Genomic DNA, 141,436 nt, shown 5'->3' on the forward strand with positions numbered 1-141,436 from the left:
CCCGGTGCATGGAGCCTGCTTCTGCCTCTGCCTGTGTCTCTGCCTCTCTCTCTCTCTCTCTGTGACTATCATAAATAAAAAAAAATTAAAAAAAAAAGACAACATTCCCTGTCCTCACAGAGCACATACTCTAAAGCACTGCTGCCCAGTAGAAATATCTGTGAGCCACACTGAACATTTTCAGTTTTCCCAGAGTCACAATCAGTAGAAGTCAAGAGGAACTGGTGAGGTGAACTTCTACGATATATTTTATTTGACCCAATATATCCAAAACATTTTCGTTTCCCAGTGTAACCAATGTGACAACGTATCAATAACCTTCTTTCCCTATTACGCCTTCGAAATCCATTTACGTCTTTTAGACTTATGACACCTCTCAATTCAGATAAGCCGTAGAGCTTGAAGAATGTGGTTCCAGAGGAAATCATTTCTCTGAGCTCAGAAGCAAGAAATGCCCCCCTTGGTTAGTTATGTCTGCTCTGGGCGTGAGTCAGCCCCCTGAGTGGGGTAGGCTGCAGGCTGCGTCAGCCAGCACGCTTGGGGCGTGTGTCCACCCCAGCCTAAGCCCTCTGAGCCCATTCAGCCCAATCTGAATGAAGCACCAGAGAGGGAGCCCAGGACTTCGGGACTTTTTCAGGTGCTGACTCGGCCATCCTGGCATGGGCGCCATCCTACAGGGAGGCCCCCGCATGCAACAGGACAGTGCTCCCGGGTGTGGTTCTGTGCTCTTTCCTCTCTTGTGGGCTGGTCTGTGGCCACTGGGGATCTTGGGAATGTAGTGTTGTTTTTGTTTTGTTTTTCCAAGGACGACTCGTCCCAGAGTTGACCAATATCAACATAAAAGTGTTTTCCTGAGCCTGAGTGAACTATTTCAGCCTCATTCCACCGACCCACACCCACAGACCTCCTGGCCGGAACCCCGACGGGGAGGGCCCAGCCCAGACGCTCCACTTGCTTTTCCAGACAACGAGAGGCTAAAATTGGGCCACAGAGGCAGCTGGAAATGGCTGGGGATGGGAGAGGGGGTGAGCTTGGGAAGAGGCAGGCAGGGATGACACGTGGGCACTGGGGGCCCCCATCCGGCCCCCAGCATCCTCACCAGCACTATAGTCATCATCACCCTCCTCTTGCTCGAACTCCTTCAGTGGCTCCCTGGTCCCTGCAGGGTGGGGATCTGGGGCCTTCGCTATCTGGGGCCTTCGTTCCCAGGAGCTGCACTGACAGAGCCATTGATTGTACTTTCAGATGCTCTCTCCTCTTTCATCCACGGTTTCAACAGGAATGTGTTGCAGGCACCATTCTCCGTGCTAGAGATGCAGCCACCACCCAAAAAAGATTTTTTTAAGATGTTCTTTATTTATTCATGAGAAACACAGAGAGAGGCAGAGACACAGGCAGAGGGAGAAGCAGGCTCCATGCAGGGAGCCCGACGCGGGACTCGATCCCAGAGCCCAGGAGCCGAAGGCGGACGCTCAACCGCTGAGCCACCCGGGCGCCCCTGGTGCCACCCAAACTGACAGGAGCCTCCCTGTCCTCCCGGAGCTCACACTACTCCAGCCAAGCCCAGGACACTCCAGGCCTCCGCAAATGCCGTTCCCTCTTCCATTCTCCGGTGACCTCCCCACCCCGGGGACTTCTCCTTGTCCCCTAAGGCCCACTCAAGCCACCCTCCCCCGCCACCATGGGCCGGGTACCCCCCCTCCCAGGATCGTCACTGGCACGGTCCCCAGCCAGCCCCACTCCTGCTTCCCCGACCGGGCTTCCAGGGTCCCAGGGGCGGCGGCCGGGCCTTCCTGGGCCAGGACCCCAGGGACGCACCCCCAGCCCGCAGCCCAGGACGGAGCAGGCCGCGGGGTCAGTGGTGCTGGTGGAAGGGACAGTCGAGGACTCGTCTGAAGGATTCCAAGTCGGTCTGCAGTGTCCGCCTGGGGTCACCCTGCTCCTGGCCTTCCAGGGGAGAGACCCACAGGAGCAAAGGTGGGCGGGAGACCGCAGCTGAGCATCGAGAAGGCAGGGGTGTGCGGGGCTGTCCACGGCAGGTCAGGGACCCGGCCCCAGAGACACTAGAAGGCAGAGGCCTCCCCCAGGGGAGACGGGACCCCAGGGTAAGCCTCAGGGGCCCCTCCAGTTATGAAGGGGTCTCCGTTCCCTCTAGCTGCCCCCACGGAGCGGAGCCTTGGTCTTCAACAGCACACACATCCTCCCCTCGGGGCGGCAGGGGGTGACGCACAAGACAGAAGGCAGCGCAGGCCTGGCTGGCGCCCCAAGGGGCCGATGTTGGGGTGTCAGGTGGCCCTCGGCGCCTGCAGGCCCAGCCAGACGGCCCACGCGGCCCCGCCGTGCAGGGCCCACGTGCTCCTCGGCCACAGGGGAGCACAGGCCAGGGGTCCTGTGCCCGGCCTGCCCGCCCGCCGCTCATTTACGTGGGATTTACATGCGCTCGGTTCATGCCTCCCGCCACAGCTTCCTCCTGCCCAGCCCTGCTGCTGCCTCTGCAGAGGCAAAGGAGCGTCTTCTGTCCCTCGAGTCTTCTCCCAAAGGCCCATCTGGGTACCGAGAGCACCCCGACTGGAAAAAGGGAGCCTGCTAAAGTCCAGAGAGAGCAGGGACCTCACTGGAGGTCACCCAGCCATGCAGGTGGGGCCGGGGCTGGAGCCCCCCACCCCTCCTAGCTGCTCCTGAAACCCACCCTTTGTCCCCCTCCCCACCACGGGCTGGGTGGGCCCCCGAGGAGGTAGACAAGGCCATGAGTAGGCCCTGAGTTCCCTCCAAGACAAAGCAAATTGGTCTTAGAACCCAGAACTGTGGAGGAAGGGGCCCCACAGAAGCCCTGACCCAGCCCCTTCTTACAAACAAGAATGAGTCTCAGGGAAGGCAAGGCCCGCCCAGGATCATGAGGGCGACTGGGGACCCACGTCCTGCCCCCAGCCCAGAGCACTTACAGGCCCCCCAGATGCCCAGGCTCCTGGCCCCACGCACCTGCTGTTGCCTTGGTCAATCTGGAAAGGCTGGATGTGGGGGGGAAAGAACCAGGCAGGGTCGTGGGGGGCTGACCCAGGAAAGCACAGGGCAGACGGACAGGGAGGGGGTGCCATGGGGGGGGTGATTCGAGTTCTGTGGGTGTCCTCCAGAGCCGCCCAGAAGCTGGGCTCAGACTCAGACGGGGGACCTGTCCCAAATCTCCCACACACCCCAGAAGGCCCCGTCCCTACCGCCAGGGGCAGGCCAGAAAAGAACAAAGAGAGGAAAGGCCCCGGGGGAGGGCAAGGTTCCTTCCTCTGCATTCCCTGGGGCCTTAGTCTGCCCACCCCCTCCCAACAGCCTCCGAACCCCTCCCTGCCTCCCACGGAAGGAGCCCCAGGAGCCCCAGGGCTTCTAAGGCGCAGACCCCAGCCCAGCCCTCCTCACTGCCCTAGGGGCTGAAAAGCCAAACTCTGAGGCTAGGGCACAAATTTTGCGTCCTGCCCGCCAGTTGCCCCTTGCTCGCCAGCCACCCCCCTGCATGCAGCCTTCACCCCCACTCCTGCCCTGTACCCCATCCCCACTCAAGCCCTCTTGCACACACACTGCCATCACCACCATTTAATCCACCCCCCACCCGATGCCCCCCGCCCCCCCCCCCCCCCCCCCCCCCCCGCCCTCTCCTCCCTGCAAGGCTGCCAGGCCAGGCCTCTCTGGAAAGTGGAAGGAGGAGCCTGGGGGGATGGGTGCAGGGGGAGAGAGGGCCAGCTCCTGAGGTGTGAGGAGCGGGGTGGGATGCGGAAGCTGCCTGGGCTCCGGCCCCGCAGCTTGGCAGGCAGTGCACTGCTCAGGAGATGGGGGTTCGGATCCCATCAGCCAGGAGCTCCACGGAGTGCTTCCGGGGCTCCAAGGACAGAGGCAGTTAAGTGTGTGTGACGCCTGCACAGGCAGGAGGTTCTGAGCCATAAACAGGACAGGCCCCCCCCAGCCCTCAACCCCTCCCCACCAACCAGCAGGGCTTTGCAGGCAAGGAGCAGACACGGGTAAATAAATAGCTGGTTTATTAGTAATATGTTACATTATTAAAGTGCATTGAGAAGAGATGCAGGGGCCCAAGCTGGAAGGCCGCCGGCCCCAGGCCCCGCCCTGGGCTGGCCAGACACAGCCAGAGAGGGGCCCGCTCTCTGCCGAGATCCACCGACAGGGCTGGGGGCAGAGCCGCGCACCTGGAGAGCTTGGCCCAGGCTGTCCCCACCGGAATTCACAGTTTAGCCTAAGTTATAACATGTCCTGAGCTGAAGGTGGGAGACTAGGAGCATGGAAGCGCAGCCCCTGGGGAAGGGGGCTGAGGGGAGGGGAGAGGACCCCCCGCCCCCCAACCCCCAATGCCAAGGGCAGAGTCTTGGAACCCCCCCCTGAGGACCCGGCTCCTCCTTCTACATGGACGTGGTGAACCCAGGGCTCAGTTTCTCCTTCTTCCTCCCCTGTCTCCCTCACCCTACCCCCTCTCATAGCTGCCCCCACAGCGGGGACTGGGGCGTGTTCCCTCAGACTGGGATCCCAGGGCAGAGCCAGCTCATGCCACTCTCCGCGAACCCATGCCTACCCCTAGACTCTCACCCCGTCCCCGGAGCCTCGACTGGGACCCCCCTCCCCAGCCCATTTCTCCCCCAGTCCCTCCCTGCCCCACCCCACCCCCAGCCTGTAGTTTTGGTATTTTCATACAGATGCAGTCAGAATTAGCTATACATGAAATAAGCCTAACATAAAAATAGAGCTTTTTCCGTCCTTCCGTCCGGAAAGCAAACATCCTTCAATAAACATGCAAGGCCGCTGCCTGGTGGGACCCAGGGCTGGTGAGGACGCCACGGAGGCAGCCCTGGGCTCGCCGCGCCAGGAGCAGGAGCAGGGGCAGCTGGGGTGGAGGGGCCGGAAGGGCTCCAGCCTCGGCCCCCAGGTCCGGAGCCAGGGTCCCAGCTTCCCTTCCCGAACCCCGCTCTCCGCCCCGTGGGCTCTTGAGGACGTCACCGCGTTTGGCCAAGTTTGAGGAGGAGCGTTGGAAAAGTGGTCTCCAGAAGCTAAAGTCCGAGGTCACCCATGCCCCAACTTCGCGGCCCCCACGGCCCGTGCCCCACGCGGGCCTGGCAGCCGCCCGCGGCTGGCCATCTCCAGGCCTGGGTCCTCCATCGGGCCGAGCTTCCCCAGGAACCCGCGCCACGCCCAGCCCCGGGGCCCTAGTGGACCAGCAGGCCGAGAGCCAGCGTGGGCAGGATGCACAGCCAGAGGGAGGCAGCCAGGGCCCGGGCGTGGCCCAGCAGGTGCTCGGCGGTGGCGCCATCCTCGGGCAGCAGCTCCCAGTGCTGAGCCTCGTGGAAGTAGGAGCCCTCCTGGGCCTCGCAGTGGTAGTGGCCGTACTGGCGCGCCGTGAGGTTCTCGATGAACAGGATACAGTTGGGGCTCTGGTGGCCCGGCTCGCAGGTCTGCTCCACGTTCTCCTGGTGGCGCCAGGAGTAGGTGGCGTGACGGGACTCCATGGGGCAACTCAGGTAGTAGCGAGAGTTCTGAGCCAGGGAAACCTTCTGCAGTGGGGCCTTGTCTGGAGAGGAATGGGGGAGGCAGCCATGAGGGGGGCCGAGGGCTCCCGAGGCGGGCTGTGCTCTCCCCTGCTGGCCAGGCCTCTGGGCCCAAGGCTTCTAAAGGCACACGGTGCCCACCGTCCTCCCCACTCCCCCCACCCGGCCTCCCTCCCCGTTCCCGTCCCTCCCTACAACCGCCCCATATGACACCCCTCCAGCCCCAGCGGGACTGGCCTGCCCCATCTGCCCAGGGCCCCCAGGACCAGGCCATGTCTCCGTGAGATGCGGCTGTACCACCCCAGGGGACTGGGGCCCCAGCAGGGCCAGATCGGGTACCTGGTTTGGGGTTGGGGCATTCTTTGTGTGGCTCGGCTGGATGAATGGACTGCAGCATTGACCTGGAGCTGGAAGGGGCGAGAAGGTAAGCGGACAGGAGCCCACGGGTCTTGCCCCTTCCCTGCCCTCACCCCCTGCCACGATCAGCAGCAGTCTGCCCCCAGAGGACCCCCTGCAGCCCACCTCCAGCACCCCCACTCCTGTGTGCACCCCCACCCCCCAGGGCCGAGGGATCCGGGCCAACGTACGCTTGGGAGCTGTAGATGGAGACACAGCGGCCCTGGTCCCAGCCGCAGTAGGGGTCTCGGGCCATGAGGCAGCCGTGGCAGCCCCCGCCGTAGACCTCACACAGGTCCAGGGGCACCTGGCTCACCTCCCACTGGGAGCTCACATACAGCTTCCGCTGGAAGGAGAGCAGGACTGCGGTCAGGCACGGCCCCCCCCAACACCAGCTAAGTCACCAGGCCAGCCCTGCCTCGGCTGGCCCTGGGGACAGGGACGTGGGGAGGCTCACCCGCTCGGCGTCCAGCGACATGGCCTGGATGGCAGCCGGGTGGTGAAAGGGCTGGATCTCCATGATGTTGAAGACCAGGCTGCGCTCCCGCTCCCCGGACTCCACCACCTTGTGGATGGTGCCCCTGTCTGGAGGCGAGGGGCAGAGGGTCAGCGGGCCAGCGCGGGGGCTCCATCACCTCCCTCCAGATGTGGAGGAGGAGGCTGGGGGGCATGGCTCGGGCCGGGGGTGCGCGAGGAGGGCACGACTGGAGAGGGGCGCGGGAGCCTGGGAGAGACCCTGTGGCCGGAGGCCGGGCCGCAGGCGCTGGAGGAGGCCGCAGGGGCAGCCAGGCCCGGGGCACAGAAGCGGTCCTCAGGGCCGTGCTCCACGCTCTCAAGAGGCGGCTGCTACCTCCCTGATTCGGGACGAGGAAATGAGGCTGAGAAAGGCCGAGCCACTTGCTCAAGGTCACACAGCCGGTGCCTGGAACCCGGAGACGTCAGATCCCCACCCCTCAGCTCCTACGATTCCCCTGCTTCCTGGACTCTTCGGGGGATGTTTGCCTTAAATAAACTTTGCATTTTGGAATATTTTTAGCTTTACAGAAAAGTCACAAAGACAGTACATAGTTCCCGAACACCCTTCACCCAGTTTCCCCCAACGTTACTACCTTATATAACTGTGGCACATTTGTCACAATGGGGCAATTGACACTGGGACGTTACTCTTACCTCAACTATAGACTTTATTTGGGTTTCTTGGGTTTTTCCACTAAAGTCCTTTGTCTGTTCCAGGATCCAATCCAGGACTCCGTATTGCATTTAATCTTACGGGATTTTTAAAGTTTTATAAAAATGTTTGATTGGAAAAGGACCGTAGATGCCACATAGAGATTCCCAAGGTCAGAACCAGGCTGCCTGCCTCCAAGGCCGTGCTGCCTCCATTCCTACCTGTCGGGGACTAATGGGCATTCTGACCTCCGGGTCCTCCCATTCCCACCTCCCCTGCTGTCCCAGTTTCTAGAATAGCTTACCTCCCTCTCCCTCCCTCCCGATTTCCCAGGGCATCACTTGCCCCAAAAAAGCAATCAGATGATCACCCACCTAGGACGCTCCTCTCTGTGTCTATGATCCCCCTCTCCGGGCTCCGAGATGTGACCAGATGCTCCTTTGTCCTGACAAGCCCCCACCCTGGCCGCTGCCTTCACACCCCCACGCGTACACATTGCCCTCCGCCTCCTCCACGGCAGCCCGGTGAGCGCCTCCCACAGCTTCTCCCAGGTGTGAGACCTCCCACTCTCTGCAGTGGGCTCAGAAAGTTCTATTTCCTATCTGGCCCCGATCCTCCCTGCCGCAGGCTCCAGGATGCTAACTCTCCCACGGCCCTCACGGATAAACGAGGACAACTGCCTCATCGTTCAAGTGCGCTCGCCTCCCCGGGGCTGCAGGAGGGGAGCCCACAGCCCCACCCAGCTTTCCTTGTCCCGGCTCCAGCTCCCACTCCTGTCCTCTGTGACCCTCCCTCTCCTGCACCCCAATGCCCTGCTATCTATCCCCCTGGCTGACCACAGCTAGGCCAGCCACTGCTGAGCGGAGCCAGGGCAGGGGACCACGGGTGCAGCCAGGATGAACAGGGGAGTAAAGAATTGGGGTCTCAGGACCCAGGAGCCAGGCCCCTTGGGGAATTCCTCTTCCCTAGGCTTCCGGGAGTCAACCAACCACTAAGGTCATTCGGGCCCTGAGACAGCCACAAGGTGAAGCAATAGCAGGAAGCCCCGTGGCAGGGGAGGTATTGAGGGTGAGCGCCTGAGGCTCTGACTGTGGGGCCCCAGAGGCTCTAGGCTCCCGGGGAGACACTGTCCCGGGTGGCACCACCACCCAGTCTCAAGGAAGGCCCGTGGCCCCGCCAATACTGATCTCCATGCCTGCTCCCAGGAGCCCCTTTGCCCACAGCCTGGAACCAAGAAGCTGCCAAAAACTCAGCTCAGGCCTGGCTCGTCCCCAGCTGGTGGCTTCCCAGAACACAGGGGTATCTCCCAGGGCATTCCCCCCGGCTTCCGGGCTCAGCAAACTCTGACTGCCACGGGTCCTCTGCGAGACTCTGCAAAGGCTCTGCTGTCTGGAAGTCCTCACGTCTCACTTCTTGGCATCCCGCATCAAACATTTCCCCTCGCCTGCACAGTCTCAAAGACAAGGCGAGAGCCCGATTTCCTCATTCTGCCCGGCAAAGGCCCCCAGGATACCAGTGACCAGGTCCTTCCTCCTGACTTTGCATTTTTCTTCCTACCCTCTTCCCTGGGTCAGAGGTAGGGACCAAAGCTACACCCAGCTTTGCTCAGACTTGCTCCATTTCTGCCTCTGAATCCTCACGCCTGCTCTTCTCCCATCCTAGGATAACCGCTCCCCTTCCCTCTACCCCCACCTCCTCCAAGAAGCCCTCCCTGCCTGACTCTTCCACAGCTGCACATACGAACCCCTGGCAGGTCTTGGTCACCAATTCTTCCTTCCAAGTATAAAGATCCAATCAGATGTTAGTCATATTACCATGTGTGTTTTTACAAAGCAGGCCAGAAGGTCGCGGGGTAGCCCCTCACCTGTGGTTAGGTAAAGCACGTGGAAGGTCTCCCCGCTGCTGGCCTGCATGCGGTGGACAACCACTTTCTGGTAGTGGTACTTCGAGTGGAACAGGGGCGTCTTCAGAGGCCCCATGGGCTCCACCCTCTGTGCCACCTCGGGGTGACTGTCAGCCACCTGGAAGGTCTCCGTGGGTATGGGCTGCCGGTCCGGGAGGCACTGGGCAAGGAGGACGGGTCCAGGTTAGTGGTGCGGCTGGGAGGTGGGCCAAAGCCTAGGCCATGGTGGGGGTCAGCTTACCTTGCCCGGCCGAGGGTTGGGAAGGCTCATGTGGTAGCCCTTGAGTGAGGATGTTCGGAAGACCCTGTCAATGTCACCGAGGGAGTACACGCAGACGGCCGAGTAGTTCCTGGGGGGCACAGAGAGCACCTCGGTGGGGGGCCCGGGACCCACCGCCCTCTCTCACCCAGGCCAGCCCAGCACCGGACAGAGGCGCAGCCCAGCACCCTGGTCTGGGAGCCGTGTGGGGACAGGCACTACCCTGGGGGTCAGGCCGGGTGCCCAAGAGTTATCAGGCGCCGGGGAAGACAGGAGGGAGGGAGGGACAGCAGGGTGGAAGGCAGGAGGAGGGGGGAAGGCAGGGGAGAGAGGCAAGTTCAACCAAATTTCTGTCTGCTGTAATCCCAAACCCCAACCTGCGTTCTTCACAGAACCACTCAGTGCAGAGGGCAGCCCCGGGGCTGGAGAAGTCCCAGCGTGTGTTCCAGGGGGTGCTTCTCCCACTTCTCTGGGCACAGCTACAGCATGCTGCTGCCCGAGGAGACCAGACTCCGCTTCCCGCCCCGGCCAGGCTGGATCTGCCCACGCTCAAGCAACAGGACGGGGGCCTGGCCTCCCCACCCTGTCCCCCAGTTCTCCCCACACACACCAACACTCTCGCCTGCCTTGTTTTCAATCAACGAGAGTGATTAAGAAGTGTGAATGATCAGGTGCAGGCAGCGCTTGAGCAGGTGTGATAGCACCCGGCACCCTAAGAGGCCTCGGCACCCCCTCTGAGCACGCGGCTGAGGGACACACGGGCACCGGCACAGCCGTAAGCACGCCCGTGGCACGTGCACACATACCCACGTGCCCAGACTCCAGCATGTCAGCATATTCATCTCCCTGAACGTGGCCATCCCCCCCCCCACAGGCCCAGCAACCGTCCCCGTTCGTGCCCAGCAGGGCCTACACCTTCGGATCCCCACTGGACACGTAACCGATGCCAGCCCAGCCCCAGCCCCAGCAAAGCTCACTCACCAAGGGTTGGAAAAAACACCATAGACTCTAGTGTCCCTCCACTGGCCGTTAGGGTCAGGGAGCAGAAAGACATCCTGCAGCCTGTTGAAGTTCTTATTGGTGGTGACATCGCTGCACACCAGCATGGCTTTCAGGAAGGTGTTCCACTTGGAGACTGACAGCGAACTCTCGCCACCCTGGTCCCCCTGAAAGGAGGGAAGGAGAGGCCCCTCAGCACCTGCCCCGGCTGCCACACAGCCATGGCACCTGCTGCCAGGAATGCCAGCACCCAGGCTCCAGAGGAGGCAGGGAGGCTCCGAAAGGGGCCGGGACCTTCCAGGTGACGAGGCCCAGGTGCCTGTCCTCCCAGGCCAGGTGCTTGGACCCAGCTCCAGCCGCGGGCCTGGCTGATCCAGGGCACAGGGCCAGCAGTAGGGACCTGCAGGTGGAGGGCGCCCGTCCCCAGACAGCAGACCAGCTCAGACACGCATTTGCCCACTCTCACAAATACACACTCACACACATGGCACAGATGCATCCCGGCACCTTCAGACGGCTGAAACACACGTGTAAACACACTTCCACACTCACGAACACATGCCACAGGAGACACACATCTGCACACTACCACGCATGCACAGGTGCCCAGACCCTCTTGTGCACGCACGTTCGCTCCCACAATCCCACACCCAGATTCACGCGCACATGTCACACGCTCCTTCCTGCAAACGTGTGCGACAACTGGCCTAGGTGTGTTTTCACACATTTGCTCACTTCTGCTCAGGTGTGGACATGCACTCTTGTCCACTCAGCCGCCCACTCACCCTGCACAGCTGGGCCACGCGGGACACGTTGAGAGGGGCCTCGGGGTTCTTGTCAGGATTGTCCTCCCGGAAGAAGTAGTAGATCTTGTCATCATAGGCCTGGTCTTGGTGCACGATGGTAGCCTTGATGAACTGGGGGTCTGCCAGAGACACAGGCGAAGGGGTGTGAGGCTGGGAGCCCGCTCAGAGGACCCGCTCCTGTATGCACGCGTGCGCGCACACACACACACAACCCGAACCTCTACCAACAAACCCGGGGCAAACAGACCTAGAATAAAACCCAGAACATCGGGCCAGATAGCCCAAGGGGCCTGAGCCTCTGCATCCCCACCCCACACCTGTTTTGCCCTCTCCTATAAGGATATGGTCGGCCCAAGAGCGATGACTTCATGCCTGGGGACTGGGGGGAGGTCCCCGGGGGCCCCTATGTCGCTTCTGCCTAATTGGCAGCGCCCTAATGAGGAGGGAGGAGGTGTTGCCCCCACATGAGCTCAGCAGAGGGACGCACTGGCTCAGGGGAGCCCACACTGGGTCTGCGGCTGCCCCCTGCCCCCACCCTATTGTCTCCCGTTCCCCTGCCTCTGGCCCCTCAGGCCCCCAGTGTCTTGAGGGCCCAGGGAGCCCCCAGGGAACACGAGGATTCCGCCCACTGCCCTGGGCATGCACACCTCTCCACCCCCTAGCCCAGCTGGAGCCTGACGTACTCTGCATGACGGTATCACTGGTGTACAGCTCAATTTCGCCCTGGATGCGCCGGAACCGGGGGATCTTTCCATTGTATTCCTGCTTCCGGATGGTGGAGTACACTTCATCCCCTGCGCGTGGTGGGAGGGGCACGGGTAAGGGCAGACAGCTCCTGGGGGTCCCTTCTCCGAGCCTGGGCCACCGGACATGAGCTGACCGCCCTCCCCCAGCCCAGGGCAGCCGCCCTACCGTCAAACAGGACCAGTGAGTTCTCATCCGGGCTGAAGGGGGCATAGCCTCTCTTCTCACCAAGAGACTCGACGGTGCCATTCACCTGGGGGAGACCAAGGAGGGTCCAGCAGCCACATGATGCCATGGCCACTGCTCCCAGGAGGCCAGCTTCCCAGCCAGGGTCTACATCCTCCCAGGGACCCTATAAAGGCGAGGCCAGCCTCCGAGTCCCTCCAGCTCCTTCCCTATACAGGGGGCAGAAGCCCACCCAGACACGGCCCATGGGGAGGGCCTTCTCACCAGGCTCCAGCAGCTGGGACGCCGGGCATTGGTGCCGCAGATGAGCAGCCCGTCGCCCTGCTTCTCCAAGAGCGTGATGTAGTTCTCACAGTCCTGCCCGGGAGAAGGGGAAGGAGAGGGTTGGCTGGAGGCCCTGGCAGGCCTAGCACTCGGACCCTCCGTCTTGGGGCAGGAGGCATCAGAAGTCTGAATCCCAGAGGCACCCTTCAAAAGGAGAGCCCAGGGGGGTGCCACTGACCCCAACCCCCCCAACAACAGAGTAAAGGCAGAGAAGCCTTAGAGAATGACCACATCTCCCCATCAGAACTGGGAATCCTGGAGCTCCCAAGGCTGAGCTATGCCTCCTTCCCCAGACTCAGGACTCCTGTCCCTACACCCCCCTACTTCCTCTCCCCCACTCACCCGCTTGTCCAGGCAGGACCCCTTCGTGGAGCCGATGTCCACCTGGGGGAGAGGGGAGAGCATTAATCCACTCCGCCGAGGTGAGATGCCTCTAAGTACCTTCCATGCATCTTGGGGATGAGCTCACTTTATAGATGAGCAGCTAGGGCTCTGAGAGGCTGAGCGATTTACCTGAGATCACACAGGCTGGCCTGCTACCCAGAGCCAAAGCCCAGAGCCAGCCCAGAAATCTTGGAAGAAGGGGGCCATGGGGTTCTGGAGCCCAGCTTCCTGTCCTGCCCACCTTCCTCCTGCAGCAGCACAGTCCACTTGGCCCAGGGGGCTAGCTCTAGGCCTTTCTCAACGTTTCCCCAACACCCGTGCCAATCTGGACTACCGTCAGGGAGCCCTCTCCCAGGGACCATATGTGGGATATAATAGGAGGTGGGCCAGTTTACAAAGGGATGCTGGCTCCCAGGGATTCCCTGAGGCCCCCCTACCAAGGCCAGAGGGGAGACAAGGAGTGAGACTCGGGGCGGGGGGGGGGGGGGGAAGGAGGGAGGGGCCCCGCTCGGTTCCTGGGGCCAGCAGGGGGATCCAGGCAGAGGGGTCCGGGCTCACCGTGCGCATGGAGGCATTCTTGCCCTCGGGGAAGTTGAAGAGATAGACCTTGCCACGTCCACCCACCCACACGGAGGAGCTGCCGGGCTCATGGAAAAGCACCGTGTGAGGCTCCGCCAGGCCGAAGTCAACCCAGTCCCGTCCTGCGCGGCCTGAGGAGGAGGCAATTGGCAGAGATGTTGAGGCGAGGCCCTGGGCAGCAAGAACCTGCCTCCACCCCCCTGGCACTCCAGCACCTGCCTGGCAACTAGCGTTTGCGTCTGGACTGGGGCAGTACGAAGACGCAGAGCCGTGAGTGGGAGAAGCGAAGGGCCCCTGCTGGGGTCCAGCAACCAGCTGTCCTCACCCCAAAGCCATGATCCCTACCCTACAATATGTGTAGCCTCAGGGTGAGGGCAGGATTTAGGGATCCCTGGGGAAAACAGACCTCCCACCATCCCTGCCCAACGCACACGCACGCGCGCGCACAGGCGCACACACTTCAGTCTGCTATTCCCAAGAAGCTAAGGCTTCAGGACTCGACTGGGGCTCCCCGGCTTTGCTCTGTGAGAGTCACCCCTGCCAGGACAGAGGCAGCAGCCACGGCTGCCCCGTTGCAGGGAGTGGGGCCTCTAAGCAGCCCACTCAGAGTCCGGGTTCCCAGGGCTCACTTTGGTCAGAGCCCAACCCCTCCTTTGGGAAGCCCTCTCCAACCCCTCCTGACCCACCCAGGCCAGCTTTCATGGGAGCTAGAAAAGGAATCTGAATATCCGCTCCTCCCCATTTTTACAGATGGGAAAATGGAAGTCTAGAAGGAGGCAGCCCAAGGTCACAGGGTCGGGAGCAGGCGCTGAACGACCACGCACGCCGCAGCCTGGCCTGTTGCGCGCTGCGTCCGGCCTGACCTCCCCAGCAGCTCTGCGACCGGGAGCCCGTCGCAGGGCACAGCCGAGGCCTCGAAGCAGAAGGGCTGACCAGGACAATTTTGCCCAAAAAAGAAACTGTCTGTAGCCACTACCTCCAGGGACAGGATGTCTCATCTCCGGTGACATTGCTGAGGTTGGCCTGGTTGTAGGACTAAATTAGAGATGGGACAGCCTGCGGCTCGGCCCCCTGCAAGCAGCCCCAGCTAGCATCTTCCTGCCCCTGACCAGCTTGGGCTCACCCCAGAAGTCAGCAACCGCTGTTTATTCAGCTGCAGCAAATTCAGCCAGTTTCCCACCAGCGCCGGAGCAGGCCGCAGCCTGGCCCACGCGGAAGAGGGCCGCCGTTCCCTGAGCCTGCCCCGGGTCCTGCCGGTGCTACAGTCAACGGGGCGTCCCTGCGACCCTCTCCTCTTAGGCAACCCCCGCCCCCCCGCCCGCACGGTCAGGTCAGTCCTGGACGTGGGATATTTTCAGTCTTCACCTTGGCTGTGGCCTGGCGCAGGGCCTCTGGGGGACACGCCAGCCCAAGGTCACACGAGAAGGAGGACGGACTGGCTCCTAGAATCGGTTCTCTGCCCGGGCTTCCCCTGGCTCTCCCGGAGCGCTCCACGCACAGCCTGAGCAGCCGGGCTGCACCCTCGCTCACCCTCTCAGCCCCAGCTGTGCAGAGCGATGCTGAGAGCCCAGCTCGGCACTGGGTTGGGGTGCGGGGTGCTGGCCGAGGCTTGGGCACCGCCTGGCTGGCAGGGCTCAGCCCCCAGGCTCCCCCCACCTCTCCAGAGTGCTAGGGTCAGCTGCCCGGCTCCCCTTTCACTGGCAGCCAGCCAGGGATCCAGACAGTCTGTGGCTGCCCCTTTTCCACCCCCAGCCGGCCACGGCCAGGAAAAGCTGCCTGTCTGCATCTGCATCTGGAGATGGGCTGGAGCCTGAGAGCTGAGCCCCCCGAAGCCTACCCCTCAAGCCACACCGGCCTGAGAGGAGAGAAGTGTAAGGCCAACCACAGGTCGGGCGTGGCGGGGGCGGGGGGGGGGCACCAGAGTGGGTCCCGGGGACAGCTCTAGTCTAGGGGTTGCAGTCCTGCCCCGGGGAGTCGGGCCTGACGGGAGATGCACGGCCTGGCCCCGGAGAGCCAGGTGTGAGGGGGAGACCTGGCCCTCCGCTGAAACCCAAGTGACACAGCCACAGCAAAGCGAGCCTCCCCGAATCTCGTGCAGACCTGTCCCTGGTGCAGAACTCAGGGCCGCTCACAAGGTCTTTCTGAGGACACAGAGGGAGGGAGGGTGAGGGCGGCCTGCTGTGGGGTGCGGCGCGAGGGCTAAGACACTGGGCGCAGGACGGCCCTGCACAGACCTGCGAGCCCGAGTCCCACTCCCTCTGAACCCCGGCTGCAGCAGCCAGGGCTGCGTGACGCAGACATTGTTCGCCCCATTCTGCAGAAGAACACACGGGGGCCAGGGAGCACTGCCGCCCTTGGCCCCCAGACTCCCGCCCCCCACTCCGCGCCTGGTGCAGTGTGTGGGTAGGACGGCACCCGCTCAGCCCCAGGACGCAGCCTTGGCCCATTCTCCACCCAGCCCCGGCCTGGCTCCCGAACTGCCCAAGGCCCTCAAAGGGCCTGATTGTGCCGGGGAAGTGTCTGAGCAGCAGCAGCTCGATGAATACATGAAAGAAAGCTTTGTTCAGGTTGTAGGAGCTGGGTGGGGGCTCAGGGGCAGGAGGGCTGCCTGGAAGTGAAGGCAGCACCAAGCCTTCACAGCCAGCACCCGCGGCCCCATGGCACCATCACAGAGAGCTGGGTCAGGGAGGGGGCGGCCTTCAAGGCTCTGCCCAATGCGGGGCAAGGCCAGGCAGAGCGAGGCCAGAGCTTGCCCCTAAAAACAGCCAGCGGGCTGAGCAAGTGTCACATCCTTACGTGCATCTTTTTGCTTCCCAGTGAATCCGAAGGGCTGGGGGAGGTGGATCAAAGCTAGATGGGTCAGGAACAGGCAGGAGGAAAATCCCAGACAGGGGAAAGAGCCGAGCGAAGGTGGGAAGGCTGACTGGACGGTGGGTCCCCAGACCCAGGGGCCCCGAGCACGAGGGGGTGGGAAGGTACAGCAGCACAAGGAGCCTGCCCATCGGCCTGCAGCACTGCCTCACCTCCCTCCTCCGGGCAGGGCTAGGATCCAGAAAGCCTCCCCTCGCTCCTCTGGCATCCCCCCACCTCCCTGCTCTCCCTGCCTGACCAGCTCCCTCTGCTTCCCATCCTGGATATCTAAAAGGAGCACCGTCTGGCACTGTGTCTCCCCCCTCGCTCCCCGGCCTGACGCATTAGTGGCTGACTAAGTGGTAGCTAAAAGCTCCCAGAATAACCAGGGGTTCGGGCCAGGGAGGGGGCTAGGTGCACCTGGGCGGGGGGGGGCATGGCCCCAAAGGTGGGCCAGGCACAGGACCCCTGCCCCCACCCCCATGTGATTCTGAGCCAATCCTTGCTCCTTCTGGACCGAGAAAGAGCACACTCAGGCTGCCCTGTACCCACGCCAGACTCCATGGCCCCGAGTCCCCACCCTCCTCGCAGTGGCAGGAGCTGCAAGACCCAGCCTCAGCCAGAGAGGAGGGTCAGGAAGGTGGCCGAGCGTGGGAGGCAAGGTGCCACCGGAAACATTCAGACCTGATCACTCTCACGGCCCACCCTCCCACCACCATCCCAGTGGCCTAATGGCTGGAACAAGTCCGGACTTCCATGGGGTAGGTTTTCTGAAAGCAGGCTGCCGTGGGGGGATATTGTTCCTCCTCTCCTACACTCCGGGTGCTGTCTCTACCTGGTCCCCACTATGCCCACATCCTCACTGCTTACGAAAGAGAGAGGCAGCCCAAAAGGAGGATGGGAGTCGGGGCTGGGACGTAGGGGATGTTGTTGTCCATGAAGGGAGCAACAAGGCACAGGCCCCGTAGCCTGGCCTGGGCAGGGACGGCCTTCTAACCTGACCCACTGACCCGACGGGCCTCGAATGCCAACATCAAGGAGCCCTTTGAAAGTGGGCATTGAGGCAGGCGCTGAGAATGGCAGGAATGTGGACACCAGCAGGGAATGCCTGAGTCGGGCAGCTGGGGAGGCCCGGGCACAGGGCAGGAGCCAGGCCAACCTCGGACTGGGGACCCAGCCACGTCCTCCCACTGGGTACCCCACCCTGCATTCCTACCACGCACACCTGGCTGAGAATGAGGAGGGAGGGCCCGCGTGTGGCCCGGGAATTAGTATGCAGCCTCTCCAGCCTTTGCCACCCATACCCCACGGGTCACGGAAGGGAGAGGATCTGAACAATCACTGAGCTAAGGAGGCAGAGCGGCAGATGAGCTTGCCACTGGCCCAAGGCACAGGGCAAGGAAGGCAGAGGTAGGGGCGGGCCACAGCTCCGGCCCTGCAGGACCACATCCCCCACTGCCTGGAGAGCCTCTTGATTTACAAAATGCTGTGTATTGCTTCTCTCTGCTTCCCCGGGTCACCTCCTGCTCCCCATCCTCCCCTCCCTTGCCCACTGGGTGAAAACCTGCTGGGCCAACGGGGCACATCCTCCCCCCACACCGAGGTCAGCTATGAGTGGGAGCGGGGCGTGCCTCACAGGTGGGCTCAGCCCTGGCTCCTAGAGGCCTGTGCTCCCTTTGGCAGCCAGGTGGCTGCTTGGCTGTGACCAGGGCCTTCCTGGGTGGCTTCCTTCTCTGTGGGCTGAAGGGGCTGATACCTGCTAAGGTCTAGGTTTTCTGATCCAACCGCGGTTCTCAGGACAAATCACAAAACAATCAGCTTTGAGTTCAGGGGTTGTTTGGGGGAAGTGTGGGAGTGTAAGTCCCAGAAAAGCCAGAGATGGCTTTTTGAATGGAGGTAGGGGCAGCAGAAGAAGCCAACATCCCCTTCTGCCTCCATCAACTAGCCTGCCAAATACCCCGGCCACCGTGCAAAGAAGGCAGGAAAACTCGGGCCCCTCTGGGTGGGCAAGGGCTGTGCGCTCTCTGCACCGTGCCACTGCGCTCAGGGGACCAGAAGCCCGGCTGGTGGGAAGCCCTGCTGGGGTGAAGGCTTCCAGGAACCGGGCAGTGTGGACAGCAAGCTGGGGGGGCCCTGGGCTGAGCCAGACTCGGGAGACTTAGGGAAGGAAGGTTGAGCCATGGCCCACGTGGAGCAGCGAGGAGCCTCAAAGGCCAGGGAAGGCAGGAAACCCGGATGGGCCGCATGCCCTGTCCACCTTCTGCCTCTTCTTCAGCCCGGCGGGTTCCAAAAGCCCCAGAGAAAGTCCAAGGTCAACGGGTGGCTCCTTCAAAGGAGAGGATGGGCAGAGAGGCAGGGCCTGCCCTTGGGCCCAGAGCCAGGGGCCGATAAGGGAGCAGGGCAGAGGTGGGGGAGAGGGCAGAGGATGGCTGACCCACCCCGGTACAGGGAGGCAGGCGAGACGGGGAGACCTGAGAGAGGCTCCCCAGCTCAGCCTCAGCCTGGGCCGGGGGAGAGGGGGCAAGGGGAAAGAGCGAGGGCAGCCTGCCAGCACGGCGTGGAGGGAGCGCGGGCAGGGGCCGGGCTGGATCTCGCCAGCAATCAGAGACGCCAAAGGAGGAGAGCGGCGACAATGACACCCCTGCCACCTAACCCTGCACTGCACTTCCGACGTGCCAGGCACCAGTCTAAGCGATTTTTAGATACATTAACTCATTGATCACTGCTGAACTCTTCGAAGGGGGGTTCTTTTATCACCACGTCTCACAGCGAGGGCAGCGAGACACAGGGAACTGGAGCCACTTGCCCAGGGGCGCACAGCTATTAGGTGGGGGAGTGGAGCTGCGCTCCATAGCAGGGCCCTCGGAAGCTTCCAGGCCAGTGCCTCCCACACAAAAGAGAAGACTGGGGCCCAGAGAGGGTGGAGCCTGGTCAGAGGCCTCTGGGCCCATGAGGGTCTGACCTCTATCCACGATGCCCTACAGAGGCCGTGTGTAAGGGAGCACAGGCGCGCGGGCCTGAGGCAAGGGGGTGGGGGGTGGCAGGGATCTGAGGGTCAACCCGCATGACTGACTGGGGAGGTGAGTATCTTGAGATCTCGGTACAAAACAGCAAGGCTGGGGTAGAGCACAGGGCAGGGCAAGATATGCTCGGAGCCCTCCCTTACTATCTGCCCAGCCAGCTTCCTCCCCAGCCGGCACCGGCGAAAACACTCGGCTCCAGCCCCGACTCGGCTCCAGAACCCGCCATGGCTCCCAGCGCCTCTCCCCGCAGGGCCCTCCCCCTCTACCTGGCAGCCAAGGCCCACCTCTGCTCATCTCTGCCACGGCTCTTTCCCTCCTCCTCGCCTTTGCTCATGCTCTCCTTTCCCACGGTTGCCCTCTCCCCTTCCGTCTGTGCACATGATCCTACCTGTCCTTGAACACCTGGCCTCAGCCGCCTGGCTTCGGGAGGTATTCCCGGCTGCTCCAGCCCTCACTGCTCCATCCTCCCTCTGACCTTGCACAATACACCATCTGGCACACACCATCCGCCCTCAGATCGCACTGTCTGGTGGGATTTTGCCTGGACCGTTGGGTCCTGAAGGTGAAGGCCAGGCCTCCTCTCATTCCGTGGGCCCTGGGCCAAGCCAAGGCCAGGGCTGGACAAGTAAGGACACCTCAGATAGCAGGGAGGGGTGGACAGGAGTAGTCGCCAAACTGCTACATCAGCGGAGCAGTCGTCTTGGAACGGGTTCCTGGGCCACCGACAGGGCACTGAGTTATCAGGGTAACATTCCTTCCTCACTAGGCCAGGCCAAAGCCCTGGGCCCAGGAGATAAACAGCACGAGCGGGTCTGCCCTTCGCTCTCACCTGGCCCCTGCTCCCCACCCAGTAAGTCTCCCCCCCGCTGGGCCACCTCACACTGAAATGTCCTGCTCTCACCTCCTGTCGCGGTCCTTGGCTCTACCCCTAGGTTCGGATCTCCCGTGTGCCCTCCCTGGCCCGCAGCAGGCTGACCTCTCCAAGCAGCTCTGTGCTCCCCGAGGGCCAGCCCGGGCCTTCTCCGGGGGCAGGTGCCGCCGCCCTCCGCAGTGAGAGCTGCCCCGAGGCGTTAGCGCAGAGCCCGAGCCCCTGACGGGAAGCAAGGGGTGCAGGAGGCAGGGTAGGATCAGCCTAATCCCAGGGGGCCGTGACGGTTAAACCCAGATTAGCCCAAACCGTGACACAGATCAACCTGCCCTCAAGACCTGACGCCCAGCTGCCCGGAGGAAAAGACCAGAAGAGCCACATGGACCCGGCCCAATCTAAGGCCCCGAGGGAGGCTGGTCAGGGCCGGTGGGCTTCTGGAAGCAGACAGCACTGGGGCAGGAAGAGCCTGGGCTCAGCCGAACTGGCCAAGGAGGAAGGGCTCAGTGAGCCTCAGGCCCGGGGAGGGAGCGGGTAGGCAGACGGGCAGGTAGACAGAGGCCAGTGGCCGGGCCCACAGCAGGCTTGGGGAGAAGACCCAGCCCCGGCCCTCGCTCTGCCTGTGTCCTTGGGTGACCTTGGCCGCCCTCTATCATCTCTGCCCTCAGTTTCCCCATCTACGGAATGTGTGGTTGGCCCAGCTGATCTCTGACGTTTGTCCTCTGATGTCCTAGGCCCTGCTCTATCAGGCCGTGAGGTGGAGTCATCCAAGGCTTTTTGGAGGAAGTGAGACAGAAATGGCAGAAAGGAGAAGGGTGATGAGGGTGCAGGGAGGGATGACGAGCAGGGCAGCAGCACCGAGGCAGGAACACATGGGCGCTGGGGAGTGAGAGGAAAGATGTGTGGGAGAGAAGGTGGGTGCGGAGCCCGGCCACAGGCAGCCCTGGGGAGAGTGGTGGCTCTGTCACTGCACAGTACGTGGAGGGACGGAAGGGCCGCAGGGGACACATCTCCCCGGGAAAGGGGAACGCGTGCTCTCCGACTGCAAGGTCAATAAGGGACCACCGTCCTCCAGGCTCTAGGAGGACCCCTTCCTCCCCAACCCTGGGAGGAAGGAGACCTCTGGGGGCAGACAAGCCTGGCCAAAAAAGGAAACTACGAGAAGGGGAAGCTTTCCGTCCCCAAAGCTACCAACCAGAGCAGAGGAAGTATGGTCAGGCCCTTGTGACATAGCCAGACGCCGTGTGGTAGCTGAAATAAGGGACACAGGGCTGGGGGTGGAGGACAGGACGTCAGCTGGGGCCTCAGCTGTCAACAACAGGGCCACCCACTCCTATCACCACCCCCCTGCAGGCTGCTGGACCCCTTTCCCTGGTCCGAGCCTCAGCTTACCACCTACACGTCAGGGGCCCTGGCCTGGCCCTTCATAAAGAAGGGTGCCCAGTTTTCACTGTTTCTCCTGAGTGCCCAGAATCCCCCCAGGCCCCCCAGCCCAAGGAGTGATCTACCCTCCGCTAAGGAGGTAACCGTGCCTGGAAGGGGAAGCTGACCACAGGAAGGGATCTGCCCCTCCCCGACCAACAGTGCCTGGATGGTGCGGGGCGGGGGGGCGGGGGGAGTCCTCCCATCACGGCGACTCTCAGCCCAGATACAGGAGAACCACAGTCAGGAGTAAGGCAGAAAGCTCCTGGCTCCCCATACGGGAGCTAGGACACGCAGGAGGCCTCCCCTGCCAGCCACGGTCCTTCCTCCCACTGGCTGTATAAGATTAAGTGGCCCAACTCAGATGTCCCCTCCTGTAAGAAACCTTCCTGGAGTCCCCAACCCTGGCTAACTCAATGTCTCCCTCCTGGGGGCACCCACTCAGCTCTTCTCCTCTCCCTGGTCCTAGTTGTAAGTTTTTGGGTCTAAAATCCTATCACACTAGGTACTTCCTCCTGTCGCTCCCCTCCTCAGCTGGCTTCTACTACTCGTGTCATCCCAACTTACCATCTCCTCCAGGAAGCCCTCCCTGATTGGGCAGACTGGGTTAGGTGCCTCCTCAACCCCCAGAGCTGCCCTCTGTTACAGGCCCTGCCACATTTTATTGTAACTGAAGGTTGACCTGCCTGTCCGTCTCCCCATCTGCACTGAGAAGTCTATATAAACTGGTCGACTTTCTCATCCCTGGGTCCCCAAGCCCTGCCCTGAGACTAATACAAGGTTGACCCCAGCAAATGTCAAATGTCAAACCCTAAATCACTATGCCCACCTTTAAGACTACTAACTAATGAACCACTTCCTGCAGCTGATTCTCGGCCGTCCGCTCCTAGAGAGAAAGATAGGAGAGAACACAAACCCAAGGATTTCCCCTGACTTCCCAGGTTTCAATTTCTCCTTAATGCTGAGGTTTGAACCGGCTACCGCAGCCTCTGCCCGTCCCAGAGAGGCAGGATTCCCAGGAAATCCGTGCTCTGTTAAGTATAAGCTCCTCCCTCCACCCACTTTGGACATCTGAGGACACTGAGCCTCAGAAAAAGGCAAGTACCTGCCCAGAGTCACACAGCAAATCAGGTCAGAGCGAGGACCCGAGCCAGTTCCTGACCTCTGCTCTTTTCCCCACACTGTGGATGCCTCAGGCCCATGCCTGCATCTGCCCACCCCAGCCTGCTCTCAGAATCTTCACTAGTAAGGAACAAGGGGCCACACAGCTTGGCCGGATGATGTCACCTGAGTGACATCATCACTCAGAAAACCCCGTCTCTCCTCCTGGGAGAATTGCCCCCCCTTCCCTGGTTCTGCAGGAGGAGTTCATCTGGAAGGTGATGAGCACATCTAAGTCCCCAAGGGGGCAAGGATTTCCAGTGGAAATGCTGATGCTTGGGGAGCCCCAGCTGTGACCTCATCCCCTGGAGAAGGTGACAGCAACCCCCTGCCCTGGGGAGTCACCCCATAATGGCTCCCCCAGCAGCCACCAAGTCAACAATAACATCCTGTTGTTTAATTGGACAAGAGATAGCGCAGAACCGGCTGGGCAGGTGGAGACTGGAGACTCAGCTGTGTTTCTCGTTGTAGACACGCTGGCTCACCTCTGATTTGGGGGGTCAGGACCTGCCTGGGTTTCCCCAGCTCCTCCCAGCAGGGATGGAATGAGAGAGGAGTACACAGCTTACACAAGCACGCCAACCTCTTGCCCCCACTTGCAACCCACTCCCCTCCAATCCCTGCTGGCAGGGAGGTCAGGCCCTTACTTTGCCTCCGTGATTGGCCCATGTATCACAGTGACACCCTCAGAGGACAACCTCCAGAGCCCTTCCTGATCTAACTCTGAGGGTCAGAGACAGATGCAGAGTTCAAGGGCACCCAGCAGGTCGGTGCTGACACACCCATCTCTCTCTGGGCCAGGCCGTCAGCAGGCTGGAGAGGCTTCAAGCTCCCTAACAAGTGCAGGCTGGGAATCTCCCAGAACTCCCTGATCAAATCTTTCCCTGAGGCTTAGGAGTACAAGCGACACAAAATAAACGGCAGAGATGAACCCTGCAGACCTAGTCCAGTCCCCACACCTGTCCTGGCTCAAAACTAAAAGCCCAGTCTATGCCTCATAGAAAAGTGTCTCCAGAAACACCATTATCTTTGGTCTAGTCGTTGGTGGAGGCCCACCTGCTGGAAGTCAGGGGCCTGGGTCTACAGCAAGGCTGGAGGGTCCTCTTCTCAGCCTACTCCGCATCTCGCCCTGCCCAAGCCCATTCCTGTCCGACTGCCATGTGTCACCCCACGGGAAATCGGAGGCAGCTGTCAGCCAGGCATACCATCGCCAGCTGTGGGCCCGGGGGAGAGGCTGATGGCAGGGTCTGTCTGGCCGGCGGGGCGCCTGGCACTGGTGAAGACGTGCAGAGAGGCCGCCTTCGGACGAGATAGGTGAGGGGGCGGCAGGTCCGGGTGGGGATCGATAGTGCATTACCAAGCCCAGGGCACGGCCAGCGAGGGCCTGTGTGGTACAGTTGTGAACCGTGCGCAGTGGAAAGACAGTGGAGCTGGGTTGGGAGCCTTGAAAGTGGGCAAGAGGGCTGAGAGCATCTTTAAATAGCCCCAGGGTGGGGACTAAGTGGCTGAGCTGTGGAGGTTCACATTATGTGCTAAGAAGTGGCTGTGCATTAAGTATGGGGGGAGGGGTCTTAGGAAGCCTTGGGGGTAGGGGCAAGCAGAGCCAAGTGCAAGGGATTTGGTGCAAGGGGAGATTCCAGAACACTCGAATGCGGCCGTAGGAGTCCCCTTCAGGGAGCCCAAATGCAGGGCTGCTCAGGACAGCCAAGGAGACTGAGGTGAGGCAAAGACGCTGGAAATGCAGAGAAAGCCTGGGCTGGAGTGAGGGGTGTGCAAGTGTCCACCCGGAACAGACGACCCGAGGTCCGGCTTTCTGCTCTACTCCCACCGCGTGGCAGAGCTCGCCCCCACGGAGCCCCCTTCAGGGCCCAAAAGCTGCCTAGCTCCTCCTCCCCTCCCTAACTCATAACTGGCGCTGGTGCTGCGCCAGATCGAGCCCCCCCCCCCCCCCCCCGTCGGCACCGGGAGCTCCTGTGCTGCGGAGTGACCTTGGGCAAGTCACATTCACTCCCTCCGCCGCAGCTGCAGATCGGGCCGCTCGTTTTGTGTGTGGGATTTTTTTTTTTTTTTTTCTCCCTCTCTCTGCTAAGAATACCTGCCCCAGATAATGCTCAGGCTCTCGCAATTCCTGCAAACCGCCTCAGGCATCAAAGGCTCCCGGCTGGGCCAGACCAGACCAGCCCCCAGCCCCCACGGCGAGTCGGCCACCGCCACAGGGGGGCCGCAGTGCCGCCAAATTCGGGGGACAGAGCCCTGCGGGTCTAGGGGCGGGGAAGCATTTGTGTGCAATGCAGGGGAGGGGAGCTCAGTCCCTCGCGGCAGGAAGCCCCCAACCCCGCCGGGCCTGCTTCCTGACCCATCACACAGGGGTCGAAAGTGAGGCGCCCCTGGGGAGGTATGGCCCCCCGGGTTCGCGTGCGCACCGCGGCCTAAGAGCGGCGCCCCCGCCCCGGATCCGCCGCGCGGGGGTCCCGACGACCGCGCCCCACCCCACGGGCACTGCCCCCCGCGCGGGCGCCAATTCCTGGTGACAACTGCCACGTGCGGACGAGGGGGGAGCGGCTGGTCCCGGCACTGCGGAGGCAGCGCCCGGTGCCCCGAGCCTCCGCGCCGCGCCGCGCCCCCGCTCGCCGCCCGGTGCCCAGCCCTCTGCCCGGCCTGCGCTCCTGCGCTCCTGCGCTCCCGCGCTGCTGCGCTCCGGGCCGGGGCCGGGGCCGGGGCCGGGGCCGGGGCCGGGGCCGGGGCGGGGGCAGGCGGCGGGGTCTTTGTTCCCGCAGCCCGAGCGCGGCGGCGGCGGCGGCGGCGGCGAGGGTCCGCGCCCCCCTTGCCGGCCCAGCCCGCGCCCCGCGCGACAGCGGCGCCCGCAGCGCACGGAGCGGACCCCCGGCTGGGGGGGCCCGGCCGAAGAGAGGGTCCGGTGCAGAGGTCCCGGCGCTGCACAACCGGGGACGCCCCCCGGCCGGGAGGGGGCCCTGCCCGCGCCCCGGCGCTGCGGCTCCCGGCCCGGGAGGACTTGGAGCGACTTAGCCGGCCCGGCTCCCCGCGCCGCGCAGCCCGCCCCGCCTGCCAGCGCGCACCCCGCGCACCCCGCGCACCCCGGCCCCACGCGCTCCCGCGGGGACGGCCCGGGACCCGCAGCGCCGCGCGCGCACTGCCCGGGGGCCGCCCTCCCCGCGCCCCGCGCCCCGCGCCGCCCTCCCCGCGCCCCGCCGGCCGCGCGGCGCCCCCACCTTTCCAGACCGCGGAGACGCGGGGTCCGCTCCTCGGGTGGCCTCGGGCGGCGGCGGCCGTGCACAGCAGCAGCAGCAGCAGCCGCAGCGGGGGCCGGGGCCGAGCCGGCGGGCCGGGAGCGCGGGCGCGCGGGGCGCCGAGGGAGGCGCATCCGGGCGGAGGCGGTGTCATCCCGCAGCCCCGAGCGACGGCGGCGAGCAGCCGGGACTGAGCCAGCGCCCGACCGCAGCCGAGCTCCGCGCGCGAGGGGCGGAGCCGAGCCCTGACCCCACCCTCCCCCGCCCCCCTGCCCCCCCCCCCCCCCCCGCAGCCTCCCTCGCCTCTGCTGCCCGACGGGGGCGCAGCGCCCGCAGCCGGGGAACCTCCCCGCCTTCCCTTCCCCGGCAACTTCTCGGGGAGAGAACCCGGGCCTCCGGGGACAAGACTCACTTGGGGGCTTCTGTGATCGGTGCAGGCCCCGTGCGTCCCTCTCTGGGCCCCAGATCCACTCCCCGCGCCCCACGAAAGGGCTGGCCTACCAGTCGGGGAGGACCTCTCCCAGGGCACCCTGCAGGGAACCTCACTAATGGCCGGCTCGGTGGTTTGGACTCTGAAAGCTGTGGTTCTCCGAGGACAGCCTGGCTTAAGTGGACGCGGTTCCCGCAGAGCCTAACAGGGACGAGCAAGATACTTTCCCCTGGAGCGGGGGAAGAGGGTAGATGATCTGTGGGGAGCACTCAGCACCCCATCATCGCTCTGCTGTGAGAACACAGAATATTCATCTTGGCCTGACTCCCTCCCCTCTCCCTTCTCCTCCCTTCCCCAACCAGCAGCCTTCTGGGCTGCCTCCCCCCAGCCAGCTGGTGTATGCTCAGAAAATCCAAACTCATTTCCATGTGAGTGGAGGGGGATGTAATTAAGAAGGCCCCTTTCCCAAGTAGAAAGAGAAAGGAGCATCCTGCATTCCCAAGTCTTGCTGTCCTGGAGGCAGGGTCAGACCAGCCTTGGGGAGTCTCGGCTCCCAAGGCATCTAAGGGTTCAGCCATGCAGGCAACCTGATGACCCAGCAGTGATGCGGGCAGGATCCAGACCCAGTCCCTCTGCCAGTTCTGTAAATAGTCCCGGCAGCTCTGCCATTAGCTGATCTCTCAGAGCCACATGCCTGCCCTTTGCAGAGGAGTCTCCTCTCCCTTGGGCCGGGGAAGGCCCAGGCTCTCCACCTTTGTGCCTGAGGGGACCATGGATAGGAATTCCACTTATCCAGTGCTTCCTGGAGAGCTGAACTGGTATCTGTCTCCGGGGTGAGCTGCACCGAGAGGAAAACAGGGTGAGGAGGAGGTAGCAGAGGTGCCGCTAGGCCTCCAGGACCCACACAACTAGCTGGACTTGATTCACACACTGAACATACCAGCATAGAGAGGGGCCCCCGGCCCCGGCCCCAGCCCACAGCCAGCAAAGTTTCGTCACCAGGAAGTCTTTTGCTTGACCATTCCTTATTTGGTTACCAGCTATCCCTTTCCTTCTTCCCTATGAGCTCCAAGATACCCCAACAGACTAAAAGGTGAAATCAAGATGCCTCCAGAGACAGGGCTAGGTTCCTGGCCTCCTGGGTGGGGCCAACAGCTTCCAAATGCCCAGAGGTACGGTGCCCCAAAGAAGGGGAGGCTGTGGACAGTTCAACCCCAGGTGTGCAGCCGAGGCTGTGGCCCTGAAGTGAGCAGCGTGTCCTGGCCCAGGCTGGTCTCCAAGACACATTCTCCCTCTAGTCCAGGACCTCATCTGCTGAGCTGTGTGGCCTCCATTGTCTGTCCTCTCTGCAAAGCAAAGGAAAATTAAGAAATCATCTCGCTCCTGCCTTTAAGAACTGAGAATTCAGAACTGATGACACTGCCCTTGTGCCGCCGGGCAACTCACAACCCACAACTCACTTCCACCTCTGTTATCCCCAGCAGTTCTAGGTCGTCTCCCTCACTGAGGGAGAGGGGATAAGCTCCTATTAGAGGCCACCAGGCACATGGACGGGAAGGGAGCTGCCCAAGGAGGGCCGGCTTTTTGGACTGCAATGGCTGGCGTCGAGGTCACTTTGTGCTGTGCACGCTCCGAAGCCTCACTCTAGCCCCACCTACCTTCACAGTCGGCTAAGGTACTTGCTGTTATCTGGCTTCCTTTGCACACAAGAAAACCAAGGTACAGAGAGGGAATGCGATACATCCAAGGTCACACAGCTATGCAGAGGGCTGGGAAGCAGCTCAGGCCATCTCCCTGCGGCCTACACCCCCATCTTCTACATCATAATCTGCTCTCTGTGCACTGCACCATACTGCTGCCGCCTGCTATGTATGGCTGCAGAATGGATCCAAATGATTCTCGGAACGACCCAGACGGGGCCTAGGTTACCACCAGGTGCCAGGCAGAAGGGCAGGCCAGCGGCTGGGCTCAGCCCCTCAAGCAACAGGGCAGCAGATGGAAACTGGGGTGGATGCCAGGGAAGTTTTTTTTTCCAGGCTGGGATGGGGATGAGGGGGGGAATGCTGGGGACTATTCCACTTCATGCCCAGGGTGGGGCTCTGGCGGAGCTCCTCCATGCCCAGCTTAGCACCTGCTGCACTAACGGGCACCCTCCCAGCCCGCCAATCTAGGGGCAAAGGGCCAGATGGCAGTCCACTCCTGGTTGGCTACAGGCGGCCAGGGGAGGTGAGCACCAGGCCTATAATTTGAGCAGTAGCTCTATAAAAGAAGAGAGCAACTAGACTGCAGGCCTAGAGGGGACCAGGTACCAGGGTGGGGAAAGCCGAGGACCAGTGCTGGAGTGGACCTCCCCGCCTCAGGCCGCACAGGGACATCACATGAGAATGGTAATAGCCGTGACAGGAGCGGGCCTGCCCCACTGGAGGCCCAGGGTAGCTCGGAGGCCTGGAGCAAGGGCGGAGGCACAATCCTCTTTCACAGCAAATGGTGGGAAACTGACCTGCAAAAGCAGCCACAGATGGGAATGCTGATAGGTCTGGGGGCGGGGTGCGTGCCTGTCCTCCCAGTCCCCACGGCTCCCCACGGCTCCCGGTATGGGGGACACGCGCCAGGGGAGAAGGCTGGGGCAAGAAATGGTGCAGGGGGTCCTATCTAGAAGAAAAATACTTTGAAGAGGTCTTCCCTGGGGTAGCTGAGGCACAGCCAAATCCAGAAGGCCTCTGGGGGAGTCAGAGTAATGGACACACACAGACCTTAGGTTCACAGCCCTGAAGCCGCACTGGGACCTCTCCCCAGCCTTCAGAGCAAAGCCTTTCAGGGCCTACTCAGAGCATTCCTCCTCTCTCCAAGCTTCCTCTGACCCCCTTCTCAGCCCTGATTCCAAGGAGTGACCCACCCCTAACCAGAGGCCCGACGTAGGGCATAAGGAGCCCAAGCACATAACAGCCCCTTCAGGCCAGCCCCACCATGCTATGGGGCCTCAGCACTTGGTGTCCACCCCGGCCTTCGCTCCACTCACAACAGCAGTTCTTACTGCTGTTACTTACTCCCCCCCCCACCCCCCAAAAAATACTAGCACCCCTGGGGGGAGCAGCAGAAACCAGGGAAATCCTCAGAACAGTGGACTGGGCTTGTGGCAGAGTGCCACCTGGTGGCCGCCTCGGAACCGAGCGGAGTCAGCCTCAAGTGCAGATCCCTATACTCCCAAGCCTTTCTGGAGATAAACGCCTCCCTCCACCCGCCCATGCCCCCATCCCCACCCCCGCCTCCATCTCTGAGCCTCCATTCTCTGTGCCCAAGGCCTGTGGCAGAGCAGGATCTCATGGGAGTCATGTGGAACCCATCTAGACTAACAAAGTCTCCTGACCAGAGGTGGCTGGGCACAAGTCCCATCACGGCCACTGACCCAAGAAAAGCAAAGCCCTGCCCCAGCCCAGCCCAGGCCTCCGTTTCTTTGTTTACAAAATGTGAAAGAGGAGCTATTCTTCTGGTCTGTCTCTGCGCTAGGCCAGAGATCAACAAACCTCTCTCATCCTACTTTCTGCATTTCCTTTTTGTTTGCCGGTTGAAATAAATATGTTTTTAAAACTCTCTCTGGGGCAGCCCTGGTGGCGCAGCGGTTTGGCGCCACCTGCAGCCCGGGGTGTGATCCTGGAGACCCGGGATCGAGTCCCACATCGGGCTCCCTGCATGGAGCCTGCTTCCCCCTCTCCCTGTGTCTCTGCCTCTCTCTCTCTCTGTGTGTGTGTGTCTATGAATAAACAAATAAAATCTTTAAAGAAATAAAAAATAAATAAAACTCTCTCTGTAGGATAGGGGTCCCAGGACCCTGCCAGCTCCGATGTGATGCTGGGGCTGCTGGGACCGCCTGAACGAAAAGAAACACTTGCAGACACGAGGTGTCCCATGAACTATTTGAGTTCTTCCATGGAAACAGTGATCTAAGAATCTCAATTCTCAACTCTCAGAGGTCATTTGCTCCAACCCGGGAGCCTCATCACAGCAGCCCTGATGGCAGTCCTGCAGCTCCTCACATACTCCAGGGAGGATGAGCTCACCTCCCAGGCAGCCTCGCCCACCTTACTTAGCTCTGATGAAGTGGCTCCTCCCACCCCCCACCGGGGAAGACTCTCACGAGGGATCCTAAATCTGTCCTCCAGGGCCACACAGATCACTCTAATCCCTCTTCCTGGGATAGAGCCAGGGGATTTCAACAGAGGATTTCAACACAGAGGTCAAACCCTTCTAAATCTACTGTTTTTTCAGGGTAAATAACCCCAGTTCCAACTAGGTCCCTCATGGGGTTTTGCCCATTCTCTGTAATCCTGGCTAACTCCTAAGACATCTTAACAATTGTGCAGAGAAGCTCTTAGGTGCTGGGCAGCCCAGTTTGTGGCCATCTCCTTCAAAAATAGGGTGGCGGATCAGAACGCAACATTTGGAAAAGCTTAGCAAAGGGTTGAAAGATTGACTTCCTTCCTAAGGCCCTCCAAAGGCACTGCCTTACTGGGCTGAGACCCCTCCGGCTACTAAAACCTATTGATCTTAGTCATCCTTGGGCCAATTTCCACCCATCAGCAGTGGCTTTCTGGAACACTGGTTGAGAAAGATGATGAGTCTGAATCTGGGCCTAGGAGGGGGAAAAATAAGACCCCATCCTGCATGAAAGCAGTCCCCACCGCAGGACCTTGGATTGTCCCTATTCCTGTCTCTCTTGGTCGGGATGCCTCATCATCATGACCCTAACTCCATCAGTCATCTAGAACATTCACCAGCCCAGCCCTGACTTGCACATTGTCAATATCCACTTATACAAATCAAGGGAAAATGTCAAACAGGACACCGGTGCGCTCCAAGAGGTTAGGCTGTCTGTGGAAATGACCTAACTCTCAGCCAATCTCACCTAGAAGACTGAATCCCTTCTAAGACGCAAGCTGCCACCTCCTGGAGGGATGAATGGTGAGCAGGCCCCCCAGTGACTCCCACTGGCTTCCAGGTCTGGCAGCCAGGCATGAGGCCTCAAGTGATGGACTGATGGAATCGTGCCGGTCCAATCCAACTCGAGGCCCAGAACGGCCAGTATGGCCCAGTATGGCCACATCCTGTTACAAGAGGAAGCACTCATCTATAAAAGGATGAGTAGGATCTACCTCTCAGGGCTGTCATGAGGTTCAGCTGAGATGGCATCTGTGCTTGCCCAGCTCAACGACTGGCACAGAGACGACAGTGCCTGATAGATGAGCACGACCGTACCGCACTGCTGTCGGCGGCTCTGCCAGGGTACAGTAGGGCAGTGCCCGGGGCTCTGCACGAGGCATTCCGAGCATACAGGAAGCTGAATTCTGTTACCAGCAACTGCAGAGCATGAAGGAGCCAGACAGGGCCAGGCCCAGGGAAACCAGGGGCACAGCCAAACCGACCTAACCCCCACCCAGACCCCGAGGGGACTTGGAGAGGCTGGGTAAGCACACGGAGGTCTGGAGGTGGAGGGGATTTAACCCCCCAGTTTTCTCACCAAACGTCTGATGCCACGGCCTGCGGCAGAGGTGACAAGAGGCCAGCTCGGGGCAGGGCTGAGAGCTTGGTCTGGGGCCCAGGCCAGATGGGGCCCATGTGCCCAGCAAGCTGTGCCAGCTCAGCCCATGCCAGCCCAGCCAAATTTGAGTTATATCAGGAGAAGGGATCTGTTCAGAAAATTCACCCATCTTTGCATATTTACATATTCTATTTTGGGGTCTTTTCCTTTTTTTCTCCCCGTAGCTTCCTAGAAAAGTTCTCGTGATCAATTCCAACTTCACCTCTGTTGAACTGCAAAAGCTCACTCTCAGTTCCATCTCTCCTCTAACTGCCAGCTAGCTCCCCCCAGCTACCCTCTCACAGGCAAGGTTCCCGAGTTCTCTACCCTGCCTGCCTCTGCCGCCCCTACCTCTTCACGCCTCGACTCCGATCACCGATCACCGGGCTCTGGTTCCACGTTAGCATCTCCCCAAGGTCACCATGGCTCAGGTCGGCAAGCTCAAGGTTAGAAGCCCTGGTTACTAGGTCTCTCCATGGCAGCTCAGAGCACTGACCATGCCCTCCCCACCCCGTTCCTTCCATTCCAGCCTCATGTTCCCAGAGTGGCAGATGCCACCCCTTTCCATGCTCCATGGTCACCAGCCGCCATCCCCTGCCTGGTCTAACGCCTTAGCGGGTGTCCCTCCCTGCTACCTGTCCCTGAAAAGCTGAATTCCCTTCTCACGTGATGCAGGCCCAGTCTTCAACTTAAGACTTGCTGGCCGTGATCTCCAGCCTAATATCTAATTGTTCTACGACATCCCCGCCTGGCTGCTCCACAGCACTGTGAGCCCAACACGTCCCAGACTGGCCCTGCACTCCAAATCCCACGCCTAATCCCTCACTCTTGCAGCACCGTCCCCCCCGCCGCCCCTTCCCCGGCTCATCCCGTCTAGCCTGTCTTTCACATCTCACATCCCTCCCCCTCCACCCAGCCCCCCCTGCTGCGGCTCTAGTGGAGGCCCCCACTTGGGTCCCATCTGCAGGCAGCAAGCCTCCTAGCCGGTCTCCTACTGCCAATCTCACTTCCCACAAATCCAGCCCCCACACAGCTGTCAGGCTACCTCACATGAATCTGCGCCCCCCCACCCTCCCGCCTGCCCCTAACTGCCATGCCTAAAGCCACCCAAGGTGCTCTCTGCCGTCGGGATAAAGCCCAAGCTCCTGAGCCGGGGCAGACCCTGCACCACGGCCCAGCCCTCCCCACCCACCAGCCGGGGGCAGCCGTGGGAAGCGGGCCAGCTCTGGAGTAAGACAGACTTGAGTTCCTACGCTGACTTGTCCGAGGCCTCACACCCCTTAACCCCAGTGTCTGCACCTGATAATGGGGGCTAGTTAAGCACGCTCACCTTTCCCAAGATGCACTAGGAACACGGATTCCTCGATGCTAATTTGCTTCCACCCGCCCTCCTCCCACACGGCCATGCCATGCCGCCTGGTGAGCCTGTGGTGGGTCACAATAAGCGGATCACAGCTTCCTCGCTGGCCTCCCCCCGCCCCAAGCCTGCCCGACGCCCCACCAGTTCACACTCAGCAGCCAGGGACCGCTCTAAAATGCAAGCCTCTCTCCCCTGATTCAAAATCTCCTGGGACTCCCCAGCGTCTTTAGAGCAAATCCAAATTCCTTATGTGGCTTAAAATGATCCAGCCTCTGCCTACCTCAAAATCCAGCCTGCCACACTGGGCTACAGGAGCTGTGTTCTTCCCGCACCCGGCCCACTCAAAACTACACCTTCCTGCCCAATTCTTTCTCCCCCTCAGCCCTAGGCCAGACACCACTCTCTCCAGGAAGCTCTCCCTCACACAGGTGCCCCCGCCCTAACCCAAGTGAGCTCCCCTTCCTGTGAGCCCCAAGCCCAGGGGAGCTGCCTCCCGAGGCTCTCATCAGACTTTAGCGCAAACGTCTGTTTTTCTGTCTTCCCAGTGACGTGGCTCTGTGACAGCAAGGACTCCAACAGGTTTACCTGGCACAAAGCAGAGGCTGGATGGATGTTTGTTGAAAAGGTAAAGGAAACAATGGTGAGGAAGGAGTCCTCGGCCCATGGAAAGCCCCGGGCCCCATGGGGGCACTTATCAGACTCAACATATATTATTTAAAACATGGCCACAGGAAGCAAAGCCAACTTGCCAAGACCCTGGAGGAAAGAGCTGACAAAGAAGGGAAAGGGAAATCGTGGAAACGGTTCAATTCTGGGAAGCAGTACAACTGGTATTTGGGGGTCGGTTCCAGGGACAGGACAGAGTTACCCAAACGTCCCATAGCATGGTGGGGGGGCCGTTTAAGGAGATCCAGGGCCTCCAAAGGCAGTCCCCAGGGGCACAGTATGACTTGCCACAGAATGACACTAGCTCCGGGCAGGCAGTCCCATAGGGAGAAGGGTTGTGTCAGCCCCATTTGACCAAGTGGTCCCACAAGGATGGAACTGGCCTTTGCCAGCACAAATAAGCCAGAGACACCGGGTACTGAGATAGAGCTTCCTGGTCTTGTTCTCAACCACAAAGTGGCAGCTGGGCTCCTAGTGGACCACTGAGGCATAGAGAAGCCTGGCACCAAGGAACCTGGTGAGTTCCAGGCCTTTTCAGCCAATGCAAACACCCCTCAACGTTAATTCTAGGACCGAGACGGGAATGTGGGAAGATTTCCTGTTTTCTAGAGGAGGAAAGGAACGATGTGCTAGCCGGGCCATATCTGGAACGGTGGGTCCCCCCAGGTACCTCCTGTGAAGAGAAGCACTGGTAACTGGAAGTCATGCAGGGAGAACAGGATGTGCTGGGCACCAAAGCCAGCATGAGCCACAGGGGCAAGCGACCAGCTGCTCCTCTCCCCAGTTAAGGTCCTGCTAACAGAGCAGAGGGAGCAGCAGGCTTGGCTGGGGGTTCCCTCAGGGTAGAAAGGAGACGGAAGGCCAAATGCTCTGGGGTACAAGGGACAGAGGAGGCAGTCCTCAGGAGCGGGTAGACCTCTTGTCCCAGGAAGTGACCAGCTGTCGCTGAATGACCAGGACTGTGGATGCTGCGGACGGAACGCCTGCCAAAGGCACAGGGCAGGAGCAACCTCTGAGCGCCTTTCCAGCGAAACACCATCTGAGGGGAAGGATGTGACAAAGTATTCAAAGCACATGAAACCCACTCGCTCAACTTGGACGTGTCTGCGGCGCAGTAGGGAACGCTGTGCCAAGGGGAACGAGAGCCCAGGCAGATGGAGCAGCAGCTTGGGGGTTGGTGCCCTCTCTTCGAGATGAAAGCTGAGCCCTGTTCGTGTTGGTGTTGTTGTTTAGTATTGTTATTTAACTGCTCTTGTATTTACGCCTTCAGGACAGAGAAGAGGGCCCTGCCTCCTGGCACCACTCTGAGGTCTGGAGTCTGGCGTCATTATGGAACAGGCGGCAGAGACTGCCTGACGGGACTAGGCCAGGGGAGGGACATGGAATCTTCTGGAAGCTCGTGGGAAGGCAAGCAACCCTACCTGCTCCCACTAAAAATACTCCTGGCCACTCCCCAGCCTGGGGTCATCTCAGGAGCACGTGCCTCTTCTGGTCACAGCGGTCACACAGCAGCCACCCTGGACACTGGGTGGCAGCCTTGCTCCAGCCGTGGCCACGTCCTGAGGATGCCACAACCCCAAGCACCAAAGGGTCTGGGGCTATCACTGAAAACTTCTCCCGAAAGAGAACATGGGCATCAACAACATCCCATGACACAGGCCTCAAATTTTCCACCCGGGCTCAGAGGCAAGGGCGAGCCACGCACCAAGACCCACACACCACACTGCCCGTTGCCTCCACCAGCTCAGGTCAGCCAGAATGGCCACGCAATGGACAGAGCAAAAGGTCAAGCATCAGATGTATTGGGGAGAGGGGAGACGGGGCACCTTCAGGAGTGCCTCCCGTGGGCAGCCACCTCGGCAGTTTGCTGGGGGGTGACAAGGAGCAGGAGTTCATGGGGCTCCTCCGGCAAAGATGAGCTCCAGCGCCGCTTGGATGTCGCCGCTGGTGGCCTGCAGGGCCCGCAGGCTCAGCTCGTCGTCCTGGATGCCCATGTCACGCAGCTGCTGCAGCTGAGGCTGCCACTGGCTCTGCGGAAAGACAGGACCAGGCAGACGCTGTTAGCTGGGGTCCTACAGACTCACTCAGCTCTGCTCTCTCAGGCGGACAGAGGAAGGCTGCCTCCTACAGCACAGTCGCCCTGCGAAGTTCCACAGGACTCACGGCTTCGAGGGAGACGCCCTGGGGGGCTTGAGGGCTTAGAGAACAAACAAGAAGTTTTCCTAATAAAAAAAGGAAACCAAAAAAAAAAAAAAAGGAAACCGTCAACATAAAGACTGAAAGACAAGGTCGCAGGTTACTCACTGTCTAAATTTCAAAAAATTAAACTTTCTCCTGTTCATTGTATAGACGGATAGACACATACACAAACGGGGGGAGGGCGTACATTTTTTAAATGAGCTTTGTTTCTGAGCATGATGTAGAGTGAAAAATTTCACTTATGGGATGCCTGGGTGGCTCAGCGGTTGAGTCTCTGCCTTTGGCTCAGGGTGGGATCCTGGGATCCTGGATCGAGTCCCACATCCGGCTCCCCACAGGGAGCCTGCTTCTCCCTCTGCCTGTGTCTCTGCCTCTCTCTCTGTGTCTCTCATGAATAAATAAATAAATCTTTAAACAAACAAGCAAAAAAAAGTCTCACTTGTATCCACTCCCATTTCCACCTCTGAGAATCTATTTTATTTTCTTCGAGAAAATATAAATATACGTTCCTATATCTACCCTTTTCTCAGAACCTCGTTCTACAGGCAGCAACCCCTCCCAACATTTTTCTAGCATAATTATGTGATCTCTCTATGCCACTAAATAAAGAGATTCTTAATAATTGTACAATATTCCAACTCATGGACATCCTGAAATGTACCATAACCGAGCTGTTTCCAACTTTTTGCCATCACAAACGATGTGGCAGTGACTGTCTCTGTACAATGTCGCTTTTGACACACGCGTACCTCCACCTCCAGGATAAATTCCAAGAAATGGTGCTGCAAGGAATCACACGGCTTGAGAGGCCACCCGCACTTCCTTTCCACGAAGAGCCTATTCCTGTTCTTTGCCCGTTTTTCTATGGAGCTCCTGATCGTAAATACTAGAATTCTCCATGCTGGGGGTTTTACCCTTTGCCTGGTATGTGTTACAGATGTTTTCCCAGTTTGTTGCTAGCCTTCAGTGTTTGCTTGTTTTGTTTGTTGGTTGGGTTTGCTGTGCAGAAACCTTCACTTCTACAAACTCAAAATGTATTACTCTTCATGTGATGGCTCCTGGAATTTGCCTCTCAGCTACAAAGGCCTTTTCTACTATAAGGCTTTAAAGAAGTTAACCCACATTTTCTTTTAGTACTTTCAGAGCTTTATTAATATCCCTACCTCATGAAGGAGGAAGTGCACAAGTTAGGGAATAGTATGCTCACCCGTGGGAAGGAGAAGGCAGGGGGTGACAACCAAATTCAGAGAGGCGGGCACGCAAGGGTGAGGAGCTGACGGCTTTTCAGAAACCACACAACCCAACTCGGACTCACTTACAGGCCAGGTGGAGCCAGTGAAAGCTCCTGGGCTGGAGAGCACAGTGAACAGGCATCTAGCTGGGGAACGTGAAGGAACAACAGAGAAGACCAGCCGCCCATGGGTCCTGCTTCTCTTCCCCTCACTGTCCACCGGGGCCCATGGTTTAGAGATAGTGTTTTACAGGAGCTTGAACTCTTGTCTTTCCCACTTGAGGACTTCGTGACCCTGGACAAGTTCCAGAAACGCCACTCATCCCCAGGTTCAAGTGAGGAGCAAGGATAGCGGAGTGAAGCCGACAGCTCGTGCGCGGGGACACGCAATCAAATGTTCGTCCCTAGGGTCTTCAACTTAGGTGACCCTTATAGGAAGCAGAGCAGTGATGGTATCACTTCCTGCTTAAAATCTTCATGGCTTCCTGGTGATTGCAAAATCAAGCCTCGTCTCCTTACCCAAGCGTACAAGACCTTCACACGCAGGCTCCTGCTCCCCTTTCCACTGGCTCCCTCTCAGGATCTTTTTTTTTTTTTTTTTTTTTTCCTCTCAGGATTTTCTCCACGAAAACACCGCCTCCTAGCTTGTAGGCTTGGGTAGGTCATACGTACTCCATGTGGATGCCTCTGCCTGAATACCATCCTCCCACCTAAATGCCCCCTTCCCGACTCGGCTAACCTCTCATCAACTCTTTGACAATCAACTCAAACACCTCTTCCTCAGGTAAGTTTTGCCCAGGCCCTCACCTCAAGCCTAGGCCAGGCTTCTCACACTGTTGCTCCCCAGTTTCAATCTGCTGGTACTCCTTCAGGACTGGGATGATGACGGCTTGTCTCTGCCCCAGGAGCTGAGCCTGGGTCTGGTGTATATATGTTCAACACTCAGTCCTGCTCGAGGGATGAATGACTGACTCCTTGACTAAAACTGCCCAAAGTATCCAAGCCATGCAGTCAGTGGAGTCAGGCCACAGTCACAGGGTACAGGAGTGGAAGCCACAGGGGCAACTGCTCTTGCTGGAAACATCCTCTCCTGTCACACTGCCACACCTCAGCTTCTCCTAGAACAACGAAGGCCCTCTGGAGAACAGAAAGGAGTTGACTATCCAAAGCAACTAAGAAGTCACCAGTAACTAGGACACCGGGAGGAGGGAAAACTGACCTGAAGGCTGGGCTGCCCAGAGGCCTGCAGGGCATGCTGGAGGGCTTGGCTGAAGAGATCATTGGTGATGGGTGTCCCTGACTGGACACCAGAAGACATTGGTGAGGTCCCTGAGGAATGGCCCTAGAGACAAATCAGTGGTCAGTGCCATCCTCAGAGCTACCTCAATCTTCCAGCATATACCAGCTGTTGTCACAGCAGCCCATCAGGGGTCCCTAGGGTACCCAACGACTGCCTCCCAACAGAGACCTGCATAAGACAGCCACACAGGGATACCTAAAAGCTTGCTGTGGCCAGGAAAGATTCCACCCTCTTCTGCTCCAGAGAAATGGAATCGAGCCCCTGACCTAGCCTAGGACCCCAGCACTGGGAGAGATGGTCTTGGCAGCTAGAGTGACCATTACCAGGAACGCTTAAGCTGGTGACGGCTGAGCCCTGTCAGGGATGAAGAAGGGCATATTATGTGAGGGGGGTGTTCTTCTGAGCTATGAGGGGAGGAATTCTGGACTATACTGAATCCCCGAGGCTGAACCCTAAGGGCAAGTGAGGGGGAAGGTCGACCAAGCTGCAGTGAGAACCCCACCAGGGCTCCAGGCAGACTTCAGTACAAATCAGATCTAGTATCAAGGTCAGCAAAGAGCCCATTGGAGCTTCTCCCCCGGGTCCCGGCCTCCATCTTGAGGGCCTCCCTCCATACCTGGGTGCCAGGAGTCGGCGTGTGAGAGCTGCTCTCCGGAGTGCTGGCCAGGGCGAGGGCGGTGGCCAGCTCACTCTGGGTGATGGGCCGGGGGCCAGCAGCTCCACTGTACCCCAGGGAGGCTGGGCGCGAGCTGGGTGTGCTGCTGGAGGGCGTGGACCTAGAGCTCTGAAGAAGGGAGGCAATCAGGGAAATGGCACTGTGACATTCCCAGGGGGGACTCCACCCTCACTACAGGAACTACCCGAATAGCTGCCAGGTTCAGAAGGGAATAGTATGACACAGATTGGCCACCAAAGGGGTTAAGACCCCCTCCCAGCTTGGGTGTGCCAAGTCCCCGGGAGAGGCGCGTTCCTGGCACCATATCCTCTAAATGGCAAGCAGCCAGGCCACTTACTGGGTGAAAGTCGTCTTCATCATCTGAGAGCCCTTCAAACAGGAAGCCACCTGGAGGAGGGAGAACAGATTTTGGGAGGAAGAACAGAAAGGCACAGGCGTAGCTCCAGAATCTCAGCTCAGATACTCTCCAAATTCACATTTTCATTTCTCTCCTTGGAAAATTACAGGACAGATGCACTCCCTGACTCAAGCCGAGAGTTCCCAAGGAACGCCCTCAGCCAGCGCTATACATAGCTGCTGAGGAAAGCAACTCCCGGGGCCTCCACCGCTCCCTAGGGGGCCCACATTACACCATCCTGGGGCCTACCCGGCATGTCCCGGTACGAGCCGGAGGGCACGCTTCGGGAAGAGGAGTCAGCTCCCGGCAGTGGGGTGCTGCCTGCCACCGAGTGCAGAACCAGGACGATGGCATTGACCAGGGCTGGGTGGGCAGGCACCAACCTGGGACAGAGGCGGGAGGAAACAGAAGGGTGACCAAGAAGGAACGAGCACCCTCAGCATGCCACAAGCTCGGGGTGCCCCTCAGGCCGATTGCACTGCCCGTGCCTGCCTTTAAGTCCCTCAGCACCTCCCACCGCTTGGCTCTGTCCTCGGGCTGCTCTGCCCCCAGCACGGTGGCAAGCTCTGCAGTCCTAGTATTCACTGCAGATGCTTCACCTTCCCCTCCAGCAAGGCATGACGGGACATGCACAGCCTCGGAGGCTCAGGGGTCCTTCTCCAGGCTTGACTCCATTGCAACTTTCTCCTGGGAAATCTCTGGGGGTCCCTTCTCTTCCCCAGGCTGGGGCTGTTTTCTTCACTTGCAAAACAAGGCAGATCACCTTTATGTCCCTCCTGGCTCTAAACTTTGAGGGACTAAAATGCATCTGCCTCTCTCCCCACCCTAAAATATTTCAAAGGCTCCCCCATGTCTACAGCATGCTGAGGACCCCAGAAGAGATGTGGACCCCAGTTAGGGCACTAGGAACGGGGGGCAGACAGCCATCCAATCTGTACTGAGCCTGGCTGACAAAGCCACCTCCCTCAGAACCTACTTCGTCCCCACATCTGCACGTGTCCCTGCCTGTGGGCTCTCTCGGTCCACCAGTGGCCCCTGCTCTTTCTCACCTCCTGCCAGAAATTACAGGTGGACTGGGGGATAGTTAGGGTTGGGCTCCAAGAGCAGAATCCAGGGCGACAATTAGGCTTTTGGCCTATCTGAGGAGATAAGGGACCCCGTAAGTAGATGGGGATGCTTACGTATCAAGCATGCTGGGATCCGCAAAGACAGAGAAGAGGTCCTTGTCCTGGAGAACGCCTGAAGAAGAACAGGGCTCACCTCAGAGACTGGAAATCTAACCAGATCCAGGAGGGTGAAGAGGCTTTAGGCCTCAGAATGACCACTCCACAGGGCCACAGAGCAGCTCCATGAGAGGGCGGGGAAGAAGTACCCAGAAGTACAAGCCAAGTGTTCACCACCTTGTGCCCCTCTCACCACCTCCCCCTGCACTGAGGCCACACGCCACTGACCAACACACCAGTCCCTCTTCCCCAAACTTCCGGGTTCATCCAGGTTCATCTGGGGTTCTTCCCTTCGCCGCCTCTTCCCTTCACCACTCCATGTGTGCAGGAAATCTTCCCTGCTGGGGGCTAACTGCTGCCCCCATCTGGCACCCTCCTGTCTCACTTAGGATGGTAGGTAGGTCATGATCTCTCAGGGGCACTGACCGCTTCTGGAGGGCTGGGTACATTGAGAAGCAGCTTGGTCCCCACCCCCGCCCGCCAACAAGGTCAGTGATTCTTGACAAGATGGGAAGGGCCTTCTCTTACTTTCTCCTTCTCCAACAATTCCTGTTTCCTCAAGTTCAGTCCAGCACTTACCAAGAGCAATAGGGTCACTGCTGAGGCCTGGGGTGGCCACAATGATCTGATCTAGAGATTCCTTATTGCTGAGCATCTTAAAGACCTGCAGGGGAAATGATGGTGGGGGTGAGGCTGAGGACTCAACTAGCCCAACCACACAGCAAACACCCGCACACCTGCATACACTGCTGAAGGGCTTCCTCCCTCTACGTGCTCACACACACACCACAATGGAGCAAGCAATAGCCCCAGGAACCAGAGAGACCTCTCCAGGAACCAGACAGACCTCTCTTTGCTCTAAGATTGTGGCTTACTGGAGGGAAAGCAAACAATTAAAAAAAAAAAAAAAAAAAAGCAAGACCACAGTAAACCTTCAATTTCTAGTCCTCTCTCTCATCTCCAGTTCTAATGCTTCCAAAATAAAAGCTCTCTTTATAAGCCCAATAGCAAATGTTCCTCTAGGTCCCCAAAGCCCTTTTCAATCTCTAATAAAATTATCATTTTGTATGCATATATATTGGGAAGTTTGCAGCTCTATTAATTTTGCTTATCAATTCTCCTACCAAGAGACATCAGCATATTTTCCCAGCGGGGAAATCCAGGTAGGAGCAGTGGGCCTGCAATTCAGCAAAAGTCAAAGAATGAGGTCCTGCAGAAACAGTATGTGGATCCACTGACTGGAACTATGTTCATCCATGAGGCCAATATCAGGAGAGGTGGTACCATTATCATTAGCGAAAATCAACAATACCTAGCTGAGAGAGCCTCTTTGGAGGATGATAGGGCTCTACTGAGACCCACAGGCATGATAAAAACTCCCCGAGGAACTCTTGGTAGCCATGGCAACGGGCCTCCAGCTCCCATTCTACACCACTAACCAGCATTCACACCCTCTCCTGCCACCCTGGCAAGAGTCTCGGGCAAGGGGCCTAGGCATACACTCACCGCCTCCCTGTAGGAAGAGCTGCTGTGCAGGGCAGTATGCAGCACCCGGAACTCCCTCAGGGCAGCAACTTTGTCCACAGGTTCTGGGGACAAGACACTTGGTTACCTACAACCCAGCCCTGTCCCTGCGGCAGATGCAGAGCATCATCATTTCAGCGTGTTCCCTCAACACCCCACTGAGAATGTGAGTGCCCGTTCAGAAAAACCCACTGGTGCTACAGATGTGCAGGCTGCGCTCTTTTAAGCATCTCCAGTACATAAAGCCAAGAAATTCCAGTTCCAGCAGAGGTGAATCTTACCACGAGAAAGAGGGCTCTGATCAATATCCTGCGGGAATTCTAGTCTGCGGGAATTCTAGACTTCTTACATTTGGAAAAGGGGAAGGTATAATCAACTCACTAGAGTTTTAGACAGTGATTTAAAATAAGTACCGAAAGCCATCTGAACAATATGGAGCTATACTGACACAATATGCTAAGGGAAAGAAATAGAACACAAAGTTGTACGTATGTTCTCTAGTAAAACTACAGAAAACGTGTCTGTGTGCACGTGGCCCAAGGCTGGAAGGGAACAAAGGGAAGATGAAAAATTCGGGAGGGTGGCAGGATCAAGGCTGATTGTTTCCCTTTTGATATTTTCTTTCAGGCTGTAATATTATTTTGAATTTTTAAAAAATAGGTAAGAAGGGCAGAGAAAACACACTGTACCCCTAGGGTTCTTAACAACCTTATATCACGTGCCTGATAGCAAGTGTTTCACTGAGACTCGAGGCTCCCTTCTGATCTTTGGACACTATGATTCATTCACATATATGGGAAAGTTTAGCAGTTATCTTACTTCTACTTGGTTACTTTACTATTTAGGACATCAGCCCATTTCATAGGCAAAGAAATTTGGGTAAAAGGAGAGGGAGTAGGTAGGAAGCTCAGGCTGGATCACACTTTTAAGTGTGGTTACCCTCCCCTAGGACAGCTACTTGGGATTGTACACACTGTGTACTGCCAAGTCCAGGCAACAGTCCCAAAGCAAGGTGAGAATGGCACCCCGGGGCCTGGGGTGGCAACCATTGTCCTTACCTATACTTCTAATCAGGACAATGGTATCTCTCAAAAAATATTCATCTTAAGTGAATTCCCAATTTATTCATTCAACAAACACGTGCTAAGTAATTTATCCCTTGCCTGGTTTTGGGAGAGGCACAGGAAGGCAGAAAATAGAGTCCCTGCCACAACAAGGAACTCCTGGGACAGGAGTCAAAGCCAGACTAGATCAAATCCACAAACACACAATGACAAAACAGCATGCTGAGGACCCCAGAAGAGATGTGGACCCCAGTTAGGGCACTAGGAACGGGGGAGAGACAGCCATCATGGAGAGGGCAAGCCAGGACAGAGGTGTTGTCTCCCAAGGGAGACCATCTGAGAGGGTATTTAAGGCAAAGCAGACGTTTACTAGTAGGATAAAGTCCTAGGCTTAAGTGAGAACATGTGCGAAGTCATGGGGGGAATAAAACAATGAAGTGCTTTGATAGAACAGCAAACTGGTTATTGTGGCCGGAGCTCAAGATCCACATCGCCGCTGGCTAAGTGAGATCCTGAAAAGATTTGTACCTGCCACAGAGATCCAGGTGGGAAGAGAGGGACTGACAGGTTCTCCTCCTACAGGTGCTAATCTAGTGGGAGATCAAGAAATGTGCTTCCTCTAAGAGCACTCAAGGATAAAATATCCAAAATGCCATCATGATACGTTTCTTTTCAGATCTGAGTTTATTTTCACCCCCAATAAAACGTGCCTTTGTTTCAAAAATAAATCTCCAGGCCAAATGGAGGAGGAAAAGGGACTCTTTATAGCTTAAGCCAGGAGTCAGCTAAGAGTTATGGTTGTCACTACATCTCTGAGCTAATCTCAGTCTCACTCTTTGGAAGTGGGAGGCAGCCGGCCCAGTGGAAAGAACGTGGGCTCCAGAGCCAGGAAAACTTGATTCATATCCCAGCTCTTGCATTCACTTTCTAGGTAGGTGACCTTGAATAAATACCTTTTCTAACTCCTTTTCTTCATCTATAAAATGCTAATGCTGTCATCTGGCCTGCAGGTCTAATGATTAAATGGGATATCGAAGAGAAACAATCTGGCTTGACGGAGCAACAAATGTTACTTTCCTTCTGGCGTGCCCTCCAGCCAAAGACCAGAGGGGCACACTGCAGTGGATCAAAGTGGGTTTACTGCTCTGTAGAGAGGATGCATGCCATGGAAAGTGTGGGCATCCCAAGAGGATGCTTTTAGAGAAGACTTATAGGATTTGGGCTTTGGCTGTGATCGGGGAGGGGGAGTTTAAAGCAGCAGGGTTTTGCTCTAGGTTGAATGCTGTCAGGGAGTGGAAGTGACTTTATGATGGGATATCTTAATAACTGTTACCTAGAAGGAAGGAAATCTAGAGCAAAGCCAAAGCTGTAACTGGTAAAGATGGAGCAGTCACTCATAATAGCCGGAGACAGGGATATTTGGTCATTTTTGTGATTTGGACAATGTCCAGGGTTTTGTCTCTGTTCAGAAATGAGAGGGATCTTATTTTTGTCTTGATTCATTACTGCCTCAGAGCATGTGGCCTTATAGATGTTGGTGATCTGTCAAACTTCATGTTTCAAGGCTTACCTGAGGGCCAGGCCAACCCCTTGAATGTTAGAGACTGCCTTTCTTTTTTTCTCACTTCCCATTAGTGGACAAAAAAAGATCTTTTTTGTCCTTTATGTTTAGAATTGAAAAGAGGGGAAATTTCAAGCTGATAACCAACCACAGCAATCATGAACGTACATAAATATAACAAACTGCCAGTTTCACAAAGCTTATCTGTTTTATACAGCTTAGCTTTATCCTTGGGAAAACTTTTTAAACACAGATGTAAAACTTACATTATGAATTCCAAGCTGCACCTTTTATAAATAAATAAAAAGGCATTTGTTTTGTAAGGTTTTGGAAGTTTTCTCCCAGAGCTACTTTAATATTGTTCAGATATTTTCAAGCTTCAGGAAAATACATTACCAGTATAGCAGGAATGACCTAAGTGAACAAATCACCGCCTAGGGCCATTTCTGGGAAGATTTGCTAACAAGAGGACAAACTACATCATTACAGGAACACCAGGAGTTTTCAGTTTTTTTCCTAATGAGAACAATAACAACAAAAAGATACAAAGTTCACCGAGAAATCAACTGTTAATCTAAGAAAGTTTAAATAGACACTCACTCCCTACCCCACTAGGAAACAGTGGGTAATGAATTTAAAAAGTAGAGTAACAGGGCAGCCCGGGTGGCTCAGCAGTTTAGTGCCGCCTTCAGCCCAGGGCCTGATCCTGGGGTCCTGGGATCGAGTCCCACATCGGGCTCCCTGCATGGAGCCTGCTTCTCCCTCTGCCTGTGTCTCTGCCTCTCTCTCTCTCATGAATAAAAAAAATATTTAAAAAAAAAAAGTAGAGGAACAAACTCCCTTCCCTTAGCGGTGTTGATAGCAAGTAGATCAAAATCGCACTCTACTGCCAATGGAAGATTAATTCAGTAAGTAATACAGATATCCTCCATCACCATCTCACTTTTTGTTCTACCCAGGCCATGCCTCCAGAACACACAGACCCTTTTCTTGCAGATATTACAGAAACTCTGTCTATCTCAGGGCCCTCCTCACTCACCTGGTTTCTGATCAGGCTCGGGCCAGGACTTCCGCAGAACATGGACTGTGGACCCAGGTTGAATGCCGTAGAAGTCAAGGGTCTGGTCATCTTTAAGCTTCCGGCCACAGTATATCAAATCTAAAAAGAGAACGGTCCACTTATATTTTGCTTCTCAAAACAATGTGGATGGCTTCTGCCTCATAAGAAACTTACCTCAATGGGACAGATAGCCGGAGTGCTTTAAAAAGTACTCTTATTTAATAAATACATTTCAATAAAAATCATTAGCGAGTACAAAGTCATAAAATACAGTCTATGCACGGGAAAGCTCTAGAGCTTAACATCCGGGAAACTGCTCGATTTAAATAAATGAGAAAGGGCATCTCGGTGGCTCCGTGGTTTAGCGCCGCCTTCAGCCCAGAGGCTGGATCCTGGAGACCCCGATGAGTCCCACATCGGGCTCCCTGCGTGGAGCCTGCTTCTCCTTCTGCCTGTGTCTCTGCCTGTCTCTCATGAATAAATAAATTAAAAATCTTTAAAATAAATAAGAAAATGCAACAATAAAAAAAGGATGAACCAACTGGATCCCTCAGCTTCATAAATTATGTTTATCATTTAATTCCTTCTTCCTGGGGATCCCTGGGTGGCGCAGCGGTTTGGCGCCTGCCTTTGGCCCAGGGCGCGATCCTGGAGACCCGGGATCGAATCCCACGTCGGGCTCCCGGTGCATGGAGCCTGCTTCTCCCTCTGCCTGTGTCTCTGCCTCTCTCTCTCTCTGTGACTATCATGAATAAATAAATAAAAAATCTTTAAAAAAAAAAAAATAATAATTCCTTCTTCCTCCACCTAGAATACCCTTGCCCTCCTTTCCTTTTTTCCCTTTTTACTGCCATCTCTCTAACCGATCAAGCAAACAAAAATCCTTCCAATCATCCCTCAAAACCCATCTCGAATACTACATACTGGGGCCTCCCCCAAAGATGAGCTCCTCCTTCCCTAGCCCACCCCAAATTCAAGCTCTTTCATGTCATTGTTAAGGAACTCCATGATAAAGAAGCTCCGTATGATGCACAACTCAAATGGCAACCCAACCCGCAGTTTTATTACTTGGCTTACAACGACACTCACTTCCCTGGACACAGTTAACACGGTGGAGGTAACAGACTCCAAACTCTTAGTCTACTCTTGTAATTCCAGAAGTGTCCTCCCCAGAAAGAGGTCAGAACAGCATCCCATCCCCAGTCCACAGAGACTCACCAATCAGCTCAGGGTCTGGAACAGACTCCTGGAGTTTGCCAGCAATGAGCTGCTTCAGAAATGAAATACTGTAGCCCCCCAGTGAGTATTCACCCAACTCTGACTCTGGCAACTGGAGAATGGACTTTGGGGCAAGTGGCTGGTCAGCCAGCTTCACCGCCAGGTGCCAATCTGAGAGAGACATCCTCTCTCTTTCGCGCTCTCTCTTTCTCCCTGTAAAGGAACAAAGCCTGAGTGGTTACAGGGCAGACCACCACCCTACCCCTCCCTACCCCACCCTCACCCCCATGCCCACCCCCACCCAGGGGTTGAATGAACTGCGAATTCAGTGTGACACTGTTGGAGAAAAACACAGGACGCAACCTCAGGCCAGAACCAGAATCTGTGAGTCCTCCCTCTCCTTACTCATCCTATGAGAAACAGCATAAGACTTCAGTTTTCTAGGCCTCAGTTCCTTCAATCTTTAAAGTGGACATAAAAACCCCATCTCACCTAATAGGAAATGTTGTGAGGTTCAAACGAGATCATCCAACCCTCTCCCTATGTATGCTCCTTATTGCCAATTTTCTTCATCAATTCTTTTCTTACATGATTTAAAAAAAAAAATTTTTATTGGAGTTCAATTTGCCAACATGTAGCATAACACCCAGTGCTCATCCCACCAAGTGCCCCCTTCAGTGCCTGTCACCCAGTCTCCCCAACCTTCCTGCCCACCTCCCCTTCCACTACCCCTTGTTCATTTCCCAGAGTTAGGTGTCTCTTTCTTACATGATATATATATATATATATATTTTTTTTTTATTGGAGTTCAATTTCTTCTTCCTCAATTCTGTATAACAAGTTCCCTGCCTCTTGCCTCTCTCCCTGTCCAATATCCACGCTGCCCCTCAACCCATCACTTTAGTGTTTTCTACTCAAGCGTTTGCATTCCTTTCAAGCGTCCAATACAGCGACTCACCAATTTACAGCACTCCCTGCTCATCCTGCTCATCACCTACTTCTCCCATCCTCCACCCCCTATCCGCACCCCCCCCCCCCCCAGCTCCCTCCTGGAACCATCTGTTAGCTCTGCCGACTCCTACCTGGATTCTTCAAATACAACCTCCTCCGTCCCGTCTCCCTTCCCTCTGACGTCCCCACACCCCCCTTTGTAAGCAAACGCTTGCAAATACTTATTTAATGCCCAACCCCCCACCCCATTCCCATTCTTGGGAGGCCCTGCCGTGAAAGCAAAGAAGAGAATTTCTGCCTCTTCGTCCCAGTGTTTGGCCGATGTGTCCAGAAAAATGAGTCAGAGACTCCTGCGGGTGGGAGACCCTCCTAGGGCAGGGCGGGCCGTGGTCAGGATCATGACCCCGTATCTCACTTGCTCCTCCCAGCTGCTCCCTGAAGGGCCTTATCACGCACAGTACAGACCAGGGCACCGAAGCCCCTGGCCCAAGGTTACAGCCAGCCAGCAGCGGGGCAGGGACGCTGTGTCGCAGGCGACGACCCCGCCGCCCCCACGGGGGCTGCTAAGTAGTGGACGCTCGTCCGGCCCGCGCGGCCCGGGGCCCCCAGCGCCCTCACCCGTCCCGCGGAAGGAACCCGTCCGCAGAGCCGCCGGTGTAAACACGCTCCGGGCCACTCGCCGGAAACCGGAAGTCCCGCGCTGCATTCTGGGAGTTGCAGTCTTTCTGCGGCGGCCCCGCCCCTCCCGAGGCGCCGGCCGCCTACTCGGCTTCCGGTCAACCCACGCGGGGGGCGTGGCCTCCGGGCAGCTTGAAATTTCCCGCGCGGAGACTCCACCGCTGGGCCCCCCCAGGAGTCGCGAGAAGCTGCATATTTTGGATGCACTGTAAGAATTGCATTGTAAAAAAAATAAAAAATAAAAAATAAGAATTGCATTGTGTTTGCACGGAAGTTAGGATGAGTGCTCAAATGTGGAAGAAGGGGCAGCCCGGGTGGCTCAGCGGTTTAGCGCCGCCTTCAGCCCAGGGCCTGGTCCTGGAGACCCGGGATCGAGTCCCGCGTCGGGCTCCCTGCATGGAGCCTGCCTCTGTGTGTCATAAATAAGTAAGTAAGTAAATAGATAGATAAATATAAATGAATAAATATAAATAAATATAAATAATAAATAAATAATAAATAAATTAAAAATAATAAATAAAAATAAATGAATAAAAAATAAATTAAATTAAAAATAATAAATGAAAATAAATGAATAATAAATAATAAATAAATATAAATAAATAGTAAATAAACTGAAGAAGATATCAAGCCTTTAAGAGTTAAAACATGATGAAAAAAAGAACAGGCATATTTGAGAAGAACCAAAAATAACTTAGAAATAGGTATCGTCACTGAAATTAAGAATTGCACAAATGTAGGTCCTCGTCAAGAATGTGTATTATGAATATCTTCCCAGTGGTTGGCTTGCTCTTTCACACGCTTAATGGTGTTTTGTTTTTTGGTTTTTTAGATTTTACTTATTTATTCATGAGAGACACCGAGAGAGAGAGGCAGAGACACAGGTAGAGGCAAAAGCAGGCTCCTCGCAGGAGCCCGATGCGGGACTCAATCCTGGGACTCCAGGATCATGCCCTGGGCCAAAGGCAGACGCTCACCTGCTGAGCCACCCAGGTGTCCCAGGCCTTTTCAACTTGAGGCTGAGTCCTTTTAACATACAGTCCTGGAAGTTTTTGATGGTTTCCACACTGTCATGACAAGAGTTCTAGACTCATCTTGTACAATTCCTGCCCCAAACCCAAAATGAGCCATTCCTTCAAGAAGCTCAAATGGTTGTTAGTGGGAAATTGTATTGCAAGATCCCAATCAGCACCTAGAGATGCTTAGTGCTACTAGATTGCTCATTATTTCTAAGGTGCTTTGGTGGTCAGAGCTAGAAAGAGATCTAGATCTTTATAGAGATAAAAAGTTTATATGGTTCCTTCAAATTCACGGCTGCAGGGGGGGGTTTTCATAATCTTTTCTATGTTGCATGTTTATTTCCTGTCTTCCACACTGAGATTCTTAGTTCTCAAGAACATAGGGGTATCTCTTTTCCTCCCCGGCTGCTTGAAGCTCGGCCACCATCATGAACGACACAGTAACTATCCAGACCAGGAAGTTCATGACCAACCACTTCAGCAGAAACAGATGCTCATTGATGTTCCTCACCCCGGGAAGGCAACAGTACCTAAGACAGAAATTCGGGAAAAACTAGCCAAAATGTACAAGACCACACCAGATGTCATATTTGTATTTGGATTCAGAACCCATCCTGGTGGTGACAAGACAACTGGCTTTGGCATGATTTATGATTCCTTGGATTATGCAAAGAAAAATGAACCCAAACATAGACTTGCAAGACATGGCCTGTATGAGAAGAAAAAGACATCAAGAAAACAGCGCAAAGAATGCAAAAACAGAATGAAGAAAGTCAGGGGGACTGCAAAAGCCAATGTTGGTGCTGGCAAAAAGTGAGCTGGAGATTGGACAACAGAAGGAGTAAAGATTCTGCAGTGGCTTTATCTGTGATGATTCTGCAGATTTTTCATGAGAGGATTAATAAACTAAGAATGTTAAAAAAAAAAACAGAACATAGGGGTAAGCCATAATTACTCATTTACTTTAGCCCACATTATATAAATAACACTCTCCAAAATAAGAGTACAATCATCACCAATATAATTGTTAAGAAAGGTGTAAGGAGTGTCTGGTTGACTCAGTTGAAGAGCATGTGACTCTTGATCTCCAAGTCATGAGTTCGATCCCCACATTGGGTATAGAGATTGCTTAAATCAATGAATAACTTTTTAAATTAGGGACGCCTGGGTGACTCAGCAGTTGAGTGGGCGTGATCCTCAGGTCCCAGGATGGAGTCCCACGTCAGGCTCCCTGCATGGAGCCTGCTTCTCCCTCTGCCTGTGTCTCTGCCTCTCTCTCTCTCTCTCTTTCTCTCTCTCTCTCTCTCTGTCTCTCATGAATAAATAAATAAAATATTTTTTAAAAATAAAAATAATTTAAAAATAAAAAAACTTTTAAAATTAAAAAGAGGAGAAAAGTTAAAAATTTTCTTTTGCACATACTTTTCACTCTACCCCTTCCACTCCTCTCTACTTCAACAGACATATTATGTATTATCTGAATCTATACCATTAAATACCTTCTTCCTTTTAATACTTTTTAAAAATATGTTTTATTTATTTATTTGACAAAGAGAGAGAGCACAAGCAAGGGGAGCAGGATAAGGAGAAGCAGACTCCCTGCTTAGCAGGGAGCCTGATGTGGAGCTCAATCCCAGGACCCCGAGCTGAAGGCAGACACTCAACCAACGGAGCCACCGAGGCATCCCTCTTGTAACACTTTTAGTTCTCCAAGGAATTCTGTGTTTAATGTTCACAACTAGTGTTTGTTTTTTTTTGTTTTTTTGTTTTTTGTTTTTTGTTTTTTTACCATTGAAACTCACTCTGTACTAGATTTCCCAGGAAGGGTTACAATATTCCTGGAGCTTTTTCATAGCAATAGCCTTTACATGTAAAAATCAATTATCTAAACATAAAATTTTGGGTTCACATTTTCTTTCCTCAAGATATTTCATTTTCTTATGATGAAAACCGAATTTTCTTTCCCTTGCAATTTGTTTGCCCTTTTTACTTGCTCCTAGTTTCATCAAATATATTTCTTTCTTGGGGCATCTGGCTGGCTCAGTCAGTTAAGCCTGACTTGATTTCAGCTCAGGTCATCATCTCAGGGTTGTGAGATAGAGCCTCACATTGGGCTCTGCACTGAATGTGGAAACTGCTGAAGATTTTTTTCTCTCTTCTTCTCCCTCTGCTCCTTTTTCCCCAACTCACATGCACTCATGCGCTCTCTCTCTAATAAAAATAAAATTTTGGGATGACCGGGTAGCTCAGCAGTTGAGTGTCTGCCTTTGGCTCAGGGCGAGATCCTGGAGTCCCGGCATCAAGTCCCACATCGGGCTCCTTGTGAGGAGCCTGCTTCTCCCTCTGCCTGTGTGTGTCTTTCTCTCTCTGTGCCTCTCATGAATAAATAAATAAAATATTTTTAAAAATAAAATAAAAATTTAAATTCTCAAAAATAATTTTCTTTTTCTATAAGTTCTGGTAATTTTGCCAAACTATGCCTTGGTGTCACTCGTTCTAGGTCAGTTATCTCAGGCAAATGGTAAGATCTTTCAAAACATAACATCGATTTTTAAAAATTTCATGACAACTTTTTTGAATTATAAGTTTTAGAATTACAAGTTTTCTCTTGCTCTGATTTGCTTCTTAAGAAGACTCTTGTTATTCATATGTTGGATCTTTGTTCTCTCTTCAATATTTTTTGCTTTTTCTCCAATCCTTTATATCTTCCTTTTTTATTTTTTAGATGTTCCTTCTTTCCTCCTTATATTTCTCTTATAGCGTTACCTGCCGTATTTATTCCTCCTTGTGTTCCTTTTGTTTTAGGCTTTATTTTGTATTTTTCTTCTTTTATTTGTATATTCTTTTCTGAGCTCTTTCACTTCATTTCTGAGCTTTCCTCGTCCTAATTGATGTTATGCTTTCATATCACATACCATTTCCTTAAGATCTTTTAGTTCATTTGGGGCACCAGAGCCTGTTGGGTGACCAACTCAATTTCAGTTCAGGTCTTGATCACAGGGTTGTGAGTTCAAGTCCCATACTGGGCTCTACGCTGGGCATGGAGCATACATTTTTTTTAAAGATTTTTATTTATTTATTCATAGAGACACAGAGAGAGAGAGAGGCAGAGACACAGGCAGAGGGAGAAACAGGCTCCATGCAGGAGCCTGACGTGGACTCGATCCCAGGTCTCCAGGATAACATCCTGGGCCGCAGGCAGCGCTAACCTGCTGCACCACCGGAGCTGCCCGAGCATACATTAAAAAAAAAAGGAAAGATCGTCTCGGTCATTTTGAAATAAGTGATTGTCATTTATGTCTCTTGCTCATATCCTATTGGTATGCTTTCACTGCTAATAAGGATGTAATTCTGCTCCTTATTCTCTTTTTCATACAATAATCTTGTATGAGATTTGACTTCTTCCCTGTTGTTTATTATGAATAGCTATGAATGCTTATGTTAAAAAACAAGAAAAGTTCTCAAATCAGCAACCTACCTTACATCTTAAGGAACTAGAAAAAGAACAAACTAAGCCCAAAGCTAGCAGAAGAAAGGACATAATAAAGACTAGAGCAGAGAGAAATGAAATACAGAAGAGAAATACCAATGAAATCAGAAGTTAGTTGTTTGAAAAAAACAACAAAATTGACAAACTTTAGCTAGATGGACTGAAAAAAAGAGAAGACAAATCATTCACATCAGAAATGAAAGTGGAGAGGTGCCTCAGTCGGTTAAATATCTGCCTTCGGCTTGGGTTGTGATCCCAGGGTCCTGGGATCAAGCCCTGTGTCAGGCCCCTTGCTCGACAGAGTCAGTTTGTCCCTCTTCCCCTGTGTGTGCTCTCTCTGTGTCAAATAAGTAAATAAAATCTTTTGAAAAATGGAAGTGGGGACATTACCACTGATTCTACAGAAATAAAAAAAAACTGCAAGAGAGTACTGGAACAATTGTATGCTAACAAATTGGGTAACATTGATGAAATGGACAAATTCGGGGCACCTGGGTGGCTCAGTCAGGCATCTACCTTCAGCTCAGGTCATGAGTCCAGGGTCCTGGGGTAGAGTCCCACATTGGGCTCCCTGCTCAGTGCAGGATCTGCTTCTCCTTCTCTCTCTACTGACCCCCTGCTTGTGCTCTCTCACTCCTTCTGTCAAATGAATAAATAAAATCTTTTTAAAAATGGACAAATTTCTAGAAACACAAACCCACCAAGACTAAATCATGAAGAAATAGAAGATCCGAATAGAACTATAACTAGTAAGGAGACTGAATCAGTAATAAAAAAATTTCCCAACATCTGACAACTAGAGGGTGCTGAGAAGTTTTGAGTAACACTTTGCTTAAAACCCAAACAATCCAACAAAGAAAAGCCCTGAACCTAATGGCTTCGTTGGTGAATTCTACCAAACATTTAAAGAACTAATACCAATCTTTCTCAAACTTTTGCAAAAAACTGAAAAGGAGGGAACACTTCCCAACTCAGTTTACAAAGGCATTACCCTGTTATCAAAACCAGACAGCAGGGATCCCTGGGTGGCTCAGCCATTGAGCGTCTGCCTTTGGCCCAGGGTGTGATCCTGGAGTCCCGGGATCAAGTCCCACATCGGGCTCCCTGCATGGAGCCTGCTTCTCCCTCTGCCTATGTCTCTGCCTCTCTGTGTCTCTCTTGAATAAATAAGTCTTTAAATAAAAAAAAGAAAGAAAGAAAGAAAGAAAGAAAGAAAGAAGAAAGAAAGAAAGAAAGAAAGAACCACACCCAAATGTCATGAGCATCCATGCAAAAATCCTCCACAAAATACTAGCAAACAATTCAGTGGCATATGCAAAGGATTATACACCATGACCGCATGGGATTATTCCCAGAATGCAAAGATAGTTCAACATACAAAAATGTATTAATGTAATTTACAGCACATCCACAAAAGGAGGGGAAGGAACCACAGGAGCATTTCAATATAGAAAAGGCACTGACAAAACTAATCTAATTTACTAACTGACACCCATTTAAGTTAAAGACACTTAACAAACTAACAATACAAGGAAACTACCTCAACAAAATAAAAGGGGCCTTCTTAATTACATCCCCCTCCACTCACATGGCAATGACTTTGGATTTTCTGAGCATACACCAGCTGGCTGGGGGGAGGCAGCCCAGAGGCTGCTGGCTGGGGAAGGGAGGGGAAGGGAGAGGGGAGGGAGTCAGGCCAAGATGGAAATTCTGTGTTCTCACAGCAGAGCGATGATGGGGTGCTGACCCCTGCCCTCTGCCCTCTCCTGAAGGGACCCTCTGCCAGCCTCCTGACGGAAAGCCATCTTTGTCCTGCTTATAGGCTCAGAGGACGTGGTGTTCACTCAAGCCAGCCTGTCCTCTGAGAAACACCACTTTCAGGGTCCAACCCACTGAGCTGGCCGTTAGCGAGTCTGGCACTAGACTTGTCTTCTAGTTTGTTAAGACTCCCCGACTTGGGGCGGCCTGGATGGTTGAGCTCAGTGGTTGAGGGTCTGCCTTAGCCTCAGGTGTGATCCTGGGGTCCTGGGATGGGGATCATCCCCGCATCCAGCTCCCTGCAGGGAGCCTGCTTCTCCTTCTGCCTATGTCTCTGCCTCTCTCTGTGTGTCTAGCATGAATGAATGAATAAATGAATGAATGAATGAATGAATGAATGAATGAATGAAATCTCTAAAAAAGAAAAGAGACTCCCCGACTTCTAGGCGACCCCTGTCATGGGGTGGGGAGGTGGGGGGTGGACCTGAGGCTCAGGGAGGGGACAGGGCTTGCCATCATGCACAGAAGCCCGCAAGTCTGTCTCCTCCAGGCCTGGGCTGGGTTCTTCCCTTGGCGCTGGGGCTCCGGGTCGTCGGGGGTCACCGCCTCCGCTGGCTCGGCCCGGCCCCGCTGCTGCTGCTCTGCACGGCCGCCCCCCGCCCCAGGTCCCCGAAGAGCGGACCCCGCGTCCCCGCGGGAGCGCGTGGGTCGGGGCTCGAGTGTGCGCGCTGGCAGGCGGGGCGGGCCCGGAGCCCCCCTCTCGGCCGGGCCGGGGTGTTGCTCGTCCCCGCGCACGAGCTGCGGCTTCACTCCTCACTTGCACCTGGGGACGAGTGGCGTTTCTGGAACTTGACCGGGGTCGCGAAGCCATCAGGTGCGAAAGACCGAGTTCAAGCTCCTGCAAGCGGGTGGACAGTGAGCGGGGAAGAGCAGGACGCCTGGGCAGCTGGTCTTTTTTTTTTTTTTTTTTTAAGATTTATTTATTATATTATTATATATAGAGAGAGACAGAGGGAGAAGCAGGCTCCCTGCAGGGAGCCCGACGCGGGACTCGATCCCGTGACCCCGGGGTCACGCCCTGGGCCCAAGGCGGCGCTAACCCGCTGAGCCCAGCAGGGATCCCTGCGGCTGGTCTTTAACGTTGCTCCTCGTTCCCAGCTAGAGGCCTCCTCACTCTGCTCCTGGCTCGGCTCCGGAGCTTCCGCAGGCTCCACCTGGCCTGTAAATGAGTCCGAGCTGGTTTGCAGGTCAGCTCCGCACCCCTGCGCGCCCGCCTCTGCTTTTGGTTGTCACCCCTGCCTTCTCCTTCCCACGGGCGAGGCCCTGCTCTGGAAGAAAGCCCTGCCCCGGCCTTCAGCCCCTGGTGGAAAGGCCAAGAGAACTTCCCAGGTTCAGCTGCTGTTCTCTAAATGGTCAGGCTTCTCAGCGGATGTCTGTTGACTCTTTCTACCAATTCCTATTCTCAGATCTGTTAGATGCCTCCTTCCTCCCTTCTGCTTCTTTCTGCACAGATGCTAATACCGTGCAGGTCCGTGGTTACCAATCCTTTGTCCTCACCAGCTTGTATTTTGGAGTTCCTGGAAGCACCGTCACCTTGTATAGAAGTCACATCCTGCTGCCGTCGAGAAGTACCACACACGGAGTAGCTTAAACAATAGAAAGTTATTTCTCACAGTACTGGAGTGTGGAAAGTCCAAGATCAGTGTCCAGCAGGATCTGGTTTCTAGGAAGAACTCACTTTCTGGTTTGTAGATGGCCACGGTGCCCCTACCTGGCCTTTCATTGGTGTGTGTTCATGGAAAGAGACCTTTCCCTCTTATCAGGCCACCCATCCTATTGTATTAGGGACTCATGACTTCATTTAACCTTAATTACCTCCTAAAAGCTCTATCTCCAAACAATGTCATATTGGAGTTTAGGGTTCAGTGTATAAATTTGAGGGGCAAACAGTTCATAGCACCTAGTTTTGTTATAAATATTATCCTTGGGTTTTTGGGTTTGACCCCAGTTGCTCTGTTTGTGTGTGTGTGTGTGTGTGTGTGTGTTTTAAAGATTTTCTTTATTCATGAGAGACATAGAGAGAGGCAGAGACACAGGCAGAGGGAGAAGCAGGCTCCATGCAGGGAGCCCGATGAAGGACTCCGTCCCAGGACCCTGGGATCACACCCTGAGCCAAAGGCAGACGCTCACCCACTGAGCCACCCAGCCGTCCCACTGTTTTTAATTGGGGATCCAGAGAGATTAAAAAGCGTCTCCCTCATCACGCTAAGTAAAATAAGCCAGTCACAAAAAGATAAATATATTATTTCAATTATGTGAAGTACCTAGAGTGGTTAAAATCATAGAGACAGAAAGTTTAAGGGTGGTTGCTAGGGTTTGGGGGAAGGGAGAATGGGAAGTTATTACCTGGTAGGTGTAGAGTTTCAGTTTTACAAGATGAAAAGAATTCCTGAGATGGACGATGGTGCACCACAATGTGAAAGTACTCAACACTGCAAACCTAAAATGCTTACAATTTTATGTGTTTTTATAACAATTAAAAAATGGAGGACACACACTGGCTCAGTCAGTGGAGCATTCAACTACTGATCTTAGGGTTGTGAATTCCAGCCCCATGTTGGGTGTAGAGATTACTTAAAAAAAAAAATCTTAAAAACAATTTTTCAAAGAAAAAAACAGGGGAAAAAAGCTATGTCACCACCATCAGATCCAGAATCTTCTCTCCAAACTTTCAATCGTTAAGCAGAGTTCCAGATTAAAACCCATCAGCACCTACTCTTCACATCCTTTTCAACAATGAGTATTATCTTTCTTTAATCCGTGCCTATTGGATAGATTTAACACATGAATTACATTAAAGTTTTAATTTGTCTTAAAATAATGACAAACGAAAAGATGTCACTGCAGTGTGCTGGTCAGTGTTCTTGGTTACAAACAACAGAAACTAATTCTGGGTAACCTTAGTAGAAAAGGAATATATTGGGATGGTGCTGTGAAGTTCCCAGAATCAACGAAAACAGACATAAACAAATATGAAGGGAGGCAAGAGCCAACCTTAGAAATATCCTCTTGTCAGTCTACTTGTGACCTTCCACCCGCAAGCCTAGTTTTGAAATCATGGTGCCTGCCACACTCTGGATTATGTTCCTGGGGTTAACAATGAGGTTTGGCTTAATGCCTTATCCTGTTCCTAAGATCCCAGGCAGATTTATCTGCTCAGAAAAAGAATTCTTTTTAAAATAATTAATTAGTTGATTAATTAATTTAAAAGATTTCATTTTAATTCCAGCATAGTTAACACACAGTGTTATATTAGTTTCAGGTATACAGTGTAGAGATTCAACACTTCATACAATACCTGGTGCTCATCACAAGTGCCCTCCTTAATCCAAACACCTATTTCACCCATCCCCCTCTGGTCACCATCACTTTGTTCTCTATAGTTGAGTCTATTTTGGGGTTTGTCTCTTTTTTTGTTGTTGTTCATTTGTTTTGTTTCTTCACTTTATATATGAGTGAAATCATACGGTATGTCTTTCCCTGACTTAGCATAATACCCTCTAGCTCTATCCATGTTGTTGCAAATGGCAAGAATTCATTCTTTTGTCTGGCTGGGTGATATCCATTGGGTATATATACCACCTCGTCTGTATCCATTCACCTATGGATGGACACTTAGGCTACTTCTGTAATTTGGCTATTGTAAATAATGCTATCATAGACATAAGGTACATTTACCTTTCCAAATTAGTGTTTCTGTATATTTTGGGTCCATATCCACTAGTGGAATTACTGAATCATAAGATGGTTCTATTTTTCATCTTTTGAGGAACCTCCATACTATTTTCCACAGTGGCTGCACCAATTTGCATTCCCACCAACAGTATGCAAGGGTTTCTTTTTCTTTTTTTTTTTTAAGACAATTTTATGCTTTTTTTTTTTAAAGATTTTATTTATTTATTCATGAGACGCACAGAGAGAGAGAGGCAGAGACACAGGCAGAGGGAGAAGCAGGCTCCATGCAGGGAGCCCGACATGAGACTCGATCCTGGGTCTCCAGGATCATGTCCTGGGCCGAAGGAAGGCGCTAAACCACTGAGCCACCCAGGGATCCCAAGTGTTTCTTTTTCTCCACATCCTGGTCAACATTTGTTTCTTGTGTTTTTTATTTTAATTATTCTGACCTGTGAGGTGAGATCTCATTGTGTTTCTGATTTACATTTCCCTGATGATTAGCGATGTCGAGCATCTTTTCCTGTATCTGTTGGCCATCTGTATGTCTTTTACCATTTTTTTAACTGGATTATTTGTGAGTTTTGGTGTCAATTGTTCTTTATATATTTTGCATACTGGCCCCTTATTGGATATGTCATTTGCATATATCTTCTCCCATTCAATAGGTTGTCTTTTAGTTTTGTTGATTGTTTCCTTTATTGTGCAGAAGCTTATTTTGGTGTAGTCCCAATAGTTTATTTTTGCTTTTGTTTCCCTTGCCTCAGGAGACATAGCTAGAAAAATGTTGCGACAGCCAATGTCAGAGACATTACTGCCTGTGCTCTCCTCTAGGATTTTTATGGTTTGAGGTCTCACATTTAGGTCTTTAATTCATTTTGAATTTATTTTTGGGTATGGTGTAAGAAAGTGGTACAATTTCTTTTTTTTTTTTTTCAATTTCATTCTTTTTCATGTAGCTGTCAAGTTTTCCCAGCACCATTCGTTGGAGACTGCTTTTTTCCCATTGCATAGTCTTGCCTCCTTTGTAGAATATTAACTGACTATATAAATAAATCATGGGGGGATCCCTGGGTGGCTCAGTGGTTCAGCGCCTGCCTTCGGCCCAGGACATGATCCTGGAGACCCGGGATCGAGTCCCGCATCGGGCTCCCTGCGTGGAGCCTGCTTCTCCCTCTGCCTGTGTCTCTGCCTCTGTGTGTGTGTGTGTGTGTCTCTCTCTCATGAATGAATGAATGAATCAATCAATCCTGGGTTTGTTTCTGGGCTCTCTATCCTGTTCCATTGAAATATATGTCTATTTTTGTGCCAGTACCATACTGTTTTGATTACTGAAGCTTTGTAGTGTATCTGGAAATCTGGGATTGTGATACCATCAGTTGTGTTCTTTTTTTTCAAGATTGTTTTGGCTCTTCAGTGGTTCCATACAGATGTTAGGATCATTTGTTCTAGTTTGGTGAAAAATTCTGTTGGTATTGTGATAGGGATTGCATTAAATCTGTAGATTGCTTTGGGTAGTATAGACATTTTAGCAATATTTGTTTTTCCAACTCATGAGCATAGAATATCTTTCCAATTGTTTATGTCATCTTCAATTTCTTTCATCAGAGTGTAGGTCTTTTTACCTCCTTGGTTAAGTTTATTCCTAGATATTTTATTATTTTGGGTGTAAATGGAGCTGTTTTCTTAATTTCTCTCTCTGCTACTTCATTATTAGTGTATAAAAATGCAGTGGGTTTCTGTATATTGATTTGTATCCTGCAACTTTATTGAACTCATTTATCAGTCTAGTAGTTTTTGCTGGAGTCTTTCAGGTTTTCTACGCATATAGTATCATGTCATTTGTAAATAGAAAAAGTTTTACTTCTTCCTTGCTAATTTGGATGCCTTTTACTTCTTTTCATTGTCTGATTGTTCAGGCAATGTTGAATAACAATGATGAGAGTGGACATCCATGTCTTGTTCCTGGAGGAAACAAGGAAAAGTCAGATGTTCCCCATTGAAGATGGAATTAGCTATGGGTTTTTCATATATGCTTTTATTGGGTTGAGGTATGTTCTCTCTAAATCTGCTTTGTTGGGGCAGCCCCAGTGGATCAGTGGTTTAGCGCCGTCTTCGGCCCAGGGCATGATCCTGGAGACCCGGGATCGAGTCCCACGTCGGGCTCCCTGCATGGAGCCTGCTTCTCCCTCTGCCTGTGTCTCTGCCTCTCTCTCTCTCTCTCTCTATCTCTGTGTCTCTCATGAATAAATAAAATCTTTTTTTAAAAATAAATAAATAAACCTGCCTTGTGTAGGATTTTTATCATGAATGGATGTTGTACTTTGTCAGATGCTTTTTCAGCATCTATCGAAATGATCATCTGGTTTTTATCCTTTCTCTTGTTGATGTGATGCATCATGTTTTATGATATTGAGGTATGTTCCCTCTAGTATCTCGGTGAGAATTTTTGCATCCATGTTCATCAGGGATGTTGGTCTCTAATTCTCCCTTTTGGGAGAATTTTGGGGTTTCTGGTTTGGGAATCAAACTCAAGGAGGAATGCTGGTCTCATAGAATGAGTTTCAAAGTTTTCCTTCCATTTCTATTTTTCAAAACTGCTTCAGAAGAATAGTTTTTTTTTAATGTTTTATTTATTTATGATAGTCACACAGAGAGAGAGAGAGAGAGGCAGAGACATAGGCAGAGGGAGAAGCAGGCTCCAGGCACCGGGAGCCTGACGTGGGATTCGATCCTGGGTCTCCAGGATCGCGCCCTGGGCCAAAGGCAGACGCTAAACCGCTGCGCCACCCAAGGATCCCAGAAAGAATAGGTTTTAATTCTTCTTTAAATGTTTGGTAGAATTCTCCTGGAAAGACTTCTAGCTCTGGACTCTCATTTGTTGTGAGATTTTTTGATTACTGCTTCAATTCTTTTCTGGTTATAGGTCTTTTCAGGTTTTCTATTTCTTCCTGTTTTAGTTCTGGTAGTTTTTATGTCTCTAGGAATGCATCTATTTCTTCTAGATTGCCTAATTTGTTGGCATATAATTGCTTATAACATATTCTTATAATTTTTTGTATTTCTTTGGTGTTGGTTGTGATCTCTCCTCTCCAATAAAATGTTCTTATTTATTCAGGTCCTTTCTCTTTTCTTTTTGATAAGTCTGCCTAGGGGCTTATCAATCTTATTAATTCCTTCAAAGAATCCGCTCCTAGTTTTGTTGATCTGTTCTACTATTCTTTTGATTTTTATTTCATTGATTTCTGCTCTAATCTTTATTATTTCTCTTCCCCTGCTGGATTTAGGTTTTACATGCTGTTCTTTCTCCATCTCCTTTAAGTGTAAGATTAGATTGTATATTTGGGACTTTTGTTTTGTTTTGTTTCTTCAAGGCTTGTATTGCTATATACTTCCCTCTTTGCCTTTGCTGCATCCCGAAGGTTCTGAAGAGTTGTGTTTTCATTTTCATTTGCTTCCATGAATTTTTAAAATTCTTCTTTAATTTCCCAATTGACTCATTAATTCTTTAGTAGGATGCTCTTTAACCTCCATGTATTTGTCTTGCTTCCTAATTTTCTCTGGTGATTGAGCAAGTTTTAAAGCATTGTGGTCTGAAAATATGCAAGGAATAATCCCAATCTTTTGGTACCAGTTGAGACCTACTTTGTGTCCCAGTATGTGATCCATTCTGGAGAATGTTCCATGTGCACTCAAGAAGAATGTGTGTTCTGTTGTGTTGGGATAAAATGTTCTGAACATATATGTGAAGTCCATCTGCTCCAGTGTGTTGTTCAAAGCCCTTGTTTCCTTGTTGATCTTCTGTTTATATATTCTATCCATTGCTGTGAGTGGGGTGTTAAAGTCCCCTGCTATTATTGTATTATTATCAATGTGTTTCTTTAATTTTGTTATTAATTGGTTTATAGAATTGGCTACTCCCAAGTTAGGGGCATAAATATTTATATTTCTTAGATCTTTTTATTGGACAGACCCTTTTATTATGATGTAGTGTCCTTCTTCATCTCTTATTCCAGTCTTTGGTTTAAAATCTAATTTGTCACTGGCTGGAGCCTGAGTCCTGGCTTCCCGTCTCACCTTCTTACTCTCCGAACAGCATGAGCTTCACCACCTGCTCCACCTTCTCTTCCAACGACCAGTCCCTGGGCTCCAGGCAGTCACCCAGCCACCGGGTCCAGATAATCAGCAGCAGTGTGGCCAGCGTCTATGCAGGTGCAGGGGGCTCGGGCTCCTAGATCTCTGTATCCTGCTCCACCAGCTTTCAGGGTGGCTGGGGGTCCGGAGGCCCAGCTGCAGGGATGGTTGGGGGACTGGCAGGCATAGAGGGTATCCAGGGAGAGAAGGAGACCATGCAAGACCTGAATGACCACCTGGCCTCCTACCTGGAGAGGGGGAGGAGCCTGGAGGCTGATGATCAGAAACTGGAGATGAAAACTCGGGAACACCTGGAGAAGAAGGGACCCCAGGTCAGAGACTGGGGGCATTACTTCAAGACCATTGAGGACCTGAGGGCTCAGATCTTTGCCAGTGCTGTGGACAATGCCTGCATCATTCTGCAGATTGATAATGCCCGTCTTGCTGCTGACGACTTCTGAGTAAAGTATGAGATGGAGGTGGCCATGCACCAGTCTGTGGAGAGTGACATCCATAGGCTTTGCAAGGTCATTGATGACACCAATGTCACTGGGCTGCAGCTAGAGACAGAGATCGAGGCTCTCAAGGAGGAGCTGCTCTTCACGAAGAAGAACCACGAGGAGGAAGTAAAGGATCTATAAAACCAAATCGTCAACTCTGGGTTGACAGTGGAGTTGGATGCACCCACATCTCAGGACCTCAGCAAGATCATGGCAGATATCCGGGCCCAGTATGACGAGCTGGCTCAGAAGTTCTGGGAGTAGGGATCCCTGGGTGGCGCAGCGGTTTGGTGCCTGCCTTTGGCCCAGGGCGCGATCCTGGAGACCCGGGATCGAATCCCACGTCGGGCTCCCGGTGCATGGAGCCTGCTTCTCCCTCTGCCTGTGTGTCTGCCCCTCTCTCTCTCTCTCTCTCTCTGTGTGTGACTATCATAAATAAATAAAAATTAAAAAAAAAAAAAAAGATCTGGGAGCAGCTGGACAAGTACTGGTCCCAGCAGATCGAGGAGAGCACCACGGTGGTCACCACACAGACTGCTGAGATAAGAGAAGCTGAGATGACCCTCATGGAGCGGAGAAGTACCACCCAGTCCTTGGAGATCAACCTGGACTCAATGAGAAACCTGAAGGCCAGCTTGGAGAACAGCCTGAGGGAGGTCGAGACCTGCTACGCGATGCAGATGGAACAGCTCAACGGGGTCCTGCTGCACCTGGAGTCAGAGCTGTCCCAGCCTGGCAGAGGGGCAGTGCCAGGCCCAGGAATATGAGGCTCTGCTGAATGTCAAGGTCAAGCTGGAGGCTGAGATTGCCACCTACTGTTGTCACCTGTTGGAAGATGGGAAGGACTTCAGTCTTATTGATGCCCTGGACAACAGCAACTCCTTGCAGACAGACCATCCAGAAGACCACCACCTGTAAGATCATGAACAGCAAGGCGGTGTCTGAGACCAACAACACCAAAATTCTGAGGCATTGAGGCAGCAGAAACATGGTACCCTTTGAGGAGCAGGAGGCCAATAAAAAGTTCAGAGGTCAAAAAATAAAATAAAATAAAATAAAATCTAACTTTTAGATTTTAAAAATTGGGGGTGCCAAGGTGGCTCAGTTGGTCAAGTGGCTGCCTTTGGCTCAGGTCATGATCCTGGGGTCCTAGGATCAAGCCCCATGTCGGGCTCCCTGCTCAGCAGGGAGTCTGCTTCTCCCTCTGCTTCTCTCCTCATTCACTCTCTCTCTCTCAAATAAATAAATAAATAAAATATTTTTTAAAAATCTAATTTATTTGATATAAGGATTTCTACCCCAGGTTTCTTTTGACATCTATTAGCATAAGTGGTTCTTTACCCCCTCATTTTCAATCTGGAGGTGTCTTTGGGTATGAAATGAGTCTCTTGTAGACAGCATATTGATGGGTCTTGGGTTTTTTTTTTTTTTTTTATCCAATCTGATACCCTGTGTCTTTTTATTGGAGCATTTAGCCCATTTATATTCAGAGTAATTATTGAAAGATATGAATTTAGTGCCATTGTGTTACCTGTAAAGTCAATGTTTCTGTGTACTGTCTCTGTTCCTTTCTGGTCTATGTTACTTTTGAGCTCTCTCTTCGCTCAAAGGATCCCTTTTAATATTTCTTGTAGGGCTGGTTTGGTGACCACAAATTCTTTTAGTTTTTGTTTCTCCTGGGAGCTCTTTATTTCTCTTTCTATTCTGAATGACAGCCTTGCTGCATAAAGTATTCTTGGCTGCATATCTTCCCCCTTTAGCACCTTGAATATATCATGCCAGTCCTTTCTGGCCTGCCAGGTCTCTGTGGACAGGTCTGCTGCCAGTCTTATATCTCTACCATTATAGGTTAAGAGCGTCTTTTTTTATTTTTATTTATTTATTCATGAGAGACACACAGAGAGAGGCAAAGACACAGGCAGAGACACAGGCAGGCTCTATGCAGGGAGCCCGATGTGGGACTCGATGGCATGAAGGCAGGTGCTCAACCACTGAGCCACCCAGGAGTCCCAGGTTAAGAGCTTCTTGTCCCAAGCTGCTTTCAGGATTTTCTCTTTATCTCTGAAATTTGCAAGCTTCACTATTATATGTCAAGGTGTTGACCTATTTTTATTGATTTTGAGAGGGATTCTCTGTGTCTCCTGAACTTGGATGCCTGTTTCCTTCCCCAGATTAGGGAAGTTCTGTGCTATAATTTGTTTAAATAAACCTCCTCTCTCTCTCTCTCTTTCTCTCTCTCTCTCTCTCTCTCTCTCCTCTTCCTCTGGAACTCCAATTATTCTAATTTTTTTTTTATTCTAATTTTTAAAAAAGATTTTATTTATTTATTCATGAGACACACACACACACACACACACACACAGAGGCAGAGACACAGGCAGAGGGAGAAGCAGGCTCCATGCAGGGAGCTCGATGTGGGACTCGATCCCGGGACTCCAGGATCAGGCCCTGGGCCGGAGGCAGGCACTCAACTGCTAAGCCACCCACACATCCCCCAATTATTCTAATATTGTTTCACTTTATGGTATTACTGATCTCTCGAATCCTCCTCTCATGATCCAGTAGTTGTTTATCTACCTTTTTCTCAGCTTCCTTGTTCTCCATCATTTTGTCTTCCATATCACTGACTCTCTCTTCTGCCTCATTTATGCTAGCAGTTAAGCCTCCATTTTTTATTGCATTTCAGTAATAGCCTTTTTTATTTCAACCTGATCAGATTTTAGTTCTCTTATTTTTCCAGTAAGGGATTCTCTAGTGTCTTCTATGCTTTTTTCAAGCCCAGCTAGTATCTTTATAATCGTTTTAAATTCTAGTTCCAACATCTTACTTATATCCATATTGATTAAATCTCTGGCAGTGAGTACTGCCTCCTGTTCTCTTTTGGGGTGAGTTTTCCCATCTCATCATTATGTCCAGAAAAGAACAGATGAAAGAGAGAGAAAATACAAAAATAGCAACAAGGCACCAGAAAACTATACACTAAACAAATCAGAAGAGAACAGAAACCAAAACAAAAAACAAAACAAAAACAAAAACAAAAACAAAAAACAGAGAGAGAGAGAGAAAGTCAAACAAGAAATAGAACAGAACAATAAACTAGATCCTGAGTGTATTTTGGTCTGTTTGTTAGAAGAAACTAGACCCCAAAATAGGAGAGAGAAACACACACACACACACACACACACATATATATACACAAAAATAAAATTAAATACAATGAAAGGAAGCCAAAAATGAGAAATATATATATATAAATGTAAATGTAAGAATGAAAATTTAAAAAGACTTAAAAAAAGAAATGATAAAATAAGAAAACAGCTGAAAAGGGAAAAATATAAAACCAAAAGACTACAGAATAATAAGAAAAACCCCACAAATGTCATATACTGTTTTCCCCAAGAGCTGGAGTTCTGCAGCCTTCTATGAGGGGGACACTCGGTATTAGCTGGATGTTTCTGCTGGTTTTCTGGCGAGGGGCCTGTTGTCCTGATTCTTAGATATCGTTGTCCCAGCAGAACTGCCCCTGCTACAACACTGGGCGCAGTGTAAGCAGCCCCAGATTGTACTATGGGGCCGAGGGCTTTCAGCACCGATGGTGGGGGGATGAACAAGGCTGCAGCCCAGTCTACAGCCCCAGAGCTGGAAGTTCGGCCCTTCACTCTTCGGTGAGCCCTCATAGAGTCAAGCACCCTGGTCTCCCTGGTGTCCTTCCCTACTCTGTGTTCACCCGGCCTGATATGGAGCATTTTATCTCAGGCAGGTGACCCTGTTTAGAGTCTCTAAACTTTAGGGACTCCTACAGCACGCGCCTGGGCCGCTCCTCCCAGGGATGGGAGGGAGGCCTCACTGCAGTTCTGCCTCTGGAGGGACGCCAGCTGGAGAGCAGTTGCCCAGCCCTGCCTCAGTTCCCGCTTTATGGCAACACCAAGCAGAAAGCCGGAGCCTGGACTCGCTGTTTTCAGCTGGCTTCCCCCCTCCAGGGCTTGGGAACTCTGCAGCACTCAGGCACCCCCATTCTTTTTGTGATCCGGGGGATCCTGAGACTATGCTGTCCCACCTGGGATTCCCACTCCACCTCGCCCCCTGAGCACCTTTCAGGCAGACTTTTAAGAGTTCGACCCTTGTGCTCTGCTGCTTCTAGTACTTTCCAGTGCCTGGCTTACGGAGGCTCTCTCCCTCTGCGCTTTGTCTTCTGACATACTGTCTTGGGTTCACGTCTCCACACCTCTCACCTTGCAAAAAGTGATCACTTTTCTATTTCTATCCTAGCAAGTCTTTTCTCAGAGCTCCGGTTAATTTGACAGGTGTTCAGAATGATGCGATAGCTCTCCAGCTGGATTCCAGGGCCCAGAAGAAATTAGGGTCCCCTACTCCTCTGCCATCTTAACTCCTCCCCCTGTAGCGGTTGTCCTCTTGTTGGATTGTTCCCTTCATGATTATGTAGTGTCCTCCCTTGTCTCATTACAGTTACTTTAAAGTCCATTTTGTATGATATAAATAAATATTGCTACCTTGGCTTTCTTTTCACTTCTGTTTGCATGTTAAATGCTTTTCCATCCCTTCACATTCAATCTGCAGGTGTCTTTAGGTCTGAAATGAGTCTCTTGTAGGCAGCATATAGATGGGTCCTGCTTTTTCATCCATTCCATCACCCTATATCTTTCAATGAGCCTTGAGTCCATTTACATTCAAAGTAATTATCGGGGACACCTGGGTGGCTCAGCGGTTGAGCGTCTGCCTTTGGCTCAGGGTGTGATCCCAGACACCTGGGATCGAGTCCCACATCGGGCTCCCTGCCTGGAGCCTGCTTCTCCCTCTGCCTGTGTCTCTGTCTCTTTCTCTGGGTCTCTCATGAATAAATAAAATCTTTTTTTTAAAAAGTAATTATCAATAGGTATGTACTTACTGCCATTTTGGTACTTGTTTTGTGGTTGTTTTGGCAGATCACCTCTGTTCCTTTCTTCTCACTCACTTCTCTCACAGTTTGCTGGATTTCTTTAGTGATATACTTGGATACTCTTTATTTTTTTTGCATATATATTAAGTTTTTAATTTGTCGTTACTTTTAGATTTAAATTTAGCATCTTAAGCATAGAGCAACCTCTATTAAGTTGATGGATGCTTAAGTTTGAACCCATTCTAAAAGCACCAAACTTTTACTCCTGTCTCCACCATGTTTTGGGTATATGGTGTCTTACTTTACATCCTTTAATTTTGTGAATTTATTGACTGATTTTTATAGATATACTTAATTTTACTGCTTTCATGCTTCCTACTATTCTTCCTCCTGCTTTTCATCTCTCCTTTCCACTTAAAGAATCCCCTTTAACATTTCTTGTAAGGTTGGTTTAGTGGTGAGGAATTCCTTTTGTCTGTCTTGAAAGCTCTTTATCTCCTTCTATTCTGAATGATAGTCTTGCTATATAGAGATTCTTGGTTGCAGGGTTGTTTTTTTTTAAGATTTTATTTATTTATTCATGAGAGACACAGAGAGAGAGGCCGAGACACAGGCAGAGGGGGAAGCAGGCTCCCTGCAGGAAGTCCGATGCAGGACTTGATCCCAGGACCCCAGGATCACGCCCTGGGCCAAAGGCCAACTGCTGAGCCACCCAGGCGTCCCACGGGTTTTCTTTTCTTTCAGCACTTTGAGTGTATCATTCCACTCCCTCTGGCCTGCAAAGTTTCTGTTGAAAAATCAGCTGCTAGCCTTATGGGGTTTCCTCTTCTAAGTAACTGTTTTCTTTTTTCTTGCAGCTTTTAAAATTCTCTTTTGCCATTTTAATTACTATGTGCCTTGGTGTGGATCTCCTTAGGTTAATTTTGCTGTGGGCTCTCTGTGCCTTCTGGATCTGGATGTCTGTTTCCTTCACCAGATTCAGGGATTTTTCAGCTATAATTTCTTCAAATACATTTTCTGCCTGCTTTTCTTTCCCTTCTTCTAGGATCCCTATAATGCAAATGTTATTATGCTTGATAGTGTCACTGAGTTCCCTTAATCTCTTCTCATTTTTATTCTTTTTTGTCTCTCCCATTTGGCTTCATTACTTTCTATTACTCTGTCCTCCAGGTTGCTAATCTGTTCTTCTTCCTCTAGCCCACTAGCTATTCCATCTAATGTATTTTTAATTTCAGTTACTGAGTTCTTCATCTCAAATTGGTTCTTTTTCATTTTTTCTGTCTCTTTATTGAGGATCTCACTGAGGTCTTCTACTCTTTTCTCAAGCCCAGTGAGTATCTTTATGACCATTACTTTAAGTTCCTTATCAGAGGGTGCCTAGGTGGCTCAGTCGGCTAAGCATCTGCCTTTGGCTCGGGTCATGATCCCAGGGTCTTGGAATTGAGTCCCATATGAGGGGATCCTTGCTGAATGTGGAAGTCTGCTCCTCCCCCCATTCATGCTCTCTCTTTCACACACACACACACTCTCTCTCTCTCTCTCTCAATTAAATAAATAAAATCTAAAAAAAAATAAATTCCCTATCAGGCATATTACTTATCTCTGTTTTGCTCTTGTACTGTAATTTTGTTCTGTTCTTTCACTTAAGACATAGTCCTCTGTCTCCTCATTCTATCTAACTCTCTGTGTCTGTTTCTCAGTATTAGGAAAGTCAGCTACATCTCCTCTTGCAAGTAGTGCCTTATGAAGAAGAGCTTCTATGGTACTCCATAGTGCAATATCCTGTTTGCCAGAACCTGGCTCTTCTAGGGTGTCTCCTACCTGTATTGTGTGGGCCCCACTCTTGTAGCTGAGTCACCTTTGCCTTCAGTTCAGTCGTCTGCAGTGGTTCTCTTTGCCTCTTGTGGGGAGGGTTTGGTCCCTATAGTATTAGTGGGCCAGTCCAGGGACTCCTTGGGCTTAAGTTGAGTCAGACCAAGTGTTTGCCAGAGATGCAGTAGTGCCAAATTTCAGGGTACTTTCCCTGTGTTGTCCCCCTGAAAATCTTTCATTGGTGGGTGGGGTCTGCAGGCAGACTAGATGTCTGCCCCCAGCCCACTGCTAGGGGCTGACAGTTGAACTGCTATATGGTTGTCTTCCCCCTTCCCCTGGGCAGGAGTCACTTCAGTATGGTGCTGACCCATTGAGGCAGCTTGCTCACTGCCCAGCTTGTGGCTCTGCTTTGGATGGACTCCTGCTTTGGGCGTATGTTGGATTGGGTAGGTCTACAAGAGAATGTGGGTATGGGGTACCTGGTGTTAATGAGGTCTGTGCTGGTTTGCTGTGGGAAGGGACCTGTAGCTGCTTTAGAAAATTCCTGCCCAGGGCATGTTGGATGGGGCAGGGCATGCTGTGAGTGTTCCTACAGCACTGGTTTCCATACCTAGGTGGAATTTGTTTCACATGTAAAAGGACCACATCACTTCACAATGGTCAAAGGTAAAGCATCCCAAGTTCCCATCAGTAAGTGAAGGGCTGAACAAAATGTGGTGCATACATACAATGGAATATCATTCAGCCTTAAAAAGGAAGGGAATTCTGACACAAACTACAACATGGATTAAATTTGAGGACAGAATGCTGGTGAAATAATCCAGTCACAAAAAGACTATATGATTCCACCTACATGAGGACCTAAACCAGTCATACTCATAGAGACAAAAATGTAAGGTGGTGGCTGTCAGGGGCTGGGGCATAGGGAGAATGGAGAGTTATTATTTAATGGGTACAGAGTTTCAGTTTGGGAAGGTAAAGTTCTAGAGATGGATGATGGTGGTGGTTGCACAATAATATGAGTGTACTTAGGGCCAGTGAACTGCACCTTTAAAATAAGTTAAGATGGGGTGCCTGGGTGGTATAGTCGTTTAGGCATCCAACTCTAGATTTTGACTCAGGTTGTGATCTTGGGGTCCAGGCTCCGCAATCAGCGAGAGTCTGCTTGGGACTCTTTCTTCCTCTTCATCTGCCCTTTCTTCTTTCGCCTGTGTGCTTGCTCTCTCTCTCTCTCTCTCAAATGGATAAATAAAATCTTTATTTAAAAAAAGTTAAGATGGGGGCAGCCCAGGTGGCTCAGCAGTTTAAGCGCCTGCCTTCGGCCCAGAGTGTGATCCTAGAGACCTGGGATCGAGTCCCACGTCAGGCTCCCTGCATGGAGCCTGCTTCTCCCTCTGACTGTGTCTCTGCCTCTCTCTCTCTCTCTCTCTCTCTCCTCTCTCTGTGTCTATCATGAATAAATAAATAAAATCTTTTAAAAATAAATAAATAAATAAATAAATAATTTAAAAGTTAAGATGGTAAATTTCATGATATATATTTTTTACCACAATTTTATTTTTTTAAGATTTATTTATTTTATTGGGAAGGGGTGCATAGTTGGTGGGGAGGGGCAGAGGGAGAGGGAGAGAGAATCCCAAGCAGACTCCTCGCTGAGTGCAGAGTCCATGGTGGGGCTTGATCCCACAACCCTGAGGTCACGACTTGAGCCCAAACCAAGAGTGGGACACTTAACCAACTGTGCTACCCAGTTTACCTACTTTACCACGATGAGGACACGATGTTTTAAAATGGAGAAGAGGGATCCCTGGGTGGCGCAGCGGTTTAGCGCCTGCCTTTGGCCTGGGGCGTGATCCTGGAGACCCGGGATCGAATCCCACGTCGGGCTCCCGGTGCATGGAGCCTGCTTCTCCCTCTGCCTATGTCTCTGCCTCTCTCTCTCTCTCTCTGTGTGACTATCATAAATAAATAAAAAACAAAAAAACAAAAACAAAAAAATAAATAAAATGGAGAAGACTCCCATCACCAGGTACCCACTCAAAAAAAAGAACACTCAAAATTTGAATGATCCCACCATTCAATCACTGGGCTGGAACTCCTCCAGCCCTTCACTTGACAGGAGACTATTCTATGAATAGAGATTATGAGCTCACTGAAATGACTATAAAATATAAAGATAGGATTGCTACATATGTGGGTCTCTTTTTTCCTCTGGAGCCTGAGATAAATAGGACTACCTTTATGGTAGAGCATTAATGTCACAAATGTTCAAGTGCCTATTTTATGCAAGGCATTATGCCAGCAGCTGAGGGAAATGTGAAAATGGAGCATATACAAGAAGTTCGTAGTCTGGAATGGATATGTCCATGCATAAATTTTTTCATGAATAATTTGAATATGAGATAAAACTTGAGATGTTCCCTTTTTTCGTGCCCTTAAAGCACCCCGTACTTCTCAAATATTGTATGTGTTTCACTATATTGCCATCAACTTCAGGCTTCTTATTCTCACACTGTGGGAGATTGTGTGGATCATTCTCCCTGTATCCATCCATGCCCTTTACCATGTAACTGTGCAATGCTTGTCCACCGTGAGTAGAGTAACCTGCCCGCCCCTTGATTCTAGTTTCCACCATTTCACTTGCTTTGGCAAGTAGCAGCTATGGAATGGTAGCAGCTATGATGGCTTGATATGGTCTTGACCATTGGGAACAACCCTTTTTGCACCTCTGCCATCCCCCTGAGAACATGCCTGGGCTGGCCTGTGGTGAATGACAGGCACTTGTTGCAGAGCTGAGTGTCCTGGATTGCCCCAGCAGAGGCCAGCCCAGGTAGCTGTGTGTCAGATGAACCTCTAGATAGGTCAGGGAGCCCAGCCAAGAAAAGTGTACAAATTATAATTGTACAACTTGATGAATTTTCACTAAGTGTACACATCAATTTAATCAGCACCCAGATAAAAAACCAGAACATTCACAACACCTCGGGAGCAACTTGAATGTTCCTTTCTAGTCATTACCTACCTCTTCCTCCAGAGATAGCCATTATCTTGACTTCTAACACCAAAAATTAGTTTTTGCCTGCTCTTGAACTTCTCTAAACGGAATCATACTATACATGGTCTTTTGTATCTGGCTTCTTTGCTTCAACATTACGTTAGTGAGATTTCCCCCTGTCGTCGGGCACATCTGCATTGCTTTGTAGTATAGATGGTATGAATGTAATACAAGGTATTTATTAATTCTACTATTGGGGGTGTTTGCGAGTCAGAACTACTAGGAATGGTGCTGCAGTGAATATTCTTAAGCGTGTCTTTTGCTAAGTGTATGTATGCATTTCCCTTGTATACGTGGTTAGGACTAGAATTGCCAGGACATAGGATAAGTGTGTGTCCAGCTTCATGCACATTGCCAAACAGACTTCCCAACTAGTTGTACCACTTTACACCCCCAGCAGAAATGTGAGTCCCAATTTCTCTACTTTCTTGCAAACACTTGTTATTGTCCTTTTAATTTTAGTCATTCCAGTGGGTAGATCGTAGTATCTCATATCCCTTACAACTAGTGAACATGAGTATGTTTTTCCTATGAGCATTCAAATACCCTCTTTTCTGAAGTGTCTGTTCACATAAGATTCAAATTTGTGCCTCATAGAATTCTGCCTCAGGATCAGAAGGACAGTGAGGCAGGTCACACAAGGCTTCCAGCAAGAGATCTTGAAGATAAAAAAGAACTTTGCGTCAGCTCAAACCCAGCGTTATCTACATTAGGAATAATACAGTGGGATTCCAGCGTAAGACACTGAATGCTATAAAACCTCAAATCAATACTGGAGAAGAAGTTGATGGGTTGGATACACGACAATGTGCGGGTCTTCCAGGGAAACCCATTGGCTGGTTGCTGATAGACTCACAAGTTTTCCAATATCTTGGAGACACCAGGACTTCAGGGTCTGATTCACAGCCACACAGGCTCAGAAAGGAGCTTTTGCAGACACGGTGAGTCACAAATTAATATCAAAACCAGGAAGCTGGTGTATTGGTTTACACTATGAACCAGAATTGCCAAGCATTCCGGTCTCTGGTTAGAGTACTTGCCCCTATAAGAAAATACCTTGGGAGGTCAAATACAATTAGAAGCCTGCATGATGAGCTGGAATCAGAGCGCCAGAATGAGAGATGGGGGCTGGGAATAACAGGAGTGTGCTTCTGAGGCCTTCACAGTAAAAATGGATCTGCCATTGGATCTGGACAAGTTATGACCTTGGGTCAGGCTCCCTCTTCCCCACCAGTGCTTGGATCGATGAATGCTGTCAATGTTACTTTACAGACTCTCCTTTTTCTTGCTATTTCCGGTGCTAACTAATCCCCCTTTTGATTGATTCCTTCTTTCTTTAGCTGTCCTGGAGGACATTCGTTGATTGTGTTCCTATCAACCATTTCCCTACCTTACTCCCCAGGGGTCCCTGACTGACTTTTCAGTAGACCACAGTTTCCATTTGGGGATCTGATCCATGTAGTTCCTGGGATGACTCCACCCCAAATCTAGGTTTAGAGGTTGCTACCTGGGCTGAGCAATGAGCAATTCCATTCTCTGAGCCCTGTGTTGGGTTGAGCATGTTAGCTGCAAATGCTGGGAGCCTGATAACTCTCTATTTGCTTTTGGGCATGAATGACAAAGCTTGTGGCCCTGGGAGCCATCTGAGAACCACACAAGGAGTCAGGCAGCCTCAGATTATTCTGACACATAAGAAGGCGGAGTGGACAGTTGAAGAGAAACTGGATTCTCGGTGATTTCATTAAGCTGTTGGATCAAGCTGTTGGACTTTTCCGTTACTTGAGCCAAGGTATTCCTTTTATTGCATAAACAATTTGCATTGCCCTGGAAGACCCAGCTGGCTAGCAAGTATCTATCCTCCTCTTCTTCCTTATTTACAGAACCTCCAGTTTATTTACAGTTTAAAAATATGCAGCTCCCCTGGAGCAAAGGGTGGTGGCAATGTGGCCAATAAGACACAAGTGAAACTCAGTAGGAAAATTAATTCTGTAAAAGTGACTGATTTTCTGCCTTAAAGAGAGAGTGTGAGAGAGAGAGAGAGAGAGTAGACTTACTGGCACATACATTCTGACTTCTTCTACCCTCTTCTTCTGCCCTGCAAAGCAGATAACAATATCCAGAAGAATGACAACGAACTTGTGATTATAAAACCAAAAGACACTAAGAGTGGCCAAAGGAGATAGAAGGAGCCTAATTCCGTGAGCAGCTACACTGGCCCCAGACTGCATATTCCAGATGCATTGTAACATGAAAAAAAGTATACCCCTTATTGGGTTAGGCAGTCTGTTGGGTTTTTGTGAAATGCAGCCAAGTACAATCACTTAGAGCATTCAGCCCATGAAACATGGACTTTATTGAGTAGTAGTGATGGGGCCTTGGGCTGTGAGGGTGCAGACATTGCAAACTGGAATGCCCACAATGTCCTTATGCTGTGGTGAAACTTTGAGTCCATTTGCTCTTCTAGCGGAGATACCCTACATGCCAACCAAGTCTATTGTGTTAGGGAAAATAGCTGGAATAATTCAGAATATTGGCATGTGCAGATGATTTTGCTCCACTTTCTTTTAAAAACATTTTTTTAAAGATTTTATTTATTTATTCATGAGAGACACAGAGAGAGAGAGACAGAGACACAGGCAGAGGGAGAAGCAGGCTCCATGCGGGAAGCCCAATGTGAGACTTGACCCCGGGTCTCCAGGATCACACCTTAGGCTGAAGGCGGTGCTAACCTGCTGAGCCATCTGGGCTGCCCTCTTTCTTTCTTTCTTTCTTTTTTTTTTTTTTTTAAGATATTGTTTATTTATTCATGAGAGACATAGAGAGAGGCAGAGATATAGGCAGAGGGAGTAATGTTCCCCGTAGGGACCCTGATGCAGGACTCAATCCCAGAACCCTGGGATCAGGCCCTGAGCCGAAGGCAGACACTCAACCACTGAGCCACCCAGGCGTCCTGCTTCACTCCACTTTCTACAAAGTCCTGAAAGAAACTGGTGTACTAGAGTCATCCACACTGAAGGAAAAAGGGAAGAAATACCTGTTCACTGAGTTCCTTTACTATGGAAGAACACTCTACATACAGCCTGCAAATCTTTGAAGGAGGCTCTCATAATCTGGAGATTTGCAGGGCTGAAAAACATTGTTCTTTTTGTTTTTTAAATAGGAGCCGTGGCCGCCAGGCAGTAGCTTAGAAGAAAAGACTGGTGTCCTGGAACTCTCCTAGGCACCACCCTTTAAGAGCCACCACTCAACAGAGGAAGTGAGGTCACCAAAGTGTTCTCTTCCCACAACAATCTTTGGTTTCCAGTTGTCTCAAGTCAGTAAACATTAAGTTGAAGGCTTGAGGTGTAGACAGAACACAGAAGCCAGAGAGTTATAGAGGAAGACTTCTAGGTTTAAAGACCTGGGCTATGGAGCGCCTGGGTGGCTCTGTTGGTTGAGTGCCCAACTCTTAATTTTGGCTAAGGTCATGACCTCAGGGTCATGAGACCGAGCCCCGAGTCTAGCTCTGCACTGGGGCATGAAGCCTGCTTGAGATTCTCTCTCTCTCTCTCTCTCTCTCTCTGCCCCTCCCTACTTGTGCTCTCTTTCTCTCTCAAATTAAAAATGAAACAAAACAAAACAGAAAAAGACCATGGCCACATAGGAGTTTTGGCTGTGGCTACTCACACATAGGACTGAATAAGAGGCAAATAGACTTGAAACCTACATTTTCGAGAGAATCCTATCACCAAAAATGAGAATTTAAGAATCTGGCCAGCAATACCTTATCATTTTTCAGCCCAGGTCTTCTCTGAACACACACAGTAGAATGGGTCTCCTCCCCAAAGTTCACTTCAGATATGATAGAAAGAGGATAATGAACAAGAAGTCCTCTCCAAGGAAGATGGCATTGGACCATGGGGCACAATCAAAGAGGGCTGTCCTTCCAGAAAGCAGGTTGGCTGAGTGAGGAAATTACTGTCAGGGAGGGAGTCCTGGTCACTCCAGTCTAGCAGAATCTGGTCGGTATTTACTGTAGATTTCCTTCCCATTCTTTGCCTTCCTTCTCCTCTATTATATATGGAATATATTGGGGGAAATAACTTGCCTTTTAGTTTGCAGGTTATTGGACTTTGAGGCTTCACATCAGGGTCACGTGGAGAAAACTGCTTATTGGCTAGGGGTCCAGACTCCTGGGATGGATGCAGTCAATGTCTGGCTAGAGCTCAGCACCGTCCCCACTGGGGAGGTGTTATCCTACCTGTGGGAGGATGGATATCCAGAAGGGTGGACTGTGGCAGTCATTGCTTTTTCCTCCCTAAGAACCATTCTCCTTGTCTTATTAGCGGAACCTTGAATTTGTAAGCTAAAAACTCCACCAAAGTTTTCTAGCCAGTGAGACATCAGCAAAATTCTGCCAAGGATATCTGGAAAAGCTTTGCTTCCTGGCTGTAGGTATCATCCCTTCTCTCCTTTTTGCTTCTTCTTTTCTTGCCTGGAACCAGATGGAAATTTGAATCTTCAGGAAGGAATGAGGAGCATCAGAAGTGGTAAATATGTGGATAAATGTCAAAGACTACTTATTCTTTGTGGTTTTTGTACATGCATGTGACAAGTTAAAAATAGTGTAGGAGTTCCCCTTTTCTATGTTCTGGAATATTTTAGGTAGCTTAGAAGGTTTAGGAGATTCTCCTATGAATCCACCTGGGTCTCGTGTCTTTTTGAGGAGTAGCTCTTTCATGTGTTTAATTTTTTTATGTTTACCTGCGATGCGGGAACACGGGGCTAGCTGAAGACAAGGCCCGAGCCTGGGGGGCAGCACATTGGCAAGTCCTTGAAACAGGCAGCAGGACAGTCCTCTACAGACTCAGCTGCCTCCATGTTAATACTTTGCTAAGGGCAGAAGGCAATCTTAGCCGGACCCCCAGGAGCCTGTAAGTCTACTTTAATATATAAAACCCCCTTTAGAAATTTCCTTTATCTCTAAACCCCCGAAGATACATGTTGGAAATCGTCCTCCAAGCACAAGGCCCACCGATATCCATCTGAAAGGTGTCACGACTCAGGGTTTATTAGATGGTAATAAGTGACCTTTCCCGACAATAGCTGGCCCCCTCAAGGCCCTGGAAACCTTGCTTCCAAGGTTCAATTCCTTGGAGACTTCGCTATCCTCAAACCCCTCCCAATTCCCAGGTATATATTCAGCCACTCCTCACCAGCCAGGGGCAGCAGCTCTTCCTGTCTGTGAGTCCTGACCCCGGGCTTTAATAAAACCATTTTGCACCAAAGACATCTCAAGAATTCTTTCTTGGTCTTTGGCTCCAGACCTCACCTATATTCCAAAACTTCCTCAATGGGGCCAATTTCAGTGAATGATATCCTCCTAGGAAATCATCATTGGTTTTTTAATACATTGGTCTAGACTCAAGAAATGTAGTATCCTAAGATTTTTTAATTTCTTTAAAAAGAATATTTATTTGAGAGAGAGAGTACGAGCAGGGTGAGGGGCAGAGGGAGAAGCAGACGCTCTGCTGAGCAGGGAGCCCGATGGGGGAGCTTAGTGCAGGGCTCCATCCCAGGACCCCGGGATCATGACCTGAGCCAAAGGCAGACACTTAACCACTGACCCACCCAGGTGCCCCAAGATTTTTAATTTTTCTTCTGTCTCACTGGCTATTTCCTCCCTGCCATTCCTTATCTTCCATATTTATGCCTTTTCCCTTTTCTTTTTTCTTCCTGATTAGATTAGCTAATGGTTTGTTTGATTAGGTTGGATAGATTTGATTTTTTTTTTAAGAACCAGCAGCAGTTGGATGGATTTATTTTTTTTACATTTTTTCTGCTTCTAGCTCATTAATTTCTGCTGTTATCTTTCATAGTCCCTCCATTCTGCTTTGTTTGATCAATTAAAAAGCTTTTTTAAGCTTTAATTGATGTTTAATTTTACTGATATGTATAGTACATGAAGGTACTTATAACATGTTACCTTCATGTGATGTATTTTATTCTAACAACTGCTTTTGTGGTATTTTATAGCCTCGGATAAGTTGTGTTCATCGTTGCTATTTCATAAAATTCTGCAATTTGGGTCTGTATTGCCTTACTGACCCATGTGTCTAATACACAGCTTTTTTTTTTTTTTTAAGATTTTATTTATTTATTTATTCATGAGAGACACAGAGAGAGAGACAGGCAGAGACACAGGCAGAGGGAGAAGCAGGCTCCAGGCAGGGACCCTGATGCGGGACTCGATCCCGGGACTCCAGGATCACGCCCTGGGCTGAAGGCAGATGCTCAGCCGCTGAGCCATCCGGGGATCCCCAACAGTTTTTTTTTTAATTAGCGTAAGAGTATTTTTGCTTTTAATTTTGTTATAATTTTTTTGACTCGCGATCAGAGAATGTTGCTTATGTTGTTATTGTTTTTTGTTTTTTTTTAAGACTGTATTTACTCATTAGACAGCACAAGCAGGGGGAATGGCAGAGGGAGAGGGAGAGGGAGAGGCATGGGGTGGGGGGGCTTGGGGCTCAATCCCAGGACCTGGAGATCACAACCTGCGGGGAGGGCAGACCCTTAACCATCTGAGCCACCCAGGAGGCCCTACCATCCCTATTAAAGTTACTGAGATTTTCTTTCGTGACCCAATGAACCATCCACTTTCTCGAACGTTCCTTTCCCTTAGCCAGCAGCCAGTGCTCTGATCCAGCAGGTCTCAGGCCTGTCTTGGGTGCGGGGGGGGCTGCTCTTGGCCTCCCCCAGGGCCGCGCACCCCTCTCCTGCACACCCCGCCCTCACCCCTCCCCGTGCCCCAGTTCTGCCGCGAGCTCCGGGGCCGGTTCTGCGAATTCCAGATATTTATCTCCCCATTTACATGTAAATTGAAGTTTCAGGTTTCCTCCGTCTCCCAGGACGCTGTCGGGGAGAGCTGAGGGGATTTCATTTGCCGTCATGGCGGATCCGTGTGGTGTCCGCAGGATGGTGAGGGGATTTAGGCATCTGCCCTGGTCCTGCAGGAATTAGGGAGCTCCCCTGTCTCCTCCCCTGTGCTCTTTCTTCTCCAGTCCTGCCTTCCTCCGGTTTGTTCAGGTGCTCTCCTTGGCTCACCCCCTTGCCTCAGCGCGAAGTCTGTTCCGTGTCTGCTCGCTGAGGGGCAGCCGCGACCGCAGCACCCACAGGAGTGGCCTGGACGGGCCCCGCCGCCTGCCCTGGCGGCCGCGACTCCTCGGCCCTCCCTCAGCCCCTCTCACGCCGCTTTTCTCCACCAGACCATTTTCAGGGCTTCCCCTGCGCCAGGCTGATACAATGACGGACAAAAGTGGGGGGAAGTGGGCCTACAAGCGTGTTCTGAGGGATTTGCCTCTTAGTGGGAGAGACCGACAAGGTGCGAGCTTCAGGTCCGCAACATGTTACATAATGAGGAGCGCAGAGGAGCACAAAGGAAGCAAGGGGGGGGGGATACGAAAGCTCCCCGTGGGCGTGAGTGCGTGTGTGAGTGTGAATGTGTGTGAGTGTGAGTGTGTGTAGCTAGCCAGGCACGTGTCTTGGGGAAGAACATTCTAGCCGCGGAGAGTATCAGGTGCAAAGCCTCAGAGGACTTTCTGACAAGGTCTGTGCAGCTGCACGTCCCTCTGGGAAGCGACGAGGGCAGAAGGGCGGGATCTGAGGTCCCAGCTCATGAGGAGACCGAAGCAGAGCCTACAGTCCACACTGGCTTTGGCTCTTATCCCAAGATGGGTGCCCCTTGAGGGGTGCTGAACCGAGGAATTACATGGCGCGCAGCCTGTGGTACCAGGGCTACTGAGGGCAGAGCGCTGAGGCCAGGCCAGTGAGGAGGCCACCGCCGCAACCCACGGCTGATGAGAAGTGGTTGTGTCCTAGGAGAACTTCGAAAGCAGGGGGATCCCTGGGAGGCTCAGCAGTTGAGCATCTGCCTTCGGCCCAGGGCGTGGTCCTGGAGCCCCCAGATAGTCCCACGTCGGCTCCCTGCGTGGAGCCTGCTTCTCCCTCGGCCTGGGTCTCCGCCTCTCTCTCTCTCTCTCTCTGTGTGTCTCATGAATAAATAAATCAAATCTTTAAAAAAGAAAACAAAAGAAAAGAAAGTTGAGCTGATAGAATTTGATGACTGACTGGTGTTAAAAACAAGTCAACAGACCCAAAAAGGAGTCACTTGTGCTAAGCCCCACATCACCAAACCGAGACTTCACTTAATTATACTTTCGGCCTCTCCCAGAAGTAGAATCTTAAGTCAGTTGATCCGGAATTGCCTGGGCTGCACTAGTGAGGTAGCCTGCCCCATAGACCCCTGCCTCGCCTAAAGGAAAGTGACGTTACCACGACAATCTACTTGGTGCTGGTATAGTTTTCTTGCTCACTTCTCCCTCTACGTCTTCCACTATGTAGAGCAACTTGCAGCTCCTTTCTCCCTGCCAGATGGGATGTTGCCTCATTTATGAATTGTTGGATAAAGCCAACAAGATCTTTAAGATTTATTTCGTTGAATTTCGTTTTCTAACCCGAGGTGTAAGGAAAAGCAAGAGGGCAAGGATGACCCCGAAAACATTGCCCTGAGCAACTAGAAGGACAGAGTTGCTGTTAACTTCCTATTGCCTGGCATTTAGTCACCTGCTGTAGGAGGCTAGAGTCTAAGAATGCTCTCAATGCCCTGAGATCCCTCCCCTCTGAGTGTGGGTATGATCTCATCCTGTGATCATGTTGTTACAGAGCAAAAAGAAGGCTGCCAGGTCGGCCTGCTCTACTCACAGGCCCTTGAAGTGCACAGCATTTTCCCCGCTGGTAGGCAGAAGGGGAAGTCAAAGATTCAAAGGACTCGTACTGTTGCCATTTTATTTATGTTTGTTTGTTTAAAATATTTTATTATTATTTTTAAATTTTATTTATTTATTCATGAGAGACACACAGAAAGAAGCAGAGACACAAGCAGAGGGAGAAGCAGGCTCCCTGTGGGGAGCCCGACGGGGGAGCTCAGGACCCCGGGATCACAACCTGAGCCACTGGCAGATGCTCAACCGCTGAGCCACCCAGGTGTCCCACTGATGCCATTTTAACGATGGAGGGGGCTACACGAGTAGGGGTCCAGGCAGCCTCGGGGAACAGAGCGCAGGAAACAGGACCTCAGATCTGTGGCCACATGGATCCGGCTTCTGCCAACAGCCTGAATGAGTTTAGAAGCAGGTTCTTCCCCCAGAGCCTCCAGACGAGAGCCCCGCCCAGCGGACACCTTGATTTTGGCCTTGTAAGGTCCTGAGCAGAAAACAGCCAGGCCCAGACTTGGGACCTGTAGAACCCTGGGGCAATACGTGGCGCTGTTATAAGCTGCTACGTTTGTGGTAGTTTTTTACACTGCTATAGAAAATGAATCCTAATGGCTACACACCACCTTTGGGAGGCTGGGAGACGGTGACTCAGTTGGGCATCCATGTGCATTGTTAAACTCGAGGGTGGGATGCATGTATAATAAAACAAAGAGAAGAATGAGCGCTGGGGGGATAAGATGTTCTTGCATACACTGTAAACCTACAGTGTTCAATACAGCAGGCACTAGCCACATGTGGATGTTGAACACTTGAAATGTGGCCAGTCCAAATTGAGATGTGCTATAAATACAAAATAGCCACTAGATTTCGAAGACTTTGTATGAATAAAAAAGAATGTAAAATATCTCATTAAGTATTTTATATTGATTATATTTTGAAATAATATATTTTTTAAGATTTTATTTATTTATTCATAGAGACACACACAGAGAGAGAGAGAGAGAGAGAGGCAGAGACACAGGCAGAGGGAGAAGCAGGCTCCATGCAGGGAGCCCGACGTGGGCCTCGATCCCGGGTCTCCAGGATCACACCCCGGGCTGCAGGTGTCACTAAACCGCTGCACCACTGGGGCTCTCCTGAAATAATATTTTTATAATATTTGATAAAATAAAATAATTATTGAGCTTAATTTCAACCTGTTTCTTTTTACTTTAAAAAATTTGGTTATGGGGCAGCCTGGGTGGCTCAGCGGTTTAGAGCCGCCTTCGGCCCAGGGAGTGATCCTGGAGACCTGGGATCGAGTCCCACGTCAGGCTCCCTGCATGGAGCCTGCTTCTCCCTCTGCCTGTGTCTCTCCCTCTCTCTCTATCATGAATAAATAAATAAAATCTTTTTAAAAAATTTGGTTATGGGAGGGATCCCTGGGGGGCTCAGTGATTTAGCGCCTGCCTTTGGCCCGGAGCATAGTCCTGGGGTCCCAGAATGGAGTCCCACATTGGGATCCCTGCATGGAGCCTGCTTGTCTCTCTGCCTGTGTCTCTACCTCTATGTGTCTGTCATGAATGAATAAATAAAATCTTTAAAAAAAAATTTGGTTATGGGGATGCCTTGGTGGCTCCATGGTTGAGCCTCTGCCTTTGGCTTAGGTCGTGATCCTGGGGTCCTGGGATGGAGTCCTGCATTGGGGTCCCTGCAGGGAGCCTGCTTTTCCCCCTGCCTGTGTCTCTGCCTCTATGTCTCTCATAAATAAATAAATAAAATATTAAAAAAAATTTGGTTATGTGTATAACTGAAAATTTTATTTTACTTTTTTACAGATTTTATTTATTCATTTTAGAAAGTGTGCATGAGTGGTGGGAGGGCAGATGCAGAGGGAGAGGGAGAAGCATACTCTCTGCTGAGTGGGGAGCCTGATGCCACCCAGGGCTCGATCCCAGACCCCTGGGATCATGACCTGAGCCGAAGGCATACACTTAACTGACTGAGCCACCTGGGCATCCCCGTAACTGAAAATTTTCAATTACATATGTGGCTCGCATTATAGTTTTACTGGACAGTGCTGCTGTAAACTCTTTTGTATATCTCAAATTTTCTTCACATGTCTATGAATTAAATTGTTTCATTTTTATTTTTTTAAAGATTTTATTTATTTATTCATGAAAGAGAAAGAGAGGCAGAGACACAGGCAGATGGAGAAGCAGGCTCCGTGCAGGGAGCCCAATGTGGGACTCGATTCCAGGACCCCGGGATCATGCCCTGGGCCAAAGGCAGACACTAAACCGCTGAGCCACCCAGGCGTCCCTGAATTAAATTGTTTTAAATGTTGGGTTTTTTTCTTTTCATCATTACAGGTTTAAAATGTTTAAAAGGCAATGTTCGCATAAGAAATATTGGCAAAGAAAGGAGTTCCTCGTCGCACTCAGCAACCTGTTTCCCAGGCTCCATGAGGACACTGGTTGATGCTTGTACATGTGCAGGAGGTGGGGTTGATGAAGGTTATGACATTAGGTGGGGGCCATCATGGAGATGGAAATGGTGCTTATACTGTCGTGATTCATCCCTTAAGGCTGGGCGTGCGCAGTCCCAAATAAAATATAAATTCTCCAGCAAAGGGGAAGGAGTGACTGTATCATTATGGGAGGGAGAAGAAAGGCCAGGCTGTGATGCTTGATCTCTGCAGGTACTGCCCCCTGGTGGACTATGGTGGCACTTCAGCCAGGCCGCTCGCGAAATCCCCCACTTCCTACCACCTCCACCGTGTCCAAGCCATCACCTCGGGCAAGCGTTATCCTAAGAGATTCCCAATGGGTCTCCCTCCTTCCCCTCCAGTCCAACAGAATGATTTAAAAAAATTATTTACTTATTCATGAGAGATACACAGAGAGGCAGAGACACAGGCAGAGGAAGAAGCAGGCTCTATGCAGGGAGCCGGATGAGGGACTCGATCCCAGGACCCCGGGATCCTGCCCTGAGCCAAAGGCAGATGCTCAACCATGGAGCCACCAAGGCGTCCCCAGAATGATTTTTTTAAAAGATTGATTGATTGATTGATTTATGAGACAGAGAACACGCCTGCGCACCAGAGCGTGGACAGGGCGGAGGGAAGGGGTGGGTAAGCCAAGTATACCCTTAGTATACTTCTTCCTACCCCTTCCAGACCCCTCTGAGTGAAGGGCTCCATCCAGGGACCCTGAGATCATGACTGAGCAGAAATAGAGTTGGCGGTTCAACCCACTGAGTCGCCCAGGTGCCCCCAGAATGACCTTTTAAAGGCTTCATCAGATCTTGTTACTCTTCTGCTCAAAACTCAGGAGCAACAGTCTTTCTGTCAGAGTTAAAGCCAATGCTTCATTTCCCCTCCTGCCATCCACCCCTAACTTACTCCATGCTGGCATGGCCATGCTGGGGAGTTTGCCCTTCCTCTGCCAGCGAAACATACCACACGTGCACGCTCCCGACAGTTGCATCCCTCCTACCTGCAACACACGGTGACTCCTTCATGGCTGTGCACGACCGTCACCCTATCACCTTATTACCCTAAACAAAACAAAACAAAAACCCCAGCCATCCTCCATTCTACAACACCCCCTCAGCTGGATTCTTTTTTTTTTTTTTTTTGCCTTAGCATGTAACACCATGTGATATATTACATATTTACATGTTACATACATACATTATGTATTTGTTTATTACCTGTGTCCCCTACTGGAATGTGTATTCCAAAAAGGTAGGAAACTTGTCTGTTTTGTTCAAGTTTGTAACTCCAACACTTTGAATGGGGCTTAGGGTTAGTAGGGGCTCAAAAATATTTGTTGGATAAATAAATGAGACAAGATCTGAACAATGAATAAGCATTGTATGGCCTCATTGTTTTAGCCTAGGATATGAAGACTTAATGTCACAAAAAGGTCAACCTATACATTTATATAAAATTATTTCCAATTCCAATCTCCACGAGATTTTTTAAATTGGATTAGATCATCTTAAAATTCATTTGGAAAGCATAAAGTTCCTATGAATAGCCAATTATGTAGGAAGAAGTATACTAAGGGTATACTTGGCTTACCAGATATTGGAAGACACCATAAAGCTACCATAATAAAACCCTTATGAAATTGGCATAGGAATAGACAAATGAGCCAGTGTAACTGACTAGAAAATCTGGGAATAGAAATCTGTTTATAAGAATAGAACATATTAGAGGCATGTGGGTGGTTCGGTGGCTTCAGGGTCTTCCTTCAGCTCAGGTCATGACCCTGGGGTCCTGGGATGGAGCCCTGCATCGGGCTCCCTGCTCAGTGGGGAGCCAGCTTCTCCCTCTGCCTTACCCCCTACTCATGGTTTCGCTCTCTCTCTCTCAAATAAATAAAATATTTTTTAAAAAGAACATATTAAAGGTGAAATTCAGTGATAAAAGGATGAATATGTCATAACAGTGCTGATGTCTACCAGGGAAAAAAGACTAGACACCAATTTTATACCATTTGCAAAAACAAGTGCCAAGTAGATTAAATACTGAAATGTAGTTGGTACTTTAAGAACTCTAACATAAATACAGAATATTGTTAATTTTGTCCTCATGCCAAACGAAGGCATATGGCTGATTTCATCACAGTTAGAACTTATAGTGCGCATTCTTAATCCCTTTGCTTTAAAAATCCCATTTCATGGCTGGGCTCAGAGTATTGAAGCCCAAGCAGAATGAGGAGGGAGTGTGTGGTGGGTAGAGATGGCTTGGTGATGGTCAAGAGTGAAGTGTTGGAGCCCAAGCACAAGGAAGGTGTCTACAAGGGGACAAGGACGTGATAGTCACCACCCAGCTGGGATGTCAGAGCCCAAGCCAGGTAAGGAGAGAGTTCATGGAGGGGCAGGACAGTGGTGACACAGAAGATACAAAGGGATTGATCATATAAGTAAATATTTCAAGGATGATGAAATAACAGGAACCAAGTTTCTCACTTATCAAAAATGAAAGGACAAATATAGTACGGAGAAACCAGGAAAACCCTGTGGTGTTGGATTGGAATTGGAAATGGTTTTCACTGAATATAAAATAGGTGGGGTGCCCTGGGTGGCTCAGTCAGTTGAGTGTCTGCCTTTGGCCCAGGTCATGATCTCAGGGTCCTGGGATCGAGCCCCACATTGGGCTCCCTGCTATTCAGGGAGCCTGCTTCTCTCTCTCCCTCTGCCTGCCACTCCCCCTGCTTGTGCTTTCTCTATCAAATAAATAAGTAAAATCTCTAAAAATATAATAATATAAATAGGTAATGGGGCACCTGGGTGGTTCAATGGTTGAGCAACGGTTTCTGCCTTCGGCTCAAGCTGTGATCCTGGGGTTCTGGGATCAAGTCCCATGTCGGGCTCCCTGCGGGGAGCCTGCTTCTCCTTCTGCCTGTGTCTCTGCACCTCTCTGTGTGTCTCTCATGAGTAAATAAATAAAATCTTTAAAAAAATGGGCAGAAGACATGGATAGACATTTTCCCAAAGACATACAGATGACCAACAGACACATGAAAAGATAGATGCTCAGTATTACTCATCATCAGGGAAATGCAAATCAAAACTACAATGAGATATCACCTCACACCTGTCAGAATGGCTAAAATCAACACAAGAAACAACAGGTATTGGCGAGAATGTGGAGAAAAAAGAACCCTCCCTCTTACGCTGTTGGTGGGAATGCACAGCCACTCTGGAAAACAGTATGGAAATTCCTCAGAAAGTTAAAAATAGGGAAATCTGGGAGGCTCAGTTGGTTAAGCGTCTGCTTTCAGCTGAGGTCACGATCCCAGGGAGGATCATGCCTTGCATCGAGCTCCCTGCCCAGCAAGGAGCCTGCTTCTCCCTCTGCCTCTGCCATTCCCCCTCCTTGTGCTCTTTCGCTGTGTCAAATAAATAAATAAATAATCTTTTTTAAAAAAGGAAGAAAGAAAATTAAAAATAGAACTATTTACTATCCAGCAATCACATTATTGGGTGTTAACCCAAAGAATACGAAAATACTAATTTAAAGGGATACATGGTACCCCAATGTTTATAGCAGTGTTATCTACAATAGCCAAATTATGAAAACAGCCCCAAGTTCCCTCAACAAAGGAATGCATAAAGAAGAGGTGGTATACACACACACACACACACACAATGGGCTATTAGCCATAAAAAGGAAGGAAATCTTGTCATTTGCAATGACATGGATAGAACTAAAGAGCACTATGGTAAGCAGAATAAATCAGTCAGAGAAATAAAAATACCGTATGATTTCACTCATATGTGTTTAAGAAACAAAGCAAATGACCAAAGGGAAAAAGTAAGAGAGAAAAAATACAAGAAAAGGATTCTTAACTCTAGAGAACAAACTGATGGTTACCAGAGGGGAGGGAATGGGTTAAATAGATGATGGGGATTAAGGAGGACATGTGCTGCGATGAGCACCAGGTGTTGTAAGTGTCGAATTACTATATTGTACACCTGAAACTAATATCACACTGTGTTAACTAACTGGAATTTAAATAAGAATCTTAACGGGGCACCTGGGTGGCAGTGGCAGTTAAGAGTCTGACTCTTGGTTTCAGCTCAGGTTGTGATCTCAGGGTCGTGAGATGCGGCCCCACATGGGGTTCTGAGCTCAGTGTGGAGTCTGCTTGGGATTCTCTCTCCTTCTTCCTCTGGCCATCCCACTCCCAACACACAAATAAGTAAATCTTTTATTAAATTTTTAAAAAAGATTTTATTTATTCATGAGAGACACACAGAGAGAGGCAGAGACACAGGCAGAGGGAGAAACAGGCTCTCTGTGGGAAGCCCAATGCGGGACTCAATCCCAAGACCCCGGGATCACAACCTGAGCCGAAAGCAGACGCTTAACCACGGAGCCACCCAGGCATCCCAATAAATCTTTTTTTTTTTTTAAGTAAGTAGTTGATCCAAACTCAGGTACATGTAAAGAGGGGAGGCGGGGTGGAGAGGGATCCCAAGTCAATAAACTCTTCCTTTCCTGATTTTATGCTTCTTCTCCCTCCAACTAGCACCCTTGGAATCCCGTTCCACATGTATCCCCTCTGGATCCCCTAGTTCATAATGGGTAGGCCTTGCTGCTCCTATGAGGCCCAGTCCCTTTTCTCTCCCTTATCAGGCCCAGCACTTCCATGCTGTGTTATGCTGCAGCTAACCTAGTGTAGGCCTAGTGGCTCGGAGGAAATGCGGGAGCAGATCCGAAGAGGTACCTGTTGCTTTGTGAGGGAGAGCCATCTTCACTGTCTTCCAGCAGAGAGGGAGTGCTGGCTCTCACTAGGAAGAGGTGGCTACTTCTGCAGGCTCGTAAGGTTCAGAGGAATTTGTGGAGTTAAAATCTTTGGGAGCATCCACCCAGATATCTCCATTCCATGTGTCAGAATTTCAGGTTTTTCCAACCAGGACACTGACTTTCGCATAAGAGATCTGCCTTATTTGGGAATTTAACGGTCTTTGAAATCAGTCACTCATACTAGCAAGTCCTGAGCTTAGCCCTCAGCTTCTCTGCCCTTCCACTGAAGGAGATATGCGCTTCTTTGTACGAACCAAAGAGGCCCTCTGGTTTTCGTGCTCAGCTTTTTTTTTTTTTTCCGCACCCAGCTTTTACTGGCTAATTGTTCGTTATTCTGGAGCACATCCATGGAGCTTTGCAATAGCCATCCAGTTCCATCCATCCCTATAGCTACTATTTTCTCCATACATCTCAAGTATCTGGTACATTGTGCCCTCTAGAGCATTCCATTCTATTGGTTCACTCTCCCAGTTCGCCACTGGGTGTGCTCCACCAACTTCTAGTAACAGGGTCCTGGTTGTCAGATGGGTGGTGATCCAGTTCCAAGACCCCATCTTATCACCAAATTTCTCATCCACTTCTGGTACCAACTGTCAGAAGGTCAGGCTCTCAAGAGTTGATCCTGAGATGGAGTTTGGGATGTAAAATGCTTGTTAGAGACCCACACCTATGAAAGGAAGGGAGCAAAAGCAGGATTGGGCTGAAGGAAGTCTGTGCTGCAGGGTCACCAAAGCCTCAGCCAATCAGCAGGTCACCCGGGAGGGAGAGGTTGTCAAGCATCGAGTCTAAATGGCTAGACCTTTATGCCCCCTGCTTTGTTAAGTCACCAGATGCAGCCTACCCCAGGAAGGGCATGATTTCAGGCAAGACAGACCTCTGCAGGCTCTGGAAGAACTGACACTGGAGACTGTCTGCTGGCCACTATCTCCGCAGCAGGGCAGTGTTTCTCCTTCAAGGGAACTATCCTTCTTCCGTCATCGTAGATTCATTTACCTGCATTTTTAATTTTTAAAAATATCTTCAATCTTTTTATTAATTTATTCATGAGAGACACAGAGAGAGAGGCAGAGACACAGGCAGAGGGAGAAGCAGGCTCCATGCAGGGAGCCTGATGCGGGACTCGATCCCGGGACACCAGGATCAGGCCCCGAGCTGAAGGCAGATGCTAAACCGCTGAGCCACCGGGGCTGCCCTTTACCTGCGTTTAAAAAAATTTTTTAAACTGTAATCAAATACGTAGCACACAATATTTACCATCTTAAATATTTTTAAGTTCAGCAGTGTTAAATACATTCACATTGTTATGCAACCCATCTCCAGAACTTTCCTTCTTGCAAAACTGACCCTCGCTCTATGTACATCTATGCCCATTAAACAACTTCCCCTCCCGTCCTTTCCTCACCCCCTTGCAACCACCATTCCACCTTCTGTCTCTGTGATTTTGACTGCTCTAGGTAGCTCACATAAACGGGATCATCCAGTATTTGTCTTTTTGTGGCTGGCTTATTTTACTTAGCATAATGTCCTCAAGGTTCCACGTTGTGGCATGTGTCAAAATTTCCATCCTTTTCAAGTCTGAATGATATTCCGTTGTATGGGTATATCTTACATTGTTCACCCACTCATCTGTCAACAGACAGGTAAGTTGCTCCCACCTTCTGGTTATTGTGAATAATGTTGCTATGAATGGGTGAACCTGCTTTTGAACTTTATACAAATGGAATGAATTCTATCATGTGTATTCTTTTCTGGTTTCTTTCCTTCAACGTTATGTTTGTGAAATTCATCCATCTTATTGCATATAACAATAGTTTATGCTTTCTCATTGATATATAGCAGTCCATTTTATGATCACACCCTAATGCTCATCTGTTCTACCATCGATGGACATTTAGGTTGTTCCCAGGTTTTAGTATTTACTTATGAATAGTACTGCTGTGAATATTCTTGTTCATGCATTCTAGTATACACATGCACTCATTTCTGAGGCTGCATACCTGAATTAAATTGCTGAGTTGTAGATTATATATTTTCAATGTTACTACATTCTGCCTCACGGTGTCCAGTGGACTGTACCAGTCTACCCTCTTCGGAGCACTGAATGAGGGTTCCAGGTATTTCACACCCTCAGCAACACTTGATATTATCACTTATTGTAATTTTAGCCATTCTCATTAGTATAAAGTGCATCTCATTGTGGTTTTAATTTGTATTTCCCTGATGACTCATGAAGTTGAAAAACTTTTCATGTTTACCAGCCAATTGCATATCCTCTTGTGAAGGGCTTGTTTATATGTCTTTTATCCTTTTCTTAATTGGTTTGTCCTTACTTTTACTGATTTTTAGTTTTATAGTATTTCTATGTATTTTCCAAAGAGTGGTTAATTCTCCACTGTGGATGGCATGGTCTTCCTCCAGAAGCCCAGGGATCTCTCTGGGGCTTGTCGCAAATTATGCACATCACCTTCTCCCATCTCCTCTGACCATGTGCGTGTGTATTCTTTTTTTTTTTTTTTAAGATTTTATTTATTCATGAGAGACACAAAGAGAAAGAGGGGGGGGGGGCAGAGACACAGGCAGAGGGAGAAGCAGGCTCCATTCAGGGAGCCTGATGTGGGACTCAATCCCGGGACCCCAGGATCAGGCTCTGGGCTGAAGGCAGCGCTAAACTGCTGAGCCACCCGGGCTGCCCTGCGTGTGTATTCTTGATAAGTGTCTGCTGGTGGATGTATGGATTGCAAATATATTCTCCCTCCCTGTGGCTTGCCTTTTTGCCCTCCTACTGGTTTCTTTCATGAACAATAGCTCTTTATCTTAGCAAGTCTGAATTCTCAATCTTTTTCCTTATGGTCAGTACTTTTTGTGTTTCGCTTACTAATTACTTTTAAAATATGCATAAAAATAAACATGTATCTATTGAAATAAGGATATTCTTTTGTGCACGGTGGCTCAGTCAGTTTAGTGGTTAAGCCTCCAACTCTTGATTTTGGCTCAGGTCATGATCTCAGGGTCCTGGGACAGAGCCCCACCTCAGCTCTGCGCTCAGTACAGAGTCTGCTTGTCCTACTCCCTCCCTCTCTGTTCTGTCCTGCACACATGCACTCACACACATTCTCTCTCTCTCTCTCATAAATAAATAAATAAATAAATAAATAAATAAATAAATAAATAAATAAATAAATAAGGAGGGAGAGGGAGCATGAGCAGAAGGAAGGACAGAGGGAGCAGCAGACTTCCCACTGAACAGGGAGCCTGATGCAGAACTTGATCCTAGGCCCCTGGGATCATGACTTGAGCCAAAGGCAGACTCTTAACCAACTGAGCCACCCAGGCCTCAATAAATAAAATCTTTAAAAAATATTTTCTTTTTTACCCACTTAAGTCATGTAACACCAATGGTCCCCAGTAACCCACTAGATGAAACACAGACTGGCCAACATGAATCACATGATCACTTCCCTGCCAGGCTCCTCTCACTGCTCTCTTCTCTGCACTTCCCCATTCAGCTATTTGGTTACCCAACCCCCTTGCACTTATATCAGCAATTCTGAAAACAGTATGTCAGGAACTACAGCAGACAATCCTCCTGTTTCCTACGAGAGCCCTGATTGATTGAATGATTGAATGAGTGATCATTTTTTAAAGTAATCTCTACACCCAAGATGGGGCTCGAACTCATAGCCCTAGGATCAAGTGTCACATGCTCCACTGACTGAGCCAGCGGGCGCCCCCAAGGCCCTGATTTTGTTCAGGCATCCACCCTCCTCCACATGCCTTTGTGTGTCAGGTGAAGATAACCCCACTCTGAACTATAGGAGGGGCCTCCTGATTGTCTAATCCAATCATGGCTCCACATTCCTCCTGCCATGGGACCCAGTTCTGGCTAGGGAGATGTGTGCAGCTCCTGGGAAAGGCATCTTTGCTCCTGCTGAAGAGAACAGAAAGAGGTGCCCCATTTCTTACTTTGGAACTTATGGAGTCTCAGGGCAAATTCCATACACTGAGCACAGAGATTTTCCTGAAAGAACCTGGGTTTTTGATTGCTGTCAATCACCAGCAATCTTCCTGTGCCTGAAGAACAACCTTCTGCCAGTCTGCATTTCCTTTTGATTTGAGCCTGTTTGCATCAATTTCAGTCCCTTTCAACTGAAAGCATGTGGTGACCTTGGGTGAATGGCTGAAGATGGACCAGCTTGGTGGACTGTGATGTGCAGGCCAGCTTCACCCATGTGTGACCTGCCTGTCCCATGAGGCCTCATGCTCAGGAGCCCCCACCCTCCACTCAGTTTACTGTTCTGCTGTTACTGTTTCCAAATTCTTAATAACTTATGATCAAAGGGCCCTGCATTTTCATTTTGTACTAGGCCCTCCAAATTATGTAGCTGGTCTTAGCGACGTGACATTTCTTATCTCCTTGTTTTTCTCCATCTGCCTTCTCAAGCTTTGAATCTTCACAGCTTCATCTTTAAGACCTTAGTCCAGATGCTTCATCTGTAAAACCCGCCAGCTTAACTGGACAAGGAGGCTGAGCTCATCCTTCTGAATACTTCCCTGCACTGTTAAGAATTCAGCTTTCTTCCAACACATTTTGGTAAGTAATGACTTTTCAGTACCCAAAACTGACCACTACAGGCAAAATCCAGCCCCCTGGCCTAGCACTCATCATCTTATTCAGTATGTTGTTCATGTCACTCAACCTCAACCTCCCTCAATCTCCATTACACTTCAACAGGAATCACCTACTTCGGTCAAAATGAAAACAACAGAGGCACCTGCCTGGCTCAGTCAGAAGAGCAGGCAACTCTTGATCTCAGGTTGGGAGTTCATGTTGGGTGTAGAGATTACTAAAAAAATAAATAAAGCTTAAAAAAATGAAAACAACTCATGCGAATAGTTGTTTACAGACTAACACATATTACATTTGATCCTTGCAATAATTCTGTGAGGTATAATTTTTAAAATTACCCTCTACTTTTATTCTGTTACAAATAGAATTTGCTGATCAGCATTATGTATAGTGCAAAAGTCCACAAACTTAGTAAATAGTTACTAGTCACTTTTAACAGCTTTTTATTTTTTTTTATTTTTTTTTTTAACAGCTTTTTATTTTGAGAGAATTTCAGACTTTTAGAATAGTTGCATGAAGAATACAAAGACCTACCATACATCTGTTATCCAGATTCCCAAAATGTTAACATTTCATCACATTTGCTTTATCATTCTTTATCCCCACATATATATAAGTACACACACATTTATATACATGCATATATTCATTTAGGGGGAAAAAGGCATATCCATAATTTACTCTCAAATGGCCAACTGGTTCAGAAAATAATTATATACATATTTATATGTTTAACTATATAACACACTAGGTTATATATGTTATATAAATATACAAAAAATATATTTTATTATACATATATTTCCTAAACTATTTGAGAGGAAACTGTAGATGTGATGCCTTTTCACCCCTAAACACTTGAATATTTCCTGAAACAAAGACATACTTTACACAATAGGAAAATTATGAAATTCAAAAAATAACATTGTTACACTATCTAACCTACAGATCTTATTCAGATATCATCAATTGTCTCAATAATGTCTTTTATAGCAAAAGAGGAAAAAAGTATTTTTCTGGTTCGAGATATAATCCAGATCACATGTTGCATTTAATCAACAAGTCTCTTTAGTTTCCCTCAATCTAGAATAATTCTTCTCTCTTTGCCTGCCATTACCTTGTCACTTGAAGAGTGCAGGCCAGATATTGTGTACAAAATCACTTCATTTGGGTTTATCCGGGTTTTTTCCTTACGATTAAGTCCAGGCTATACATTTTTGAGAGGAATATCACAAAGAATGACGTTGTATTCTTCTCGCTTCATTAAATCAGGAAGCATATGATGTCTATTTGTCCCATTACTGGTGACGTTAAGTAATTTTGATTCCTAGATTGAGGTGGTACCTGTCAGGGATTTTTGTCCATTTGTAATTAGTAAGTGTCAGGTGGGGAGGTATTTTTATTCTGTAACCTATTCCTTGTAAAACTTTCACCCACTAATTTTAGTATCCATTGATGCTAAAGTTACTATTTCTTTTTTTTTTTTCTTTTAAGATTTTATCTTTAAGTAATCTGCATATCCAATGCAGGGCTTAAACCCACAACCCAAGATTAAGAGTCACATGCTCCACTGACTGAGCTAGCCAGCCGCCCTAAGTCACTAAGTCTTTTAACTAAAAAAGTATACATGACCCAATGGTTCAAAAAAACCAAACAACATAATGAATATAGTAAACAGTACAGTGAAAAGTAAGTCTTCTGATATCAGATCCTGATTCCCTTTTCCTGTTACTTTTTTTTTTCTGTGTCCTTGTGGCAGAGACAATGTTACATGAAATGGGGTTTCGTGGGTGGGTTTCATGATGGGTTACATGAAACCCATTTCATTTTCTTCTTTCTGGGTATGCAAGATGGCAACACTTCCCACCCTGCCTTCCAGTGAGGCTGTGCCCAGGAGGCCAGTTCTGGCTCAAGGGCTATGCACAGAAGTGTGTGCACTTCTGGGCCAGAACATTTAGTTCCAGTGTATGATTCCCCAGCTCTCCCTTCCCTTGCTGCAGCAATTGTGGAAGCCACCACACCCAACACCACAGGATTTACTGTGGACGATTATAGAAAACCAGTTTTTCACTCTCAGTTCGCCACCTACCTCCAGCCTATAAAAGATGTTGGAGAGGTTGAAAGAGATAGAAGATTTAAGGTTTTTAGAGAAAGTTATTGGTGTCCTGAGTCACTGCCACACCCCTAACCTCATCGTAAGGAGTACGTGCCCATCATCTCACACTGATGGAAAGAGTTTTACTGGGATCACAGAGAAGTGCAGAATATGTGTCCCTTCCAATGTGAGAGGCACAGTGGCCGGTGTCTGAGTTACGTCTGGAATATGTAAAGGGTGAAGGGCTGGCTCAGGCCTCCCATGGGGTAGAAACGAGGCTATGGTTTTGGGAAGAGCATGTTTTGTCTACTCTAGATATGTTACATACATGAAGGGCCTGGAGAAGCACTGTCTCGGATCCTGTTCAAGAACACTGCCAGAAGTGACTGGTTTCAGTGGGAGGAGGGTGGAAGTGCATCCCCAGATGCCCAGAGTCTTGAGCAAGAATTATAAACAAACAACTTTAAGAGCAATGCATTCATCCACATGAAAGAGGCCACAAAGATGTGATCCCATCGATGGAATGAGGGAGCTTTATAGAACTAAGGAATCCAGTCCCTTCCCTAAAGAGTAGCCTTAAATCTCTGCAAACCCCGGGAAATGCAGATGCCACTCACAACAGCACTAGTGAGGGACAAACTTGACTCTGTCTGGCCTATTAATTCTTCCATATGCTCCAACTTCAACAGGCCTTACGGTTGTGCAAGCCACTGAAAAGTATGCATGGCTGTAGGTGCGCACAGTGGCTGCAATCTCGCCTGCTTTCTACGCTCCAAACCATATGTCTTGGCAGCCGGTTGCGTCTTCTCAGAGGAAGAATTGCCTTTTTCCACTTCACACAGAGAGAGGTGCAATTCTCTCCCCACAGGGTGGCATCCATCCACGAGGGGAACCTCTTTCTGATCTATGCCGAGGCAGCACATCAGAGACTAGCAGCCACCCAGCATGGAGGGCTCAGAGGCAATAGCTAGCAAGAAGAAAGGAATGGAAGTATCGAATGAGGAAGGAGAGAAACTGCTCACACAGTCCTTTTCCGTGGGAGGCGACCCACCTCACAGATGCCCAAGCTGGGAGGGAGGGAGAAGCCTGAGTTTTAAATCAATTATAGAGTGATGACTATTACAGGGGGCTGGGCATTTTTGTTGCTTAACTGATGCTGTTTGGGAGACTTGCGTGACAGGAGGATTTATGACACATCAGGGTGATCAGTAAAGTCAAGGGACCTGACCAAGATTTCATCTAAGAGGGCAAGAGACTAGAGCCCCAGAGAATAAATTAAAGGGCCAGTGGAAGAGTTGTACCCTGTAGTGGAGACCTCTAGCTCCCTACTAATTATGCACATTCCCTTCTTCAGGCACAAAGCGAGGCAATGCTTCCCAGTGTCCCTCACAATTAGATAGAATCTTTTTTAAAAAGATTTATATATTTATTTATTTGAGAGAGAGAGAGAGGAGAGGGAGAGGGAGAAGCAGACTCTCCAATGAGCAGAGAGCCAACGTGGGGCTCGATCCCAGGACCTTGAGATCATGACCTGAGCCAAAGGCAGACGCAAAACCTACCGAGCCATCCAGGTGCCCCAGCAATTAGATAGAATCTTTAGACTCAGTTCTCTCCAATAGAATGTGAGACAAGTTACGGTTGGTTAATCTGATGTGTGCCACTTCCAGAACTAGCCTAGTAGCAACCACTATCTCCCCTCCCCCCACCCCCTTCCCATGACATTCTTTGCTTTCCTCTTCTGCTAACTGGATACAGATGGTGACCAGGACACAAAGGATGATAGGCAGAAGGAACCTGGGTCCAGATAAAATAGGTACTAATTACAAAAGGAAAGAGAGTAACTTTAGAGTGGAGAGGACAGACGACTACCTCAACCAAGTGATCAAAGTTAACATCACCATACCATATGCCTCCTGATATCATGCGCTGAAAATAAACGACACCACTTCTGCAGTGTTCCTGCCAGAAATGCATATCCTCAAATCTAATCAGGCAAACTCAAAATAATGGGCCTGTACTCTTCAAAAATGTCAAAGCCTGGGGTCCTGGGCAGCTTAGTTGGTTGAGCGACCCGACTTTCGATTTCAGCTCAGGTCATGATCTCAGGGTCATGAGATCAAGCCCCCCATCAGGCTCCACGCTCACAGTAGAGTCTGCTTGGGATTCCCTCTCCCTCTGCCCCTGCCCACACACAGGCATGTGCGCATGTGCACAGGCAACCTCTCTCAAATAAATAGATAATTTTTTAAGTCAAAGTCATAAAAGAAAGACTGTAGATTAATTAAAGGAAAATAAACAGGCTGGACTTTTTTTTTTAATTAAGTAGGCTCCATGCACATTGTATATGAGAACTCTTTGTACCAATTTTGCAACTTTTCTCTAAATCTGAAACTATTACCAAATAACTTTTTAATTATATAAACTTGACACCCCGAGTGGAAAATTATGGCCCATAGGACAGAGAACAAATGCATGGAAGGAAGGACATGTGGGTGAGTGGATCTTGGGTAGAGGCTTTGCACTTATCCAGTCATCAGCTTGTTCAAAGGTTCTTGCGTTCAGTGGCAACTTCTAAGGATCATCTGCTTTCTGGAAGCTCTCATGGAATCTCAATTTCAAATTTCCAGGAAGTGCAATTTTCCAGTATTTTTTGATGTATAACAGATTATGTCATCTTAGCTGAATAACATGAATCCAAAGACCAATCCTTTGGAGTTTGACTGCTATAAGGTCCTTTTCAAGCAAGGTTTAAGTTCTCGGATATTTCCAAAATACCCAGTCACCTGGTCTGTGGGCATTTAGAAGCTGGTTAGGTGGCTGGCAAGGAAATATGACCTATTCTGATTAGACTGAGTAGATTAGGTTAATCGTTTGCAACATACAGCCAGCTCTGCCTATAAGCGGTTAGAATTCAGTGTAGGTGGAGAGATTCCCAGTCATATGGACCTGTCTGCCAGTGACAAAGGGAGACAACTGGAGTTCCTGAGTGGGAAGAACACGAGTCTTAAGAATCAAGGACATTAAGGCTGTGGGAACACAAGTGGTGTCCACTAATTTACCTAATTAGAGTATCAATATTTCTTTTGTTCTCTCCACTTTTCTAGGTGACTGGGAGTGAACAGGGCAGTGAGACTTCTACACAAGAGGCAATACTTTCCATAGCTCAAGAATAATTGCCCCAGTAAAATATACTCCTTTATCTTTAGATGCGAAGTCAGAATATCCTACGGAGGGAATGCAAAGTCCAATAGTTTCTTAGCCACGGTGAGTGGTATGGCTTTTTGACAGGGTGATAGATGCTTCGACTCATCCAGAAAAGAAACACACTATTGCCATAAACACTCATAACTCATATAGGAAGGTAATTGTGTGAGGTCTCTTTGGATATATTCCAAGGGTGTCTTAGGACATTATTCCAATATGTGTCCTGCTTTTTTAAGGTTTCCTGGATTACCTTGTTCACAGGTGAGTCATGCATTGACCACGTCTTCTTCTGTCTCAGAAAAGTTTCCCCATCAGTGTTTAATATCATGGCTAATTTGTTCATTGAACGTTTTCTGGTCTTCCTGGATCTTGCAACCAATCTTCTGCATATATGATGTCATTCTTGAACCTCTCCATAGGCTCTTCATTCTGTTTTTAAGTCTCACGCTCTACTGACTGAGCTAGCCGGGCGCCCTTCGTTCTGTTTTTAAAAGAAATCCCCATGTTTAAAGACTTCAGAGAGAGCAGCCTATTAGCGTAATGATCTGCAAAGTATTTCATCTAATTTTTTTTAATGTGGGCAATGACAGTAATTTCCAAGACATCAAGGAACTTACTTATTTGGTGTCCATTTTTTTTTTTTTTTGGTGTCCATTTTCAATAGGGACACTTGAGGAGGTAAAAAGAAAAAAACCTCTTTCTTTCCATGTCATTCTGAATGACATGAGTCATTCAGACTCTGACATTGTCAGAGTGCGTTGGTAGCTCCTTGGTGCGTCTAACAAGACATGGTAAATGGTAAGCTCAGGCAAGAACATCCTGGTTTGCAAGCAGACAGAAAAAAGGAATCAAGGGAACCCAGAACTGGGGCCTTGTACCCTGACAGCAAAAAAAAAGACTGAAAAGGTTTTGAGAAACAAAGATCCACTAAGATATTTCAGTTAAACAGAGGACTTTGGCACTTGAGCAAAGAAGAGTCTCAAGGCTTTCCTTCCACCCAAGCCTTTGTTTCGTATGGCTTCACTGTAACCGCCACTAAGTTGGGAGAGAGAGGCATGGACTAAAGAAATAAATGAAAGTTGATACTTCTATCCTGAAAAAAAATCTTTTGGCCATGATTTCTGGCACAAGAAGCTGCTTCAAAGCTAATCGACCTGAAGTTACTGAGGGTCAATTGCCAAAAACCCACAAACCTGGCCTGAATAAGTAAGTAGACCCACAAAAACAACACTTGGATCTCTAGACTTGCACCACTGGGAAGCAGGCTGTTAAGGCTGTATAGTCCCCAAGGAGGGCATGTTCCCCACTTCACGATCACCAAGGACAGTGATGACTGAGGGTGGAACCAGGGTAGAAGGAAAACAAGGACAAGAGAATTTTTCCTAAAGAGCAAAATCAGGTCTAATCTAGGACCTTCTTTCACTGCTGGGAAAGGGAGTCTAACAAAATTCATGATTGCTCTGGACGTGACTGCTCATGTTTCCCATTCTCTGTCTTTCGAATAATTTTTATTGTCTTCTCTGTCACTGTGTAGTAGGGTAGTAGTGAAGTAGCAGCAATTTGGCTTTTAGTTCATAGGTTGCTGGACCACAAGAAAATTCATTCAGGCCAATTAGAAGAGACAGCAATCCAGACTTCGATATGAATGCCATAATGGGATGGGACTTCTTGTGGCCTCCCTTAGGGGAAGGGTGAGTATATTTGGTGACCAGAGAGCTGTCTACCAAAAGCCAGGCACACAGCCAGACTCATTCCCATATCCGCTTCCAATTTGGGGATGGCCATATGACAAAGTATTCTCCAATGTAATGTGAGTGGAAGCAATGTGCACCAGTTTGTGACCTGTGGGGTGGTACGGCACAAGATGGAAGGAGCCTAGGATCATGAATAACAGCAATGAAAGACAGCCATGTCCCTGACCTGAATGTCTGCCCAGGACTGTGAGGTGAGCAAAAAAATAATCTATTGTGCTGAGTCACATTTTGGATCTATTTGTTGCAGCAGTTTAGAGACATACTCCATGAGTCATGCTTGCTCGACATAATGATTACATATGTACATCCTTTTTAAGCACAATTATTAATGGTAACATACTAACCACCCTGTAACCAACCTTGCTTTTTTTCATTCAACATATTGGAAAGTATTTCCTATCAGTACATTAAAAACTTCATTTTTCTTTCCTTTCTTTTTCACTTTTTTTTAAAATTTTTATTTATTTATGATAGTCACACAGAGAGAGAGAGAGAGAGAGAGAGGCAGAGACATAGGCAGAGGGAGAAGCAGGCTCCATGCACCGGGAGCCCGACGTGGGATTCGATCCCGGGTCTCCAGGATCGCGCCCTGGGCCAAAGGCAGGCGCTAAACCGCTGCGCCACCCAGGGATCCCCTCTTTTTCACTTTTTTATAGCTTAAGTACCACACTATTTAACTAGGTCCCTACTGATGGACACTTAGGCTGTTTCTGATGTTTTCTTTTTTTAAAGAAAAAAAGAACTTATTAAAGAGAGAGAGAACAGAGAGAGAGAGAGAGGCAGAAGTAGGCTCCCTGCTGAGCAGAGAGCGAGCTTGACATGGGGCTCAATCCCAGGACCCCAAGATCATGACCTGAGTCAAAGGCAGATGCTCAACCACTGAGCCACCCAGGTGCCCCCGTTTCTGATCTTTTGCTAAATACTCTCATGCTCAAATTCTTTCAGTTGGGACTCTACAAATGCAAGATACAGGTCAGCTTCACGTCCAGTATGCTCTAGTTGTACTCTCTGACACAGGACTTTACTTAGCTTCTTTTAGCCAAATTGCAAAGCTAATATGTGACATTATTGATTCTCCATGGCACACTATGATAAACTGTATATTGAAAAATAACTCCGATGGTTACAAGTCAAATACTGACACTGCTGGGAGGAATACAGCACAGTGTATTATCAGCATGAATTATAGTCAGACAGCCTGGGTTCAGATCCCAGCTCTGCTCCCTGTAACATGTAACTTAACCTTAGGCAAGTTACTTAACTCCTCTGAGCATGTTATCTCACCTGTAAAATGGCCATTGTTGTGAGGATTCAATGAGAAGTGAAGTGCTTAGCGCACAACAACCATCAGTTAATAAGTACTGCAGATTTTTCTTTAATATAGCATTTTTTTTCTAATGACCAAAGAAAAAAAAGTTAAGTTTGAGTCTCAGGTTAGGGCATGCATCATATGTATCTCCATTCTTTTTTTTTTTTCTTTTAAAGATTTTATTTATTTATTCATGAGACACACACAGAGAGAGGCAGACACAGGCAGAGGGAGGAGCAAGGAGTCCCCTATACGGGACTCGATCCCGGGACTCCAGGATCACGCCCTGAGCCAAAGGCAGACGCTCAACTGCTGAGCCACCCAGGCGTCCCAAGTATCTCTATTCTTAAGATGGAAATTGTTTTTCAAACGATTAAATCATTCAAGTTTTTTTTTCTTTTTCAAAATGATTTAATTTTACATGCTCTTCTGTAACTTGGTAGTTTCTTTTTAAATTCTACCACCGATTTTCTCAAATAGGAGAAATTATGGACTTCATTGTTTTTTTAATGGCTATAAGCATTTTGGGGGTCCATTTTTAGGAAGGAGAAAGCCCTCAAATCTTGTGGCTATTCATATGAGTTTTCTATCAAACTATTTAGGTTCAACTACATTGGGTCAGGGCTGATCCTATATTGCAGGTCCAGGAAATTCAGTCATTGTCAATTATCATTGATGTTAAAGCAAATGACAGAGAGGCTTCATTGCTTTGAGGAGTGAGAAAGAGAGTTGTAGAAAACACATGCAAATGTAAATACCATTCTCCTAGCACTTAAATTCCAGAAATGAAACTGGAGGGCTGAACTGTCCTTATTAGGAAATGACTGGTTGCTTGATGACCACACAGTTAAGCTCCGTATTTTGCTTTTGAAGGGGTGGCATGGAAAGGAACTGGTCAGGATATTATTATTAGATCAGTTAGCTCTAGCACCACTCACTACTCTGTTCTCTTCCAGCATGATTTCAGTGCAGTTATAAGCATTATAATATCAAACTTTCACTTCAATTGGACAGCCTGAAAACCCAGATCAATTTTTTAATTAAAAAAAAAATTTTTTTTTCAATGCGGGGCTTGAACTCATGACCCTGAGATCAAGACCTGAGCTAAGATCAAGAGTCAAACACTCAACTGACTGAGCCACCCAGGCAGCCCCCAGGTCAGTTTTTAAAGATGAAGTCTCTGAATCAGATTCCCAAATGAGGTTGTTATTCCTTGAAATTGCAGGTGAAAAGCCTATGTTAAGACTGATTTGAATCAAAGCACTCAACGTGTGCTCTTGCTATGAAGTAGTAGATTAAGGCCTGGTACAGACAGCCTTTTCAGCCTCTAGCAGTGCATATATTTCACCTTCATAAAATACCAGGAACCCCCATTTTACTATACTCCGTTTTCTTTAGTTAAGAATCAGGGATAAAATAGCAGTAAGCAAAAAAATAAAAAAATAAAAATAGGGATCCCTGAGTGGCGCAGCGGTTTAGCGCCTGCCTTTGGCCCAGGGCGCGATCCTGGAGACCCGGGATCGAATCCCACGTCAGGCTCCCGGTGCATGGAGCCTGCTTCTCCCTCTGCCTATGTCTCTGCCTCTCTCTCTCTCTGTGTGACTATCATAAATAAATGAAAAAAAAAAAAATTTAAAAAAAAAAAAAATAAAAAAAAAAAATAAAAATAAAAATAAAAATAAAAATAAAAATAAATAGCAGTAAGCTGACAATGGGAATTTGACTGTGTCATGTCCTTTTTTGAGGACAAAAAAGCTATGAGCCAGGGACCCAAACACCTCAAGCCTCCCAAAAGCAAGTGTTCTCCATGCTGTATTTGAGAAACTCTTTTCTCCACTCCATATTTGGGAAACTTCCTTTTTACTGAAGTTTCTCTAGGACACCTTGCATCCTCTGAGCCCATGTTTCCAAAATACTTATCGTCATAAATTCTCTATTCTTTTCTCCTGAAATTGACAGATTTTTTTTTTTTTTAATTCAGGGAGGACATGAGTCCTGGCCAAGCTTAACAAAAGAAAATGTCTATTACTGTTCTTGATAACTGAACATTCAGTCTTGGGCTTAGAAATAAATATTTTTTTTGATGTAAAACCCCCTGGGCATGTGTACGTGTCTATGGACACATTTACATCAATTGTAAATGATTCTCCCAATCAACCAAGCTCACTGCCAAGCCAACTTCAGCTCAGGATCTTCTCCACTTAGACTGACCAGCACTTGAGAGCATTTGGCTTATCACAGCTCTGCTGGGCGAGGAGACAGATGGCTTCCAAAAAGCCCCACCCAGAGACACAGACCTACGGCCAGATGTCTCATTCTGGGACAGATGGCTTGAACTGCCTCCTGCTGCCTTTTGCTCTGCCAGTACACAGGACTGCTGAGTGCTAGAGTCACCACAGAAATCTGCATGGAGTTTGCAAAGACAGCTTTCAATTAAGTATCAAGAAGAATGAGACAATTCAGTGTTTTCAAAAATGAGTCATTTTGGGATCAGTGAGTCACTTTTTATTTGCTTTAGAGGTCTGACTTGTTTTATTCCTAGGTAAAGATTAGAATATAGTCACAGCAGTTCATCAGAATGTTGGCCAATCCCAGAGCCACAGGCTTGGAAAGGGCCTTTGCAGTGAGAGTAGGTCAAAAGGGAATGTGGCAAGAGAGCAGCTACCTGCAGAAGAATCTGGCTGTCCACTGTCAGAAGTCCTCATTCCTTTGAACACATTCTTAAAGCTCAGCTTTGGGTCTCCGTAATTGGGTGCTGGCAGTTTTCCAGGGTTGACTGGCTTGCGGAAACTGACACATCAGGTAACTCAAGACATCAGACACCAAATAACAATTGTTTTTCTCAAAATATGAACAGTTCAGTAAAATAAAGGACTGAAGAGTCTGTCCTGATGGGCATGCCCCCACCATGGGAAAACACACTGGACAATGAACTAGACTATAGACATTACTGGTGCCTCAATCTCTGTGATGAGGCCCCCACAGGCGTGTGTAGACTTGATCTACCGCCTTTCATATCCTGTTGGATGGTCACACTCTTTCTCTACACACGTTCCTAACATTTTCTTAGCAGAGGCTTTACGCATGCTCATAGAGGCTCTGGAGGCTATACCTTGATCTCAGGACAAGAGGAAACCTTAATTATCTGGTTACATTTTAATTTTCCATGGCATCACAGGTACAGTAACTGCAGTACAGTCCTCTCCTGCCTTACTAGGGTAGTCAATCCTGCAAAACCTCTTGTGAAACCAATGTAAGCTAAAAATGTAATCACCATTTTATGTTTCTTGAGTTCCCAAACTGACACTCATTCGTGCTAAAATACCAAATCTCGTTAAGACAGCCACAATTAGGGATGCCTGGGTGGCTCAGTGGTTGAGCGCCTGCCTTTGGGCCAGGGCGTGATCCGGGATTCCTGGGATGGAGTCCCGCATTGGGCTCCTTGCATGGAGCCTGCTTCTCCTCCCTCTGCCTGTGTGTGTCTCTGCCTCTCTTTCTGTGTCTCTCACGAATAAATAAAATTTTTTTAAAGTCTTAAAAAAAAAGACAGGCACAATTACATTAATAATTAATATTGGCTATCATGAACACAAACGGAAACCATCTTTCCCTTTTCTAATTATGACTAATTACATTATTATTCTATGACCCTTTCCCTGTTGTTTCTTTGCTTTTATGTCCTATATGTTTAAGATTAAATTTATAACAAAACATACATACAAATGATACCCAATACTTACACAATTCAACCTTTGGTTTTAAAAAAAGAATAGGGATGCCTGTGTGGCTCAGCGGTCGAGCATCTACCTTCGGCTCAGGGCGTGATCCCGGATTCCTGGGATTGAGTCCCACATCAGACTCTCTGCATGGAGCCTGCTTCTCCCTCTGCCTGTTTCTGCCTCTCTCTCTCCATGTCTCTCATGAATAAATAATTTAAAAATAAATAAACAATAAAATCAGTGAAAACCATGTCAATTATAGTAGTTTTACCAAACAAGTTGAAGTACAAAAGACGTGGCGTTGTGAGATTACCCCTGCTGTAAATAAGCAAAACAGTGAGAAATCAGATGGGAGAACATAAGATAACATAGAGTAACTATGTGAAGGGGATGTATGGTGGCTCTCGTCTTTAGATGCTAAGCAGCTCCAAGAAGTACACCCAACCAAATCCAGCCTAATGGATGCAAAGAAATGCCATGGCTATCCTTTACCTTTTACTGCAAAACAAACCACCTCAAAATTTATTGCTTTAAAACAATTTATTGTTTTAAATAATTGTTTTAAATAATAAATATTATTTATTGTTTAAATAATAAATTTATTGTTAAATTTATTAACTTTAAAACAATAAACATTATTTTTCACTGGTCTGTGGGTTCACCAGACCACAGCTAATCTAGGCCAACACAGCTGGACTTGGATAGTCTACAATGGCCTGGCTCACATGTCTGGTGGTTGGCAGGTTAGTTGGTCTAAGGGGCCACACTCATATGTTTGGCAATTGGTTAGATGTCACATGAGGTGTGGGCCACATGCCTCCCCTCACCCTTCAGGTCATCCATGAGTTTTTCACAAGGTGGAAGAGTTCCCAGGAAGAGAAAACAAGCCACAATTTCTAAGCACTTTTTAAAGAATCTCCTTATATCAGATTTGCTAATGTCCCATAGAACAAAGCAAGTCACGTGGCCAAGCCTAGATTCAGAGAGAGGAAAGACTACACCTCTTGAGGGAAGAAGCTGGAAAATAACAAGGCTATTCAGTTCACTTTCCTATTCTTAGAAGATAAAAGAGAGATTGAATGATAGTCCTTATAACCAGGATAGGTGATTACCTCAGGGTTTAAACATATTTCTCTGGTGAGACTTTTCTTTTTCTTTCTTTCTTTTTTTTCTTTTTCTTTTCTTTTTTTTTTTTTTTTGAGACTTTTCTAACTACTGAGGTCAGTAGTTAGAAGGGTCAGTCTGCCCTCTTGGGTCCGCTACTGCACCTGAGGCAAAGAGATAAAACCAAAGAGGTAGGCAGAGACTAGGGCTCTGCAGGCTGCATGAAGGAATTTCGGTCTTGATCCCAAGAGCAACAGGAAGCCATAGAGCTTTTTTTTTTTTTTTTTTTTTTTGCAACTAAAATGCTTTTTTATTTTTTTTTTTATTTTTTAAATAAATTTGTTTTTTATTGGTGTTCAATTTGCCAACATATAGAATGACACCCAGTGCTCATCCCATCATTTTAAGGAGAGATAAGATCAACTGGGCTGCAGTGAGGATAGTAATTCTAAAAATTTTTCCAGAAAGGGGAATAGTGAGATAAGCCTTTAGTTATAGAATATGGGGTCAAGGGAAAGATTTTTTGTTTCTTTTTTTTTTTTTTTTTTCAAGCAAAAGATGGTTGAAACTAGAACTTGATAGAATACTGATGGAAGGATCCAGTATTGCAAGAGGTTAAAGGGGAGCCCTGGGAATGGGGAAGAGAACTCATGCATGCATGAAATGTTTGGCTTACAAAAAAATATCATACAATAAAATTGGTTGTATTTTTGTTGTACAGTTCTGTGGATTTCAACACATGCATCGATTCATGAAACTGCCCCCACAATCAGGGTATACAAGAGTTTCGCCTTGTGAAACCTTCCTTTTTGCTATCCCTGTACAGTCACTCCTCCACCCCTAACTCCGGGCAACCACTAACTTATTGTCTATCACTACAGTGTTCATCTTTTCAAGAGTGTCACTTTGAGACTAGCTTTTCATTCAGCGTAATGCCTCTATTGTTATGTTGTTGTAATGCCAAGTCGTTGGGTATATCAATACTTCATCCTTTTATATTGCTGAGTTTTCATTGGGGTCAGCTTCTGATAGCATTCCCCAGGTCAGCAGATGGTTTCACCATTCTACCAGTTACTCAGGCCAAAAACCTTGGCTTCATCCCTGACTCTTGACTCTCTTCTCCAATCCATTACATCCAATCCATCAGTAAATCCTGGTGGCTTTACTTTCAGAATAGACCTGGAATCTGACCACTTCTTACTACCTTCAATGCTGTCACCTAGCTCAGGCCACCATCATCCTTTGCCAGGGCTAGTGTTTCTCCTCTAATCATACCTCCACCTTCAGTCTGTTCTCCATGACAGCTAGAATAAGTCTTTTAGAGCCTTAAATTGGATAAGGCCACTCTTCTGCTCAAAACTCTCCAGTGGTTTCAGTGTTAACAATGCAAAGTTGTCACCATGGCCTGAAAGATCCCCGTGACTGGGCCCCTGACTACTTCTCCGATCTCTTTTCCTGCCACCATCCCCCTCACTCAGTCTGTATCAGCTATAGGGATTTCCTTGCTATTCTGTTAGCAAGCCAAGCATGCTCCTGCCTCAGAGCATTTGAATCGGTTGTCTTCTCTGCCTGGAACACTCCTCTAGATATCCACATGGCTTACTCCATCAAATCAGTTCCACTTTCTGCTTATCAGTCCTTCTCTAACACCTAAAAGAGCAGCTACCTGACACCACTGTCTAACCCTTTTTCTGCTTTGTTCTTCATCATAGCACATATTTGTTTTTCTGTCTCTCAACACTAAATATATCTTTTAGGATAGGGACTTTTTTATTGTTCACTGCTTAATAAGCACCTTGCCTGCCATATAGTGTGAGTTCAATGAATATTTGTGATTTAATAAGTTATAGGAGGAATAGACAGAATGGGAACACATGTACATTTCTAGATTTTAAGGCATTCTGCATTTATTTCATTTTAATTTCAGTATAGTTAACATACAGGATTATATTAGTTTCATGTGCACAATATATTGAGTCAATAATTCCATATACCACCCAGTGCTCAAGGGTACTCCTTAAGAGACAAGTGTAATCCTTAATCCCCATCATCTGTATCACCCATTCCCCCCACCCACTTCCTCTCTCATAATCATGTTTGTTCTCTATAGTTAAAAATCTATTTCTTAGTTCGTCTTTCTCCCAACTTTACTCATTTAAGTTCCACATGAGTGAGATCATGTATTTGTCTATCTTTGCCTGACTTATTCAACTAACCATTATACTCCCTAGTTCCATCCAAGTTGCAAATGGCAAGATATCATTCTTTTTTGTGGCTGAATAATATTCCATTGTGTGTATACCATGTCTCCTTTATCCATTCGTTTATTGATGGGACACTCAGACTGTTTTTATAATAATTTGGCTATTGTAAATAATGTTGCAATAACCATAGGGGTGCATGTATTCCTTTTTTTTAAGATTTTATTTATTTATTCATGAGAAACACACAGAGAGAGAAGCAGGCTCCCTGCAGGAAGCCCGATGTGGGACTCGATCCCAGATCCAGGGATCATGCCCTGAGCCGAAGGCAGATGCTCAACCGCTGAGCCACCCAGGTGACTGGCATGTATTCCTTTTAATTACTGTTTCTATATTTGGGGGGTTTAGGGCATTCTGCATTTTTTGTTACACATACAGTAAGATAATCAGGGGAAGGTGTATGGGAAGTGTAGGGTTACAGATTTGCAGAGATAGCGGAAAGCAAGTTAACCAGAAAAATATTACAATGAAATTTCCAGGTACTGTTCAGAGCCCATTTAAGGTTGAAATTAATAACTTAGGGGGGGACGCCTGGGTGGCTCTGTGGTTGAGCGTCTGCCTTCGGCCCAGGTCGTGATCCCGGGGTCCTGGGATCGAGTCCCGCATTGGGGTCCCTGCAGGGAGCCTGCTTCTCCCTCTGCCTGTGTCTCTGCCTCCCTTTGTGTGTCTCTCGTGAATAAATAAATAAATAATATATATATATTTAAAAAAAATAACTTAGGAATGCCAGTCTGTTCAGCAGGAAAATTTTCTACAGGATACAGGCATGGAGAAGCATATAGGTCCGTCTAGGGCAGAGGACCTGGGTGGGGAAAAGGGAGTGGCGGGCATGGTTAGGACCAAGAGTAGGACTCTAATGGTGTACCATCGTATCTCAGATACATAAGAAGGGAAGTGAAGAATGTGGACTAATGGAGGCTTTCTTTCTTTCTTTTTTTTTTTTTTTTAGATTTTGTTTATTTATTCAAGAGAGACACAGGCAGAGGGAGAAGCAGGCCCCCATGCAGGGAGCCTGATGTGGGACTCAATCCTGGGCTTCCAGGATCACGCCCTGGGCTGAAAGTGGCGCTAAACCGCTGAGCCACCCGGGGATCCCCCTAATGGAGGCTTTCAATGAAGTTAGGAAGAAGTTCCTAGGCAGTCAAGCTGAAAGCACATCAGGCTGTAATTGGACAGAAGGCTGTTCCAATTACTAATCTGTGATGCGATAACGTTTCTGGTGACAAGTCCTGATTTTTGACTAGGATGGGGGGGTGCTGATGCTAGGGTCGCTAGAGATGGGGGCTGATGTCAGGGTCCCTAGAGATGGGGGGCTGATGTCAGGGTCGCTAGAGATGGGGGGGCTGATGTCAGGGTAGCTAGAGATGAGGGGGCTGATGTCAGGGTCCCTAGAGATGGGGGGCTGATGTCAGGGTCGCTAGAGATGGGGGGGCTGATGTCAGGGTAGCTAGAGATGAGGGGGCTGATGTCAGGGTCCATAGAGATGGGGGGCTGATGTCAGGGTCGCTAGAGATGGGGGGCTGATGTCAGGGTCGCTAGAGATGGGGGGCTGATGTCAGGGTCCATAGAGATGGGGGCTGATGTCAGGGTCGCTAGAGATGGGGGGCTGATGTCAGGGTCGCTAGAGATGGGGGGCTGATGTCAGGGTCGCTAGAGATGGGGGGCTGATGTCAGGGTCGCTAGAGATAGGGGGCTGATGTCAGGGTCGCTAGAGATGGGGGGCTGATGTCAGGGTCGCTAGAGGGGGGGCTGCTGTCAGGGTCGCTAGAGATGGGGGCTGCTGTCAGGGTCGCTAGAGATGAGGCCCAGATGGTAACGGGGCCTCATTATCCACCTGACATTATCCAGGTGGCAGATAGACGAGAGGAAAGCAAGAGCGGGAGCTGGCCGCCCCAGTGAACGGCTGACCTCGAAGGGCGGTTCGACAGGCGGCAAAGTCTTAAGAGTAAGCGTCGGGAAGCGAGGGTTTTTCCAAGAGGGGAGCGTCTTCCACACAGAGCGCCCCCACCCTCTGGACCCGGGAAGGGAGGATACGCCTTGGCCAGGGGACGAAGCATCCTCAGGGGGCAGCCAGGTCTCGGCCCGGGAGGTTCACGGGAACACTGACCTGGAAGCGGGAATCTCAGAGGAAGATCGACTTGAAAGCAGGCAGCGCGGGAAAGCAACCGAAGCAGAAAGAAACCCCGCGGGCACCCGTCGTGGTTCCCGTGCCTGCCTCCCGACGCGACGCCGCGCCTCACCACCCTCCGCGGCCGCAGGGCGCGCGGACGAGGAGCAACGCAGACCGACTCTTTTCAACTCCGCGCGGAAGTCCTGACACCGGAAGTCCGCGGCGTGCGCGCCTTCCCATTGGCCGAAGTCCCCGCCGGCGTCCGTCCGCTTCCGCCGCCGACTCGGCGGGGCGGGGCCGTCCCTGAAGTCACTTCCTGCTTGGCCCCGCCCCTCGCTCCCTTTTTGGCCGCTTCCGGCCTCAGGCCCCGCCCCGGCCAGTGCGGCCCCGCCCCGGGCTCGCGGCCCCGGCCCCGCGGCGCCGCTTCCGGTGCGGGCCCCGCCCCGGCTGTGGCCCCCGGCTGCGGAGGAGGCCGAGGCGCAGCGGCTGGAGCCGGGGCCTGACGCCGGCGGACCCCGGAGCGCCGCGCTCGGGTAAGCCGCGTGGGGCCCGGCTCGCTCAGCCGCGCGGGGGCGGGGGCTGCTGCAGGTGGAGGGGCCGGAGGGCTGCGAGGGGAGGCAGGTGTGCGGGGGAAGGTGAGGGCGCGGGGAGCGGACCCCACGCGCCGCGCACCCGGGGGGGGGTGTGATAAAGAGATGGGAGCTGCTAGGGCGAGGGTGATGGGGTCGGGGCGGCCGGGGAGCGCCCGCGGATTGGCTGGAGGGCTCGGGGGAGGTCGGAGTGATGGGGCCGGGGGAGGCGGGGGGGGGGGCCCGGGGCCCCGGCGCGGCGGTCCGGGGGCTTCGGGGGAAATGGGGGAGGGGGCCGGGTTTAGGGACGGAGGGGCTTAGATTTGCGAGGGACACAAGTTTTCTCCATGTAGGCAGGTGGCATTGTTGTTTGGACCTTTCTGCTTCGGGACGGGGTAGGTGGGCTCTCGGGGTCTCGGGGGGAGGGCGTGTGACCTGGGGCACTGAGTCCTCTCCATCTCACCCAGGAGGCAGCCCCCCCCGCCCCACGCTGGGGACAGCGCGCCGGGAAGATGGTGCGGCCGCTCGGGAGGCGGGGGTTCGGGGCCCGGCAGGGCCCGGCTGAAAAACGATTCCCTTTGCAATACATTGTAGTGATTATAAAGGAAGTTTATTATTATTATTATTATTATTATTATTATTATTATTATTATTAGGAAAGTTAAAATGATCACCCGATCGTTTGATGTAGTCTTTTGTTTAATTTTTTTTTTTTTTTTTTTTTTTGGACGCCAGTTTTTTTTGTTGTTGTTGTTTTTTAATCTTCAGTGTATATCCTTTTGCCGGCTGGCTGGATTGAATGCTGGATTGAAAATCTTTTCATATTTCGTTGCACTATAAAGAGGGCCAAAGCCGACTGAAAGAAGCGCTACGGGCGTTAAAGTCACACTTTCTCAAGCGCCAGGAGAGGAAGTTAAAAAGGCAAGTAAAGAGGCAGACTGGGATTTGAGTCTTGCCCTGAACGCGAAAGGCCAAAGCAAGCGCTTCTCAGATAAACAATGAGAATTTTTCATCTCCACTTCTTTTCACCTCGCTTTAAAGGGTTGCACCTTCCCCCTGCCCATTAAGAGATTAATAGACCCAGGCAGTTTTTATTGCTATGAAGCTGATTCCTATCCCCTTCTTCCCCCCACCCACCACCCCCGTTCGGTTTTTGTTTTTTTTTTTTTTTTTAATCTTTAGTCTCAGTTGGAAAACAGTGAAACAACGCAAATATCAAGTCTCAACCTGTGCAATGAGTTCTTTCATGTGATGACAACCCTGTATGCCATTGTTGCAAGTCCTGTTCACCTAAAATGTGCGTGTGCCTAGTAATCACCCTTCAGTTATGGAGACTTGCTGAGGAAACAGAACTGGAGTGAGGTTCCTTGGGGGTGGGGGTGGGGGAGTGGAGATCTGGAGAGGAGGAAGGGAAAGGGGAAGCCAGAGTGGAGAAGAGGGTGTGAAAGGGGGGATGTGTTTGGAGACTGATTGGTAAGAATGCTGATAAACCTGCCCCCAGAACACTTTGGGCCTGAAAGCCTTTTCTGTGTGCGTTTGTCATAGAATGTCACAGTGGAAGTGAATCAGAAAGAAGAGGGATGTGAAGAGATTTACTTGGCCACTTATGAAAAAGCAGCATTAACTTGTTGTTTACACAATACTGATACCTGTTCCAATTTAATTAACTTTAAAATCTCCAGAGGAATTCCTTCCTGTTTGTTTTTTGGGTTTTTTTGTTTGTTTGTTTGAGCTGACCATTGCAATTTGAAACTCTTGCCCCCTTGCATGTTTCTTTCTTTCATGTTGTTGAAATTGGATTCTTTTTTGAAGCTATAATGTACAGTTAGCGGGGCTCAGCCCACTTGAAAAGCAGGCCAGCCATTCGATCGGGGAAATTTGAAAAGTTTAAACCTAAGAGCAGTTTGCTGTGTTCTGCTTTTGTAGGAGAGAGCTCATTCTGTCTGCCTGATAGCTCTGTGCCTAGCTAGGGCGGTGCTTTCTTTCTCTGATGGGCCTGGGAACATAAGCCGTGCTCTCTCCTTTGTAGACAGGCCCTTCTTTCCCTTTTTTTTTTTTTTTTATTTATTTTATTTTATTTATTTATGATAGGCACACAGTGAGAGAGAGAGGCAGAGACATAGGCAGAGGGAGAAGCAGGCTCCATGCACTGGGAGCCCGACGTGGGACTCGATCCCGGGTTTCCAGGATCGCGCTCTGGGCCAAAGGCAGGCGCTAAACCGCTGCGCCACCCAGGGATCTTCTTTCCCTTTTTATTGTGGTTTTCTTACAACTTTTGTACAGTACAAACCCGGTTGCCTTTTCGGTGATAAACATGCTAATGTTTGATAATGTCGAGAGAGAGAGAGATCAGAACACAGAGTTTTGCAGGCTCGAAACTGTCTGGATTTACTTTTTATTTTTTTTTATTTTTTATTTATTTATTTTTATTTATTATAGTCACAGAGAGAGAGAGAGAGAGAGGCAGAGACATAGGCAGAGGGAGAAGCAGGCTCCATGCACGACGTGGGATTTGATCCCGGGTCTCCAGGATCGTGCCCTGGGCCAAAGGCAGGCGCTAAACCGCTGCGCCACCCAGGGATCCCGGATTTACTTTTTATACCCACATTTGTCCACCACTGCTGAGATCCATCCCGAATTTCCTCTCATAAATCCCGTTCTTCACACCGTTCCCTACCGCACCCCCACCCCGACCCCAAGCTCCCACCACCACTCCTCTTAGAACCAGGGCTTAGAGCATATGATTAATGTTTAGAACTCATACCCTTGACTAGAAAAAAGAAAGTTTTTTAATATCTGTTTTACTCTTTTTCCCCCCCTTGTTTCTCCTTCTTTGTGGTTTCTGTTAATCACTTAAGGTTTAGACCCAGTGTGCCGGCTGGGCTGTACCCAGGTTCAGAGCCATGCCAATTGGCGGGTGAAGCTTGAGGCAGTGATGGAACCACTGGCACAACAGAAGCAGCCTCGGCAGCCACCACCCCAACAGGCCTCTCCCCTGGCTCCTCTGCAGATGGATGCCAGAGAGAAGCAGGGACAGCAGATGAGAGAAGCCCCGTTCTTGTATGCCCAGAAGCTGGTCACGCAGCAGACTCTCCTTTCTGCAACCCCTGGGAGGCCATCTAGCAGCCCTGCCCTGGGTTCCTTAGCCAGAGGGCCACCAGCCTCAGCAGTGGCCCGAGTTTTTGAACGGAGCAACGTGAACTCAGAGCCTGAGGAGGAGGAAGGAGGTCTGGAAGATGAGGATGGGGATGATGAAGTTGCAGAGGTGGCTGAGAAAGAGGCCCAGGCCACTTCCAAGTATTTTCATGTGCAGAAAGTGGCTCGCCAGGACCCCAGAGCAGCACCTGGATCTGGTCTGCTTCCAGGACCAGGGCTTCCACTGCGTGCACAGCAAGCTAAAGAAGACCATACCAAAGATGCTTCCAAGGCCCCACCTTCAGTCTCCACAGCTGAGCAGCCAAGCTGGAATCTGGATGAGCAGCTCAAGCAGGTCAGTCTTCATGGTGCAGGGGGTCATTTATTCTTCCCAAAGGCCAGCTGAGAGGAGTACTGCCAGGGTCAGGATCTCTGCCAGTCTGGGCCTTCTCACCCAACTCAGTGACCCAACAGCCTAGTGATGCATAGACTGTGATATTTTTTTTTTCTCCTAGTTGTTTTCTTGATTACAGCAATGAAGTGTGCAGGTTCCTCCGAATATAGATTGTTTCAAGTGGGATGTGAAAGAATGTTAGTACAATCTGTTTTTTTTTTTTTTTTAAAGGAAGGAAGAGGTTGCAACAGTGTTATGAGGGATATCTAAAAATGCAATTGTAACTCTAATTACAGTTTTTTTTAGTAAAAGAACAGTTTTGCATAAGACTATTGCTTAGCTCCAGGCTAAACCAGCGTTGTGCTCTTTAAGCACAGTTTTGTTGTTTATAGTTAAGTGTAGCTGACAAGAAGTTCTTGTGTTGTGTATATTTTCCAAATCATGCCTGCATGATTGCATCATTTCACCCATACACCACCCCCTTTGAAATAGGAAAGGGTAGACCTCAGAATTCCCAGTTTAGCCAAGGCAGGCTTAAGTGATTTTCAAACATGGCTGAGCATCAGAGTCGTCTTGGGAGCTTTAAAAAAATTCAGATTCTGGAATCTTAAAGAATTATCTTGGTGTGGAGTCTCAGGACTCTAAGGTGTTCTCAACCAGGCTTTTGGCTTCTGATTCCTATTCTCTTTCTGACCTGCAGTGCAGTTTTTCCTCACCCAAAGAATGGGAGTTGCTGATGAGTTGTTCCAGGTTAAGTGACTCTTTGGTGCTTAGGGAGTTTGTGACAAAGCCGGTAGTTTCTAGGTACTCATAAGTATGTGCTCTTCATGTGGCCCAGTGGTGCTCTTTGGAAATGAGTCGTGAAGAACTATGGGTTTTCACAGGGCAACTGAGAAGTCATCTAAGAAAAGTCCTTTGGAACCTGAAAACACAGTGTCTTTGTATAAAGGAGCCCTGCGTAGTTGATCTGAGTTTTACCACAGCAGTGTTTCCAGTGGATTCCGGAGCTGGCAAAGTATGGTTCCATTCTCATCTCTTCCATTTATTACCCTGTGATCTGTCGGTAGGGCTCTCAATCTCTCTGAGCCTGTGTCCTTTCATCTGGGAAGTGAAAATGATGAAGCGTACCTCCCAGGGATGGTGTGAGGTTTGACTGAGCTAGCAGCACCCGGTAGGTCGGAGTGCTCCAGGTGCCCTTTATGCACAGAGCGCCGTCCTCTGCTGCGGCCACACCAACAGGCTGGGAAGCGGGCGAGGCGCCCACTGGCACCCGGGGGCACCTGGGCCTTCCCGCAGATCACCAGGAGGTAGAGGCTGAGCTGGGACTTGGATCAGAGAGTCCCAGCTTCCACGACAGCGGCAGCCTGGCCGCCGGCCCGGACCCGCCTCCTGGCTGATTGCTTTAGTTTAGCAAAACATCTGTGAGTTGCCTGCAGCCCCCGCGCTGCCTGCGGCTGGCAGAGTTCCATGCGGCCGCTGAGTCAGCCCGCAGCGGGCTCCCGCCCTGACGGCACTGGGAAAGTTCAGGCCCGAGGCGGCTGGGCTGCCCCCGCCTTGGCAGCTGGCCAGCCTCTGCGTGTGTGCGGTCGTTCCTAGAAAGTGCAGCCGCGTGCGAGGAACAAGTGGAGCTCCAGAGCCTGTCTGTCTTCAGGAAGTGCAGCAGGTGTTGAGGTCAAGCCATTAGAGCTCTGAAAAAAGAGCCTCTTCAGAAGCGGCGTGTGCATGCACACACGGGTGCACACCGGCAGGCACCCAGTCTGGTGCTCTGGGCACAGCAGCCCTGTGAAGACACAGCTCAATGCTCAGGGGCTGGCTGTTGGTTTTCTGAAACCCTTTGGGTTCATTTTAAGTTTCTAAGGCATATTTGACTAATTATAGACTGCCCGGCAGAGCACCTGCTAGGATGTTTTACAAACACCAACAGAGCGGAGGCCTCATCTCACACCCTAAAATTCCCCCTCCCCTTGGATTTGGAGATCGAGAACTGGGTTAGGGGGTCCTTGGGTAACAGTGACTTTAAAACCTCAGATGCGTGGGCCGCCTGGGTGGCTCAGCAGTTGAGCATCTGCCTTCGGCTCAGGGCGCGACCCTGGGGTCCCGGGGTCCTGGGATCGAGTCCCACACCGGGCTCCCTGCATGGAGCCTGCTTTTCCCTCTGCCTGTGTCTCTGCCTCTCTCTCTGTGTCTCTCATGAATAAATAAATAAAATCTTAAAAAACAACCTCAGATGCACGTCACCCTTTGCTTTTGAATTTAATTTTATAAAATTACTTCATTATGTATCCTCCTCCTTTGTCTAATCCTGCCTTTAAAGAAGTAAATGATATGCTTGCCGATTAAAACATCTTTTTTTAAAAGTTATGCTTAGGAAGGGGGGGGACTGAAAAAATACCCTCGGGGAGAGCCTGTTGAAACCCTTACAGACCATGAAACTAGCCAGCTTTTTTATTGTTCACAGTCTTTTGTTTCTGAGGCAGTTAACTTGTAGAGAGCAGAAATGGAATATGCCTTGCTCTGGCCAACAGTTACAAAGATCTTCTGCAGGTAATACTGTCAATGTGTTGCCGTGTGCATTTTGTTCTTTAATGCAACAGACTTTCACTGAGGCTTCTTTGGGCCAGGCCTGAGCTCCGTGGAACTAAGGAGCTCACGTTTTAAGCAGAACCCATGTGGAAACCTTAAGGGGCATTGGTCTTGAATTGCAGTAATTTCACTCTGTCCAAAGTCAGCAGAAGCCCAACTGCCCAGTCTTAGCTGTGCTGCAGATATTTTAAAAACAAGGTTTTGTTTCAGACATTTACATACCAAGGTAAAAACATTAATTTTGTCTACAGCATAGCTAGCATAGCTTGGTAAACCAACAGGAATACTCAAAAGTATCTTGCAAGACTTTGGGGGGTGCAGGTGGGCAGGCACCTGCTGATCAAAAAGCAAAATTTAAAAGCTTAGGGACTCCACAGTTTCCTTTGTTCTGTAATCCCTTTCTTAGAACATATGAAATCAAAATAATTTTATGGATTCTCTTTAAAGAAACTCTTAGAAAATAATTGTTTCTTAAGGCCCAGATCATTAGACAGAGTATAGTATTCTCTGACACCAGGGTGATGGGAAGATGGATAATGCCATTGAGCCAAGCATTCTAAAGCCCATCAGATTTCGATGGGCAGAGTAAACAATTGTAAAACAAGGCAACAGACAAAGAGCTGAGTGTCCCTTCTCTCGAGGGAGCTCAGTAGAGCCCTGTCAGCACACATCCAAGTGGGGGGTGTTGCTGGTCTATTAGGGGTAGTCCTCTGTCTTCCTGGGAAGAGGGTAGTTCAGGCAATACAGGCTTTGTCTGTCTTGAGCCTGTTAGTGAAGCCAGGTTTCCAGAAGGGGGTGGACTTCTAGAGAATAGAAAGATGAGCAATTGCTTGATAGGCATGGGGGGAGCCAAAGTGTGTGTGTGTGTGTGTGTGTGTGTTTCATACTTTGGCAGCCTCCACTGTTACTGAGTGTGGGAAGCTTGAAGGATGGCTGACTGCTTGGTCTCTGGAATCTATTGCCAAGAGTTTGTCTAAATAATAAGGTGCCGTTTCTTGGGCTAGTCCTACTTTTCTAGGTACATACTGCATGTCTTTGGAACATTTGATGCTTTTCGTGAAGATTGTGCAAACTATTGCATGAATAAAAATAAGATCATAAGCGTCCCTCACTTTTATTTGTAGGTCTGTCTTGCATGCCCTTAGCTTCTGCCGTCACAGTGGAGTCTCATCAGTGGTTCTTAATTGAGGTTCATCTTCCCCCCCCCCAACCCACCAACACACCCTGCTCCCGGATGTTGTTTGGCTGTGCTGACTGGGAGGGGGAGATGCTGGTGCACATCCTAGAATTACCTGGTTCAAGATGTCTGTAGTGCCAGGTTGAGAAACCTGCTTTACGTTGTGTAATTAGAAAGAGAACATATGCCATGTTTTCGTCAGGCACTGCCCTGGACTGTTTCTTTGTGTTTCGGTCTTGGTCACTGAAGAGTTTGGTACCCTTGAGTTTTCGTTGAATCTCCTTTCAGTATCTGTGTTGAGTTCATGTCTCTCCGCATAGTCACCTGGGTGACCAAACTGTCACTCAGGAGAGGATTGGGACCTAGAACTTGAGCCCTCTCATTTGGCTCTGCCAGCGGTGCTTCCAGCCTAGCATTCTGTGATGCCTGAGATGTCTGTGGTGATCTGTGAGACAGCTTGGTTGCTCTTTTAGACATTAACCCCAAAAGGTTAAGGTATAAATACTCAGCAAACATGTTAATTAGTAACAGATTTAATTATTAAATCAACATTGGTTTTGGGGCCAGAAGGCATGGATTTAGATCCTCGCTCCACTGCTTGCTCGCTGTAGTACTCGGGACAGGTGCCCTAACCTACCCCTCTGAACCCATACATACTTGTATCCCAGAGGATGGTAATCCTCTCCCACCATGCTCAGGGAGCAACTGTAAAAATATTACCAAAGTGGAAGAAGAATACGAGTGTGGAAGATCTTTGTAAATTTATACCATCAAGCAGGTTAGGTCAGACTGACGTTAGCACCAATACACATCTTGAAGCTGTATTTCTTCAGGCTTTACTACCTTTGTAGGTAAGATGCTCCATAAATCCTAGACACTGCTTTGAAACAATTCCTTTTCAAGTTTCCCAGAGCTGTGACCAAACTCTCATAATCTGGAGTTCTCTGAAACATTTCCGGATTATGTGAGCTAAAACTGTTGCACTTTAGTCAGCACTTAAAAAAAAATCTTTTCTTTTTCTCCTTGTTGAGAAACCATTGTACTTTTTTTTTTTTTTTCCATTGTACTTTTGAAGCTGCTTCTTTCCACATTAAAATAGGAGCATGTGCATGGCACCTGGGTGGCTAAGTGGTTGAGCGTCTGCCTTCATTCAGTTCAGGTTGTGATCCCAGGGTCCTGGGATCAAGCCCCACGTCGGGCTCCCCACAGGGGAGCCCCTCTGCCTCTGTCTCTCTCTGTCTCTGTCTCTCTCTCTCTCATGAGTAAATAAAAAAATCTTTAAAAATAAGGACATGGGCATGTTTCTTCTTTAGGTAGAATTAAGCTTTATTTACGTTGAATTCTTTTTTTTAAAGATTTTATTTATTATTTATTTGACAGAGAGAGCATGAGCAGTGGGGGAGAGCAGAGGGAGGAACAGACTCCCCGCTGAGCAGGGAGCCTGCTGTGCAGGGCTCTATCCCAAGACCCCAGATCAGGACCTGAGCCGAAGGCAGAGTACCTGATTTAGCCACCCAGGTGCCCCAAATTTACTTTGAATTCTTATGGATACATGGTCATGACTTAACTGAAGTCCTTACCCTTCTTACCAAACACTGATCCCACCACATGCATCTGAGACCCCATCCCCCTCCTAATTTTCAGGGACTTGCTTCATCAGAGAAAGGGCTATTTCCCTGACTCTTTGGACCCACTGGCTTCTGAAACTTTTTCCACATTCATATGTGTTCTCCTGTCTCCCAGATTTAAAAAACAACAATAAGCCCCTTTAATCCATAAATCTGTCTGGTTCATTTGTTATAGGGGAATGAGAAGTCATTTTTAAAAAACCTTCCCTTGACTACACATCTCTTTCCAGCTTAGCTCTTGTCTCCGTCCCCACAGCAGAGCTTCCCAGAGGCATTGTTTGCACTCCTACCTCCACTTTGTCACCTCCAGCTCACTCCTCAACACACTGCAGTCTAGACTCTGTCTCTTCCATGTTCCTGAAGTTCCTCTTGGTGAGGCCTCCCAGTGACCTCCATGCTGCTAAGCCCAGCCTGCTCTCACCTCACTTGATTTCTCAGTGGCATCGAATACAGTAGACTCCTCTCCTCCAAACATTCTCTTCCTTTGCTCTCCATGTCCCCTCCATTAGCTTATTTTCCTTTCTCTGTCTCTTCTGTGTGACCACTAGAACCCCAAGTTCTCAGGGCTTAGCGCCTCTTCTCTATACCCCCACCCCCACCCCGCCCTGGGCAATTTCTTTCACTCTCAGGGTTTTAAATACTGTCCACAAGCCATTGACTCCAGTATGCATCGTTTGGCCCTTGTTTCCATTCTGAGTTCAGTTGCCATATTCCCAACTACCTTCTTGACATTTCGACTTCGATGTTTTACTGGCATCTCAAGTCTAACACCTGTGAAGCCGAACTCCTGATTTCCAGCCTACTCCCCTACGATTATTTCCTCCTTAGTTCTTCCTTCTCTTAAAGGACATTTCTCTCCCTTTGGTCATTCGTATCAGAGACCTTCTTGTTGACTCGCTCTCATACTCCATCTGGTGATGTCCAGTCCCTCACCAGGTCTTACCAACTCTCCTAAGTGTCTAGACCACTTTTCTCCTCCACTGTCACCTCCCTAATCCAGGCTGCCGACGCTATCAACAAGTGTCTGTGTCTTCCCTCCCCCATTCTAATCCATTCTCTACACAGTAGCTGGAATGATCTTCTAAAAAACCAATCAGATTATGTCATTCCTTTAATGCCACCCAAGTATGATGTCAGTTGCTCTAATTGGAAAAGCCCAATCTGCATAATCTGATCCCTGCCAGTTTGTCAGCCTTATTTTTGTGAATCTCCTGATGTATCACTGTACTCCAGCCACCCTGGTCTTTCCATATGCTAGTCCTTTTGCCTGGAACACTCCTCTAGGTTAACTCTTACCCAGCCTTCAGTTCTCACCTTAAATATCGCTTCCTCAGAGGCACTGTCTTCACCTTTAGTGTAGATCAGGTTATAGACTGTCATTGAACATCATACTTTTACGTTCAATTACTATACTTTTATAGGTTCAGTGAACTTATACCGAAACATCATTATTCCCAAAGTCTCTAGTTTACCTTCCAGTCACTCTTGGTGTTGTAGGTTCTGTGAGTTTGTGTGGGGTTGGCTTGTTGGGTATCTGATTCCTATTCTTGACGGTAAACTCTTAAGACAGCAGGAACACAATCTGCCTTGCTTATCATTGTATCCTGGTGCCCAGCAGAGCAATGGCAGATAATAGGTACTGAATAAATATTTGTGTCTCCCACTGTTTTTGGTTTGCCCTGTTCTTGTTTCTGTTCTTTAATGCAAATGGCACCATTTCATTTTTTTAGAGCAGTCTTAGGTTCATAGCAAAACTGAGCGGAAGATACAGTGATTTCCCATATTGTCCCTGGCCCCACGTATGCATAGCCTCCCCCACTATCAAAATCCCCCATTAGGGGCACCTGGGTGGCTCAGTGGTTGAGCATCTGTCTGCCTTTGGTTCAGGTCATGATCCTAGAGTCCTGGGATTGAGGTCTGCATCAGGCCCCACGCAGGGAGCCTGCTTCTGCCTCTGCCTATGTCTCCGCCTCTGTGTGTTTGTGTGTCTCATGAATTTAAAAACAAAAAAACCCGACTGGAATGGTACAGTTTTGCAGTCAATGAACCTATACTGAGATATCATTATCCCCGAAAGTCTCTAGTTTACCTTCCAGTCACTCTTGATGTTGTAGGTTCTGTGAGTTTTGACAAATGTATATAAAATGGCACGTATCCACCGCTGTAGTATCATACATAGTTTCACTGCCCTAAAAATCCTCTGTGCTTTCTCTTTAAGTCCTGGCAACCCCTGATTTTTTTTTGGCTCCATAGTTTTACCTTCTTCAGAATACCATATAGTTGGAATCATACAGTGTATAGCCTTTTCAGATAAGCTTCTTTCACTTAATAATATACATTTAAGATCCCTCCATGTCTTTTCATGGCTTGATAGCTCATTTCTTTTTAGCATTGAATCTGGATGTACCACAGTTTATTTATCCATTCACCTATCGAGAAACATCTTGGTTGATTGGCAAATATGAATAAAGCTGCTATCAACATCTTTGTACAGGTTTTTGTGTAGACATAAGTTTTCAGCTTATTTGGGTGAACACCAAGGAGCACAACTGCTGGGTTGTATGTTAAGAGTATGATTAGTTTTGTAGGAAGCTGCTAAACTGTCTTCCAAAGTGGCTGTACTATTTTGCATTCCCACTGACAATGAATGAGGATTCAACATCCTCGCCAGCATCTGGTGGTGGTAATGTTTGGTATTCTTGCCTCTTTTTTTTTAATTGAAATTTTCACTGAGATCATTGTAGATTCACATGCTGTTATAAAAAGGATAATTTAGAGAGATCCCTGTACACTTTGCCCAGTTTCCTCCAATGGTGACATTTTATTTTTAATTAATTAATTAATTAATTAATTAATTAAAGATTTTATTTATTTATTTGAAATTGAGAGACAGCACACAGTACGGGGAGGGGCAGAGAGAGAGTAAAAAGGGGATGCAGACTTCCTGCTGAGTGGGGAGCCCAACTCAGGGCTGAATCCCAGGACCTCGAGATCATGACCTGAGCCCAAGTCAGACACTTAACTGACTGAGCCACCCAGATAGATACCCCCAATGGTAACATTTTACAAAGCTATAGTATACTATTACAACCTGAATATTGACAGTGTTATTATCCACTGATCTTATTACATTTTCCAAATTTTACATGTATTCTGGGTCTATTTTTTTAAGCCTATTTAGTTGTATGTTTAATACATCTTCTGAAATTCTTCTTGCTTATTAATAAGTGCATTTGAAGCTGTAGATTTCTCTCAAGGTCACATTTTTCCTGTATCCCACAAATGTTGATATGTAACATTTTTCATTGGTTGATACTAAACATTTCATTATTTCAGTTGTGATTGCTTCTTTAATTCATGTATTGTTCGAGTGTTTTTTAGTTTCCAAATATGTGGGTTTTTAAAATATACTAACTTGCAGCTTTTTTTTTTTTTTTTTATGATAGGCACACAGAGAGAGAGAGAGAGAGGCAGAGACACAGGCAGAGGGAGAAGCAGGCTCCATGCAGGGAGCCCGATGTGGGACTCGATCCCTGGACTCCAGGATCATGCCCCAGGCCAAAGGCAGGCGCTAAACTGCTGAGCCACCCAGGGATCCCCAACTTGCAGCTTTATAATAAAGCTCTAACCATTATAGTTAGAGAGTTGGTATGATAATAACTTTCTAGAATTTGTTACAATGTCCTTTTTGTTGGCCTTGTGTGCAGTCAGTTTCTATAAATTCTCCATGTGTGCTTGGAAAGAATGTAAATTTTTCTTTTGATAGATGTGGGGTTGCATATCTGTCTACTGGATCAAACTTATTAGTTGTGTTACTCAAATCTTCCTTATCCTTACTAAGTTTCATTTGTGTAATCAGTTTCAGAGAGAGGTGAATTAAATTATTCCAGGGTAGGACTGGCTTTCTTTTGACAAGTGCTAGTACATTTTTTTCCTTACACATACCAGTCTTTATATCTTAAGACCACATATCCATGTAATTATTAGGATTGGTGATACATGTGGGTCTATTTCTGCCCTCTAGATTTGGATTTTCAATTTAACCAAGGGTTCTCTTTGCTTCTTGTTTTGTCCTTTCCTGTCTTTTGTTCATTTGAGGTTTTGTTTTTTGTTTTTGTTTTGTGTTGTTTTTACTCAGGCTTTGTCTCCTCTACTGGTAGAAGTTATATTTCAGTTTCTGTTCTTTTCTTGATTACATTTAGATTTTACCTTGCATTCTTGACTTTTTGTACTACTCTCAAACAATATTAGGACCTTAGAGATTCTAGTTTTGTTTTGTTTTGTTTTGTTTTTAAAGATTTTATTTATTTATTCATGAGAGACACAGAGAGAGAGAGGCAGAGACACAGGCAGAGGGAGAAGCAGGCTCCATGCAGGAAGCCCGATGTGGGACTCAATCCCCGGTCTCTGGGATACGGCCCTGGGCTGAAGGCAGCGCTAAACTACCAAGCCACCCAGGCTGCCCTTAGGATTTTATTTATTTATTTATGAGAGACACAGAGACAGAGGCAGAGACACAGGCAGGGGGAGGAGCAGGCTCGGTGCAGGGAGCCCATTGTGGGACTCGATCCCAGGGCCCCAGGATCACGCCCTAAGCTGAAGGCAGACACTTAATTGCTAAGCTACCCAGGCTCCCAAATATTTTCATATTCTATTTTCCAACTTTGAATTCTCTCTTCAGCTCTTTCTATGCTACTTAATAACTTAAAAAATTGTTTATCTTAAATTGTGTTTAATTTCTGTACTTTTTTGACTTTTAAAAAATCTGCCTCTTAAAAAAAAAAAAATCTGCCTCTTTTTACCAGTTGGTTTCTATTCCTTTTTTAAAGCACTTTGAACATCTTTAACTTTTTAAAAACTTTGTTACAGAATTGTTAAAACTTTTTATTATGGAAATCTCTAGCATACAAAGGAAGAGAGAATGGTAGCAACTGTCTGTGTCCTTTACCCAGCTTTCAACAATTACCAACAATCTGCCATTCTTTAAACATGCTTATTTTAGAGACTCTTTTTAAATTATTCTATTATTATCTCCTTCTTGGAGTACTATTTCTTGTTTCCTGTTACTCTCCCATACGATGGCTTATTTCCTCTTGTGGTCTTTTTGTTTTCCCCGTGGAAGCTCATTTTGAGTTGGGATTTGTTTCCATGGGAATCCCATGTGCTGGATTATGGAAGCATTCCTAAGGGGAGTTTTGTCTTCTCTTCTGCTGGGGCCCTACAAGTTTAGCTAGTTGTCATTGCTTTGGGATAATGTGAATTTGGAGTTCCATCTGTGCCTGGTGAGAGCCTGGGCTTCCTTTTCTTATGGACCCTATTCTTCCACGAGGCCCTGGACAAACCACAAGGTTCCTTACTTCTCCAGGCTGGTGGGCAGTTTTTTAAGCACCAGTTAATGGGGGCATGGGGGGTGGAAGTGTAGTCCTTCGTGACCTCTGGCTTTATGCATTTATCTCAGTTCTGGTTCCTGGCATGCAAGGCGCCTGCAGCCTGGACTCCTCTCTTGCAATTAAATCCCCAGTCCTCAGCCCTTAGATGTTAAGAACTATATCCAGATCCCTTCTCCCTTGAGTCCTACAGCTTTGGCACCTGCTCACTACTGGTTGATTCCTTTATGTTTCCAGCACTGTGGACTCTGCTTTCTGTCTTGGTTTCAAACTCAGCTGTATGTGTAAGGGGTGTGGAGTGCTGAATTTTACTAGTATTTCTGAGTGAAGTCTTCTTTGGAGAGGGAGGGAGGGAGGCAATAGACTTCTTCTATTTCAGACTGACCTTAATCATGATTTTGTTTGCTGAGTTTTTTTTTTTGATTTTTAATAGCTTAGGCTTTTTGACATCTTGTGTGTCAGGTACTTGCCTTATTTCATTGAGTTGTGTGAGTCAGATCCTGATTTTATCTCTCTTTAAATGTTTGTTTTACAGATGAGGAAAGAATTATGCTGCTTGTAGTCTCACAGTTGAGAAGCTGGTATATTAACCCACAGGGTCAGACTTCAGCCTCTTCCTGTGCTCTTTCTCACTTAGCCATTCTAGATAGAGCAGGGCAATGATGATCTTTTTTTGGTGCTCACATTACTCTATAAGTAATTTTGTTTTATTTTTTCTCATTGTCAAAGTAAATCAGACTCATTTCAGAAACATAGAAAATATAAACATTTGTAAAGGAGAAAATATAATCACCATAACCACATAACTTAGATGTAACTGTAAACATTTTCCTGGGCAGTTGACCCTTGAACAACACAAGTTTGAACTGGATGTTAAAGTTTTATTTATTTATTTTAGGGAGAGAGAGAGCATGAGCAGGGGTTGGGGGAGAGCTTCAAGCTGACTCAGAGCTGAGCATGGAGCCCAGTATGGGGCTCAGTCTCACAACCCTGAGATCATGACCTGAGCTGAAACCAAGAGTCCAGTGCTTAGCCAACTGTGCTACCCAGGCACCCCTGGATGGGTCTGTTTATATCTGTATTTTTTTTTCCATAAATACAGTACAGTACTGCAGATGTGTTTTCTCTTCGTGTGATTTTCTTAATAACAGTTTCTATTCTTTATCTCAGTTTATCGAGATACAAAAAATACAGCGTATAATACATATACATAGTATGTGTTAATTGACTATGTTATCGATAAGACTTCTGGTCAACAGTCAGCTATTGGTAGTTAAGTTTTTTGCGAATCAAAAGTAATATGCAAATTCTCCACTGCGTGTAGGGTCAGCATCCCTCGTTCCTAACCCTGGTGTTGTTCTGGGGTCAACTGTATTTCCTTTGTGTTTTAAAAAAAAAATGCCTGTAGGGGCGCCTGGGTTGCTCAGTCCAGTTGAGCATCCAACTTTCTTGGTTTTGCTCTAGTTATGATCTCAAGCCCTGTGTCCCGGCTCTAAGCTCAGCAGGAAATCTGCTTGAGATTCTCTCTATCCCTCTGCCCCTCCTCACTGTGCAAGCATGCACGTGTGCTCACTCTCAGATAGATACATAAATCTTTTTTAAAACTGCTTATGATATGCATTTTATATATAATTTCATGGCTAACCTTCATCACCTAGTAGACTATAAGTAATTTTTATCATTAAAATTTATTGTAAAGGATTATTTTTAAAGTTTAAAGTTTAAAATAATGTATTACAGAAGTTATATTAACTCAGTTAATTTTAGAAATATAGAAATGTATAAAGTAAAAACCTGACTTTTGATTGGTCATTCTGAACAGTTTGATGCTATGTATTTTTTCAGAACTTTTTTCTCTTTACAAATACATTTGCTTGGGCAGCCCGGGTGGCTCAGCAGTTTAGTGTCGCCTTTGGCCCAGGGCATGATCCTGGAGACCCAGGATCAAGTCCCACTTGGGCTCCCTGCTTGGAGCCTGCTTCTCCCTTTGCCTGTGTCTCTACCTCTGTCTCTCTCTATGTGTCTCTCATGAATAAATATAATTTAAAAATCTTAAAAAAAAATAGCCTTGGAGGGGTGATCCTTCACTAAAAAAACAAAAACAAAAACAAATACATTTGCTTATTTTTAACAAAAATAGGAATGCTGCACATTATTCTACAAGGTACTCTTTCACTTGGTGTTATGGCTGTCTTTCCGTGTGTGTTCATAATGATTTATTAATATTTTATAAGCGTTTATCTCGGACTTATACAAGTAGTATGAATAGACACTCAGGATAATTAAAACCACATAGGAAAATGCAGAATAAAAATTTATAGTTTAAAAAAATACAGTGTTCAGGACATCTAGATGGCTCAGTGGTTGAGTGTCTGCCTTTGGCTCAGGTCATGATCCCAGAGTCTTGGGATCGAGTTCCACATCAGGTTCCCTGCAGGGAGCCTGCTTGTCCTTCTCCCTACATCTCTGTCTCTCTCTGTGCGTCTCTCATTAATAAATAAAATACTTTAAAAAAAAAAAAATATATATATATATACAGTGTTCTGTTGCTTTCCCTGCTCCCTTCCACCTCACCTCATCCCATCCCACAGGAGACTGCAGTTGGCATGAATCAGCTTCTAGGGCTGCTTCTGTATATTTACCTACTTAACTGTGTAGTTACAGAATGTGTTAGAAAAGAGTATGTGTGTTATGTGTATGCATTTAGTATAAATTAAACTACCTTTGTAGATGCTGGTGTAACCCTATGCCTTAGTGTCTGCATTTCTGTGGTAGGTGAGATTATCCTGAGAGGATAGATACATGTATATTGTTCTTTTCCTGTTGGCCTTTTGTATTTATTCTTGCCTTATCTTGCTTGTGCTTGTGGCCTTTGTCCATTTTTCTTTCTTTTTTTAATTGTAAAAACACATGAGATTACCCTCCTAACAAAATTTTAAGTGTACAGTACCTATTAACTATAAACAGTGTTGTACAGATCTCTAGAACTTTTTCATCTTACATAATGGAAACTTACTCCCCATGTTCCTACCCCATCAGCCCCTAGTGACCACCATTTTCCTTTCTACTTGATGAGTTTGACTACTTTAGATATCGTATGTAAGTGTATTCCTGCAGTTTCTGTCCTTATATGACTAGCTTATTCACTTTCATTTATTTAACTTTTAATTGAAATATTTTCATTATTTAGCATAATGCTCTCCAGGTTCATCTATGTTACCACATCCTGCAGGATTTTCTTCTTTTTAATGACTCAGTCTTATTCTGCAACTGAATAGAGTTGACACGCATTAGTTGCAGGTGTACAACATAGTGATTGCACAAGTCTCTACTTTCTGCTGTGCTCACCACAAGTGTAGCTACCACCTGTCACCATGCAACACTGTTATAATATCACTGACTGGGTTCTCTATACTGTATCTTTTATCCTCATGGCTTATTCATCCCACTCCCCTTCACTCATTTTGCCCATCTTCCTATCTCCTTGCCCTCTGGCAACCATCAGTTCTTTCTTTGTGTTTCTGGGTCTGTTTCTGCTTTTTCTTTGTTTACTCATTTGTTTAGATTCTACAGGTAAGTAAAATCATATGGTTCTTGTCTTTCTCTGTTTGACTTATTTCGGTTAGCATCATACCCTTTAGGCCCATCCATGTTGCTGCCAGTAGCAAGATCTTACTCTTTTTTATGGCTGAATAATGGTGACACATATGTGTATATGTGTGTGAATGTGTTATGTATATATACCACATCATCTTTATCCATTCATCCATCAATGGATCCTTCTATCAATGGATACTTTAGTTGCTTCCATATCTTGGCTTTTGTAAATAATGAATACTGCTGCAGTAAACATAAGAATGCACATATCTTTTTTAATTAAGTGTTTTCATTTTCTTTGGGTAAACACCCAGTAGTGGAATTACTACATGATACGATATTTCCATCTTTAAATTTTGAGGAACCTCCTTACTAATGTGGCTATACCAGTTAACATTCCCACAAACAGTGCACCAGGATTATTTTTCTTCACTTTCTCACCGATACTTGTTATTCTTGTCTTTTTTTTTCTTAAGATTTTTATTTTTAGGTAATCTCCACACCCAATATGGAGCTCAAACTCACAACCTGAGATCAAGAGTCACATGCTCCAGTGGCTGAGCAAGCCAGGCACCCCTTGTCTTTTTGATTCTAGCCATTTTAACAGGTGTAAGGTGGTATCTCATTGTGATTTTGATTGGTATTTCCCTGATGATTCATCTTTTCATGTGTCTATTAGCCATTTGTATGTCTCTAGGAAAGTATCTGTTCAGGTCCTCCGCCCATTTTTAAATCCAGACTATTTGGGTTTTTTTTGGTGTTGAATTGTATAAGTTCTTTATATATTATGGATATTCCTTTTGAATATATCATTTGCAGATATCTTCTCCCATTCAGTAGGTGGCCTTTTGTTGATGGTTTCCTTTGCTGTGCAAAAGTTTTTCATTTTGACGTAGTCTCAGTAGTTTATTTTTGCTTTTGTTTCCCTTGCCTCTTGAGACAAATCTAGGAAAATGCTGCTAAGGCCAATGTGAAAGAAATTACAACCTGTGTTTTCTTCTAGGATTTTTATGGTTGGAGGTCTCATATTTAGGTCTTTGACCCATTTTGAGTTTATTTTTGTGTCTGGTGTGAGAAAGTGGTTCAGTTTCATTCTTTTCCATGTAGCTGTCCAATTTTCCCAGTGCCATTTATTGAAGAGATTGTCTTTTCCTCATTGTGTACTCATTCTTGCCTCCTTTGTTATAGGTTAATTGACCATATAAGCATGGGTTTATTTCTGGTATGCCACATTTTCATTATTCATTCATCCATCGATGAACACTTAGGTTGATTCCATATTTTGATTATTGTGAACCCTGCTGCAATGAGCATGAGAGTGCAGGTATTTCTTTAAGATCTTGATTCTTTTTTTGTTGTTGTTTGATGATCAAATTATTTATTTATGTATTTATGTGTTTATTTTTAATTTAAATTCAATTTGCTAACATATAGTATAACACCCAGTGCTCATCAAATGCCCTCCTTAGTGTCCATAACCTAATCTCCTGAATCCTCCACCCTCCTCCCCAATCCTGATTCTTTTGGATAAATAATCCAGAATTGGGATTGCTATATCATATGGTAGTTCTGTTTTTTATTTTTTCAGAAACCTCCATACTGTTCTCCAGATTGGCTGTACCATTTTACATTCCCACTAACAGTGCACAAAGATTCTAGTTTCTCCACATCTTCTCCAATACGTTATTTTCTGTTTGTTTTTACAATGGCCATCCTAACAGATGTGAGCGACATCTCATTGGCTTTGATTTGCATTTTCCTAATGATTAGTGTTGTTGAACATCTTTTCATGTGTCTGTTGGCCATCTGGATGTCTTCTTTGGAGAAGTGTCTGTTCAAGTATTTACTCCCTTTGTAATTGAGTTATTTGGGAGGTTTTTTTTTTTTTTTTTTTTGCCATAAGTTGTAGGAGGTTCTTCTTCTTCTTCTTCTTCTTCTTCTTTTTTTTTTTTTTTTTTTGTAAAGTTTATTTATCTATTTGGGGGATAGTGCAGGGGACAAGGAAGAGAGAGAGAAACAGGCTACCTGCTCAGTGCGGAGCCCAACACAGGGCTCTATCTCATGACCCGGAGATCATGACCTGAACCCAAATCAAGAGTTGGATGCTTAGCTGACTGAGCCACTCAGGCACCCCTGTAGGAGTTTCTTACATCTTTTGGATATTAACCCCTTATCAGATAGATGATTTGCAAATGTTTTCTTCCATTTTTTTCTTTAATTTTGAAATTTTTTTAAAGGATTTTATTCATGAGAGACACACAGAGAAAGGCAGAAACATAGGCAGAGAGAGAAACAGGCTCCCTGCAGGGAGCCCTATATGGGACCCGACCCCAGGATCATGACCTGAGCCAAAGGCTCAACCACTGAGCCACCCAAGCACCCAAATATTTTCTTCCATTCTGTATGTTGCCTCTTGCTCTGTTGATTGTTTCCGTGGCTGTGCAAAAGCTTTTTATTTTGTTGTAGTCCCATTTGTCTATTTTTACTCTTGTTGCCTGTGTCTTATCCAAGAAATCATTGCCAACACCTGTGTCATGCAGCTTTCATTCTATATTTTCTTCCACGAATTTTGTAGTTTCAGGTATTATATTTAAGTCTTTTATGTATAGTATGAGCTAAGAGTCCGTTTTCATTCTGTGCATGTGGATATTCAGTTTTCCTGACACCTTTTGTTGAAGAGACTATCCTTTCCCCATTGTGCATTCTTGATATCCTTCAAAGATCAATTGACCATACATATGCGGGTTTATTTCTGGACTCTGCATTCTGTTCTGTTGGTCTGTAATATCTGTCATTATGCCAGATACGCTGTTTTGATCACTGTAGTTTTGAGATATATTTTGAAATTAGGAAGTATGAGGCCTCAGCTTTGTTCTTTCTCAAGATTGATTCAACTGGGTAGCCCCGGTGGCTTAGCAGTTTAGCGCCGCCTTCAGCCCGGGGCATGATCCTGGAGACCGAGGATCGAGTCCCACGTCGGGCTCCCTGCATGGAGCCTGCTTCTTCCTCTACCTGTCTGTCTCTCTCTCTCTGATAAATAAATAAAATCTTTAAAAAAAAAAAAAATTCAGCTATTTGGGATCCTTTGTGGTTCCATATGAATTCTAGAATTGTTTTTTTCTATTTCTATTTTTTAAATGCCACTGGGCTTTTGGTGAGGGTTGATTGAACCTATAGATCTCCTTGGGTAGTATGGATATTCTAATATTAGGTCTTCCCATCCATGACCATGGAATGTCTTTCCATTTTTCTGTATCTTCTTTAATTTTTTCACCAGTATTTTGTAGTGCACAAGTCTTTCACCTTCCTAGTTAGGTTTATTCCTAAGTATTTTATTCTGTTTGATGCTGTTGAATATGGAATTGTTTTCTTAATTTCCTTCTTCGGTTGTTCGTTGTCAGTGTAGAGAGACACAACTGATTTTTGTGTGATTTTGTATCCTGAAACTTCCCAGAATTCACTTTTTAGTTCTTTTTTTTTTTTTAAGATTTTATTTATTTATTCATGAGAGACAGAGAGAGAGAGAGGCCAAGACACAGGCAGAGGGAGAAGCAGGCTCCATGCAGGGAGCCTGACGTGGGACTCGATCCCGGGTCTCCAGGATCAGGCCCTGGGCTGAAGGCGGCGCTAAACCGCTGAGCCACCCGGGCTGCCCTCACTTTTTAGTTCTAATGGGTTTTTTTGGTATGTGGAATCTTTAGTTTTCTACATAGGAGATCATGTCATCTGCAAACAGAGATAATTTTATTTCTTCCTTTCCAGTATGGATGCTTTTTATTTCTTTTTCTTGCCTAATTGTTCCAGCTAGGACTTCTAGTACTATGTTGAATAGAAATGGTAGGAATAGGCATCCTTGCCTTGTTCCTGACCTTAGAATAAAAGCTTTTAGTTTTTCACCATTGAGTATGGTGTTAGCTGTGGGCTTTTCATTCACAGCCTTTAAAATGTTGAAGTAATATGTTTCTGTTCCTAAGTTTATTGAGTATCTTTGTCATGAAAGGATGTTAAATTTTGTCAAATTTTTGTTTGCATCTATTGAGATAATCGTGTGATTTTTCATCCTTCCACCTGTTAATGTGGTATATCCCCTTGATTAATTTTTTGTGTGTTGAATCATCCTTGCATCCCAGGGCATCAATTCCATTTGATCACGGTATATGATCCTTTTAATGTGCTGTTGATTGTGGTTTGCAGTGTTTTATGAAGGATTTTGCATCAGTATTTATCAGGTAGTTTCCTTGTGGTGTCTTTCTCTGGCTTTGTTATCAGGGTAATGCTGAGCTCATAAACAGAATTTAGAAGAGGGATCCCTGGGTGGCGCAGCGGTTTGGCGCCTGCCTTTGGCCCAGGGCGCGATCCTGGAGTCCCGGGATCGAATCCCACGTTGGGCTCCCGGTGCATGGAGCCTGCTTGTCTCTCTGCCTCTCTCTCTCTCTCTCTCTTTCTCTCTCTCTGACTATCATAAATAAATAAATTTAAAAAAAAAAGAATTTAGAAGAGTTTGGGAAGGATTGGATGTTAATTCTTTTTTAAATGTTTGGTAGAATTTACTTGTGAAACCATCTGATTCTGGCCTTTTCTTTGTTAGTAGGTTTGGATTCTGATTCAGTCTGTTCAGGTTTTCTATTTCTTCATAATTTCATCTTGGTAGGTGGTAAGTTTCTAAGAATTTTTAGTTTAGCTCAAGGTTTGACAATTTTGTTACCTTTTCAGAAAAACAACTGTTAGTTTTGTTGATGTTTTTCTGTTGTTTTTCTAGTGCCTGTTTTGTTTATTTCTGTTCCAATCTTGATACTTCCTTCCTTCAGCTAACTTTGGGCTTAGTTTGTTCTTTTTCTAGTTCTTTGATATGTAGAGTTAGGTTGTTTGATATCTTTTTTAATGTAGGCGTTTATTGCTATAAATTTCCCTCTCAGTTCTGCTTCTGCTACATTCCATGAGTTTTGGTTTGTGTTTTGTTACCTTTACCTATTTTTCTATTTGGTTACCTTTGTTTTATTGAGCTGTAATAACTTGTGCATAGGCCCTTGTCTTTATGTTGCAAGTATTTTTCACATTTGCTGGTCCTTCATCTTGTAATCCTTTCATCAAGTAGGAGTTGACATTTTGATGTAGCTAAATCAATTGATATTTCCCTTTATGGTTTCTCTCATATTTTAAAAGGCCCCCCTCTCCCCAGGATTATGTGTGTGTGTGTGTGTGTGTGTGTGTGTGTGTGTGTGTGTGTGTGTATTTTTTTAAGATGTCATTCATTTATCTGAGAGAGAGAGAGAGCATTCACAGAGGGAGATGCAGACTCCCCACTGAGCGGAGCGCCCAACTCACAGCTCCATCCCAAGACCCCGAGATCGTGACTCAAGCCAAAGGTAGACACTCAACTAACTGAGCCCCCCAGGCACCCCAAGTGTATATATTATTATTATTTTATGATTGTATTTTTGTATATAGATCTTCATTACATCTGGAAAGAATACAAAATAGAGATCAAATGTTTTATAAAAGCAAGGCTACCTTTGATTGGCTAAGCAGTGTTCTGTCACAGAGGTGGCACCGTCATGTGTTGTCTGTTGCCTTAATGTCAGACATCTGGACTGTTTCTAATTTTTTGCTATTATAAATAAAAGTGAGGGGGATCCCTGGGTGGCTCAGCGGTTTAGGGCACCTGCCTTTGGCCCAGGGTGCAATCCTGGAGTCCCAGGATCGAGTCCCACGTTGGGCTCCCGGCATGGAGCCTGCTTCTCCCTCCTCCATTGTCTCTGCCTCTCTCTCTCTCTCTCTCTCTCTCTTTCTGTGTGTGTCTATCATAAACAAATAAATGAATAAATCTTTAAAAATAAATAAATAAAAGTGAGGATTCCTGGGTGGCTCAGTGGTTTAGCGCTGCCTTCGGCCCAGGGCATGATCCTGGAGTCCCGGGATCGAGTCCCACGTCGAGCTCCCTACGTGGAGCCTGCTTCTCCCTCTGCCTAGGTCTCTGCCTCTGTGTGTCTCTCATGAATAAATAATAAAATCTTTTTTATTTTATTTTATTTTTTTAAATAAAATCTTAAGTTTAAAAAAAACTGCACTGTATTTCTAATCATTTCCTTAGGGTAGATTCATAGGACAGAGTTACAAGATCAGTAGGAGACTGGGACAGTAAAGCAGTTACAAGCAGGGGCTTGAAAAGGCGCTGCCTGCATTTGATTCTCAGACTCCTCTGTTCAGTTGTTTTGTACCTTTCTGCCAGATGTTCCCTCATGCGTTCCTTGTGCCTTGGTTTTCTTGTCTGAAAAATGGAGGTAATAATAGTACTCCTCAGAATTGTGCTGAAGTTTAAGTGTTTAATACACTTAAAATACTGGAACAGGGCCTGGCAGTCTACTGCTCCGTCTCCCTCTGCTCCTCCCCCTAGCTCGTACTCACTTGCTCGCTCTGTCTCAAATAAATAAAATCTTGTTAAAAAATTAAACTGCTGTCTTTAGGAAATGGTTTATGTTGCCTTCAAAGTCCCTTTTATAGAATTATGTTTTTGGAACTTAAAGCCCACCTTATTTGTTGTTGTTTTTAAAGATTTTATTTATTTATTCATGAGAGCACACAGAGAGAGAAGCAGAGACACAGGCAGAGGGAGAAGCAGGCTCCATGCAGGGACCCCGATGTGGGACTCGATCCCAGGACTCCAGGATCACACCCTGGGCCAAAGGGAGGCTCTGAACCCCTGAGCCACCAGGCGGTCCCAGAAGGCCACCTTCTTATAAGGGTTTGCTTTCCCCCAGTTCGTTACTTAGCCTGCGGTGATCCTCCTGAGTATATGCCCATAGCTTGTGCTTCAGGTACTGATGTCCACTTGAGCCCCTGCCATCTGCCAGACCCTGTGCTGGCACATTGGCCTTACAGAACTGTAAGTCACTGTGTATGAGGGACCACAGCCTGGGAGAGGTGGCAGGCAGCATAGGGCAGGGGACACCGGACACGCACACTGTGGTGCCACCTGTGGGATCAGGTTGGGGGGGAGAAGCCTTAGGAGAAGTTCTCAGAATTGTAACAGGGGCTGACCTTTTTTTTTTTTTTTAATGATTTTCTTTTCTTTTTTTTATTTATTCATGTGAGACACAGAGAAAGAGAGACAGACCTAGGCAGAGGGAGAAGCAGGCTCCATGCAAGGAGCCCAATGTGGGACTCAATCCCAGATCCTAGGATCATGCCCTGGCCAAAGGCAGACGCTCACCCACTGAGCCACCCAGTCATCACAGGGGCTGACTTTTAAACACAAAGTGCAACTGTTTTCTGCATGAGGAAACCCACTCTGTAACATACCAGAGTTGAAATGAAAGGAGGGTTTTTTGTTTTGTTTTTTTACTTTATAAAATAATTCATAATAGCATTTTTAAAAAATGTATTCTTCTTATAATCTGTAGCTTGGGGGTGCCAGGCTAGCTCAGTCGATGAAGCATGGATGGACTCTTGATCTCTGAGTTCTGAATTGAGCCCCACATTGGGTGTAGAGATCAGTTAAAAAAAAAATCTTTTTTTTTTTTAATCTACTTCTGGGGCACCTGGGTGGCACAGTTGGTTAAGTGTCCTGTTTACTCTTGGTTTCGGCCCAGGTCATGATCTCAGGGTCCTGGGATGGAGCCCCGTGTTGGGCTCTTTGCTCAGCAGGGTGGGTCTGCTCTGTGGCTCAGACTTAGACTTGGCTGGGCTGGTTCACTCTTTGGCAGAGCGTATCCTCATCACCAACACTGCCCTTTAGTTTTTCTTCCTCCCTTTGTAGAAATACCCCATTTCTGGACGGTCTTCTTGGGTAGGGCCTGGAGGGAATGTGTGCCTAGATGGGAAAGTAGGACGCTGTCCTCTCCCCTCCCCCGCTCTTCCTCCTTTCTACTGCTTAATCAGAAAAGTGTCCCTTAGCTCTTTTTCCAAGCCACCGAGTTTGAATTGATTTTTGCTGCTAGTAAGAGGTGGGGAGGCACTTTCTGGTTCCTGCTAAAGTTACCTGACAGCGGAAGGTGTGCATCTGATAATTATAACTCTAGTGCTTCCAAGGCCTGAGAGATTTAGCTAAGAGCAGTAATCCTGATCTTATCAGGAGGGTTTTGTAGTCCAACAGCGTTGCTTATAACAATATCTGTTTTACTTCCTGGGGCTTCAGCCGCCTCTTAGGATTCTCCTATAATCCTGCCCATTACCCTGTTGTGCATGTCCCATTACCTCCTGGAATCAGTTAAAAGTGGTGGGAGGGCAAAGGTGTTTTTCTTTTCTTCCTACTAAAATCTGGCAATTGGACTTTTTTTTTTTTTTTAAGATTTTATTTATTTATTCATGAGAGACACACAGAGGCAGAGACATAGAGGGAGAAGTAGGGTCCTTGCAGGGAGCCCAATGTGGGACTCGATACCCGGACCACGGATCATGCCCTAAGTCGAAGGCAGACACTGAGCCACCCAGGCTTCGCTGGGAATTGGATTTTTAACATCACAACCTTATCAGCCTGGCCAGCAGTAGAGCAGTCACAGTGTAGTATAGGTGATACCTGCAGTAGAGTTAAGGTCTAACCAAAGAGAAGGTAGTTTATGGGTTGCTTATTTAAAAAATAACAATAGTAACAGCAGCAATATTCAGCCCAAATACTTTGTTTACATTTTATATTTCAGAGCAATTAAATAGTATCCATGAGTTTGAGATCAGCCCCTTTGAAGTCTACCTCTTTTGCTGATAACTGCTTTGTGATTTAGGCCCCAAGAATTTGCCCAGATCCTTGACCTTGGGGTTCACAATCTATTAGATTTTAGAGAGTAGACAGAAAGGAATCATTACTGTTCTGTGTCTTCAGGGAACATTCAAGGATCTCTATAAAGGTTGTCAGTATGTGTAATGGTATTCTAAAGGACATTTTCTTAGAGGTTCCAGAATATGGGGAGCCCAAGTGAAGAGTTGGAAGCTTAGCCGCTATGCTTTCAATCTGCAGGAAAGGGTTAACTCTTGCCTTGGGGAGGAGTGAGGAATGGGAACTAAAATTGCTTTGGACATCTGAGCTGTGCTTTAATAAGATATTCCAGGTGGTCAAGGAGTAATCCTAAAATAGCCTAGATACTTAATTGCTTTTAAAGTCAGGCGCTCCTGTCTCTGGGGAGGTACAGCTCTAAGGAATGCAGTGCTGGCTCCTAAGATCTTGGAGGCGTGGTCTGGTTGGGCTTTTTTTTTTTTTTTTTCCTTTTCCAAAATCCTAGTAAAAAAAAGGCCCAAGGGTAGCCTTCTTGGGTCAGGAAACACTAGTTGAATTTCTCCCTTTCTCCTCACCAGAAGCTTGGCTCTTGCCACTGCCAGCCTCCATAACTTGGCTTCTTCCAGAGTTGTGGGATATTCTCTCTGTCTCTCTCTGTCTCTGTCTCTCTCTCTCTCACACACACACACACCCCATCCACCGGAGACAGTGGTCTATTTTCATTAGTGCTCAAAGGCTTCCTGCTTGATTCCTTGCTCAGCGTCTCTCCATTTCCATCAGAACATACCTTTCACAGGATAAGATAGATTCACATTCATCCTCTTTCTCTTTCATCCCCTTAGTCCAGATCCAGTCATCTCTCTGGTCCTGCTGCCCCACCCTGGATTCTGCATGGGCTCCTGCATAGCCAGCCAGCCCCAGTGATGGCTTTCCCTCTCTGGTCTTCTGTGCATTTTACAAAGTATGTTAATACTGCAGATCATTACTGAGGGCCATTCAAAGTGTATTTTGTTAAATGAAGAGTAATACTGCTCCCTTACTTGAAAGATTACCTATTATGAAGGTGTTAGTTCACTAAATTATTCTAGAATTTCAGTGCAATCCAGATTTTCTTTGGGGGCGAGGGAGAAGCAGGAGAGCAAGTCATAGATTTTTTTTTTTTTTTTTTTGCAAGTCATAGATCTTGACAGATGATTCAAAGTTAATCTAGAAAAAAATAAGCAATTGTTTTTTTAATTGTCTCTCTTTCCATTAAGCTCCACAAGATCAGAGGTCCTTAACAGTCTTGTTCTTTTTCCCTCAGAACCCTTCACAGTATCTAGTATATCCTAAGTGATCAAATGTTTGTATGTAAATGAATATAATGAAAAACTGAAAAGTGAAAAATTCCCCATCTCAATCTAATTAGGTATCTACATATATTTACATATTTATGTTATATTTTTTCCAACAAAAGTGGGTCATTAAAATCATCTAAAACACTGGTTTAATCATTTATTTTTCCGTTCAGAAAACATTCACTGCTTCCCTCTTGTTCACAGTTCAGTGTTTAAATTTCCTCCTGGTATTCAAGGCATCTCACAGCCTGTTTCCACCTCAACTATTCAGACTCGCATCCTCCCTGCCAAAACACGCCCTGTTTATCCCCCCACTCCATGCTCATTTACACTGTAAATCTCCCCTCAACCCATTCTTCCAGGCCAGTTTTATCTCTACCTCTGAGCTGCCCTCCTTTCTTCCACCTCCTGGGCACTTTGTGTATTGGTACTTTGACTTGCTCTATTAAATGCTGTGTGTGTCCAGCTTGTTTTTCCAACTACACAGTAAAACTCCCAGTTTTTGCGGGGTGGGAGTGTTCTCAGCAGCTTGTACAAGGCTCTACCTGGGTGGGTTCTCAGGAAATCAGTGTTGAATGAATTTGTCATAGAGTCTGTGCTTCTCAGGACAGAAAGGGCCTCTAGAGGCCCTCTCATGCAACCTTGTCTCATGTTGGATTCCACGGCGTGACGTCCCAGAGAGATGGCCATCCACGGGTAGGAAGCTGTCCACCTCTTAAGAAGGCCCCCTCCATTCCTGGCCAGTTCTGATTGTTAGAGAAGTCCTTCTGTCCACCTGAAATTGTTCTCCTGACAACTTCTGCACAGTGACTCTAGTTCTGTACAGAAAAAAGGAAAAGGAAAAAACACCATCACTTTTCTTCTGCAAGGCAACCGTTAAATTTTCAAGGAATGAATACATTTTCCTGCTGTCTTCTTGATCTTCCAGGGTTGAGGTGTTGAGGAAGTACTGTTTTAATTTTGAGGAGCAGTCAGGTTAGACTTTGACTCATTGTTTTTTTTGTTTTTTTGTTTTTTTTAATTTTTATTTATTTTATGATAGTCACAGAGAGAGAGAGAGAGAGAGAGGCAGAGACACAGGCAGAGGGAGAAGCAGGCTCCATGCACCGGGAGCCCGACGTGGGACTCGATCCTGGGTCTCCAGGATCGTGCCCCGGGCCTAAGGCAGGCGCCAAACCGCTGCGCCACCCAGGGATCCCCTGACTCATTGTTTTTTGAAGGCCTTTTATGTGCAAGTCACAGCACTAGGTGCCATATTCCGCTGGTCCTCCCAGAGACATAACCTGCTTTGTCGCTCTTTCTCTTTTCCTTGATCCCTTGGC

The 141,436-nt window shown here is 48.6% G+C and overlaps 3 protein-coding genes and 2 pseudogenes across 20 annotated transcripts in view; 3 read left to right on the forward strand and 2 right to left on the reverse strand.

The window, feature by feature from the left end:
* Window positions 1-4,005: 4,005 nt before the first annotated feature.
* SEMA7A (semaphorin 7A (John Milton Hagen blood group)) lies at window positions 4,006-26,023 on the reverse strand. 2 transcript variants are annotated; one of them, XM_025472194.3, is made up of 14 exons: window positions 25,834-26,023; window positions 13,262-13,413; window positions 12,662-12,703; window positions 12,260-12,352; window positions 11,978-12,062; window positions 11,749-11,859; window positions 11,045-11,184; window positions 10,242-10,426; window positions 9,243-9,351; window positions 8,963-9,161; window positions 6,388-6,515; window positions 6,122-6,276; window positions 5,874-5,941; window positions 4,006-5,557 (listed from the first exon to the last, which is right to left on the reverse strand). In XM_025472194.3, the coding sequence occupies exons 1-14, from the start codon at window positions 26,003-26,005 to the stop codon at window positions 5,196-5,198; spliced, it is 2,001 nt and encodes a 666-aa protein (XP_025327979.3). In that variant the 5' UTR covers window positions 26,006-26,023; the 3' UTR covers window positions 4,006-5,195. The 2 variants fall into 2 exon arrangements, with proteins under 2 accessions (XP_025327979.3, XP_025327980.3); XM_025472195.3 differs by lacking the exon at window positions 25,834-26,023 and adding an exon at window positions 19,544-19,867.
* A 685-nt stretch (window positions 26,024-26,708) lies between these two features.
* UBL7 (ubiquitin like 7) lies at window positions 26,709-49,054 on the reverse strand. 7 transcript variants are annotated; one of them, XR_004810893.2, is made up of 12 exons: window positions 48,905-49,054; window positions 47,336-47,548; window positions 46,097-46,216; window positions 42,415-42,497; window positions 41,488-41,572; window positions 40,867-40,924; window positions 39,935-40,068; window positions 39,626-39,675; window positions 39,229-39,396; window positions 38,532-38,654; window positions 35,709-35,912; window positions 26,709-27,627 (listed from the first exon to the last, which is right to left on the reverse strand). XR_004810893.2 is itself a non-coding variant. In XM_049103981.1 (12 exons), exons 3-12 carry the CDS (start codon window positions 47,517-47,519, stop codon window positions 35,775-35,777), a joined length of 1,143 nt encoding a protein of 380 aa, XP_048959938.1. In that variant the 5' UTR covers window positions 47,520-47,548; window positions 47,828-47,918; window positions 48,905-48,978; the 3' UTR covers window positions 35,664-35,774. The 7 variants fall into 7 exon arrangements, 5 of the variants coding, with proteins under 5 accessions (XP_048959938.1, XP_048959939.1, XP_048959937.1 ...); XM_049103981.1 differs by lacking the exon at window positions 26,709-27,627 and adding an exon at window positions 47,828-47,918 and having other exon boundaries at window positions 35,664-35,912; window positions 48,905-48,978; XM_049103982.1 differs by lacking the exons at window positions 26,709-27,627; window positions 48,905-49,054 and adding exons at window positions 47,828-47,913; window positions 48,702-48,898 and having other exon boundaries at window positions 35,664-35,912.
* Window positions 49,055-50,396: 1,342 nt separating this feature from the next.
* Window positions 50,397-50,875, forward strand: LOC112675439 (40S ribosomal protein S24-like; annotated as a pseudogene).
* Window positions 50,876-63,060: 12,185 nt separating this feature from the next.
* LOC112675593 (keratin, type I cytoskeletal 18-like) lies at window positions 63,061-64,573 on the forward strand (annotated as a pseudogene).
* A 47,464-nt stretch (window positions 64,574-112,037) lies between these two features.
* The window catches only part of ARID3B (AT-rich interaction domain 3B), a 54,012-nt gene continuing 24,613 nt past the window's right edge, over window positions 112,038-141,436 (forward strand). For 5 of the 11 annotated variants that reach the window (XR_003145936.3, XM_025472177.3, XM_025472187.3 and 2 more), the window contains exons 1-5: window positions 112,038-112,133; window positions 112,523-112,564; window positions 113,012-113,090; window positions 113,352-113,466; window positions 115,028-115,659. Coding sequence is in view for 10 of the 11 variants with exons in the window: in XM_025472177.3 (XP_025327962.1) it covers window positions 113,421-113,466; window positions 115,028-115,659 (678 nt within the window). In the remaining variant the exon portion in view is untranslated. The remainder of the gene's footprint in view (window positions 112,134-112,522; window positions 112,565-113,011; window positions 113,091-113,351; window positions 113,467-115,027; window positions 115,660-141,436) is intronic. The other 6 variants (XM_025472183.3, XM_035708981.2, XM_049104091.1 and 3 more) reach the window with 6 other exon arrangements.

Source organism: Canis lupus, chromosome 30 (genome assembly GCF_003254725.2).
Source record: "Canis lupus dingo isolate Sandy chromosome 30, ASM325472v2, whole genome shotgun sequence".
Lineage (NCBI taxonomy): Eukaryota > Metazoa > Chordata > Mammalia > Carnivora > Canidae > Canis > Canis lupus.

What these genes read in the sequence shown, in the direction of transcription:
- SEMA7A (XM_025472194.3), bottom strand. Translation starts at nt 26,005, where the DNA reads ATGACACCGCCTCCGCCCGGATGCGCCTCCCTCGGCGCCCCGCGCGCC. An exon ending in CGTCTCCGCGGTCTGGAAAG is followed by an intron (nt 13,414 to 25,833) that starts GTGGGGGCGCCG and finishes CCTCCTCCTCAG; the next exon opens with GCCGCGCAGGACGGGACTGG. An exon ending in CTCACTGGTCCTGTTTGACG is followed by an intron (nt 11,860 to 11,977) that starts GTAGGGCGGCTG and finishes CACCACGCGCAG; the next exon opens with GGGATGAAGTGTACTCCACC.
- UBL7 (XM_025472188.3), bottom strand. Translation starts at nt 48,992, where the DNA reads ATGCAGCGCGGGACTTCCGGTTTCCGGCGAGTGGCCCGGAGCGTGTTT. An exon ending in CTCGTACCGGGACATGCCGG is followed by an intron (nt 39,676 to 39,934) that starts GTAGGCCCCAGG and finishes TCCCTCCTCCAG; the next exon opens with GTGGCTTCCTGTTTGAAGGG. An exon ending in ATGAAGACGACTTTCACCCA is followed by an intron (nt 39,397 to 39,625) that starts GTAAGTGGCCTG and finishes TCCCTTCTTCAG; the next exon opens with AGCTCTAGGTCCACGCCCTC.